Below are 144,179 nucleotides of genomic sequence, written 5' to 3'. Positions count from 1 at the left end.
AATTAGTTCCAATATATTTTAACGGTTTTTACAAAGTACAGAAATTGCACATCCTGTTGAGACAGAAGTAAGTCAACTAATCTATGCCTGGATCACGATTTGTGTTAAGCAAGTAGTTGTTCAAATTTGCCAATGTCCCTTGAATACCAAAGGCATTGGGTGCAAATCTTTTGTTGCAGCAGTCACAGCTTTCCAGTTATCACAAATATTTCTATTTCAAAGGGCCAAAGGACCTGTGGATCAAACCTGTCAGTTCCAACTGCACGACAGAGCACTTGCGTATATGTACACTTGACAAGAGATTTCACACATGGCATCAAATCACAAAAAGTGCTTGTCAACAGCAACTACTCCCTGACGATATGGAAATGAGTCAAACAGCAGCATTTAACTATCTTTTAGGTCCTGCGCTCATGGGTTTGGTAAAGCACCCAGGAGCACTAGACAAAGGGAAGCAGGGAGCTTTTCATAGTGGCCTGGTCAACAATTCTCACTCACTCACTACCCCCAAAAGAGATCATTTCATTCGCTGATTAGAAACCATAGAATCCCCACAGTGCAGAAGGAGGCCATTCGGCCCATCAGGTCTGCACCGACCACAATCCCATCCCAGGCCCTATCCCCACAACCCCACACATTTACCCCACTAATCCACGCATCCTGGGACACTAAGGGGCAATTTAGCATGGCCAATCAACCTAACCTGCATATCTTTGGAGTGTGGGAGGAAACTGGAGCATCTGGAGGAAACCCATACAGACCCGGGGAGAATGTGCAAACTCCACACACCCAAGCCGGGAATCGAACCCAGGTCCCTGGAGCTATGAAGCAGCAGTGCTAACCACTGTGCCACCGTGCTGCCCGATTGTAGGTAAGAACTATGCAAACCGGTTGCCATATTTGGCCCACGGGGCGGCATGGTAGCACAGTGGTTAGCACTGCTGCTTCACAGCTCCAGGCACCTGGGTTCGATTCCCGGCTTGGGTCACTGTCTGTGTGGAATTTGCACATTCTCCTCGTGTCTGCGTGGGTTTCCTCCGGGTGCTCCGGTTTCCTCCCACAGTCCAAAAGATGTGCGTGTTAGGTTGATTGGCCATGCTAAAATTGCCCCTTAGTGTCCTGAGATGCGTAGGTTAGAGGGATTAGCGGGTAAATATGTAGGGATATGGGGGTAGGGCCTTGGTGGGATTGTGGTCGGTGCAGACTCGATGGGCCAAATGGCCTCTTCCTGCACTGTCGGGTTTCTATGATTCTATGATATTTTCCTTTAATGGTGAAAGCAATTGATTGGCTGTGGAACAAACTGGGATTGCCTGTAGGAGTGATAACGCCATGTTGGAACGGAAGGTTTTTATTTTTTTTTGAATGAACATATCACAATGTGTGGTGCCACCTGTCTGCAGCAAAATGATGACGCTTTCAAGTGCCTGCTCAGGACATGGGTCTCCCAGAAACCATCAAGTCTGGCAACATGACAACCAATGAGCTACGTATTGCAAAACGAATGGCAACACTTCTTCATAATCTGACCAACCAAATCCTATTTTATCATTCAATATGTACAAATTTAAACTTAATCTACAAAAATTGCAGAAGCAAGTGTTTTGTTCGCATCGTGGATGTCTGGTTCGATTTTACTGCAAAACACAATTTGCATTTTGACAAATATTAGGGAGGCACAGTGGCACAGTGGTTAGCACTGCTGCCTCATAGCGCCAGGGACCCAGGGTCAATTCCAGCCTCGGGTCACTGTCTGTGTGGAGTCTGCACGTTCTCCCCTTGTCTACGTGGGTTTCCTCTGGCTGCTCTGGCCTCCTCCCACAGTCCAAAGATGTGCGGGTTAGGTTGATTAGCTATGCTAAATTGCCCCTTGGTGTCAGGAGGATTAGCAGGTTAAATACCTGGGGTTACGGGGATGGGGCCTGGGTGGGATTGTCCTTGGGGCAGGTTCAATGGGCTGAAAGGACTCATTCTGCACTGTAGGGATTCTATGATTCTACAAAATATGATGCAAGGAATATCGCAGCAATACTAATAACTGGTGGTAGCAAACTGATTGGAGCTCATGGATGCAGCTCATGTCATGTTAGTGGTGACAACTGCACTTCTGAAAGCTATAGCCTCCACCTTGTTAGAAGGACAAAGGTGAATGGCAACACCATTCGCTCAAAGTTCCACTTGGACATACATCACCATTCCGTCATTGTCAGCGGACTAAAATCATGGAACTCCCTTCCTAACATCAGTTCAAGTGAAAATGTCTTACATCAAAGGCAACCTGTGATGGGCAACAAACGTCAGCCATGCTTGCAATCCCAAGAATGCAGTAAAAGAAAGTGCTGAATCACCTGGAAGCATGACTGAAGAGCCTTCTTACCTCCATTCTTAGAATGATGCAATTGTTCCTCGTATTAATGCTTGTTAAATGTTGAAATCGTAAATCTCGAGCTTGAAGACCCAGTTCCTGATACAGTTCAGTCTTCTTTCGTTCTGCAATGCAAAAAGTGACATAAACATTGAACCAAATTTATGTAACAATTGGGAAAGTTTGCCATCAAGGTAACTTATAAAACAGACAGCGCTACTTCTCTCTTCTTCTACGCGAGGCGAGGCCACTGAATTTGGTCATAACCAGATTCACTTTGCCATCTAAACCGCTAGTCAAACTGAACACTCGGAATCGGTAACACCAACTGCAATATGCTGCACTCTCTTTGTCCCACCCTCGGCAGCCCTGTCTTTAGGGGTTTAGTCCCCGATTGCCCCTCTTTGTGTCAGTGATAACTGGCAGCTCAGCTCTGTAAAGTCACCAGGGTAGTAACATTTAATCAGATGCAAGTGGAGAACAATCACTAAAATGACTAAGGTCTTTTGCAAAGAGCATTGACAGTGGTGGATTGACAGCACACAGCTTGCCCAATGTCTGCCACTGATGAAGATTAGATTGACAGATTTTTAACGTATTCTAAGCATAGTTGGATGCTCAGCAAAAGGCAAACTGTGTGTACAGGAAAATTGTGGCTCTTTTTGGAGTGCGCTCTAAGCCCCTTCCCTTGCTTCTCCATATAGTCCACATCCTAACCAAGATTTTGGTCTCCTACCCCCATTTCACTAATCTCCAATACTTCCTTCTTCGGTTTAGTGCCCATTTTTGCTCAATTATACATCCAGACCAGACTGCATGACCAAAATGATGGCAGGTGTTGAAATTAAATGAGAACTGCCTGTGGGCCATTGGACAGCACAGTGGCATAGTGGTTAGCACTGCTGCCTCACTGCGCCAGGGACCTGGGTTCAATTCCAGCCTTGGGTGACAGTCTGTGTGGAGTTTGCATATTCTCCCCATGTGTGTGTGGGTTTTGATTTGATTTATTATTGTCACATGTATTAGTATACAATGAAAAGTATTGTTTCTTGCATGGCATACAAACAAAGTATACCATTCATAGAGAAGGAAAGGGGAGAATGCAGAATGTAGTGTTACAGTCATAGCTAGGGTGTAGAGAAAGATCAACGAAATGCAAGGTAGGTCCATTGAAAAGTCTGATGCCAGCAGGGAAGAAACTGTTCTTGAGTCGATTGGTACTTGACCTCAGACTTTTGTATCTTTTTCCCGACAGAAGCAGGTGGAAGAGAGTATGTCTGGGGTGTGTGGGGTCCTTAATTATGCTGGCTGCTTTTCCGAGGCACCGGGAAGTGTAGACAGAGGCAACGGATGGGAGGCTGGTTTGCGTGATGGGTTTTCTCTGGGTGCTCCGGTTTCCTCCCACAGTCCAAAAATGTGCAGGTTAGGTGGATTAGCAGGGGTTTTGTGGGGTTATGGGGATAGGGCAGGGAGGAGGGCTAAGGCAAGATGCTCTGTCGGAGAGTTGGTGCAGGCTCGATGGGCCAAATGGCCTCCTTCTGCACGATAGGAATTCTATGGATTCAATGTGAAAGCATGCAGCTGGCATCACAAGATAGGCAATTGGGAAGAAAGTCATTCTACAACTGTACACATTGAAAATTTGATGCAAAAATCTCTTTCTGACAAGAAATATGATATTCAGAAAATATAATATGACTCAAAACAAACTTACCAAAGAAGCTTACATTCCCAGCTTTGTCATATCTCATCTGAAAGAAAATATACTTTTAACGTGGTACATGTGCATTTTCTGCAAATTTCAATTAAAATATCCAGACTGCACTTACTACAGAAAACACTGGAACCACACTGACGAGAGTAGTTTGTGAAGGGTCTGTGCTGCGGTATCGTCGCCCATCTGCTGGAGTAATTTAAAAGGTGAAAATATTAAAGACTTGTTTTCCATGTAAACAAGTGCAATCTCTCTCATGTTAATTTAATTGTACTAAATATAGAATGAAAAGGTTATACAGCACAGGTAAGGCTAATGATGGCACCACGTTCTCAGCACAGGTTATAAAGATGATTGGTGCAGAGAATAGGAATGTCAGGGATGATGGTAGATTCTTGGGTTATGCTACGTGACCGAGAGGCTCGGTGCTGAAACTAAGGTTTAGACTTTCCAATCTAATCCCATTGGTTTTCAACGTTATGGTTTACCTTTTCACTGAGTCAGATTGTTGTTTGTGGAAGCTTATTGTGTGCATTGGATAAAAGCAAATTACTGCGGATGCTGGAATGTGAAACCAAAAGAGAAAATGCTGGAAAATCTCAGCAGGTCTGGTAGCATCTGTAAGGAGAGAAAAGAGCTTACCTGGACGACCAGACGACCCTTTGTCAAAGCTTTGACAAAAGGGTCATCTGGACTCAATACGTCAGCTCTTTTCTCTTACAGATGCTGCCAGACCTGCTGAGATTTTCCAGCATTTTCTCTTATTGTGTGCAAATTGGCTGCCATATTATAAAAGTGATAATATATTTTTAACAAGTACTTAATTGACTGTGAAGTATTTTAAACATTAAGGTCAAGAAAATATATGAATCCAAGTTATTTATTTCAACCCATCTTGCGCTAGCGTGGCAGGTCATTCGCAATGCGGCCTGCATTATATTAGAGTCACTACACTTCACATGGTGTACAAGTTACTAATAGCTTGTGTAGAGAACGGTGCACAGGATAACCCAATATATGAGAAGGGTAAATTGCTTCAGTATTGATCATGGAGCTGTCACATTTAGTTGGTGAGATGGGCATACTATCAACATACTCTGCCTCAAAAGACTGTGGATTGTGCCAAATGCAGTTTTCAAAACAGAGTGATTTTTTTTGGGCAAGGGTATCTCGGAATATGGAGCAAAGATGGGCAAATGGAGTGGAGCTGCAAGTCAGACATCATCCACATGAATGGTAATGAGGCTCTTCTGGTTCCTCTATGCAGTCATACTTATTTTTAATACTAACATAATGAAATACGAGTTACTGTTTCACCTCCAAACTGCCACTGTGTGCCATCCAGATACCAACTTCAAATTCCCTCTGTAGGAAAATCTCAGCAAGTCTAGCAGAGAGAATAGAGCCAATGTTTCGAGACTTTTCACCAGCTCTCTCCACAGATGCTGTCAGATCTGCTGAGATTTTCCAGCTTTTTCTGTTTTTGTTTCAGATTCCAGCATCTGCAGTATCTTGCCTTTATCCCTCTGCAGATCTGTTTGATTTGCTACTTCATCCAATATCACGTCCTCACCACCTTCAAAGTCTCTCTCCTCCAACCTTTCCCAATATCTATACTACTTGCTCTAACGTTTACATGAAGCAACTTGACCCATTTGCGACATGTGGATACTGAGATAGCAGATGTGATCAACTGCCTTCTGGTGTCATGCGGTTGGCGGGGGAGAGGGTGGCGCTTGGCTACCTGCACCCGTAATGCTGGGACAATTTGGTGTGCAAGTTATGGTTTTGACTGGAGGAGTTTTGTGTTATTAAGATTCAGATGCAGACTCAGACCTTCATAGATTTCTTCCAACAGGTCAGGGTACCATTCTCATGTGGTAGCTGGGCTGGACAAATCTTCACCTTCCGAAGTAGGCTCTCAACTCCCAATTGGTCAAAGATCACAGGGCAACCGAAAGGCTACTTGAAGAAAATTGGCTTTGACCTCAACACAATTGACTTTGACCACAGCCCTGCTTCAACCAGGTGTAGCTGTCTTTGAAGAGGGCAGATGAAGGTCAAAAAATGCAAGAGAAAGAAGAAAGTTCCAGAAGGCGTGCAATCCCTCATTGACCACAGATTGATTAATTGCAAACTTTTATGTCCCTGTCAATGCTGAACCTCCCTTAATCTTTTACCTTTCTTCCTCTTTAACTTTGTACTGACTTCACCCCTATCTCTTACATCCTCTTTCCCTCTCCCCTTTTTTAGTCTCTCCATACTAGGCAGCCGTCTTTGATCCTTGCACCAAAGAACAACCGATTATTATTGGTATCTAGTCAAATGTCATTCCAACTTTCCTGCATTTGCTACCATGGGAAATTATAATGCAAAAAAAAATACAGCTTGCAAGCAATACTCTATAATGTGCATATTCGAAATAAATACTCACACTGCCTGCTTGATCTGAGCTTAAGGATTTGGTGGGCCTGGATTTCCATCCCACACGAATGTAGCGCAGACATATTTCTTTCATGTGCACAGTGTTGTGAAATCCGACACATGGAACTGTATTTAAAGCATGATAATTTAAGAGGATTGGTGAATCTTGCTTGCTCTTTCAAGGATCGTAGCAAAGACCTGGTTAGTCCGGAGATCTCCATTCACCAGTTTCTGGTTTAAAGTTCCCTCTCAGCCAAGGAGCTGAGACCCAAACAAACAATCTCGTCAACAGTCAAGGGCAAAGATGTGGAAAATTCTCTCCCGGAAGAAAACATCAAGCAGCAGAGGAGCCAAATACCGAAACTAATTGCCCTTTTAAAGTCACTTCTGTAGATACGAGTGAAGGTCGGCTGTCAGGAAGACTTTGCAAGGCAACAAGGATGGCGATGCTGCGGACGATCCGGGCAGGATTCTAATTTAGAATGTATCCATTAGTAACAATTCTGTTACACAGGAAACTGACATGCAACAATGTGCGCAAGCGCAGTGGAGTGGAGGGGCATGTTCCCGCATGCGCATTACCGTCTGGACTGTTGAATGGTACGCGTGTGCTGGAGTGCGGTCCTCAGCGCAAAACGACCTGTCAAGTTTCACCAGCTGATAGATTCCTCTGTATTTTGGTTTCAGGGAAAATAAATTGAATAAGTACACCTGTATCTTTAGGAAAAAGGGATAGGCAATGCCCTAGTGGTGTTATCACTAGAACTATTAATCCAGAAACTCAGCTAATGATCGAGTTACTCGGGTTCGAATCCTGCCATGGCAGGTGGTGGAATTTGAATTCAATAAAAAATATCTGGAATTAAGAATCCACTGATGACCATGAAGCCAGCGTCAATTGTGGAAAAAACTCATTTGGTTCACTAACATCCTTTAGGGAAGGAAATCTGCTGTCCTTACCTGGTCTGGCCTACATGTGACTCCCGAGCCACAGCAATGTGGTTGACTCTCAACTGCCCTCTGAAGTGGCCTAGAAAGCCACTCAGTTCAAGGCCAACTAGGGATGGGCAATAAATGCTGCTCAGCCAGCGACGCCCACGTCCCACGAATGAATAAAAAAGAACTATATATATGAAAGAACACTGGGATTTCTATAACTCCTTTCACAACCTCAGGACATCTCAGTGCATAAACAGCCAAGTGGTTCTGAAGTGTCCAGGATATTGTAAAAATGTTGTTCTTTTACAGGCATTGCTGGCTAGGTCAGCATTTGTTGCCCATCCCTAATTGCCCTTGCGAAGATGGTAGTGAACTTTCTTCTTCAGTGTAGGTGCACCCACAGTGCTGTTAAGGAGGGAGTTCCAGGATTTTGATTTGATTTGGTTTGTCACATGTATTAGTATACAGTGAAAAGTATTGTTTCTTGCGTGCTATACAGATAAAGCAGGAAAGGAGAGAGAGGAAAGGAGAGAAGGAAAGGAAAGAAGGAAAGGAAAGAAGGAAAGGAGACAGTGTAGAATGTAGTGTAACAGTCATAGCTAGGGTATAGAAAAAGATCAACTTAATGCGAGGTAGGTCCATTCAAAAGTCTGATGGCAGTAGAGAAGATGCTGTTCTTGAGTGGGTTGGTACGTGATCCCAGACGTTTGTATCATTTTCCCGACGGAAGAAGGTGGAAGAGAGAATGTCCGAGCGCGTGGGGTCCTTAATTATGCTGGCTGCTTCTCCGAGGCAGCGGGAAATGTAGACAGAGTCAATGGATGGGAGGCTGGTTTTTGATTTTGATCCAGGATTTTGACCAAGTGACATTGAAGGAACGGCAATATCGTTCCAAATTAGGATGGTGTGTGGTTTTGAGGAGAACTTGCAGGTGGTGGAGTTCCCATGAAGCTGCTGCCTATGTCCTTCTAGGAGGTAGAGGGTACAGTTTTGACGGGCTGTTGCTATAAATCTTGTAGATGGTGTACACACTACTGCCAGTGTGCATCAGTGGGGAGGGGGAGGGTAATAAATATTTAAGGTGGTGGGTGGGGTGCCAATTAAGCAGACTGTATTGTCCTGAGTTATGTTGAATTTCTTGAATGTTGTTGGAATTGCATTCATCCAGGCGAGTGGGGAGTATTCCATCACAATCCTAACTTGTGCCTTGTAGATGATGCACAGGTTTTGAGGAGCCACAGTATTTATATAGCTGGTCCAGTTCCATTACATGTCAATAGTAAGCCCCAGGGTGTTGATGATGCAGCATTCAGCGATATTAATGCTATTGAATGTCATGGGAGATTGTGAGATCCTCTCATGCCGGAGATGATCATTGCCTAGCATTTCTGTGGCACAAATGTAACTTGCCACTTGTCAACCCAAGCCTGAATGTTGTCCAGGACTTGCTCATAAGGATTTCATCAGTATCTGAGGATTCGTGAATGGTGCTGAACATTGTACAATCACATCCAAATGCTCCCAGTTCAGATCTTATGATGGAAGGAAGGCCATTGATGAAGCAGCTGAAGATGGTTGGGCCTTGGGCACCACCCTGAGAAACTCCTGCAGTGATTTCCTGGGGCTGGAATGAATGACCTTCAACAACCCCAACCAGCTTCCTTTTGTGCTGGATATGACTCCAATCAGTGGAAAGCTTTCCTTTGATTTCTATTAACTTCAGTATTGTTGGGGTTCCTTAATCCCACATTCGGTCAAATGCCGCCTTGATGTCAAAGATAGGTACCCTCACCACACCTCTTGAATTCAGCTCTTTTGTCAATGTTTGGATCAAGGCTGTGATGAGGTCAGGAGCTGAATGTCCCTGGCGGAAACCTAAATGAGCATCAATGTCCAGCAGAGGTGGCAGAGAGACTTCACCGAGGAGCATTCCGGGAGAAGTCTCCGCAGTCATCTTGACTGTATAGTGGACCTCAAAGGTAGTGATCTCAAGATTACTACCTGTGCCATGTGCTAGTCAGAGCAGAAACAGCAGGATACAAAGGATGAATATGTGGCTGAAAAGATGGTGTGAGAGGGAGGGTTTCAGATTGAGACAGGTTCTGGGGGAGGTGGGACCTGTACAAACTGGACGGGTTACACCTTGGTACGATCGGGACTGATGTCCTTGTGGGGGGTTCTTGCTAGAGTGGTTGGGGAGGGTTTAAACTAATATGGCAGAGGGATGGGCGCCTTTGCAAGGATTCAGAGCAGGGGGAATTAAGAACAAGAGGAAAAGACAGTAAGGAGAATAAGGAAATCGATCAGCAGAGAAATCAAGGGCCAGGGTCAGATAAGGACCGAATAAAAAATAGTAGGAAAGGGAAAAGAAATGTTAAAAGTACCCACATTAAGGTTTTGTACCTGAATGCTTGGAGTGTTCGAAACAAAATGGGTGAATTAGTTGCACGGATAGATGTAAAGGGGTATAATATAGTTGGCATTAGGGAGACGTGACTCCAAGGTGAGCAAGGATGGGAACCAAACATTGAGGGCTATTTAGTGTTTAGGGAGGACAGACTGAAAGGAAAAGGTGGTGGAGTTGCATTTTGATTAGAGATGATATTGATGTGATATTGAGGAAAGATATTAGCATAGATGATATGGAATCTGAATGGGTCATGTTAAGGAACAACAAGGGGCATAAAACATTGGTGGGGGTGGTATATAGACCACCAAACTGTAGTGGCAAAGTTAGGAAAAACATGAGACAGGAAATCAGAGATGCATGTGTAAAAGGAACATCTGTAATTATGGATGACTGTAATCTACATATAGATTGGGAGAGTCAAATTAATCACAGTACAATAGAGGAGGAATTTCTGGAGTGCATACAGGATGATTTTCTGGAGCAATACGTTGAGGAGCCAACAAGGGAGCAAGACATCTTGGACTGGGTGTAGTGCAATGAGAAAGGGTTAGTTGGCAATCTAATTGTGAAAGAACCGTTGGGTACCAGTGACCATAATGTGATAGAATTCTTTGTCAAGGTGGATAGTGATGTAGTTGATTCTGAGACCAGGGTCCTGAATCTCAGTTAAGGTAGCTATGATGGTATGAGGCATTAATTGTCCATGATGGACTGGGTAACATTACTGAAAGGAAAGCAGTGGTCAGGCAATGGCAGGCATTTAAAGAACGAATAGGTAAACTCCAGAAGTTGTTTATTCCTGTTTGGCCCAATAGTGATAAGGAAATTGTGGCCAAACCACGGCTCACAAGAGAAATTAGAGATTGTATCAGATTCAAGGAAGAAGCATACAAATTGACAAGAAAAAGCAATAGGTCTGAGGATTGGGAACAATTTAAAATTCAGCAAAGGAGGACCAAACGACTGATTAAGAAGGGAAAAATAGAGCATGAAAGTAAACTAGCGGGGAACATAAAAACTGACTGTAAAAGTTTCTATAGATATCTAAAGAGAAAAAGATTAGCCCCTTACAGTCAGAAATGGGAGAATTCATAACGGGGAATAAAGAAATGGCTGAGGAATTAAATATATACTTTGCTTCAGTTTTCACAAAGGAAGACATGAATAACGTACCTGAAGCGAGGAGAGAGATCTGTTTTAGGGAGGAGCTGAAGGAAATCAGCATTAGTAGAAAAATGGTTTTGAGGAAATTGATAGGATTGAAGGTGGCTAGATCTCCAGGTCCTGATAATCTTCATCCCAGAGTACTTAAGGAAGTGGCCCTGGAAATAATAGATCCATTGGCGGTTATTTTCCAACATTCTTTGGACTCTGGAATAGTTCTTACTGATTGGAGGGTAGCTACTGTAAGCCCGCTATTCAAAAAGGGAGGTAGAGAGAAAACAGGGAACTATAGACCAGTGAGCCTAACATTGGTACTGGGAAAGTTGCAAGAGTCTATTATCAAGGATTTCATAACTCGGTATTTGGAAGGCAGTGGTATAATCAGACAATTTCAGCCTTGATTTACAAAAGAGAAATCAAGCTTGATGAATCTATTGGAATTCTTTGAGGATGTAACTAGTAGAGTTGACCAAGGAGAACCAATGGATGTGGTTTATTTAGATTTTCAAAAGGCTTTCAACAAAGTCTCACATAATAAACTATTATGTAAAGTTCAAGCATATGGGATTGCAGGTAATGTCCTGAGACAGATAGAAAGCTGGTTAGCAGATAGGAAGCAAAGAATTGGCATAAATGGGTCTTTTTCTGATTGGCAGTCAGTGACTAGTGGTGTTCCACAGGGATCTGTGCGAGGACCCCAACTGTTGACATTATATATTAATGATTTGGAAGAGGGAACTGACTGTATTATTTCTAAATTTGCAGGTGATACAAAGTTGGGTGGGGGGGTGAGCTGTGAGGAGGATGCAGAGATGCTTCAGTGTGATTTGGACAGGCTGAGTGTGTGGGCATGTGCATGGCAGATGCAGTATAATGTGGATAAATGTGAGGTTATTCACTTTGGTCGAAATAATAGGAAGACAGATTATTACTTGAATGGGTGTAAATTGAGAGAGGTGGATACTCAACGAGACCCTGGAGCCCTCATGCATCAGTCGCTTAACGTAAGTGTGCAGGTACAGCAGGTTACAAAGAAGGCAAATGGTATGTTGGCTTTCAGAGTGAGAGGCTTTGAGTTCAGGGATAGGGATTTTTTGCTGCAATTGTATAGGGCGTTGATGAGGTCACACCTGGAGTATTGTGTGCAGTTTTGGTGTCCTTATCTGAGGAAGGATGTCATTGTTATAGATGGAGTACAGCAAAGGTTTACCAGGCTGATTCCTGGGATGGCTGGTCTGTTATATGAGGAGACACTAAGTCGGTTAGGATTATATTCACTGGTGTTTAGAAGAGTGAGAAGGGATCTCATAGAAACTTATAAAATTCTAACAGGGTTAGACAGGATAGATTCAGAAAGAATCTATCTGGACTCCCCCAATAATGGGGGAGTCCAGAACTAGGGGTCATAGTTTGAGAATAAAGGGTAAACCTTTTAGGACTGAGGTGAGGAGAAATTTCTTCACCCAGAGGGTGGTGAATGTGTGGAATTCACTACCACAGAATGTAGTTGAGGCCAAAAGGTGGTTATTTTCATCATAAAATATTTCATCATATTTCCATCATAATGAAGTGCTTCAAAAGGTTAGTTATGGCACGAATCAATTCCAGCCTCCCGGACTACCTGGATCCACTACAGTTTGCCTACTGCTGCAACAGGTCCACAGCAAACGCCATTTCCCTGGCCCTGCACTCAACTCTGGAACACCTAGATAACAAGAACACCTATGTCAGACTCCTATTTATTGACTACAGCTCAGCCTTCAACACTATTATTCCCACGAAACTCATCTCCAAACTCCGTGGCCTGAGCCTCAGCACCTCCCTCTGCAACTGGATCCTGAACTTCTTAACTCACAGACCACAATCAGTAAGGATAGGCAACAACACCTCCTCCACGATCATCCTCAACACCAGTGCCCCACAAGGCTGTGTTCTCAGCCCCCTACTATACTCCTCATACACCTATGACTGCGGCCAAATTCCCCTCCAATTCGATTTTCAAGTTTGCTGACGACACCACCATAGTGGGTCAGATCTCAAATAATGAGGAGACAGAGTACAGGAATGAGATAGAGAATCTGGTGAACTGGTGCGGCAACAATAATCTCTCCCTCAATGTCAACAAAATGAAGGAGGTTGTCATCAACTTCAGGAAGCGTAAAGGAGAACATGCCCCTGTCTACATCAATGGGGACGAAATAGAAAGGGTCAAGAGCTTCAAGTTTTTAGGTGTCCAGATCACCAACAACCTGTCCTGGTCCCCCCATGCCGACACTATATTTAAGAAAGCCCACCAACGCCTCTACTTTCTCAGAAGACTAAGGAAATTTGGCATGTCAGCTACGACTCTCACCAACTTTTACAGATGCGCCATAGAAAGCATTCTTTCTGGTTGTATCACAGCTTGGTATGGCTCCTGCTCTGCCTAAGACTGTGAGAAACTACAAAAGGTCGTGAATGTAGACCAATCCATCACACAAACCAGCCTTCCATCCATTGACTCTGTCTACACTTCCCGCTGCCTTGGCAAAGCAACCAGCATAATTAACGATCCCACGCACCCGGACATTCCCTCTTCCACCTTCTTCCTTCGGGAAAAAGATACAAAAGTCTGAGGTCACATAAGAACATAAGAACATAAGAAATAGGAGCAGGAGTAGGCCATCTAGCCCCTCGAGCCTGCCCCGCCATTCAATAAGATCATGGCTGATCTGACGTGGATCAGTACCACTTACCCGCCTGATCCCCATAACCCTTAATTCCCTTACCGCTCAGGAATCCATCCATCCGCGCTTTAAACATATTCAGCGAGGTAGCCTCCACCACCTCAGTGGGCAGAGAATTCCAGAGATTCACCACCCTCTGGGAGAAGAAGTTCCTCCTCAACTCTGTCTTAAACCGACCCCCCTTTATTTTGAGGCTGTGTCCTCTAGTTTTAACTTCCTTACTAAGTGGAAAGAATCTCTCCGCCTCCACCCTATCCAGCCCCCGCATTATCTTATAAGTCTCCATAAGATCCCCCCTCATCCTTCTAAACTCCAACGAGTACAAACCCAATCTCCTCAGCCTCTCCTCATAATCCAAACCCCTCATCTCCGGTATCAACCTGGTGAACCTTCTCTGCACTCCCTCCAATGCCAATATATCCTTCCTCATATAAGGGGACCAATACTGCACACAGTATTCCAGCTGCGGCCTCACCAATGCCCTGTACAGGTGCATCAAGACATCCCTGCTTTTATATTCTATCCCCCTCGCAATATAGGCCAACATCCCATTTGCCTTCTTGATCACCTGTTGTACCTGCAGACTGGGCTTTTGCGTCTCATGCACAAGGACCCCCAGGTCCCTTTGCACGGTAGCATGTTTTAATTTGTTTCCATTGAGATAGTAATCCCATTTGTTATTATTTCCTCCAAAGTGTATAACCTCGCATTTATCAACGTTATACTCCATTTGCCATATCCTCGCCCACTCACTCAGCCTGTCCAAATCTCTCTGCAGATCTTCTCCGTCCTCCACACGATTCACTTTTCCACTTATCTTTGTGTCGTCTGCAAACTTCGTTACCCTACACTCCGTCCCCTCCTCCAGATCATCTATATAAATGGTAAACAGTTGCGGCCCGAGTACCGATCCCTGCGGCACGCCACTAGTTACCTTCCTCCAACCGGAAAAACACCCATTTATTCCGACTCTTTGCTTCCTGTCGGATAGCCAGTCCCCAATCCACTTTAACACACTACCCCCAACTCCGTGTGCCCTAATCTTCTTCAGCAGCCTTTTATGGGGCACCTTATCAAACGCCTTTTGGAAATCCAAAAACACCGCATCCACCGGTTCTCCTCCATCAACCGCCCTAGTCACATCTTCATAAAAATCCAACATGTTCGTCAAGCACGACTTTCCCCTCATGAATCCAACTGACTCAAGAACATCTTCTTCCCTGCTGCTGCCAGACTTTTGAATGGACTTACCTTGCATTAAGTTGATCTTTCGCTACACTCTAGCTATGACTATAACACTACATTCTGCACTCTCTCATTTCCTTCTCTATGAACGGTATGTTTTGTCTGTATAGCGCGCAAGAAACAATACTTTTTCATTGTATGTTAATATATGTGACAATAATAAATCAAATCAAATCAAAAAGGTTGTCTGATTTTAAGAAGAACTGAGATATAGCTCTTGGGGCTAAAGGAATATGGGGGAAGGGGGGAATCAGGATATTGAATTTGATGGTCAGCCATGATCAAAATGAATGGCGGAGCAGGCGCGAAGGGCTGAATGGCCTACTCCTGCTTCTAGTTTCTATGTTTCTATGTGCAGGTTATTGCTGTGTAAGTGAGCTTGAGAGCACTGTCAATAATACCTTCCAACACCTTGCTGATGTAGGAAATGCGACAATCAATTTGCCGCAGCAAAGTCCTGCAAACAAGAATGTGATAATAACCAAATAATCTGTTCTTAGAATAGAATAGAATAGAAACCCTACAGTGCAGAAGGAGGCCATTCAGCCCATCGAGTCTGCACCGACCACAATCCCACCCAGGCCCTACCCCCACATCTTTACCCGCTAATCTACGCATCAGGACTCTAAGGGGCAATTTTTAACCTGGCCAATCAACCTAACCCACACACCTTTTTGACTGTGGGAGGAAACCGGAGCACCCGGAGGAAACCCACGCAGACACGAGGAGAATGTGCAAACTCCACACAGACAGTGACCCGAGCCGGGAATCGAACCCGGGACCCTGGAGCTGTGAAGCAGCAGTGCTAACCACTGTGCTACCGTGCCGCTGATTGATGCTGATTGAGTGACAAATATTAACTCAGAAGAATTCCCTTGGTATTTCACATAGTACAATGGAATTTGTTTGTCAAACTGAAAGGGTTCACAGAGCCTCAGTTTAACATCTCATCTAAAAGTGGGCACCTCCAACAGTGCAACAGTCCATCACAATAATGCACCAGAAGTATCTCTGGAGATCTCAGAGTCTTTACAATGCGGAAGGAGGCCATTTGACCCTTTGAGGCTACACTGGCTTGTTCAAAGAGTATTCTACTTAGTCCCACTCCCCTGCTTTATGTCCAGAACCTTGCGCATTCTTTCTTTTCAGATAGCAATTCAATCTCCTTTTGAATACCCCAATCAAATCTGCCTCCACCTCCCTCTCAGGAAGTTCATTCCAGACTCCAACCACCCTCTGGATGGAAAAATGATTCCTCATCTCACTTTTACTCCTTTAAGCCAATTATTTTGCATCTGAGCCCCCTAGCTCTTGATGCTCTCTTGAATGGGAATCAGTTTCTCACTACTTACCCTGTCCGTACTCCTCAGGATCAATATACTATATGTTTTATTAACTGCTCTCTCGACATGACCTGTGATCTTTAATAACTTATGCACATATGCACCAAGATTACTCTGCTCCTGTGCTTCCCTTTACTTTATACTGTCTCTCCATACTCTTCCTGCCAAAATGAATCACCTCGCACCTCTCTGCTTTGAACTTCATCTGCCACTTGTCTACCCATCCACCAACATCTCTATGTCCTTTTTAAGTTCAAGACTATCCTCATTGTAATAATTCCCTTTCACCAGTTTGGTAAATAGCAACTGCAATGTTTATTTACATGTAACTATAATACAGAGACTTGCAGCCTTGTGGCAGCCAGTCAGCTTCCAGGATCAAACTGGTACAGAAGCCCACACTTGCTAGAGTGGATCACCCACCCTGATTGGTTACCTGGGTCACTTGACCCTCTCAGCAGATCGCCCCCATAAAGGCAGCACAGTTGGCAACATTTCCAATCTTCGTATCATCTACAAATTTTGATACCAAGCCCTGAACTTGACAGTCTAGGTTATTAATATGTATCAGAAAGAGAAAGGGTCTCAACACTGAGCCCTGGGGAACTCCACAACAGACCTTCCCCCGATCTGAAAAAGAACCATTTATCTCTCCATTTCCTGTCACTCAACCAATTTCTTACCCAATTGCCTACTTTCCTTTTTATTCCATGAGCTAGAATTTTGCTCACAAGTCTGCTGTGTGGTAAAATTGCCTTTTGAAAATCCATATACACCACATCAACATCCTTATTAACCTTCTCTGTTACCTTCTCAAAAGAAAACTCCAGCAAGTTAGTTCTACATGATTTCCCCTTAATGAATCCATGCTGGCTTTCCTTAATTATTCTGCATTTGTCTAAGTGACTATCGATTTGTTCCCAAACTCTAGTTTCCAGAAGTTTCCCTACATCCGCAGTCTGACTGGTCTGTCGTTGCCAGCTTTATACTTGCACCCCTTTTTGAACAAGGGTGTAACATTCGCAATTCTCCGGTCCTCTGGCACTACCCCTGTGCCTAAGGAAGACATGAACATTCTCACTAATCTGCAAATTCCATTTCCACTCCCCTCAATATTCTTGGGTATCCTAAAGTAAAGATAGCCTTCTGAACAACTCCTCCTCCTCCTTCTCAATTGTAAATCTTCTAGTGTACCCCCTCTCTCACCTTGGCCGGGGTAGCATCTTCCTTTGTAAAGACAAACGCAAGGTACTTGTTTAATATCTTGGCTATTTCTCCTGCCTCTACATTATCCCTAATTGGCCCTATACTTTCTTTTACCAACCTTTTATTATTTATATGTTTATTGAAGACCTTGGGATTCCCTTTTATGTTAGCTGCCAGTCTCTTATCATGCTCCTTGCTCTCTCCTTGCTTTACTTATTAATTTTTTTTCACTTCCCCTCCCCTCTTTCTATATTCAGCTTGATTCTCCATTGTCTTTCCTTCCTTTTCATCCTCACATCTATCGTTCTCGTCATCCGGGATGCTCTCAATTTATTTGTCCTACCTTTCCCCTTCAAGGGAATGTACCTTAACATTGATATCAATCATTTTTCTTTGAAGGTGGCCATTTGTTTAGCCTGCCTGCATAAGAATGGGATAATTGAGTTGGTCTTGAACCACAGTCTTCTGACTCAGAGGTAAGAGAGTTATCAGCTGAGCCACAGCTGATACAAAGTCCTGGACCTTGGCATGTACCAGTCTATGACACTCGGTTGGCAACAGCTCTTTGCACTGGAAGACTAGCAAGTTTTGTGCAGACCCAAGAAGGTTTTTCACAAAGTTGATCATCTGTCAGCAGCAGTTGACGTTTATCTCAGTGTGCATCCCTGGGAACAGTATATAGAGCATTACGTCCTGCATTATGCAGCTGCTTGGGATGAACATCGACTAAAATCACCGCATCTCCTTCCAGATCTGTCTTGCAAAGGCACATTTCAGGAAGAGATGTGTGGTTGTCTCTTCCCCTCCACAGGACAGCATGCAGAGGTGGTGAGACTCTGACGGTGCAAGTTTCTATTTCACCATGGCTAAATTCTCCTTTGGTGCACTCCCTGGCCTGTCTGAACCATATACCTAGCAACTTATCTGATCTGATGGTGAAGGGGTAAAAGGATCAGTTGACCTTGTCCCCAAGGAACATAATCTCATTCTTGCCTCAATTTGTAGCCAGTTCAAACTAGCCATGCATGTTCATCAGCCTGCCAACCAACATTGGATTTGAGCAGAAGATGGACAGTTATCTATGTTCAGAGAGGCTTTGATCTGAGTGCCTCTGCTCCTTGGGATTGTCAAACCTCCTATATTTGCATCCTTCTTGATGACATGACAGAAGCTTCATAAAGCACATGAACAAGACAGGAGTGAGGATGGTCCAGTTTGACTCCAGATTAGGTCAGAAAGCTTTCCGACTCCCACCTATTGATTGAAACTACTCAACCATTTGGGCCCAATTGCAGATTTCCTACTCAAGCCCCATTTTAGAGAGCACATGCATCATAAAGGTGTAAGATATTCTGTAAAACGTCTTCTCATGGTACAAGCTGATGAGGTAGATCCCACTTCCTGGCCTGCACATAGGCAGTTGTATCCCTGAGCAGCACGAGGCTATCTCCTTGGGAACTGCAGCCATCATATCAATAGTGTTTCAGATCCATCTCAAGTAATCGGAGTGGAGGCTATGCATCTGTCATCAAGTTTTAGAATGCCAACACCCGCTGTCATTTGACATTGTAACTTGTAAACGAGTGTACTTTTTAACATTGAACTGCTAATTATGTTCTCAAATGACTCTAATCACAAAGGTGTTTTATATTAGTTCTATAGAGGCCAAATGGCAAGAGGTGATAAATGATGTGCATATTTGTCACCAAAACAGATTTGCAATGCATTTTTAATTCAGAACTCGAATGATATGCATACAATTTGATGGGTGTTTTTCTTTGCTTTAATATTCATCTGCAACACAAGGTGCATGAAAAACCTGAACCAAATCCCCACTTGGAAGCAACATTGAGCACAAGTGTTCCGGTGGGTTTCCAATATTTATTCCAGCAAAAATGAAACACTACAATTATACCAGGAAGCAAAAACAAGATTAGCTCTGTGCCCTTGGTTATAGTGGTTAGTTTAAATGGCATGCATCCATTTTATATGTGTATTTGACGCAAGATGAAATCACGGTAGTTTATATTTAACCAATATTTCAACATGAATTATAATAATTAAAGAAGTGAATAGTGGGATGCAGATTTTTCATCACTTGAATACACAACTTAGGCCGAACATTCCAGCGTGGTAATGAGGGACTGTTGCACAGTTGGAGGTGCCATCTTTTGGATGAGACATTAAACTGAGGCCTAGTTTGCCCTCGCAGGTGTATATAAAACATTCCATGGCACTATTTTGAAGAGGAACAGGGGCATTCTCCTCAATGTGCTGGCCAAAATGTATCCCTCAATCAACATCAGTTATTTGTGGGCTGGGAAATGGCTGCTGCGTTTCTTACATTACAATGGTAACTACATTTCAAAACATAGAAACTAAAAGCAAGAGTAAGCCATTTGGCCCTTCAAGCCTGCTCTGCCATTCATTATGATCATGGCTGATCATCAAATTCGATATCGTAATCCCCCCTTTCCCCATATCTCTTGATCCCTTTAGCCCCAAAGCTATATCTAATTTCTTAATGAAATCACACAACATTTTGGCCTCAACTACTTTCTGTGGTAGTGAATTCCACACATTCACCATCCTCTGGCTAAGAAATTTCTCCTCACCTCAGTTCTAAGAGGTTCATCCCTTATCCTCAAACTATGACCCCTAGTTCTGGACTCGCCCACCATTCGGAATATTCTTTCTGAATCTACCCTGTCTAACCCTGTTAGAATTTTATAAGTTTCTATGAGATCCCCTCTCAGTTTTTTAAACTCCAATGAATACAATCCTAACCGACTTAGTCTCTCCTCATATGATAGACCTTACATTACCTGCACTTTACCCTCCGATAAAATGGCCAATGGAGTCCATATTTTGAGATTGCATTATAGCTGAGACCACGTTATATCGAGGTCCTTTCAAAAGCGTCAAGTAACCAGAATAATGCATAACTGTAGTTCAACATTCTATTGGTTGTTAAGTTATTTTCAAAACTAATCCTGCTGTCTTAGAAGATTTAACAGGAGTCTAAGGAGTCCAGCCTCAAAGTTTTATTATTTATATATTAGGGTACGAGATCAGAAACCCCAAGGTATATTATATAGTTAGAGTAGACCTTCAACTATTTGCTATTTTGGTATTAATGTGAGGATAGGGTGTTTCACTCCAGGTACAATTCTATTGACACACTAGAATGCTTTTATCAAAACAAATTTTATTTAACAATCCAATTTAACTCTAACGAATGAATTAGCTGAACATTTACCAATTGAACAATACTTAAACATGACAAGATACAGTTCTTAACTGCTAACTTATCCTATGAGTTCCAAACCAAGCAATATTCCTCTTACACACTTAAGAACCCTCTTCAAAGTAAGTTATCAACACACAGGCATACATGCTTGTACTTGTTAACAGTCCTAGAGCTTTTTGAACACTTTTGGAGAGAGAGAGAGACAGAGAGACAAAGAGACAGAGAGACACCTATCTTCTGATAACTCCAAACAGCAGCCTCCAGTGAGAGAGAGTCAGAAAGACAACTCTTGTTTCTTCCAGGACCAGGCAGTAATCTGACTGTTTTAAAATAAAAGAGAAACGGTGCATTTTCCCTGCAAGCTCATCCCATTAGTACACAATTCTATCTCTTGTCAACCAACGTAATCAAAACCCTACTCTGCAACCCCAAGGGAAACCTAAGTAAACAGAAATGCATCAACTCTGCTTAGACAAACACACCATGAGCTAAAATCAGTAATTATTCTACATTGTCAACATTTGAGCTGCCTGTTGCCCAGACAAATTGGCACCATGTAAAACAGAGTTGACTTTCAAACATATCTTTTACAAGAAACACGATAAAAATACATTTCTTAAAAGTACAGTATCATTATATATGCAAATAAGCAGTTTGTAAGCTATACATCAGTAATTTAATTCAATTGGTAGGTTAGCAACTGTATATTTTTTCTTTCACATCCTTAAGAAAATTTATCTTTAGTGCCACTGAACAAGATATCAAATGCACAAATTTAATTTCAATTCCGCCAACTATAAAGTATCTATCCATCACAAGTTTAACTCTTTATTTAGAAATAATTATGAATATTCATGCTGCCATTGTTGTGCACAAATTTAAAACTCACCAATTGGTTTTTATCAATTTGATATTTAATGAACAGGCCTTAACCTCTAATGTGAAAAAAGTGCATTTAATCATCTGACAATATAGGTTTGAGGTCAAAACTGAACTGCCTTATATCCCCAAAGGTTATGTTAGAGTGGACAGCATTGTAGCAGGGTCAAGTATAAAAAGCCCTTTTGAATGTCCTGATGTCATGAAAGGCACTGCAATTTCTTTATTTCCTTGAGAGGTTAATTTACTGATGAAATCTCTTATTAGTGCCAGAAAGAACATTGTTCTACCAGTGGCTATTTGAAAAATAGTAATTAAAGCCTTGAAATTATCATTGGTGTTTAAGGGGTGACAGTTTGTACAATTGAGGGCAGAGATATTAGGAGTGATTCTCCCACAAAAGTTCTAAATGCTGAATTCGCAGGATGTGAATCACGATTGTTTTCTCAGTGCAACTTCACACGTGAATCTCCCACACTCTGCACAATGCAGAGGTCACAATCAGGAATATCATTAAAAGCTCGGGGGGGGGGGGGCGGGACGTATTCACACCGGAGGCTGACACATCCGGGCCTCTGCGCATGCGCAGTGGCCCTAAACTGTCAGTCTCCTGTTTGCTGGCCAGCTCTATCATTGGCCAGCCCAGGACTCTCGTAATGCTGCCCCTCCAGCCGATCCCACGGCCCGATCGTGGCTGCCTGTCCATTCGCGGGCCAGCCCCGACCCCCTGTCCCAGAGCGCCCCGATCTCCAGCACCCCCCCAAAGCAGTGACGATCCCACCCCACTCCCTCCCCCGGCAGACCCCCCCCCCCCCCCCCGCTATGGGAGGCAGAACCCTCAGCAGACAACCCCCCCCACCCCTCCTTCCCCCCCGCCAGCCCGCCCGATCGCTGGCCTCATTCCAGTCCTGTTCGATCCCCATGCAGAGAGACAGCGGGACCCCCCCACTCCCATGGATCACCCACTAGGCCCCATCCCAGCAGGCCCTGCCCCTTAGGCCCTGCCCCAGCAGGCCCCACCCCCTTGGCACTGCCCCATGTCCGGTGTGCAGTGCCAAGGTGCCCCTGGGCATGGGCACTTTCCCTCTTGGGCAGTGCCAGGGGGCACAGGCTGGCACTCCCAGTTTGCCCATGCCCAGGGGGCACCACCCCCCTGCCGCCCGACCTCCTGGGGGGCCCCAATTGCCCCCTTTCACTCTAGCAGGGTCTCCCACTACTTCCCCGAAAATAGGGAGCTAGTCTGAACCCCGCCGGAGTGAAATTGTACAGGTGGGATGGGAGGTGCTAGTGGGCCCGGAGACTTCAGTCCCAGGTCCGCTAATCACATTAAAATAACATGAAAATCAGATTTAAATCACTTACCTGCTGCTCCCGCCGGTTTCCAGCGTGGTCCCAACCGCGGTGGATGTCCAGCGCTCGGAGATGTGCGTGCGACGGGAACACATGCGTGAATCGGCTCACATGCGATTCTCCCGGCCCGCCGCATTAATCTTTTAGCTCATTGGGATGGGAGAATCGCCCCCATTGTATCCAAGTCACAACTTTTCTAATTTCAAATATTAAACTACTAAGTCAAGAAAATTAGCAATCCTATGAATCAGGCAGGATAAGCATTGTGCTCAATTAACTAATTTGTTAATTCCTAAAACTTTTCCTGATATTCCTTAACTCTTTTGAAATACCTGTACTAAAAACTGGATGCACATATGGCACATATGATGTGTTTGTCCTCCAGCATTAATTTCTGAGCTGGGAGGCGGGAGTGATACCCACAGACACAGATACAGGCTAGAACATCAGTGATAACTTGTAACAATGGTGAATTAGGTCAGCTAAAATGATCCAGTCTTCACGCCAATTGGACACTATAATTAAGCAGGCGTGCAATGATTGTGATTGAGTTTAATATCTGTATCTTATGCATAATGTAACCTTAATCAACAGCTGTGAGTGGATAGAGATAACTCCTACACCTTGATTGGTACACATTAATTACCTGTAATCGAATTTGAAACTATATCTGCTTGTGTATTCCTGAATTCTGTACTCTGGTTGGCCATGATGACCTTCAGGAGTCCTACAGCTATAGAATAAACACCATTTTGAACCACTCTGTGACTTTGTCTGGCTATTTGAAGGGAACAAAGTAATAAATACAATAACAGGCCAAACATCAAAGTAACCCCGCAACAAATTGGCGACGAGGGTGAGATTCGCTCTGGCTCACTGTGACAGCACTTCAGTTTGGTGAGCTTTTCTTTTGATTATACTCTTAGGTGGGTGCTGTTGTAAACCAGCAGCTGAATTAAAGAGTGAAATCTGAGCCCAGAGCAGACCAGATGAATGGAGTGAGGGGGAACTCCCCGAGAGTGGTTGTGAAAAACTGCGAACGCTTAGAGTGGTCAACAAGACCATGGGCCATGTCGAAAGCCAGAAAGGCGGTAAGCCAACAAACATGCAAACTGAAGAGGCATTACTTGAGGAATGGGGAGGAGAAGGAATAATCCCTCTGCCTCATTAGAAATATTGTAACTTAATTAGCAAGATGTAAAAACACCGCCAAGTGAAAATGCTGGAAGCTTTTCTAAAAAAACTGATAAAGCAATTTAAAAGACTCCTTCCAATACAGAAGGAGGCCATTCGGCCCATCAAGTCTGCACCAACAACAATCCCACCCAGACCCTATCCCTGTAACCCTGCCAATCCCCCTGACACTAAGGGGCAATTTACCATAGCCAATCCACCAAACCAGCACATCTTTGGAGGGTGGGAGGAAACTGGAGCACCCTGAGGAAACCCACGCAGACACGAGGAGAACGTGCAGACACCACGCAGACAGTGACCGGAGGCTGGAATCGAACCTAGGTCCCTGGCACTGTGAGGCAGCAGTGCTAACCTCTGTGCTACCGTGTTGCCCTTAACTTAAGCTTGTACTTAAATCATTTTGAAATAAATGTGGACCCTAGCTGTAGTGCCGGTCACCGCGGCTGTTGAATCATTTAAATAAATGAATATCTGTTGAAAAAAAAATTCAGACTGTTTTAAAATTTAGAAGATTGAGTTGTTGATTTGAATTAAAGCTATGGAAGTAAATCAGACATTGGAAACTGGTTTAAATAAAAAAAAAGGCTTGTGTTGCTCTGTTGCTTTAAGAAGCTGGAAGTGGAAAGTGATTTGTTTGAAATTTATGAGCTATGAGGACCAGTGTGTTTGTTCCTCTTGGTTTATCTGGACATTCATAGAGTTGTTTATTACTGTTCAGGATTACAGTGGTTAAAGGTTTATCCACCTGGGGAATAACCTTACTTTGAGTTACAGGAATTTGGGAGGTTAAAAACAGAACCATGAGAACGCTTACAGAATTCATTTTTGTTTTAAAGCATGTGCTATTCTTCTCTGCTTGTATATGGATGTTAATTGTTGGCTTTATGTTTTATACGTTAATGTCTTCTGTCCAATATTGTGACTTTAAATTCACTCATGTGAGATTGAGTCTTAAATTGCTAGGGTTAGTTCAAATTTGGGACAGTTGAATTGTCAGGTCAAAAGACATATTCCCGATACAATTGGCACAATGAAAAGGAAAATTCTAGAGTTGGATAATGCGGAAAAGAGTTTAAAAGGAGAGACCAGACCTTTGAGACTGATACTTTATTGAGGAATGGGGAGGGGAAAGGCACAATGTCCCTTTTCCTGCCTCAGAAACACTGTCACAAATTTATTGAGTCCTTGAATCATCAGGGATGGATGCCATTGGAAGCACTCCTGTGCAGTAAAAGCTGGTGGAAAGCTCAGACCCATGGTAAGATAGGCAAGTGTGACATTGTGATTTTTGGTCTGTACCTACAACAGGCTAAAATTTTGCAAGAACAAACTTTTAGTTGTTCAGCAGCGACTCAGTGTGGCTGTTGTAGAGTGGTTATACCCGATCTCCCCAAATCCAACCCAACTTGCTCAATAGCTACTTCAGAGAAAAATCAAACAGGAGAGATCGGGGTAATCAGACCAAACCCCCAGGGAAGTTATAGCCATACAGAGGAAAGGAATCAGTCCCAGAGCAAGTACTTGCTTAGGAAAAACAAAGAAGAGTGATGATGTAACAACGTCCATTTGAGAACTTTTACTGCGCCACTTTTCAAACTAGTGGAGAATTAGCTCTGTCCGCTAACAGCTGAAGATGTATTTATTTTTGCAGGAATTGGGAATTACAAAATGTTAAGGTTTTGAATTGTCAGATATGCTAGATGAATTAACCCATTCTGCTCCAAGCAGGACGGATTTTTTTGTGGTAGCTAACTGCAAATGGAACCAGATTTGCAGTAGCTTCAAGACATTTGGGAATTTATTTGGAGGGTTCCAATATTGCAGCAATCATCAGCCCGATTTCAAATCTGGAAAAAAGTGGGGTGTGCATCTAGTAAGGAGTTACAAAACACAGAATGGATAGGGGAAAGCGAAGTTTGCATTCACCACTATTAAACAACTTTTCAATGGGAATGTTTACTGCTCCCATAAATGGGTGGAATACTATAGTTAGGATGAGGGAAGTAACCCAGTGGGATAGATGAACATGAACATTGAAGGAAAGGGCCATGTATGTTGCGCAGATGAGCTATGAGGAAGAGCCATTATGGGAGGCTGATGTGACCCTGTTTGTCCACGAGTTACGGGAGAGTGAATGGAGAGCCAAGAACAGGATGGGCAATAGTTGAACAGAGTAGGACAGAATTAAAGGTGGGATATTTTTGATGGATAATGAGAATGACGATAGCGATTAAAAAACCAGACATTTAAAAGGATTCTAAGAAAAAATACACAATTTAGGTGTATCTATGGATATATGAACAAAGTATTTTTTAAGAAGAGATAAGATGGACATTAATTGACATTTGAAAGCCAACAACACTGTGGTTTGAATTTGGGACAATTCTGACATAGGAAAAATGTGCTGTTAGCAAGTTACCTTAAAAATGATGCTATTTAAGACAAAGAACAAGCAATCAAAATAGGTTAGTGCCTGGAATCAAATAGAAATGTTTGATTTCTGTTTTAAAGATGTTATGAAACAAACCGAATAGAATTAATCAATTGAGGGTAGAAGATAGATACTGGAAATTAAACAGAATGGAAAATTTTGATCTGGCACTGATGTACATTCTAGCGAAAGGAAAGTATAGATGGGCTAGTACATTGGTAGCTTTCTCTTGGTGATACCTGTGTCCTTCTCTATGTTTTTAAGAGAACAGAATTTGAAACTCTATCCACTATTCGAGGCATCTGGACCATACTTGGAGAGATGAGCAAACACTTCAAAACCTTTTGATAAGATCGCCTGAGATTCAAGAATGTGTTGGCGTGATATTGAGATGCTGCATAAGTGTGAAGATGAGTTACATACGAAGTAACTAATATGCAAGAAACCAGTCCAAAATGGACCCATTCAAGGATTTGGAAGTGCTTGCAATTATACATTTAAGAGCAGGTCTCAGACATACACACCACTTGACTAACAACAAAGTTATCAAGCCACAGACACATACTCCATAGAGAAGCTAACTTCACAACAATTGGGACAGAATTAAATACATCAGCACCTGTCAAAAAAACAAACAATGAGCAGAATGATAGTGAAAAGGTAAATAATTTGGATGGGAACAATTAAGGATCTACTAGCAAAAAAATCTAATGAGGAATATCCATAAGATGGATACAGATAAATGGAGAACTGGAGAATATTTTAAGTCCATGCATGATCTTATTCTGAATGATATTGAGTGAGGTGATCTGCAGGTGGGGAGTGTCAGGGAGAAACATTGAAGATGCCCCACAACACCCTTTGACACCTTTAATCTATCTATTTCCTTCTTAAAAATATTCAGTCTTCTGTGGTAGAGAATTCCATAGTTTCACTACCCTCTGAGTGAAGAAATTTCTCCTCATCTCAGTCCTAATTGTCTCACCCCGATCCCTGAGACAGTGACCCTTTGTTCTAGACACCCCAGTCAGATGAAACAACATCCCTGTCCAGCCCTGTCAGAATTTTACAATTTTCAATTAGATCCCCTCTCATTCTTCGAATTCCAGTGACTTCAAGCCCATTCAACTTAATCTCTCCTCATGTGACAATTCTGTCATCCCAGGAATCAGTCCGGTGAACCTTCGCTACACTCCCTCTATGGCAAGTATATCCTTTCTTAGATAAGGAGACCAAAACTGCAAACAATATTCCAGGTGTGGCCTCACCAAGGCCCTGCACAGCTGCAATGAGATATTCTTGTTACTGTACTAAACTCCTTTTGCAAGGAAGGCCAACATCCCATTTGCCTTCCCTTTCATAAATCCATATTAACTTTGTCTAATCTCATTCATATTTTCTAAGTGCCCTGTTATAATAGACTCTAACATTTTCCCTCGTACAGACGAGTCTGTGATTCCCGACTTTTCCCCTCCCCTTTTTAAAAAGCAGGGTTACATCTGTCATCCTCCAATTTGGCAGGAGAGTTCCAGAATGTACAGAATTTTAGAAGATGACAACCAATGCATCCACTATTTCCATGGCCACCTCCTTTAATACACTGGATGTGGATGATTAGTTGATAATTAGTTACAATTGAAAGCGTTGCAGATCCATGGGAGGTTCTATTTTCAGACTAATGCAAATTCGCTTGAGCAGAAATTTGGGCATAAATACATTTCTCCAAAACCAACATAATTTCTAATGACATTTAAGCACATTTTCCCAGTTGCAGCCCGAGTAGAAAACAGTATTTTTGAGTCATCGAAAATATATTGTCCCACATGAAAACTTCACCTGAAAAATAAAATATTTTTACAGGATATTTATTTGTTGTTTTAATCAAACAGTCAGCTGGACAAGGGTGTAGATTTGATGGTAAAACACATTCCTTTTATCTCGGTACTCTGCCATTCAGAACAAGTGTGAGAACATAAATCTATAAAAAATATCAGTTGCGTAAGTTATTTATTTAAAATTTATGAACTATTATAAGTTCTAATCAGTTGTTACTTGATATTTTTTAGCATTACGTACACCATGAATGAATTTAATTAACTAAGTTTAATTGTTCTGCTTGAAATAATTATGTCACGGCCAATTGCTTGCCTACATTATTGAGATTTGCTGACAAATACAGTTAAGAGATTAACAGTATTATATTGGAAGCAGAGCTTTGTGTATAAGATTAATCACACTACCATTGATGCAATATCACAACTAGGTTAGTATAGGGTAAGTATAACAACTTTGTTATATGCTATTCATGATCTGACAAGATCTTAAACGGGTTACTTTTCTGACAGTTAAAAATTTTTAAAAATAATTTTGTTGGGACAAAAAGGTAAGCTAACCAATGTTAATGACCTGGTTATCAAGGACAAGAGTTGAAAAGTGATATAGTAACATTTTCTTGGTGCCAAATCATAATAGATTTACCATTGGAATATATTTTTAAAGTGCCAGTGCTTAAAAAAAGAGGGGGCGATTCTCCCTAAAAAATTCTAAGGGCCCTATTTTACCATTTTGATTCTAAGTGCTGGGCAGACTTGAAACTGGGAGTGTTTCAGATCCGACTTTTCGACCCATTCTCAGGCGCCCCTATACGCACTCCGCCTGCCAAATATCAGCAATTCCAAATCGCGCTGCACAACCCTGTGGGCGGGGCTTAATGCGCCCGAAATCCTGCAGCTCTGATTGGCGCCTCTAACTGCGCAGAAAAGAAATCATAGAATGCGGCTCCCCTGCCACATCCCTCCCAGGCCTGGCCCCCACAGACACTGCCCCACCCCCACAACATTATTGACCCCCTTATCCCCCCACCCTCTCCACTACCCAGATCGATCATGGGCCCCTCCCCCTTCCTCCCCTGCTGATCACAGGCAGAGCGGCAGTGGACCCCACCTTCCCCCTCACTGATCTCAAGCAGAGAGTCGTCGGACCCAACATCTCCCCCCCTCCCCCTCCCCCCCCCACCCCACCCCACACAATCTCAAGCAGGGAGCTGTCGGATACTCAGCAATTACCTCCTCACTAACTGGAGCGCCCAACTCAGACTTTGGTGGAGCATGTCTGTTTTGCGCCGATTCTGGATGGGCGAATGCGGTGGTAAAGGGGGACATGCTGGTGAAGTTGGGCATGCAGCCCATTAAATCAATTTAAATGCATGCAAATACATTTAAATGGCCGCCGCGCCCATTTCGGGCACGGTCCTGATCGCGGCCATTTTCCGGGTCTTGATAAACGGGAAACCGGCGTGGAGGCAGGCGCGGATCACACTACTCGTGTCACGCCCGACTTTATCATCAAGTTGCACCCGTTTTCGGGTGTGAAAATTTGGTAAATTTGGGCCACTGCCTGTTATCAGGGGAACTCATACTCAACAAGTCCCACAGGGAGATCAATCAGTGATTCCTCATGGACCTTGTATGGGTTATCACAGTGTCCTTTATTTTGTACTGCCTCTCCTTATTCTTCCTTCCAAACTATATCACTTCACACCTCTGTGTGTTAGGTTTTATGTGGCATGTCTCTGTTCCTGCCCCATGAGGCCGCCAGCCAGCCTTCTGATTGGGAAGCTTTGAGGCAGCCAATTGGAAGAATCATAGAATCCCTACAGTACAGAAGGAGGCCAATTGGCCCATTGAGTCAGTACCAACCACAATGCCACCCAGGCCCTATTCCTGTAACCCTCATTTATCCTGCTAATCCCCCGACACGAGGGTCAATTTAGCACGGCCAGTCAACCTAACTCGCACATCTTTGGACTGTGGGAGGAAACCGGAGCACCCGGAGGAAACCCATGCAGACACGGGGAGAAAGTGCAAACTCCACACAGACAGTGACCCGAGGCCGGAATTGAACCCGAGACCCTGGCACTGTGAGGCAGCAGTGCTAATTGGGAGACTACCTCCGGGAAATAGTCCCTTTTTGTCCCAATGTCAGGGTCCTGAAGCCCACGGCAAAATTCAAACCATCAAGTCTCAGAATAATTGCAACACTCAAAGAGGGCATTTGGCCTATCAGGTTTCTGCTGGCTCTCTACAAGAACAATCAAACAAATCCCACTACCTGCCTAATGCTGCAATTTGTTTTGCCTTCAGGTTTTTATCTAATTCCCTTCCAGCCTGGAGTGAATCTACCTCCGCCAACCATTTGTTTGGTTAAAAATATTTTTCTTCATGTTGCCTCTGGTTCTTTTGCCAGTCAATTTTCACAGTAACTTCATTGCAGCGTTAATGTCAGCCTACTTGTGACACTAATAAATAAACTTTAACTTTACATATGTCCTCTGCTTCTAGACACTTCCGCCACAGGGGAAAGAATATTTCTATCTATTTTGAGCAGCGCTCCCTCATCTCTTCTCAACCTTTGCACAGGACAACAACCTCTGATTCTCCAATTTATCTTGTAACTGAAGTCTCTCGTCCCTGGAGTCATTCTTGTAACTCTTTTCTGAACTTTTTCCAAAGCTTTCACATGCTTTCTAACGTGCATTGTCCAAAATTAGATTAAACATTTCCATTGAGATTGAACCAGTGGCATAATTTCCTTTCCTTTGTACCAAATGAGTATGAAAATGGAAGAGTTGCAGATCCGTTATCTCTGCTCTGATGCAGAATCTGTCCATCGCCCCCTTCCCCCCACCTCAGCCAGGCCAAGCGCAACCCCACCACCCCCCCACCGACTCGGCCGATCGTACTTCCCAAGGTCTGGTCGATCGCCCACCTCCGCCCACCCCGGCCAGTTGATCGCCTGGGCTGATTGATTGCTGAGCCCCCTCTGGCCAGATCCAGTAGATTGCTCTCCTGGCCGATCACTGGTTGCAGAGTGTGCAGCTCCCCCCATCTCCCAGCTGATTCCTGTTGCAGACTGCACTGCCTTCCCTTAGGCCACACCCCATCATGGCCCCGCCCCCTTGGCACTACCCGATGTGCAGTGGGCAGTGCTAGGGTGCCCAATGTGCAGTACCAGGCTGGCAGTGTCAGGGTGCCAGGCTGGCGCAGCCCAAGGGCCACTGCCACTGCCCCTGACTTCCCAGGGGGCCTCAATGGCGTCTGGTCCAACCGGTGAGGCTAGCCCGTTAAGTCCCCATTGATGGGGGTTATATGTGATCATCGCTAGCGAGGACCTTCACCGTCGACGCCGCTAAGGCAAGTGAGCCCGGACAATTGTGTTTATTGAACTCTTGACCTTTTTAACCACTTTCTCAAACTGTCCTTCTATCATCAATGATTTGTGTACATATTCACTCAAATTTCAGTTCCTGTATCCCTTTGGAATTCTGTCCTTTATTTTGTATTGACTCTCCTTATTCTTCCTTCCAAATGGTATCACTTCACACCTCTGTGCATTAAATTTCATCTGGCACGTCTCTGTCCATTTCAACAGCCGGTCTCTGTCACTATTCTCCTCACAGTTCATAATACTTTCAAATTTTGTGTTGGCCGTAAATTTTGAAATTGTACCCTGCACACCCAGTTCCAAGTCATTAATATAACATGTATCTCATGAGACTGAAATGGTAAAGCCCTTTAATTGATCCGGTCCCTGATTAGGGACCAGATCAGAAATTCCAAGGTTTATAATGAAGTTGGCCTAGATCCCAATTTTGTTTTGCCTTAGGGCGAGGATAAGGTGTTTCACCCCAGGTATGATTCGATTGCCCCTCTAGGAAGGTTTTATTAAAACAAACTTTATTTAACAACACAGTCAAAATATAACAAAAAGAATCAGTATAACTTTTACTAATTGAAAATACTTAAGCATGACAAAGTATAAATCTTAACAGCTATCTCTATAGTTCCAATGTAAGCAATAACCCCACAGATATAAATACCTCTTCAGACTAAGTTAGCACAAAAAAAAGGCTCACATGGATGCTGCGTTTCCAGCCTTTTAACCTTCCTGGACAGATAAAGACACCTATCTTCTGATTCCCATACAGCAGCCTCCAGAGAAAGAGATTTATTTCCTGGCAGATCCCAAATCCCGAGAGAGAAAGAGATACAGAGAAAGCTACCTCTCGTTAAAGGTCCCAAGCGGCAACTGACTTGATTTCCCTGTGGAAGCCTAATCCCACCCTGTCACATGATTTTTCCTGTCAGTCAACCTAATCAAGCCCTACTCTGAAAAACCCCAGGGGAAAACACTAAAATAACAGAACTGCATTAGTCCAGATTAAAGCAAATATTCTAGCAATCAGGATTAATTATGTTTCTGCAGTTTCAACAGGGGCTGCTGCTTACAGACAACGTGGCACCGGTTAATGGAACTGACTGCTAAAGCAAATCCTGCACAAGGAACATCACACGAATACATTTCTTTAAGGCACCATATCATCACACTGGTGACAAACCAAGTGCTGTGGTAGCCATCTGGTCTGCACACTATCTGGCACATCAAGACTCATTCAAGTTAGTTGGTTGGGTGGAATATAATGGACTTTGGTGCAGATGGTCCTTAAATGACCACTGTCCCACAGGGATTTGCTTGGTTAATTGGTCCTTCTTCAGCTAGCAATCTATTCCATGTGCTGCATTCAGGAGGAGGACATCAGGAATGTTTTTTCTTAACTGTGGACTCGCTCGCAAAACCAACAATTATTGTCCATTTTTAATTTAGATTGTTGAACAAGGCAAATCACACTCCCTGTTAATTATTGGAATTTAGAACTCTGGGTGAGGATATTGCAAATAAAGTGTGGTCATCCTTTTCTGTAATACATTGGCCTGGAAGTAGAATTATACTTTCTGAGTATTTGATTTTAAAAAATCTTTTAAGTCTGTTTGCCTGATCCTGGCATACGTGCTTACCTGATTAGCACAGTAAGAAGTCACACAACACCAGGTTAAAGTCCAACAGGTTTATTTGGTAGCAAAAGCCACTAGCTTTCGAAACGCTTCTTCATCAGGTGAGTGGGATTTCAGTTCAAAAACAGGACATATAAAGACACAAACTCGATTTACAAAATAATGGTTGGAGACATAATGGTTGGAATAATTCCAACCCATTATTTTGTAAATCGAGTTTGTGTCTTTATATGCCCTGTTTGTGAACTGAAATCCCACTTACCTGATGAAGAAGCAGCGCTTCGAAAGCTAGTGGCTTTTGCTACCAAATAAACCTGTTGGACTTTAACCTGGCGTTGTGAGATTTCTTACTGTGTTTACCCCAGTCCAAAGCCGGCATCTCCACATCATACCGGATTAGCCTCAGGGCTCCTGGAAATGAATTGCTTTGTATCCCCAGTTCAGCAGATTCAATAATACATCCCAATAATACACCAATAATATTTGCGTCTGGACTTAAAAAGGAAATAAAATGCAGGGCAATGGAAAAAGAGCACTGCCCATAAGATTGTTGGATGTGAAAATAATCAATAATTTCAAAAGGAAATTGAGTGGGCACTTGGAAAAGATAAATTTCCAGAGTTAAGGAGGGATGGGACTCAATGAATTGCTCTGCCGTGAGCCAGTATGGACTTGATCATAGAATCATAGAAATCATAGAAACCCTACAGTACAGAAAGAGGTCATTCAGCCCATCGAGTCTGCACTGACCACAATCCCACCCAGGCCCTACCCCCATATCCCTATATATTTACCTACTAATCCCTCTAACCTACACATCTCAGGGCACTAAGGGCAATTTTTAGCATGACCAATCAACCTAACCCGCACATCTTTTGACTGTGGGAGGAAACCGGAGCACCCGGAGGAAACCCACGCAGACACGAGGAGAATGTGCAAACTCCACACAGACAGTGACCCAAGCCGGGAATTGAACCCAGGTCCCTGGAGCTGTGAAGCAGCAGTGCTAACCACTGTGCTACCGTGCCGCCCAGTGATGGGCTGATTGGCCTCCTTCTGTGCCAGAAATGACTCAACAAGCAGGCATGTGGGGCCAATATCACAGCTCTTTCAACCAACAGAGGCATGATGGGTCAAATGGTCTATTTCTGTATTCAGTAATTCATCCGTTGCGAAACAGACCACTGTTTTGTTTGCAGCTCGGGTACTGAGTTACCCAAGTTCACCTGGCAATGGGCAAAGTTGCTGCAGCAATGATTTGGGGAATGTGACACTTAAACCAAACCAGTGACCATAAAAGAGGTGGCTTGTCATGGGACCCTTGCCAAAGCAACTCTTTCACCGTGCTTTCCATGGATGTTATTGCCATGACCAGCAGTGGGGGCGGCCACTCTGCAGGTCACTGGCATGGATGTGATCTTGAGCTCCAAGTGATGTGTGGTGCTGGTTAGGCAGTGGTTAGCACTGCTGCCTCACAGTGGCAGGTATCCAGGTTCGATTCCCGGGTTGGGTCACTGTCTGTGCGGAGTCTGCACGTTCTCACTGTATCTGCGTGGGTTTCCTCTGGGTGCTCCGGTTTCCTCCCTCAGTCCAAAAGACATGCTGGTTAGGCCAACACTAAATTCTCCCTCAGTGTACCCGAACAGGCGCCGGAGTGTGGCGACTAGGGGATTTTCACAGCAACTTCATTGCAGTGTTAATGTAAGCCTACTTGTGACAATAATAAACAAAGTTAAAAAAAAAGAGCTCCCTTCAATACGACAGCCACCCCAGCCCCCAATCCTGGTCTCAGAGGGATGACTGTCAATCTAGATGCAGTGGAGATGCCGGCGTTGGACTGGGGTGAACACGGTAAGAAGTCTCACAACACCAGGTTAAAGTCCAACAGGTTTATTTGGTAGCAAATACCATAAGCTTTCGGAGCACTGCCCATCTGGTGAAGGAGCAGTGCTCCGAAAGCTTATGGTATTTGCTACCAAATAAACCTGTTGGACTTTAACCTGGTGTTGTGAGACTTCTTACCATCTAGATGCAGCTCAGGGAGGCAGCATGAAAAGGTGCCAGGCGTCCTTTGATGGGGCTCTTATTGCAAAAACCAGCTGTTTATACAGGGGGCTGCGGTGGCTCAGTGAAGCTCTCCAGTGTGGAACACCCACCTGGGCAGGTTGGACACAGAGCACACAGGGGAAGGGGGCAAGAGGGCGGGGCCTGGAGGAAGGGGGCGGGGCCGGGAGGATGGGGGCGGCCCCGTCCACCAGGCGGTCGCCATGGAAACGATGGAACGCATACACAGTTTCCCGGGAGACGGCAGCATGTTACAGTTCAAAGCCGCTACCTGCACTGGCTACAGTTGCCCTGAGTCCACTCAAAGCGGCTCGCAGGCACTTTGAAGCGGGGTGCCTGGAGGGGAGGGGGGGTTTGCTCCCTTCCAAACCTAAACCTTCACCTCATGTCAATGTTATTATATTAAAATCCCCCCCTCCCGCCATGGCAACCGCCAAGCCGACTTTCCTGGCGCAGCCGACGGTGAAGTGCGTGCGGGTTTACCGCAACGGGGACCCCTTCTACGCCGGGAGAAAGTTCGTGATCAACGAGCGTCAGATCTCCACCTTCGAAGCCTTCCTGAAGGAGGTGACCAGCGGCCTGGAGGCGCCTTTCGGGGCCGTCCGCAACATTTACACCCCGCAGCAGGGTCACCGCGTCTACCAGCTGGAGGAGCTGGACACCGGCAAACAGTACGTGGCAGGAGGCAAGGAGAGGTTCAAAAAACTCGAGTGAGTGCAACAGCAGCAATATCTTGTTATTAAATAGTCTGTCCACCTGTTTGAAATGACAGTACATCAGCATGACTATAGTTAACATATTCCTATCTTTTGTATCATGCATCCAGTTTACACACTGGATTCAGTGATTACACCGTTTTAAAAGATGAACTGGGTTTGCAAACTGTTACACAGCATTAATTCTTTTGGCAGTTTCCAGAAGCACTCACTGATTTATCCAACCTTCCGCATGGCAAAATGAAAAAGACCTGTCAAAGGTATCTCTTAAAATAAAACTCACATCATTTAAGTGGTAAACTTTATTCTGTGTCTGGTCACTGCATGCACTATTGCCAGGAATTTTCACAGTCTCTCTGAATTAGACGTTACCCTGAAAGTTGATTAATCAAAATGAAGTGGTGGAAACATTTATATTTTCTGTTGTCATTTTATGGGCGTCACGGTGGCACAGTGGTTAGCACCGCTGCCTCACAGCGCCAGGGACCCGGGTTTGATTCCCAGCTTGGGTGACTGTCTGTGTGGAGTTTGCACATTCTCCCCGTGTCTGTGTGGGTTTCCCCCGGGTGCTCCGGTTTCCTCCCACAGTCCAAAGATGTGTGGGTTAGGTGCATTGGTCATGCTAAATTCTCCCTCAGTGTACCCGAACAGGCGCCGGAGTGTGGCGACTAGGGGATTTTCACTGTAACTTCATTGCAGTGTTAATGTAAGCCTACTTGTGACTAATAAATAAACTTAAATTGCCCCTTAGTGTCAGGTGGACTAGCTAAGGTAAATGTATGGAGTTATGGGGATAGGGCCTGTGTGGGATTGTAGTCAGTGCAGATTCAATGGGCCAAATGGCCTCCTTCTGCCCTGTAGGGATTCTTTGTTTTTTTTTAAACTTCCCAAATTCTGATCATCTTCCAATTACAGTCTACTTGTCTCAAAGTTTGCTGGATTCAAATTATCTGATCAGTTGATTCCGAAAACACTAAACTTCCACTTTGCTGAATTGCTTACATTGTTTTATTCAGTACAAAATTAATTTTGGACATCCAGTAAATGCATTCTTGTGAAGAAGTTTTCAGTTTTATCCTTGAAGGTACTTTCACACAATATCAAGAAACTTTTAATAAAGGCATTATTGTCGCAAATACTTTATTTCAAAGCTACACTTGTTGCAGGATTGGCATCTTTCCTACCCCGATTACTCTCTCTAGTCTCTCCTACTTTGAAAGGTGTTGGGGAAATTCAGCACGGACAGGCCATGCTCAAGGTTTCATGGAATGCCAAGAAAGACATTAATCCCCTCGAGTTTTAAAATACACAATTGAGGGATTATTATCAGCCGCAGTTATTCGTTGCTATGAAGTGAGATCAACAGTGTAAAATGTTCTTAATAGTAAAACAAATTGGTGCCATTAAAATATTCTTTCACCACACGGAAAAATCGAGTGGTGAGTGGGTAACAGTAATGATACGTATCAATGTAGTCTGTTCTTGGTAGTTCAAAATTAATTTTGCACTGATTAAAACAGTGTAAACAATACAGAAAGTGGAAGTTTAGTGTTTCAGGATTAACTGAATCCAGCAGCTTTGAGACAAGTAGACTGTAATTGGAAGGTGATGAGAATTTGGGAAGTTTGTATAAAATCAGGACTAAACAAAAGTATATTTTTTCCACCATTTCAATTTGATTAACTGACATGCAAGATGTCTAATCAAGAGAGAGTTGTGTGAAGATCCTGACAATAGTGCATGCAGTGGCTAAACAGAATAAAGCTCATCACTTAATTATGCTGTTGTTGATGATGTGAGTTTCATACTTTAATAGATATTTGTGACAGGTCCTTTTTGTTCTGCAATGCATGGGCATTTGGATAAATTATTGTGTACTTCTGAAAACTGCCAAAGGAATTCATGCTGTGTAGCATTGTTTCCAAAACCAGCTCAAAAGTATTATACTTCATTGTGAATCTCTACAATCATGTCCCAGTTACAAGTTATAAAATATGAAAAACTGAACTTTGCTTGAATGGTGTATTTTTCTTTTCCTGGAAATATTTTAAATGAAATCTCCTGAAGTAAATTTTCTTCCAAGCTGTCTGAGAATGGGAACCACATTTTTATAGACCAGTTATACCCAAGTTGATGAAATGGTTTAGCTTTGTATCAATGCAAACTGTGTAGTATAATTAGGGTGTGCACCTATTAAAGCAGGTCATCTTGCACTGTTAACTTCTCAAATACACTGCAACAGGTGAGAAGCAATTAAAAACAAACCGTAGAACTACCTTTGAAATTCATCAAATTAATTTTTAGGTCCAGATTTCCGCCATAACCAGAACCTCTCCCTTGTGGCAGAAATCCTGGAAATGGCCAGAAATTCAAAGTTCTGCCCTTAAACAAAGCATGTTCCAATTCATGAGTGCAGAAACCGAGTCAGGCCAGGGTTTGCACATGCTAAGTTTGTGAAGGCCACTTAAATTACCAGCTGCCTCCATTGAAGTAGGATTTTGATAGGGCAAGAGTGTGAAACCCAAAGTGTGTGGATTAGACCAGGTGAGAGGAGGTCAGAACATGGTGGATTTGTTTGAATAGCCAAGGTAGGTGAGGTAAGGTGCCCCTTTGGATCTGGTTCCAGGATACCTTTGGATGAGGTAAGGCACCCTTTTTGGGATTTGTAAGGTACCCTTTGGGATTGTGAAAAGTAATCATGATTGAGCGTAAAAAGCACATATACTAATTAGAACTTTCAAAGAATAGTCAAGCTGTCAAAGAACTGTCAGAAGATACTCGGTGGTTTGTCATGGAGGGGTTAAGGGGAAATGGTGGTGGGTGTGGGGAATGGGTTGGCATACGTAGACATAGAAGCTATAAAAGGCCATTTGGATGTGGAAGGCAGAGATGTTATGAGGGGTCATGGGAGTGGGCAGAGAGGTATGGTTTGGCATGATGGTAGAAGGGCCATGATGTTGGGTGGGAATCATGGGGCATGGGGCTGTTTTTCATTTTATTCTTTTTAAAAAACTTAATTCAACACCGGTGCCAAAGTACAGAGGCAGGCCTTCTGCCCAACCCACCTCTGCACCCGGCAGCCTCCGTACTCACTCTGAGGTTGGCAGGTCCAACTTCCAATCCAGCCTGCGGCACCCCCAGCACGAAAATCCCAACTGAAGGTTACATTCACAGAGACAGGAGAAATCCTGGCTCTGAGCACCCAACTCGGGAGGGAAAATCTAGGCCTTAAGCTTAATGGCCTAAATTTTCTGATCCTGCTTACTGCGGGAATCCTTGTGGGCAGGACAGAAAGCTTAACAGACCAGCAAAAGGTCTCTTGACTTTGTGTGGGAATTTCCGATTCACCAGCTGGCGGGACTGGAAAACCTCGCTCGGCCAATGTAAATAAATAGCTGGCTGTCTCTGCTCATTAAGTTGCATTTTGATGTCATTTTGTGCAACTTGGCTCTTGTAAGCATGTGCATGCATATTTTCTTTGGTCAGCAAGTAAGATGTTGCTGGCAGCATAATTATGGTCTCAGAGTGGCAATGGCTTAATGTTACAAGGAAGAAGAGAGACATTCCTTACTGACCTTTCTGCACGTGCACTTGTTAGCAATTAATCTTATCAACCTCCTTTTGTTCTACTCAAAGGGCAGTGAAGGCAGGGTCATTGAATTTTTTTAATACCGAGTTAGATAGCCCAAATGGCCACCTTCTGTGCCATGGCAATTCTGTGATTCTTCATTGACAAGGATGTCAAAGAGTGCAAGGGTTAAGCAGGAAAGTATATTCGAGGCCATATCAGATCAGCCACGGTCTTATCAAATGGTGGAGTAGGCTTGGGTGGCTGAGTGGCCTCCTCCTGTTTCAAGTACATTTGATTATATGTACCCCATTGGTTTTGTGAGTTGGGCAACAATTTCTACCTTCTCCACTTTCTCTCCAGAATGTGCTTCCACTTGCAACCAGCACCCTCCCTATGCACTGCCCATATTGCAACAGAATGCATTACAACGCAGCTTTGAAACTTAGCTCAGGTTGCAACATCTTTCCTTTTACTGGAACCTCCCTACCTGACCTTATATTCCAGCATCTACCTTACTCATGCTACTATTGTGATAGTATTTGTCTTTTCCATTAAATCACATGTCAGTCTCTTACCCTCACACCTCTAGGATGTAATCCTCCTTCCAGTGCCTTGACCCACTCCAGTCCTCTTGTCATTCCTTTCGAATCCTTATTCACTACCACTGTGCCAGCCCCATCCTGAAGTTCTCCCTGAGATAGCTTCCCTCCTTCAGCCTTGACATCATCAAGGGTAAAGGGTCAGTGGTCCTCCCTACCATTAAGGTTAAGATCATTCATTTAGCTTCCTCCACTGCTTCTCACCACTTCCCTGCCCTTGGCTTCAGTTTAAAATAGTCATCCGTGTGTTTAAATCTCTTCATCCTTTCTTATTGTCAACAACCCCCTGAATCCTCAGACTGAATTCTTCTCTGTTTCCTTTGCCCCACCTTTGTTGGCTTTCCTCCTCCTCCTAAACCTCATACATTGGAATTCTTCTTCTAAGTCCCTTTGTGTCCCCCTTAAGACTCTCCTTAAAGGGTATTTATTTGACCAAACATTTTGGCTACTCTTCCTAAACATCTCCTCTTTGGCATCCAATTTTAATGATGTAGCCTCTGTGAAGCATCTTGAAATGTCTATATGTACATTAAATGTACAAGTCTCACTGCAAATTGTTGTTTGCTCATTAAGGCTCCTTTCTTTGTTTTCCTTGTATCCCTGGAGGCTTTTTTTTTCTTCTCTGTGCCTCTTTGTTGACAAGTCAAGGTGGCACGGTGGCACAGTGGTTAGCACTACTGCCTCGCAGCGCCAGGGACCCGGGTTCAATTCCGGCCTTGGGTCACTATGCGGAGTCTGCACCTTCTTCCCGTGGGTGCTTCGGTTTCCTCCCACAGTTCGAAAGATGTAATTTTCGGCACGGTAGCGGCACGGTAGCACAGTGGTTAGCACTGCTGCTTCACAGCTCCAGGGACCTGGGTTCGATTCCCGGCTTGGGTCACTGTCTGTGTGGAGTTTGCACATTCTCCTCGTGTCTGCGTGGGTTTCCTCCGGGTGCTCCGGTTTCCTCCCACAGTCCAAAGATGTGCGGGTTAGGTTGATTGGCCATGCTAAAATTGCTCCTTAGTGTCCTGGGATGCGTAGATTAGAGGGATTAGCGGGTAAAATATGTAGGGATATGGGGGTAGGGCCTGGGTGGGATTGTGGTCGGTGCAGACTCGATGGGCCGAATGGCCTCTTTCTGTACTGTAGGGGTTTCTATGATTTCTATGATTCCATGATTTCTATGTGCGCGTTAGGTGGATGGGCCATGCTCAATTGCCCCTTGGTGTCAGGGGGATTAGCAGGGTAAATATGTGGGGTTACAGGGATAGGGTCTGGGTGGGATTGTGATCGGTGCAGGCTCGATGGCCCGAATGGCCTCCTTCTGCACTGTAGGGTTTCTATGGTTACTAACATTATTTTAGTCACCCCCTGGGGTCTAGAGTTAGCCTCATCAGAACTAGGGTAATTGCAAACATGACCCTGACTTTTACTGTGATATTTATTACTGTGCTTCATTTTATTTCAAACTGAACTTCACTCATCAGAAGAAAATCAAATAATCACACATGTTCTTTTCAGCTACATTCAGATAGGAATAAAGAAGAAAAAGCCACTGCCAAAGGATCTCCAGGTATGTCCCCAAAATGTATTGCAGTTTACTTTTCTGATTCTTTACAATTTTCCCTGTGGATTTTAACTGTATTGTTAAATAATAATGTTGATTTACCTTTTTAAAAAGTGGTGCGCGTATTTGCTGCCAAGTATGTAATTAGTTCAGTTTTTGTGAATTAAGTACTCATTTGTCTGATAAATCCTTTTATCATCATTTAATGACTTCTGCTGATATTTGACAAACAATTGGGACCAGAGCAACTATCTGCAATACAAACATTGACTGCTGTTAAGGGAAATCAATGTATGATATTGCTGCAGAGGTTACAAAGACATGATGACTTATAAAAGCGGTAACCTGAGGAGTGGTTGTAGACTGTAACCAAGAAGCAAATATAAAACTACAGGTAGTGTTTTGTTGTGGCTGCACACAGCATAAACTCTTGATCGACAGGGGCGTGTAATTTTAATGATAGGAAAATTGGGACTGCTCCAGAGGGGGCTTTAAAATTGACCCTATGGAACCAATTACAGGCAGTCCTTGACTTTATGATGTTTGAGTTCTGATGAATACCACTTAAGACATTTATAAATTGGCACCTTGTTTCAATGCCGGTTTCGGCTTTATGACAACACGCTGGTGAACAGTCGTCTTTGCCAATTGTTATATTCCTTTGCGTTTCGCAGTCCACAGCCTCAAGAAGGGCAACTTGCTTCTCAGATACAGTATCGAAGTGTCTTTGGAAGTGTAGGTACTATTATATCGTGGGCAGTACTGTAAGGCAATTATCCTGAAGCCCTTCAGTGAATATAGGGTATCGCGCCTCGGTTCAAGAACCAATTCCCCATTTATAACATTGTCCCAGTGGGGAAAACTGTTTCCGACTTAGACATTTTGACTTACAACATGGTTTTCAGGAACCATATGTGTAGTAATTCTGAGGACTGCCTGTAACTTGAAGTGATGACTCTTTCAGACCTGGAACTTAACAGCCCCGTTTTTTTAAATTATCTTTACCTCATACGTTAACCTACTTGCAATATAAACTATTTTTATTTCCTCTAACCAAGAGTTGTAATCTTAAGAACTATTGGCTGGTTGAAACAAATCAGGAAAAACGAGAACGAGGTTTGAGTGGGCAAAAGTGGCAGATAGAGGTCATCATCATAGCATTAAAGTCATCTGATTAGGATCCAAGAAAGACAAATTGGATTTTTAAAAAAATGATGAGAGACTGGAAATTGCAGAGGAACAAAATAAAGAAGTGTTGTTGCAATTGCATAGGGTGTTGGTAAAACCACATATGACTATTGTGTCCAGTTTTGGTCTCCTTATCTGAGGAAGGATGTGGTGGCATTGGAGGCTGTTCAAAGGAGGTTCACCAGATTGGTTCTGGGGATGAAAGAATCATAGAATCCCTACAGTGCAGCAGGAGGCCATTCGGCCCATCGAGCACGCACTGACAACAATCCCACCCAAGCCTTTTCCCCATAACTCCACATATTTACCCTGCTAGTCTCCCTGATAATAAGGGGCAATTTAATATGGCCAATTAGCCCAACCTGCACATCTTTGGACTGTGGGAGGACACAGAATCACCCAGAGGAAACCCACGCAGAAACAGGGAGAATGTGAAAATTCCACACAGTCACCCAAGGCCGGAATTGAACCCAGGTCCCAGGCACTCTGAGGCAGCAGTGCTAACCACTGTGCCACCGAGCCACTCTTTGACGTATGAGGAGAGATTAAACAGTTTGGGCTTATACTCACTGGAGTTTAGAAGGATGAGAGGGAATCTGATCGAGGTATATAAAATACTAAAAGGGATTGATAAAGTAAATGTGGACCAAATGTTTCCCCTTGTGGGGCAATCGAGAACAAGAGGTCACAGGTATAGGTTGAGAGGTAGGAGATTTAAAACTAAGATGCGGAGGAACTACTTCTCGCAGAGGGTGGTGAATTTGTGGAACTCTGCCCCAAGTGTAGTGGAGTCTGAATCATTAAATGGTTTCAAGAAGGAGATAGCTATATTTCTGATTTAACAAAATGGGTTAAAGGGATATGGGAAACAGGTAGGGAGGTGGATTTGAGACCAGGGAGAGATCAGCCATGATCTGATTGAATGGCGGAGCAGGCTCGAAGGGCTGAATTGCTTACTTCTGCTCCTAATTCCTGTGTTCCTATGTTTAACATAGAAACATAGAAAACTACAGCACAAAACAGGCCCTTCGGCCCCACAAGTTGTGCCGAACATATCCCTACCTTTTAGGCCTACCTATAACCCTCCATCTATTAAGTCCCATGTACTCATCCAGGAGTCTCTTAAAAGACCCTATTGAGTTTGCCTCCACCACCACTGACGGCAGCCGATACCACTCGCCCACCACCCTCTGTGTGAAAAACTTCCCCCTAACATTTCCCCTGTACCTACACCCCAGCACCTTAAACCTGTGTCCTCTTGTAGCAGCCATTTCCACCCTGGGAAAAAGCCTCTGAGAGTCCACCCGATCTATGCCTCTCAACATCTTATATACCTCTATTAGGTCTCCTCTCATCCTACATCTCTCCAAGGAGAAAAGACCGAGCTCCCTCAGCCTATCCTCATAAGGCATGCCACTCAATCCAGGCAACATCCTTGTAAATCTCCTCTGCACACTTTCAATCTTTTCCACATCCTTCCTGTAATGAGGCGACCAGAACTGAGCACAGTACTCCAAGTGGGGTCTGACGAGGGTCTTGTATAGCTGCATCATTAACCCCGGACTCCTAAACTCAATCCCTCGATTGATAAAGGCCAATACACCATACGCCTTCTTAACCACCTCCTCCACCTGCGGGGCCGATTTTAGAGTCCTATGGACCCGGACCCCAAGGTCCTTCTGATCCTCCACAGTACTAAGAGTCTTTCCCTTAATATTGTACTCCTTCATCCCATTCGACCTGCCAAAGTGGACCACTACGCATTTATCTGGGTTGAAGTCCATCTGCCACTTCTCTGCCCAGTCTTGCATCCTATCTATGTCCCTCTGTAACTTCTGACATCCCTCCACAACCCCACCAACCTTCGTGTCGTTAGCAAACTTACCAACCCACCCCTCCACTTCCTCATCCAGGTCATTTATGAAAATGACAAACAGCAAGGGTCCCAGAACAGATCCCTGGGGCACACCACTGGTGACCGACCTCCATTTAGAAAAAGACCCATCTATACACAATTAAGTACGTAAATCACAAATGATAAAGTAAATGTGGACCAAATGTTTCTCCTTGTGGGGCAATCTATAACAAGAGGTCACAGGTATAGGTTGAGAGGCAGGAGATTTAAAACTAAGATGAGGAGGAACTACTTCTCAGGTTTAAGTATGTAAATCACAAAAATCTAGTCCATATGTATATGACATCAGAATGGCTAATGGAATGTTTGGCTTTATCTCAAGAAGGCTGAAAAGAACTATGCTTTAGTTGTCAAGAATCTTGGTCAGACCACACCTCTGGAAGGGTCGTATAAATGGTACAGTGCAAATTGATCGGAATGATACCAGGGCTTGAAGGGTTAATTTATTAGGCTATCTAATTTGTATTTTCTTGAGTATAGATGGCTGTGGGGTGATTTAATTGGGATTTTTAAAATGATTTAAGGGATTTGAAAAAGTAACTACGGAGGAACTATATCATCTGGTGGGGAATTCAGAACAAAGAAACAGTCTTAAAATAATGGTCATTCATGAATAAAACCAGGAAACCTGTTCCTCAAATAAGGAACCTAGTGGAAGTCTGGAATTCTCTTTCTCCCCAAAATACTATCTATGAAGTCTGATTGACTATTTGAAATTTTCATTACTAAGATCAAGATTTTTACTTGATATGGGTGTTGTGGGAAATGAAGCAAAGCCAGATAATTGAAGCTGAGGTAGATATCACTCATGATCTGACTAAGTAATGTAACAGGCTCAAGTGACTGAGTTCCCTTCTCTTGTTCCATGTATTTGCATGTTCTTTGTTCTGTAATTTTGAGTGATTGTTATGTACATTAGGCTGGATTTTCACAGTGTTGGGATGATTTGGGAGCCCTATAAAAATAGCAGCCAGGACCTGATTCCAGGATTCCCAACCCCATTTTTGGGGTTTCCGATTTTCAGGAAATCCTTGGAAGGGTGGGGGCTGGTTTGAGCTGGTGAGCCCACACCCTGCACTCTTGGCCTGGCCTGCTCCATTGTGAGGATAGACATTTCCTTGTCTTCCACAATTCTCATGGCATCGGCCCAGCTTTTCAAAGAGCCATGGTTCATGGCACTTCAGAGAGAACCTTTTTGAAAGGTAGGTTTAAAAAGTCCTCTCATTCCCCTATGCCAATGTATGCCAACAAGCAACTAACATTATCTCTCATGCTCTCCATGCTAAGCTACCATGCCCATTCAACCACTACACAATGTATAGAACCAATCAACTCTAGAGTGACAGAATAAAAGCTTTTAAAACAAGTCATTCATTCATAACTTTCCACTTTGAAAAAAACATTTTTTACTATAGGTCAATACTGGCATCAATAGCCAAACCATTTAAATTATTGATAGCAGAAACTGCAAGCACTTAAAACCTCTATCCTGTGTAAATATACGTTGTGATCTTGACAGAAGAAATCAGAGAGCCAGAAGTGTTAATTTCATGATGATTATTTACACAAGATAAAGAGATTTCAAGTGTTTGCAATTTCTGCTGTGAAACTTTAACTGAATGAGACTTTTATTGGCCTGGAATCAAAAGGATGTTTTTTTAAGTCTAAAGTTAGCAATGACAGAAGAAAAAAGCCTACTGTCACTCTGGTTCATTTGATTCTATAGAGCGTATAATGGGTAAATTGGCATGGATGTACCCATTGATTGGTATTGAGGGACTGAGAGGGTATCAGTGTTTTAGAGGGGGCTTATCTTAGCATGAGGGACATTTGGGAGTGAATAGGAGGCATACTGCAGAGTGGGAGCAGATGGGGCTAAAGGGATTGTTTAAGGGTTATGTTTTGGCATGTGGGGAGGTGAGTGGCCTTGGAGGTTGTTCGGGGGCATACCTGGGCTTGAGGGACCATAGCGGGTGGTTGGTGGCATGAGATGGTATGAATGGGCATGTGGGGGGTGAGGGATGGAGGGCCTTTCTGTTTATATTGTAACTGCGGTGAAGTCTCATAGCACCGAGGCTGGCTTTTTAAGCAGCTTGCCTTTGCACCCAGCAGTCCCTGTGGACAATAATTTGGCCCAAGTGCAGCCCACACCTGCCCCACAATGAAAATCCTGTCCGTGTAGGCACTTTCTCCTAAGGCAGGCAACTGAACTGGAGATTTTTCTAACCCCTGCCATCTGCCTCGAGGATGGAAATCCAGCCAATTACACATGGATAGGACAAACCAAGCTTATTGTGTCACAGAACTAAAAACTGAAAAATAATTACAGGAATAAGTACCCTCTTATTAAATCCATGGCACTTCAGTAATATTTCTTTTATGAGCTTGTTGAGTTTTTTTTTTAGGTAATTTGCTTTCTTAAATTAAACTGGTGACTACCCCTTCAAATCACTTTCCTGGCTTATAATTTGCATGCTTTAAAACAATTACTATCTGAGCTATTAGCAAGTTCATATTCAATGAGTCTCATGGAATCATAGAATCCCTACTCTGCAGAAGAGGCCATTTACTCCATCGTGTCTGCACTGACTCTCTGACAGAGCATCTTACCCATGCCCTCTTCCCCGCCCTATCTCCATAACTCCAAATATTTCCCATGGAAAGTTCATCTAACCTACACATCGTGGGACACTAAGGGGCAATTTTGCATGGCCAATCCACCTAACCTGCACATCTTTGGACTGTGGAATAAAACTGGAGCAGTCGGAGGAAATCCCCACAGACACAGGGAGAATGTGCAAACTCCACACAAAGAGTCACCCAAGGCCGGAATTGAACCCAGGTCTCTGGAACTGTGAGGCAGCAGCGCTAATCACTGTGCCGCTGTGCCATTTTGTTGTGTGCTACTTTAATATGGGCTTTAAACAGTTTATTTTAATTGGTTTAATGATTCTGTTTAAATAGCGGGTGAAGCAACTTTGCGGGAATGTGTTATGATCTCAGTGGAGACATGTAACTTCAAAGAAAAATTTAACGCCCTGTTATTAACTGAAATAATTATGCCACAAGGTTTCACATTTGACGCAAAAATGTTTTTACTGTAGAAGAGTTCAACAAAGCATTCACAACTAACTGGGTAAACACCGATTATTTAAGCCTGAAAACCCTCAACAGGACACTCCCCATTCTACTTTTATTTCCACACAAGAGTTATCCTTTAATTTACTGGATCTTCAGGGTTCCTACACTTCTCTTGGGATCAAACCATGGTGTGACACAGATCTCAGAAATTCACTTTGATTTTCTTCAACGCCCCTGCTATTCCCTGTATGAGGGGGGAGATTCTCCCCAAAAAATTATAATTGTCGAATTCGGGTAAAAACTGGAGTAAATCACGCTGGTTTTTCGGTGGGACTTTCAAAATGAATCTCCCACACTCTGTGCATTACAGAGTGCACTAGCGTAAATCTCGTAAAAATTCAGGGGGTTGGGCCTATTCCCACTGGAAAGGCCAGCAACATAGCGCTGAGCAGGCCACTGCGCATGCGTGATTTTTCAGCGCTGAGATTGGCGCAAGCTCAGTAGCCCCGTACTGCAGACCTCCCGTTCGCTGGCCAGCCCCTCCTTCCCCCCCCCCCCCCACCCCGATGCCCAGCCCCGATCGCTGGCCTCCCTCACTCTGCTTGCGATCCCAAGTGCAGCGTGGCAGCGGGACCCCCCACCCTCACCGATGCCCTGCCCCTTTGGCATCGCCAGGGTGGCAATGCCCACGGGGCACCCCCTGGTGCCCGACCCTCTGGGGAGCCTCGATGGCCCCCCCTTCACTCCAGCGGGGTCGGTCCGCCAGCTCCCCGCAAGTGGGGAGCTATAGTAAACCCCACTGGAGTGTAACACTTGGGGTGGGGGGTGGCGTGGGGGAGAGGCTAGCAGACCCGAAGACTTCAGTCCTGGGCCCGCTAATGATATTTAAATTTTATTTAAATTCTCATTTAAATAATTTATGCAGCTCCACGCCGATTTCTGGTGCAGAGTTGACGGCGCTGGAAATCCGGCTGCCGGGGACTTGCAGAGAGCTTGGCGTCCAGCGGGAAGCATGTTAAACAGCCTTCGCTTGGCTCTCCCAACCTGCTGTGCTGCTTTAGCATGGCTGGGAGTTTTCTTGGGGACCTTCCAGTAGCATCTGGTTAGGTGACCCTCAAATTATCTTTTAGCATTTCACAATTGTAAACATCCCATCTCAAGCATGGGCTTCCTTATTTTTTTTTTGCTTGGTGGTTCTGAAATCAGCCAACATCCTGTATTTCTGATCGTCCTGTTTGCTTCTGGTCTGCAGCTCCAGGAAAGTTCTGCCGCTTTTTCTCAATGCTGCTCCCAGGTCCCAACTGTAACTGCTGGCAGCTTTCTGTCTCTGCCCTTTTCCAAGCTGCTCCAAACATGAACTGCCTGCTTTCTATGAAAATTCACACAGACTCAAAACAAAAGGGTATCTCCCTGCAACCTGTCCTCAAGGCAACGTTGCCCAACTGGGATATATCCCAGTTAGAGGTTTCAATTAATTAACTTCACCTTCCCTTTGGTGATTCTGGGGTCCATACAAATAATTTAAACCCTTCTGGACGACAACTGTAGACATCTCAGTTTTAACAAGAAGCCCAGAAAAGGGTTGGTCATTGGTTAATGTTTTCCAACTCGGACCTTATTAAATGAACACAGGCCACCCATTGAATGGCAATTGCATCTGTAGATCACCTTTACACCGGGGCTTTCACTTATCTTAAGTTTAGCAATTCAATCCCAAAACTATGAATCATCAAAATATTAAGTGTTCATTCACTAATAGTGCCAACAGTTACTTATAATTTACTTCTACTTTTAAGTTCCTAGGCAGCACTTACTAATGTGAATTGCTATACCTTGGGCAACAGATAACAGAGGCCCCATAATCTTAAGCTATTCCTTAAAATATGTTTTCAGGCAAATTGTTTTTGTTAAAAGCATCTGCCAAAGAAATCCATGGTCTTTTGTGTAACATTGCTGTTCTGGCTATCCAGAGTAAATTAGTATTGTGATGCATGTTGTGAGATGTGTACTGATGGTTTTGCTGACTAAGATTCCAGTTTAGTATATCCAAGCCTACAACAACAACATGTAGTAATACAGCGCTTTCAATGTTACAAAACATCCCAGGGCCCTTCACAAGAACACAATAAAACAAAGCAGGACACAAAGCCACGTACAGAGACATTAGCTCAGATGACCAAAAGCTGGGTCAAAGAGTTTGGTTTTAAGGCGAGTATTAAGTGAGGAAAGTGAATAAGAGAGATATAGGGATGGAATTCCAGAGCTTGGGACCGAGGCAACTGAAGGCATGTCCACTCGTGGTGGATATATAATAATTGAGAATGCATAAGGGGGCAGAATTAGAGGAGCATAAGGAAAGTTATGAGGCTACAGGAGATTACACCGATAGGGAGGGACAAGACTATGGAGGGATTTCAAAATGAGGATACAAATTTAAGTTAGGACATTGCTTGATCAGGAGCCAATGTAAGTCGGTGAACACAGGGTGATAGATGAATGGGATTCACTGTGAGTTAAGACATGGGCGGCTGAGTTTTAGATTATTTCAGGTTTATGGAGGTCCATTACATATCCAATGTCAATTTGAATATTGTGAATTGTGTACTGTGTTGTTCTATTTGATACTGTCATTTGCATATGAAGAATGAGTTAGTCTTTAACAGTTGTGTGGCAGTGGTTCTGCCAAGCATTTTAACACCATCACTTATTAAATTTGAATTGTACACCCTGTCAGTAGGTGACCATCATCAACATAGATTGCTCCTTCAGATCAGTTCAGTCTCTTCAGCTACCTTCCCCTTTGTTATTCTTCACGTATCCAAGGTTCTCTATTACAGGCTGTAAAAGGCTTTACACAGTAAATAGCAAATACTATAGAGCACTTAATAATGGCTATTTAACCACTGCCATTCACAGGAAGCATGAAATAATATACAGCACTAAATCACTATTAAGGCAGCCACCACGTTGCTTTTGGTGAAAGACAAGTCTGGAATCTCAGTTTACAATAATGGAGAATTGCTGGCCAGGTCCCAACCTCCTCCACTAACAGGAATGTGCTATTGCGAAAGAAAGGTTAATGCATGAAATGTAATTGAAGCAGCTAAGATGCACAGTGGAAAGCTGTGGTACCTCTGATGCTCTAATGTAAGCTTTAAGAAATGGTTCTGCCATTTTGCTCTAAGTATCCTGTGGACTTTGCAGCCCGACCTTTCTCATTCAAAAATGTTGCTGTGGAACAGATTAACCAAAGGGTTGTTTCACTCTCTTAACTATGATGTAATGACTATTGAAGATGGAAATCTATTGTTAACCATGCATGTTCTGTTTGGCATTTGCTATATGTTGGTTGAACAGTGCAGGTTCACTGAAATTCAGATAAATTGGGAAAAGTCTTACCATTTACCATTAATTTCACAATTGCTGTAACTAAAGTGGTATTGAGACTGCAGCTACTAGTAGAAGGGCAGTGATTATGCTTAGAGCTTCCAATACAAAACAGAATTTATGAATAAATTCCTGATACCCCTGCCTCAGCTTTCTAGATCATCTATATTACACAGAAACACGTCTCACCTACCTAATCTGCATTGAGGTGTGCATGTGTGAATTGAAGATCTCAAGTATTTTGTATCTACACACTATTTATTTTTTGAAAAGTACAGAATCTGCATCTAATCGCAGCATGCCCTGTAACCTCGCAACTGCAGAAGATGGCACAGTATTTTACATTGATGTAAACTGTTAGTAAGCTGGAAGGTACATAGGCAAATCTGAGAGATTTGTAGTTATTCATTTTGTTAAAATGCTTTGAAAGAAACCTGCAATACATTACATGCAGTTAATTGCATTGAATTAAATTAAATTACCACTTGATTTTCATGGTTTATTAAAATGATAATGAGCTTATTGTCGTAATGGTACAATGAAGCACTTCATAAATACAAATTTAGCCCATGATCCAGATGATTTTTAAAAATTAATTTGTGGGACATGGACATTGCTGACTGGCCAGCATTCATTGCCCATCCCTAGTTACCCGAGGGCAGTTGAGAGTAAATCACATTGCTGTGTCTCCGGAGTCACATGTAGGCCAGACTAGATAAGGACGGCAGATTTCCTTCCCTAAAGGACATTAGTTTTTCTGGCAATCGACAATGGTTTCATGGTCATCAGTAATTCCAGATATTATATTGATTTCAAATTCCACCATCTGCCATGGTGGGATTCGGACCTGGGTCCCCAGAACATTAGCTGAGTTTCTGGACTAATAGTCAAGTGATAATACCACTAGGCCACCGTCTCCCCTATTTGGGTTATACAGTCAAGCTGAAGGCATTTCTTAAGAAGTCACCAACCGTGTGCAACTAGAGTTTGCAATTGGAATCCCAAAAATGAATGGCCTTAATAAATTGACAAAATTTGATCACATTTTATGCAGATAGAAAGATTTATGATCTGCAAGTTTTCCCTCTCGATTCCAACCCAGCAAAAGATTCATGTGTATCTTTTACCATCACCAACTTGCAGTGAGTGTTTCCATTGTGAAGGCTGGTGGGAAAACAAGCCAAATCTTTTGGCCTTGACCTCATTAATTGTACAACTATGGGTTTTGCACCATATTCCATGCCAGGGCAGGCCTGATGCCCATAGTCTGCTGTTGTATCTGGGCACCATATTGAAAATGCACCCAACATCACTGACCCATTATTGAGGAAAGATGATGGACCTTCTGAAAGTCAAGATGGACCTCCTGAGAAAGCATAGAAACTGGAAGCAGGAGGAGGCCATTTGGCCCTTCCAGCCTGCTCTGCCATTCATTATGATCATGGCTGATCATCAAATTCAATATCCTGATCCCCTCCCTTTCCCCCCCCCCATCCCTTGATCCCTTTAGCCCCAAGAGCTATATCTAATTTCTTCTGAAATCAGACAATGTTTTGGCCTCAACTACTTTCTGTGGTAGTGAATTCCACACATTCACCATCCTCTGGGTAAAGAAATTCATCCTCACCTTGGTTCTAAAAGGTTCACCCCCTTATCCTCAAGCTATGACCCCTAGTTCTGAACTCTCTCCTCCCCCCCCCCGCCGCAACCATTGGGAACATTCTTTCTGAATCTACCATGTATAACCCCGTTAGAATTTTCTAAGTTTCTATGAGATCCCCTCTCATTCTTCTTCAGCCCAGGAATCAGCCTGGTAAACCTTCACTGTACTCCCTCTATAGCAAGGACATCTTTCCTCAGATAAGGGCACCAAAACTGCACACAATACTCCAGGTGTGGCCTCAACAGCATCATATACAATTGCAGCAAAACATCCCTATCGCTATACACAAATCCTCTCACAATGAAGGCCAACATACCATTTACCTTCTTTACTGCCTGCTGTACCTGCGCGCTTACTTTCAGGGACTGATGCATGAGGACATCAAAGTCTCACTGAGTATCCTATGTCAACTTACACCCATTCAAGTAATGATCTGTCTTCCTATTATTGCTACCAAAGTGGATAAGCTCACATTTATCCATATTATACTGCATCTGCCATGCGTTGTCCACACACTCAGCCTGTCCAAATCATGCTGAAACATCTCTGCATCCTCCTCACAGCTCATCCTCCCACCCAACTTTGTATCATCTGCAAATTTGGAGATAATTCATTCAGTTCCCTCTTCCAAATCATTGATAATAATGTGAACAGTTGGGGTCCTAGCACAGATCCCTGTGGAACCCTGCCACTGACTGCCAATCAGAAAAAGACCCATATATGCCAACTCTTTGCTTCCTAACTGCTTTCTATCCATCTCAAGACATTACTTGCAATCCCATGTCCTTTAACTCTACATAGTAGTCTGTTATGTGAGATGTTGTCGAAAGCCTTATGAAAGTCTAATAAGCCACATCCACTGGTTCTCCTCGGTCAACTCTACTAGTTAATCCTCAAAGAATTCCATTAGATTCGTCAAGCATGGTTTCCCTTTTGTAAATCCATGCTGACTTTGTCTGATTATATCACTGCCTTCTAAATGCTGAGTTATGAAAGCCTTGATAATGGACTCTAGCAACTTCCTCAGTACCGACGTTAGGCTCACTGGTCTATAGTTCTCTGTTTTCTCTCTACCTCCCTTACATTAGCTACCCTCCAATCTGTAGGAACCAGTCCAGAGTCGAAAGAATTTTGGAAAAAGCAGACAAATATACAGGAACATTCCGAGGCTGGAAGATGGTCCTCCTTCAGGACGCTGAATCTGGAAGGTGCACCTGTAGGTGTAACCCCACCAACTGTTCTGGTGTTCTGTGGTCCAAGATTGCTGGCAGCCTCCATCCCAAACTGCGTAGGCAGCTCCAGGCATTCTTCAGCTGAGTTCTGACATTTGCAAACCATGTTGTTTCAGACTTGTTTTGCACTGGTGTGCTTTCCTGCTGGTGTCATGAGGAATCAGGTTTGGGAGTTGGGCTTTCATTTGAATCTCATGAGCGCGATGTAAATAATGTTCACGCTAGCCGCTAGCAGGTTTCCCGATCTGTCATGGTGGACATCCCACGCAGGATCCTACGGGAAATTCACACCAGATTTCTGGGCCTCCCACCAAACGCTTTCTCCCGCCCCCCCCCCCCCCCCATTGAACCAGCTGGCGGAACATGGGAGCGTTCCATCCAAAGTAGAACATGAACCACGTATTGAGATTTTGAATCAGATGACCAAAAGCTTGATCAAAGAGATAGGTTTTTAAGGTGTGCCTTGCGGGAGGTAAATGAGGTAGAGGGTTGTGGGGAATGAATTCCAGCGCTTGGGGGCCTAGGCAACTGAAGGCTCGGCCAGCAGAGGTGAAGCAATTCTGATTGGGAGTGCATAAGAGGTCAGAAGTAGAGGAGCTCGTATATCTCAGAGTGTTGTGTGGTTGGAGGAGGTTATAGAGATAGGGAGGGGCAAAACTTGCTATGAAACTTTGGGCCTATACCCTTCATCAGAAAGATTATACACTGGAAGCATCATCCCATCTGTGGAGATAGGGAGGGGCAAAACTGTGGAAGGATTTGAAAAGCAGGATGAAAATTTTAAAATCGGGATGCTGCATAACTGATGTAGGTGAGCAAGCACAGACAGGGGTGCTAGATGGGATGATGTTTCCACTTTATAATCTTTCTAATGATGTATGTCCAAAGTTGCAAAACATGTTTAAAAGTAAATTTTATTAATTTCTTATATTTTGCCATGCGAATTTCCTCCTTATAATTGGAAATAAGGGGGGCGATTCTCCTGAAAAGTGTTAAATTCATGGAAAAACCGGAGTAAATCCCGCTGGTTTTTTCAGTGGGAGTTTCAAAATGAATCTCCCACACTCTGCACTGCAGAGTGCACTAGTGTGAATCACGCTAAATATCTTTGGGCATCGCCTATTCCCACTGGAGAGGCCGGCAACATAGCACTGAGCGGGCCACTGCGTATGTGCCGATCTGTCAGGGCCTCCCGATCGCACAGGCCCTCCGACTCTCCATGGCCCGATTGCTGGCCCCCCCGAGCTTGTCTGGCCAGCCTCGATCCACCTTCCCCACCGCCACTGGCCCCACCTTGATCTCCCCTGCCCCTCCTGCAGTTCCCCTCCCACCAACAGCTCGGATCGCAGGCCTCCCACCCTCTGTCCCTCAGCCCGACTGCAGAGTGGCAGCGGGAAGCTCTGTTTCCCCCCCCGCCCCCCCCTCCCCCCTCCCCACCCGCCCTACCCAAACAGGCCCTGCCCTTTTAGGCACTGCCCACTGTCCAGTGAGCAGTGCCAAAGTTCCCCCTGGACATTATCAGCCCCTTGGGCTGAAAGTGCACAAGCCCCTGAGAACTCGAGACAGTGGCTGAAAGTATTTTCTAAACCTATCTTGAGCTATTATTTGATTTGTAGTTTGCCTTTGTCCCAACTTGATTGGTCTGTTCCCCTATCTGTTTGTAATTTATTGTTGTTCATGCACGTGGAAATGAAGCAAACAAGTGCAGGAAATTTACAAACCCATACATCAGGCAGACGTTTGGTGACAACCAAACACAGTTTAAACTTCCTTTTCACCTAGATTGTAAGTTTGAAATTAAAATCACAAGCCAGGTTGCAATCATGGTGAGGGCACTTATTGACACGCTTAACGTTGGACCACATTAAAAGATTTTATTCCTCAAATATCGTTGGCTGTTGCATGTGGTCTTTCAGTCATGAAGACTTGATGAAAGTTTGAGCTCGGCTGGAAATTTCAGATAATGTACTTTTAAATATTTAGATGAGGCAGGAGAAGTAGATTGGGGGGAGTAATGTTGCTGGCGTGAAGACTTTAAAGTAATCACGAGGATTTAACCTCAGCAAGCCGATTTATGTTGAGCCTATTAGATCGAAGCTTGTGACATTAATGATTCAGCATTGTTATAACCCATCAGCACAATGGAAAAGGTTGACATGAAATTACTTCCAACAATCTTTGAACATCAAAGAATGGGGGGTATATTAATTATGAATTATTTAATTAACTTAACATAAATTGGAGTGATAGTGAGCACCTTTCAAAATGTTCATTATTAATCGACCCGGACCAGGGCAATCATTTTTGATTTAAAAAAAATACTATTCAAGATTGCATGTAAAGCCTTTGAACAAAACTCCCTCTAGGAGGAACTTCCTTTATGAGTAAAACTTAATACTTTTTTTGTGCATATGCTATACTAAAAAGTCTCACGGCACCTTTTATTAATTAAAAAAAAATACTTTGTGCCACAACTATGTTTTTCTTATCTTATCAATAATATATCATTCGCTAATCTGATTGGCTGCACTGAGAATTGCTACTCATCTGATGATTGTTGCAGAAAGTCAGTATTGCAATCCAGTAGCTTTGAAAAAAATGTAGACATATTGAAACAACATGGAGTTAAAGATGTGTTTGCTGGACTAGATGGTACACTCATCTTTTACTCCTAGGATTTGGGCAGCATGGTAGCACAGTGGTTAGCACTGCTGCCTCACAACGCCAGAGACTTGGGTTCAATTCCAGCCGCAGGTGACTGTCTGTGTGGAGTTTGCACGTTCTCCCTGTGTCTGCATTGGTTTCCTCCGGGTGCTCTGGTTTCCTCCCACCATCCAAAGATGTGCAGGTTAGGTGGATTGTCATACCAAATTGTCCCTTAGTATCAGGTGATAAGCAGTATAAATATGTGGAGTTACGGGAATAGGACCTGGGTGGGATTGTTGTTGGTGCAGGCTTGATCTATTGGGTATCATGTATATAATTTGTTGCACATAACCTGCAGACAAGAACATTTATTATTTGCTTTTTGTGCTCAAGATTAAGGATGTTAAGCACTCCTCAGTTAACATGATTGGATGGAGAGTAAAGCTTCCTCATTTCTATTCTAAGCACCATGCAGCGAATGGCCTCCTTCTGCACCGTAGGGATTTTATGATTCTATTATTTGGACACAAATGTAACCCAGGCTGATGTATTAAAATCAACTCTCTTTTGTTATCTTAACAAAAAAGTTCCATCAGAAATTAGTTTTGATATCCCTAGACTTCCTAGTGGTTTTAAGTTCTCAACACGAGAATGGGCCCTAATTTGGTAACAAATGTAGTATGAAGCATGCTGCTTGGAATAGAAATGAGGAAGCTTAACTCTCCATCCAATCATGTATAGCTGAGGAGTGCTTAACATCCTTAATCTTGTGCACAGTAAGCAAATAAGAGACGCTAATGTTCTTGTCTGCAGGTTATGTGCAACAAATTATGTACATGACACCTAATAGATCAATGTAATGTATTCAAACTTGTTAAATTTCAAGTCAGGGTGACCTTTCGTCAGAGCTGGGCTCGTTGAGCTCTGACGAAGGGTCATCCTGACTCAAAACATTGGCTCTATTTTCTCTCTCCACAGATGCTGTCAGACCTGCGGAGATTTTCCAGCATTTTCTGTTTTGGTTTCAGATACCAGCATCCGAAGTATCCGTAGCAGCCCATTCAACCCCTTGTGCCTGTTCCACTATTCAGTTAGATCATGGCTGATCTGTATCTTAATTGCACGTACCTGCCTTGGTTCCATAATGCTTAACACCCTTGCCTAACAAATCTGCAGATCTCCTGTTTTGAATCTTTCAACTGACCGAGCCTCAGCAGCTCTTTGGGGGATGGGAGTGTATAATGTTTTCAAAAACATTGCCCATAATTCCTTCCACAGCCTTGCCCAAACTTCTCACTCTGCAATTATCTTCGGTTCCATGGCCGGAATTTTACCGCCCCACCTGCCACGGGAACCGGAGTGGGCAAGGTGAGGGGGGTGGTGGCAACAATGTGAAGGTCCATTGACTTCGGGTGGGATTTTATGGTTTTGGGATGAGTGAAGCCATAAAATCCCGCCCCATATCTTTTCCCAACTGCTAAACCTGGCTGACTGTACACACTCTCTTCACTGCTGCACCGTTCATCACAAGAACTTTAGCCAACTTAGTTGTATGATTTTCAATCAAAATCTCTTTGAACTGCTCCCTTTCATTTGTCCATTTTGCTTTCACTTGCTTGTATTGCACTTGGAATATTTCACAACTTAAAAGGCCCTCTCTGTATTAATAAATAAGCAAAAGCAATGGGTCTTTCTTTGTCTGATGACATGATGTGGGAGATCACTGCTCCTACATCATATGCATCACAAGCTAACTGTATGGGTAAAGTATGATCAAAGTGCGTAAAAGTTTCAGACTTGAGTAATGCTTCTTCGGCTTATGTGAAGGCATTATTGTATTGATCTGACCATTTCCATGCCTTGTATGTGCATTTGAAATCTAGGTGGTAATTAGAATGAAAGTAAAAACTCTATTCAAACTGGAATGACGCAACAGGAAAAGCTTGGGTGTTAAAGGAATTGGGCTGCTCTGTGTACTAGTGGATTTCTGCTGCTTGAGTTTGTTGCTTGGTTTCCCAGTGTGTTTTGCAACTTGAGGAATATGCTAATGGTAATGAGATGCCTCACGGGGAATAACTAAAATATTTCCCAATAGTATTTTATACAATAGCTTGTGTCTGGCTCAGTTATTAAACCAAATGCTTTTTTTTAAGTTAACACAAGATTTTGATGGTATTTTTTAAACAACCTGTAGTCTATTCTTGCATGTTTTGTGAAAAAATAATTCTGTGAATACACTTGCGATTCGAAGATTGGAAAAAACAAGCCCAATTTCAACATTTAAATTCTGAATGTAATTTGGCAGTGGGGGCTGGAATTTCATGGTAACCTCGGGAACTGCAAATCAGGCTATTTCTCAAATTCGGCATGCCAAACTTGTCACCTCTGCCATATTTGCCATATTTTTGCCTCTTGGAGTCGTGGGCAGGCAGGGTTGAGATTTCCTCACTTCTGAAATAGCACTGCAGGAACGCAGGTGCCGACACAGGCTGGTTTGAAGGCTTCATGTCTCCTCATTTTCCATGTACCCTCCAAAGTCATTCACCCAGTATTCAGTCTGTGCAGTCCTGAGGAGCCAAGAAATAGGAATTGGATAGCTTTGAAATGGACACGAAAAAATACATTTCTAATATAGTGCTCTAATTACAATAACCTCTAATGCAAAATTCCATAAGAAGTCTATGTTCAAGTATAAAGAATGGCTGTGCCCAACAAGATGCAGTTCAGTTACACTGCAGCTAGAAAGAGCACAAGATCATAAGAAGCAGAAGCAGGCCATTCAACCCAACAGGCCTGCTCTGCCAATCAATAGGATGACTTGATAAATGATCCCCAGTACCTCCTGTTCAATCTGGGCATAGTTACTCTCTGCTTTGCTCAAGGTTTGATAAGCAAAAGCAATGAGTCTTTGTTTACCTGATGGCATGATGTGGGAGACCACTGCTCCTACATCATATGCATCACAAGCTAACTGTACGGGTAAAGTATGATCAAAGTGCGTGAAAGTTTCAGACTTAAGTAAGGCTTCTTTGGCTTATGTGAAGACATTATTGTACAGATCTCACCATTTCCCTGCCTTGTTCTGGCACAATAAATTATTTAATGGTTTCAGAATTGTTGTCAAGTTTGGGACAAATCTTTCATAATAGTGCAACAATTCTAGGAAGGAACTCCACTGGTTAATATTCTGTGATGCAGGTAGCTCTGTGATGGCCTTAACCTGAAAAGTAAATTTCAGGTGAAGGCCATTGGCGTCAATCTCCTCGTGTCTGCGTGGGTTGGAAGAACTCAAATTGTCCCTGTGAACTCTCAGACCATTGCCTTCCAATCTCTGGAGAGTGCCATCCAAGCTTCGAAGATGTTTCTCTTTGTATTTTCCAGTGGCTAGGATGTCATCCAGATAGCACTGGACTCCACCCAGTCCACTCAGGATCTGATCCATTGCTCTTTGGGACGTTGCAGGAGATGCGGTGATACCAAATGGCAATCTTTGGTACCGGAACAAACCTTTATGTGTCACCTTTATCTGTAAGTAGGGCTGGCTCAGGTCAATTTTGCTGAAATGTTGGCCTCCTGCCAATCCTACAAACAAGTCTTCAACGTGGAGTGACAGGTACTGTTTGGCACATAGCACTGTATAAATGGTGGCCCTGGCATTTCCACAAATCTTTACGGATTCATCTTTCTTGATGACTGGTACTATTGGTGTGGCCCATTCACTAATGCTGACAGGTTCCATGACACACATCTTCACAAGTCATTCCAAGTCAGCTACTATCTTTGACCTTGTGTTCAAGCATTTTGCTCGGCTTCCTTCTTTTATTTTCAGTTTTACTGTAATATCTTTCATGCTCCCTAATTCTCCATCAAAAACAACTGTGCGCTTTTAAAATTTTTTATGAGGACTGATTCTCCATTGGTCATCATATTAACTTTGGCCTAGTTCAGCTGAATCTTCTTCAGCCATGTAAGACCCTTCAATGCTGGATAGTTGCCCTTTGCAGCATGTAGAGACAAATCTGCTGTTTGCCCATTAAGTTGCAAAGCTACTTTGATGCAGTCCTTCAGCTGAACCACTTCACCAGTGGACGGCTTCAAGGAAATGTGTTTAAGTTTCTCCTTGTAAGCAGTCTCTGGCACCAGCGAGACTGCTGCCCCTGTGTCAACTTTCAGCCATACTGGCTGTTCATCCAGCAGTGGAGTGACTCAGTATTGGGGTGCAGCATCAGCAATGGCTAGCACATTCAGCGATAATTCCTCCTGATTATGAGTCCTCCCCCCGCCCCCCCCAGAAAAGTACAGCACAGGAACAGGCCCTTCGGCCTTCCAAGCCTGTGCCGATCATGATGCCCTTCTGCCCTTACTTGGTCTGTATCCCTCTATTCCCTCCCTATTCATGTACTCATCCAGATGTCTCTTAAACATTGCTAATGTGCCAGCTTCCACCATCTCCTTTGGCAGCGCGCTCCAGGCACCCACCACTCTCTGCATGAAAAACATCCAACAGTGACCAAGACACCACACAACCCTGCCACAGCAACCTCTGCAAGACGTGCCGGATCATCGACACAGATGCCATCATCTCACGTGAGAACACCATCCACCAGGTACACGGTACATACTCTTGCAACTCGGCCAACGTTGTCTACCTGATACGCTGCAAGAAAGGATGTCCCGAGGCATGGTACATTGGGGAAACTATGCAGACGCTGCGACAACGGATGAATGAACACCGCTCGACAATCACCAGGCAAGACTGTTCTCTTCCTGTTGGGGAGCACTTCAGCGGTCACGGGCATTCGGCCTCTGATATTCGGGTAAGCGTTCTCCAAGGCGGCCTTCGCGACACACGACAGCGCAGAGTCGCTGAGCAGAAACTGATAGCCAGGTTCCGCACACACAAGGACGGCCTCAACCGGGATATTGGGTTTATGTCACACTATTTCACATAAATATTTCTGCTTTTTTCCTCCTGAGTCTTTATCATGCGATCCTAGAATCAGAATTTATGTCACACTATTTGTAACTCCCACAGTTGCGTGGACCTGCAGAGTTTCACTGGCTGTCTTGTCTGGAGACAATACACATCTTTTTAGCCTGTCTTGATGCTCTCTCCACTCCCATTGTTTTGTTTCTTAAAGACTGGATTAGTTGTAAGTATTCGCATTCCAACCATTATTCATGTAAATTGAGTCTGTGTCTTATAAGTTCTGTTTGTGAACAGAATTCCCACTCACCTGAAGAAGGGGCTCAGAGCCTCGAAAGCTTGTGTGGCTTTTGCTACCAAATAAACCTGTTGGACTTTAACCTGGTGTTGTTAAACTTCTTACTGTGTTTACCCCAGTCCAACGCCGGCATCTCCACATCATGAAAAACATCCCCCACACATCTCATTTAAACTTTCTCCTTCTCACCTTGAACCTGTGTCCCCTTGTGATTGACACCTCCACCCTTGGAAAAAGCCTCTGACTATCCACCCTGTCTATCATAGAAATCATAGAAAGCCTACAGCACAGAAAGAGGCCTTTTGGTCCATCGAGTCTGCACCGACCACAATCCCACCCAGGCCCTACCCCCATATCCCGACATATTTACCCACTAATCCCTCTAACCTACGCATCTCAGGACACTAAGGGCAATTTTAGCATGGCCAATCAACCTAACCCGCACATCTTTGGACTGTGGGAGGAAACCGGAGCACCCGGAGGAAACCCACGCAGACACGAGAAGAATGTGCAAACTCCACACAGACAATGACCCAAGCCGGGAATCGAACCCAGGTCCCTGGAGCTGTGAAGCAGCAGTGCTAACCACTGTGCTACTGTGCCGCTTACGCCTCTCATAATTTTGGGTCTCCCTTCAGCCTCCGACTTTCCATTGAAAGCAATCCTCATTTTTCAACCTCTCCTCATAGCCATCACCCTCGAGACCAGGCAACATCCTGGTGAACCTTCTTTGCACTCTCTCCAAAGCTTTCACATCTTTCTAATAATGTGGTGACCAGAACTGTACGCCATACTCCAAATGCAGTCTAACCAAGGTTTTATATGGCTGCAACATGATTTCCCATGTCCTGTACTCAATGTCCTAGCTAATGAAGGCAAGCATGCCATATGCCTTCTTAATCATTTTGGCCACCTGTGTTGCCACGTTTAGGGAACTGTGGACTTGCATGCCCAGATCCCTCTGTATGTTAATGTTCCTAAGGGTTCAGCCATTTACAGTACAATTCAAACCTAAATTTGATCTTCCAAAATGCATCACCTAGCATTTGTCCGGATTAAACTCCATCTGCCATTTCTGTGCCCAAGTCTCCAATCTATCTATATCTTGTTGTATCCTCTGACAATCCTCGGCACTATCAGCAACTCTGCCAATCTTCGTGTCATCCGCAAACTTACTAATCAGACCACCCACATTTTCCTCCAGATCATTTATTTTTCTACAAACAATAGAGGTCCCAGCACTGATCCCTGCAGAACACTACTATTTACAGATCTCCATTCTGAAAAACACCCTTCCACTGCTACTCTCTGTCTTCTATAACCAACTAACCAAGCCAGTTCTGCATCCATCTAGCTAGCCCACCCCGAATCCCCTGTGATTTTAGTTTTTGTACCAGCCTGCCATGTGGGACCTTGTCAAACACCTTACTAAAGTCCATATAAATTACATCCACAGCCCTTCCCTCATCAATTACCTTTGTCACCTCTTCAAAAAACTCAGTCAAGTACAAAACCATGCTGCCTGTCACTAACGAGTCCATTTTCCTCCAAAAGTGCATATATCCAGTCCCTCAGTATCTTCTCCAAACGTTTCCCCACCACTGATGTCAGGCACACTGGCTGATAAATTGCTGGATTATCCATGCTTCCTTTCTTAAACAAGGGAACAACATTGGCTATTCTCCAGTCCTCTGGAACCTCACCTGTGGTCAAAGAGGATGTGAAAATATCTGTTAAGGCCCCAGCTATTTCTCCTCTTGACTCCTGCAGTAACCTTGGATAAATCCCATCTGACCCCAGGGACTTGTCTACCTTAATGCAATTTAGGATACTCAATACTTCCTCTTTTGATATATTGACGTTCTCAAGAGTGTTCACACACCTATCCGTCATGTCCTTCTCCTTGGTGAAAACCGATACAAAGTACTCATTAAGGATTTCACCCACTTCCTGTGGTTCCACGAATAACTTCCTTCCATTGTCCTTGAGTGGGCTTACTCTTTCTCTTGCTGCCCTCTTGCTCCTAATATATGCATAAAAAGCCTTGGGATTCTCCTTGACTCTGTTTGCTAAAAACATTTCATGGCCTCTTTAGCCTTCCTAATTCCATGTTTAAATTCCTTCCTACTTTCACTGTACTCCTCAAGGGCTTCACCAGCTTTTGATTGCCTAGACCATATCGTATGCTTCCTTTTTCCCTTTGACTAAGCTTACAATTTCCCTTGTCACCCATGGTTCCCCAAACCATTTCTATCCATCATTTTTGTGGGGACGTGCCTCTTCTGCACTTCAGTCCACTGGCCTTGAAAAGCCTCCCACATGCCAGATGTGGACTTGCCCTCAAATAGCTGCTCCCAATCCACATTCCCCAGTTTCTGTCTAATTTGGATGTAATTGGCCCTTGCCCAATTAAGCAGCCTCACCTGAGGGCCACTCTTGTCCTTATCCATGACTACCTGAAATCTTATGGAATTATGGTCGCTAAGCCCAAAATGTTCTCCCACTGAAACATCGATCACCTGGCCTGGCTCATTCCCCAATAAGAGTTTTAACAACACCAGGTTAAAGTCCAACAGGTTTATTTGGTAGCAAATGCCATTAGCTTTCGGAGCGCTGCTCCTTCGTCAGATGGAGTGGATAGCTGCTCTCAAACAGGGCACAGAGACACAAAATCAAGTTACAGAATACTGATTAGAATGCGAATCTCTACAGCCAACCAGGTCTTAAAGATACAGACAATGTGAGTGGAGGGAGCTACTTCTACCTTGAGTAGTGCAGTATCAAAAACCTTGCTAAAAATCTAAATAGGGCACATCCACAGAATTTCCAGTTGCCATTTCCCCAAAGAACTCAAGAAAAATTGCTAATTCAGGCTTCTTTCCCTTAAATCCATAGTGACTCCCTCTTGCACCATGTCATACCCAACTTAGAACTCACATTATGCTGTTGGTTCCAGTGACTCATTCATCACATGTTCACACATCTCTGTCCTATATTGTGTGTCACATTTATATTGAACGGTTTATTTCCTTTCCATAGTCCCATTGTTTTATAATTTACCAAATTAAACACCATTTGCTGCTCAATATTCCACCTTTCAAACTTATTCAGGTCCTGTTGTATTTGGGCTGCCTCTCCCTTTTTAAACCAATCCTGATTAGAATTATTTGCAAGCATGGCTAGCTTTGCTATTATTCCAAAGCCGTAAATCATTTAAGTACTCTGTAAGCAGCACTGTTCTAAGCACTGATCCATACAATGCTCTGCCTCCTCTGATTTAGCTGGTTTTTAGTCCACCTCTGCTTTCAAACCTTGCGCAGTGCAAAAGCCTTGCTGAAGCAGTTTCACAGAAGTTCCAGCTGTCATTTCCCTAAAGAACTCCAGTAAAATTTGCTAATCAAGATCTCCCTCCTTTACCTCCACACTGACTCCTTCTTGGCACACTTTCCTCAATTTGGCTATCTCATTATCCTCTTGTTCAACACAATTTCTAACACACATATTGTGGGCTTACTGGCCTATCCTTCCCTGGTCCACCTCTTTTTGAAGAGCAAGAACTCTAACTGACTTAAAAAAAACCTCTCCATCCTGGTCCAGTGATGAAACTACTTGCAGGATCCTGATGCTTGCTAACTCTTGTCGAAGCCAGCTGATTTGGTATTACCTGGATCTGAAACTAGTCAATGTGGCTCAGTGGTTCACCACATGCCTCATCAGCAATCCCGTCCCCCCATTCCCCATCCATCAGAGGAAACTATAGAAGAATTACATATGAGTATGATGCACCATCAATTGAACAAAGACTGGTTTGTATGCAAGAACAAATAGGCTTTTATTAGCAAAAGACTTGGAGCACACCCATGCCAATGAACTGGTCCAGACTGAGGCAGGGGGGTGGGGAGCAGTCGCCTTTATACCTGGGGCGGGGGGGGGGGGGGGGGGGAGTCTCAGGTAGGGCTGGCAGGGATGTGTCCAGGCATGTCACAGGTAATAATATACAGGTAATAAGCTAACAGTGGTTTACCACAGAGTAAATGGTTCTTTTAATATGTGGGATTTGAAGAATTTATCTCTTACCAAATGCTGCTGATCAGAAACAAGGATGGTAATTCTGTCCATCACATTGTAGGCTACTTAGAAATTGAAACAAGAATCTATATCTGATTTATTGAAGAATAGATGAAGGATGTTAATTGGGAACTTAGCTATGCTTATATGTGTAGGAACAAGTTGAAAGTGGGTGGTACTGTTGGAGGTGTACCTTCTGAGTTATGTCTGGAGATAAAAGCTACGGTGAGTTAAGATTTGACTTTAGTGTTCTATCTTTCATTGCCTGGCTATTGGAGTTTTGGCACTAATGTTATCATCAATTCCGGAATCTAATGATGACTAGTCCCTCTTTGCAGAGACTTTTGATTCAAAAATTCTTGCCCTGTATTAATTACGCTATTACGAGGTTAGTTCACCATGGACATTATCCATTTTTTGGTTGATGGCTAAGCACCACCACCCTGTGTTTTATCTTTGAGGTCCTTTGAATGCTCTTGCTACATTTTGAGTCTGTTTGCTGTAAACCCCATAGACTGGCTTTTAAAAGTAACAATCAGTCTGTGATACTGTAGCATTTCAAAACTCCTAATCTGTTGAAGAATTTAGCCAGCATCCTTTCTGTTGAATCAATGGTTAAAGATTAATTTTAAAAATTGTAATCTCTCAAACACAGCCCTATCATTACAGAATTTTCTCCCAGACTGATTTGCACTCAATTATGCCTCCAACTGTGCTAATTAAATGATTGATTTGACAAGCTCTTTGAAATAAAAAAAAAATCTGATCACAGATATGACTTTTCATGGATTATGTCGTGTTTACATTTTGCTATCTGTTCGGTGTAATTATCATCACTCGCGGTTATCCTGTGGTATTGATCATGGTGAAGTGAAAGGTTATGAGCCATGATCTGATTGAATGGTGGAGCAAGCTCCAAGGGCTGAATTGCCTACTTCTGCTCCAAATTCTTATGTTCCTATGGCCGGAACTCTACCACCTCGTCCACCACGGAATCGGAGCGGGTGAGGGTCCGATAATGGAAATCTCCATTGACCTCGGGTGGGAGTTTCCAGTCTTACTCGAGCGAGGCCATAAAATCCTGCCCTAGTGTTAAAGTAGTCTGAGCTGGCAGGGTTCCGTATTTCACACACAAGTGGAGGGGAAGGATGTGGTTTGTCAACAGTGTGCTGTTCCTGATGGCCATACTGATAGTGTGCACCATTTCCACGCCCTTGCTCATTTCCCCTTTTCCCATTTCCCACATATTTACAATTAAATTGTAAAGTTCTGGCGTCATGCAGGGGAAACGTGTCATGTGGGGGGTGTTGACGGTGGGGAGGGTTTTCAGTGGTGGAGCCCACTGTCTGTTGGCAATGCTGCAGCTATGGGTGGACAATAAAAGAGCCTCTTGGACAAACAGGGAAAGTTCTGCATCATGACCAAAACTTTCCTGCCCAACTCCACTGCCATTAATGTAAGGCGTGAGTGCAAAGGTGACACAGATGTTTTTCAAAGTTCAATTCCATCTGTTAATATTTCACTTTATTCATATGTTCATCATCATTATTTGTTGAGACGAGCTTAATTAAAGAGCTACATGTACTGACATTGCCTCATGATGGTTACAGGGGAGTTGGGGACATGCCCTTTATTGTGGATAGAAATAGTGTAGTATCTTTTCGTGCGCTCTTTATTGAATGTTCAAGTTATTTCTCTACACCCTAGCTACGACTGTAATGCTACGTTCTCCACTCTCTCCTTTCCTTTTCTATGTACGGTATGCTTTGTCTGTATACTGTGCAAGAAACAATACTTTTCACTGTATACTAATACATTGACAATAATAAATCAAATCAGTGTTGGACTCGCCACTCTTCAGGATATGGCTGAACTTGCTGCCTTTCCTTTCTATGCATCGTAAAGTACATTGTCTGAGATCACTCTCTGCGCGAAGAATTGAAATTTAAGTGGATTTGAAGCCCTGGAAGGACTCTGCCAGCCAACACCCTGAGATGGACACATTTAGATAGTACTAACAGTACCTTTCAGGCCACTCATTATCTTACCTTGACAACTGTCCTCAACAGCCCTCTCTCTCTGTGGTAAAGATTTGTTATGATTATAACCTTAACCTTTCAAGATCATGCCTCATTCAGGATTATTTCAGGAGAAAGGAGAAAGACTTGGACTATATTCAGTAGCATTAATTTTGTTCATTAATTGGTCAAGATACTTTACTACTTTGGGTCACTGATTCAAAATGACCAAATGATAGAGATAATGGAGGATAGCTGGAGTTCATGGAATTGCTTCCCATTGTGAGCTATAACCTTGAGAAACATGAATTTAAGGGAGAATTTTAAAAAAAACTTTGAATGGCTACTCATAGCTCACTCACTGTTGGTTGCCCTACTGATCAGTTTTTTGCAAGTTCCAATATCTTCTCTAGATTAATCATTTACAGATTCCTATATTGCGAGGAACAAAGTTGCAGTAAAGTCCAAGTTGACACAGTAGTTAATATAAAATTCTTTAAAATGGTATGTGTGACAAACAGAAGCAGAAAATAATAAATAGATAATGAAGGGTAAATTGTGTGTGTTATCATGAACGGGTTTTGACTGTTTGGGTGTTAGAGACCCAAAACCAATACGTTTGCAGACCAGCATATAGTTTCCTTAATATGTACACACAAGGTTGCCTTGCAATACTTAACATACTTCAACCTGGCAGAATATGATTACTCCCATCTTTCCTCAAAATAATTGGCCCTGTTTGATGTTGGTAATATAAAAAGCTGATTCAACAGTGTCCACTCCACTATAATTGGCTCATTAAATGGAGCCCTGTAACTAAAAAGTTTTGATTCAAGTGCTTTCTGCTTTCAAAAATTTATGTGTATGGGAGTAATTTAACATGGAAATCTTGAGTGGCTTGTATATCAAAATGCAGTAATTGAGGGCAGTAAATGAAGGTTAATCATGTGACATCTCATCGAATGCTCTCAATCTTTTGATTGCACAATTAAATTGCATCGTTTTGTTTCTCTTACCTTAGAAATTCTACCATACAAATTTGCCTGTTAAACATCCTCCAAAATGTCCATTAAGGAGGTGAGAATGGGCCTGCTCATTATGGGCCCGATTTTACCATTTTCATTCTAAGTGCTGAATCTGGGCGTAATTCAGATCCGACTTGGAAATCTGCTTTCAGGCGCCCCCATACGCACTCAGCCTGAAAAAAAAAATCACAGGTCCCATTCGCGCTGTGGGCGGGGCTTAGCATGCCTGACACGATCGGAGCTCTGAACTGCACATGCACAGTTAGAAAAAAATTTCAAAAAGCGCGCCCGTGTCAGATCGCCCCCGGGCTGCAGAAAGCGAGGAAAGTGGCCCGGGAGCGAAAAGCGGGAGCGATGGTCCCCACACACAACACTGTCCCCCTTATCCACCCACCCCTCCCTGCTACCCAGACCGATTGTGACCCCCTGCTCCCCCCCACCCCACTGATCGCCCGCAGAGTGGCAGCGGACCACCCTGCCCCCCTCCCAGAGATCCATCTGCCCCCCCCCCACCCACCAGAGATCCATCTGACCCCCCCACCCTCACCAGTGAGCGATTGGGCCTCCCCCCCCTTCTCTCACCAGAGATACATTTTACCTGCCTCCACCCCCCCCCCCCCCCCCAGACAATGGTCTGGCCTCACTCATCCCCCTCACCCCGCCAGAGGAACATCTGACCCGCTTCCTCCTCCCTCCCCACCAGACAATGATCAGCCCTCCCCCCCCCACCACCAGACAATTATCGGCCCTCTCTTCTCCCCCCCCCCCCGACAACGATCGGCCCTCCCTGCACCCGCCCCCGCCCCCACCAGAGATACATCTGACCCTCCTCCTCCTCCTCCCCCACCCCAACCAGACAACGATCTGGCCTCACTCCCCCCCCCTCCTCCCCCAGCCAAAGAATGATCTGACCCACCTGCCCCCCCCCCCCCCCCCCAACACTCATCTGAGTCAGAGAGCCGTTGGAAACTCTGAACGCGCTCATGAGCAGCTGGAGCGCCCAATTCAGACTTTTATTCAGCAGGTCCATTTTGGCGTGATTCTGGATTGGCGAACATGGCCGTAAAGGGGGAAATGCTGATAAAGCTTGGCGGGCAGTTCATTAATTCAATTTAAATGCATGCAAATACATTTAAATCGCCGTGGCGCCCATTTCGGGTGCGAAGCGGATCGCCGCCATTCGCGGGTCTCGGTAAAGTGGCAATCTGCACGGACGTGGGCACGGATCACGTTAATGGCCTCACACCCGACTTTATCACGTTTTCAGGCGCGACGCAAGGTAAAATCGGGCCCTACGTGTTAGAAATGCACTGCCTGTTGCAGGGCAAAGAAATCAGCCTATGCCTGAAGCAGGTGATCTCATTTATTGATGCAGAAGGTCTACCACCTGTTTGTGGGGGCCTCCATGAAAGAGTTATTTTGTTCTAAAGCTGCCTCCACACCAGGCTTGGTATCTGTTTTGTATTACCTTTCCTCTTGGGTCGACTTCTTTGTCACTTGTCTCGGGGCAGCTTACTGCAACCCAATCTCCAACCACTCCTTACAGCTACTACCTCTTTGCAGCGTTTCATAAAAACGAGGCCAAGATTCAATGTCAAGAATGCGTTGGGCCTCAATATTAAAGGGCAGAAATGGCACCTGCACACCCACTTCCAGCCGAACTTCTCGGCCCATATATTTGTTTATATAGAGAGGGTGAGATAAACTTTTGAATTGGTTATATATAACAGAATTGTAAACTGTCTATTCATACATATTGTACACAAATTTATACACAATTTAATTCCTCCCCCCCACCCCCCAATTATTCATTTGTAGACCTGTGTCTAAGTTCGCACAGCTGTTGCTTGGTTACCTCTAGTTGTGTGATTCATATTCTGCACGCTCTGGCATCAAGATGCTTTTTTCTACCCCAGTGATTGCTACAATTATGGTAGAAAATTCCTGGAGTATTGATGGAGAATAGAACATACAGGTCTCGGCTGCATATAGGTTGTATTACTAACACATGATCCGTTTAACGTACAGGTGCTGTTTAAGAATCGGAGGGTTTTAGAGATGAAGTCACATTTTGACACGTTTTACACCAATTCTATAGCTGCAGGGGGTGAATGACAAAACTGTGAAGGTCTTAGATTTCAAGTGGAAGTCCTGAGTCTCACCTATGTGACAGATGATACCCCCATATCTTCACTCAGGTCAAGCCAGTTGCTCACAGTCGGATAATAGCATCGGCAAGATTTCGAAAGCCTATTCAAGAGCCATGTGTTATTTGGTGAGTACAGAACACAGACCTGTTTTGAAGTTGTGGATTTTGTTTGAATGGTGCTGCATGAAATTATCATGCTGTATGTATGGACAGTGATCAGGTGGACTAACTGTGCCAAAACAAATCTAATGTAGTTTGTGACATTATGTTGGCATGAGCACTGAATTTGACATCTAGATCTGAATTGCCAAAGCTCTATTAGTTTGCAAAAATCTTAATTAATAAGGCAGTTTTGAATTATTTGGGTCAAAGCAGAATATTGCGGATGCCGGAATCTGAAACAAAAACAGAAAATGATGGAAAACCTCAGCAGGTCTGACAGCATCTGTGGAGAGAGAATAGAGCCGACATTTCGAGTCTGGATATTGGAGTAGAACAGCTCTGACGAAGGGTCATTCAAACTCGAAACGTTGGCTCTATTCTCCCCCTACAGATGCTGTCAGACCTGCTGAGATTTTCCAGCGTTTTCTGCTTTTGAACTATTTGGGATTTGGATGATGCTTTGAGTAGCATGTACTCTTTTGTACAGGGGCAGTACGGTGACAGGGGTTAGCACTGCTGCCTTACAGTGCCAAGGACTCAGGTTCGATTCCCGGCTTGGGTTACTGTCAGTGTGGAGTATGCACATTCTCCCCGTATCTGTGTGGGCTTCCTCCGGGTGCTCCAGTTTCCTCCCACAGTCTGAAAGACATGCTGGTTAGGTGCATTGACCCAAACAGGCGCCGAAGTGTGGTGACTAGGGGAATTTCACAGTAACCTCATTGCAGTGTTACTGTAAGCCTACTTGTGACTAACAAATAAACTTTAAACTTTCTTTTGTGTTAAGTGCTGCTTTGGAGACCTCGGTGTCCTGGCTAAGCCTTTCCTACCTGTTTCTTTCACCCTGGTTAAACCAACATTTTTTGGAGGCTGAATTTATCCAAATGTTCAATCCTAGCATCAAATACGGGGAACAATTTGGAGTGTTACGGTGACTTCAGTCCCACCTCTAAGTGGAGAGTGAGCCCCCGTGATTTTTATATGTATATATAAAAATATCCTCTGCCCTATTTTGATAAATATAGTTAATTGGACTGAAAAAGCACGGCATGAAAAGCTGGACTAAAAGGGTTAAACTCTGGTTGCACTAAGCTAGGTCCCAGCAGTTTGGGCCGTTCTAAATACAGATGTTTAAGGTGATTCATAACATTTGATAGGTTAGGTTAGGTTAGGCTTACGTTAAAACTGTAATGAAGTTACTGTAAAAATCCCCTAGTCGCACTGAGGGAGCATTTAGTATGGCCAAGGCACCTAGCCAGTACGTCTTTCGGACTGTGGGAGGAAACCGGAGCACCCGGAGGAACCACGCAGACACAGGGAGAATGTGCAGACTCCATACCGACAGTGATCGAAGCTGGGAATCGAACTGGGTCCCTGGCGCTGTGAGGCAACAGTGTTAACCACTGTGCCACCGTGCTACTTGAGCTTTCCTGTAATTTGAAATAGCTAATATAAACAGGGTGTTAATTAGTGCTTAAAGTTTGAATTTGAACAAATAATTTGAAGTAAATTACTTTGAACTGAGAGTTTATTTGGGCATAATGGCGGAGAAATTCATTTTGGATGGTGCTGCAAAATGGCTGAGTTATGTGCAGTGCTCGACAGGACTGCAGTTCTGGAAGAAGTATAAATCATACTAGATTCTGGCAACAGTGAATGAGAGAGTATCCGCTTGTAGTTAAGTTTATTGCGTCTGCACTGGCTCTCTGAATGAGCAATTCACATTGTGCCATTCTCCCGCCTTCTCCCTGTAACACTGCACATCCTTCCTTTTCAAATTGTCTAGCAGATTATTATTACACGCCCCATCAAACCTGGTTTCAATCCTCTCTCTGGCTACCCAAACATTAATTGTTTTCAAGGAACAATCTGAACGGATAGGATGTGTGAAGGTGAGAACTTTGTCGAAAGATAAAAATGGTGGTTTAGGGTGAAAGGGATGTGTAGGGGGGAGAAGCTTTGGATCCGAGTTATCCCCATACCATTATCTACATGAGGGGAAAAATCACAGCAGTTTTTTTTAAAAAAGCCTTAATATGTATTGTACATAGGTCCAACAATGCAAACTTTGGAGCCACTCTGCGACTTTCACTGTTGTGGTGTAATTACCCATATTCTGAATAATTCCATTTGTTTCACTAGAAGTTGCAACTTTAACCAGTCTGAGAACATAAAATTCTCCCCTTACACATCTTTAAAATTGAATGAGTTTGTTTTTATCCCCTATTACATTTTTGTGATACTCCAATACCACCACTGCTGCAATGAAATGGCACTAGTGTTAAACAGATCTACTCATCTATTCTGTATTTTACATCGACTCCATCAATTTAAAACTTATTTATTAGTTACAAATAGGCATACACTAACACTGCAGTGAAGTTACTGTGAAAATCCACTAGTCGCCACACTCTGGCGCCTGCTCGGGTGCACTGAGGGAGAATTTAGCACGGCCAATGCACCTAGCCAGCACTTCTTTCGGACTGTGGAAGGAAACCGGAGCACCCAGAGGAAACCCATGCAGACACGGGGAGAACGTGCAGACTCCGCACAGACAGTGACCCAAGCCGGGAAAGAAATAAAGGGATTTAATAGGGGGATCAGGGGTTGTGGGGAAAAAGGCAGGAGAATGGGGATGAGAAAAATATCAGCCATGATTGAATGGCGGAGCAGACGCAATGGACCGAGTGGCCTAATTCTGCTCCTATGTTTTATGGTCTTATACAAACCTGGGTCCCTGGCGCGGTGAGGCAGCAATGCTAACCACTGTGCTACTGTGCCGCCCTACATTAATCTAATTAGAATGCATGTTGTATAAACAAAAAGATTTTATTTTTGGTCACACACCCACTGATCCATGAGCAGCTATGTTCCACTCTGTTTCGCAGGTCACTGCTTCTTTTCAATGGGACTTTGTTTTTCCAACCCGTTGACCACATACATCTACCAAATGAACAAATCCACCCTTTCCATTGCAAATTCCCACCGCTGAATCTGTAAGCAATCACATGACATTGTCCTACATGCTGCAGTGATGTCTGGACAGCAAAATATAGTATTTATTATTATTTCTTTCTGCGGACAATCAGGCTGAATGATAGACTGGGCTGCATGCAGGAAACCTGTTGAAAAAATAACTTTGTTTGGGTAAACTGTACTCAAAACAGCCTCCTCTGCCTACAAACCATATTTAGCCTAAGATGTCACCTTTCCAGGTATTCTAGCATGCAGCGAAGAAAGTTTGTATTCCGGGCAGATAATAGACATCCCCAGAGAAATGAACGTTGTAAATTTTAGGTAGCGGAGCCATGAAAGTCAACCATAAATTATGTGGGCACAATAATAAGTCTCACAACACCAGGTTAAAATCAAAAAGGCTTATTTGGAATGATGAGTTTTTGGAGTGCTGCTCCTTCATCAGGCAAGTGCATCATCACTCACCTGATGAAGGAGCAGCGCTCCGAAAGCTCATGATTCCAAATAAACCTGTTGGACTTTAGCCTGGTGTTGTGAGACTGCTTATTGTACCCACCCTAGTTCAATGCCGGCACCTCCACATCATGAATTATGTGGTGTGTAAAGATATAACGCTGAGTATTTTCCTTTCTGTTTAAATGTTCTAACTGTTTTCATTGTCCCATGTTCCCCTCTTACTTACAGCGTGTTCATAAACGGAGACCTCTTAAATCCAGCAACCCGACTGCTGATTCCGAAGAGAATATTGGGCCAGTGGGAACAGGTCCTTTCAAGCATCACAGAGAAAGTAAATCTTAGAACTGGAGCTGTAAGAAAGTAAGTTTTAAACAGAATAATCATTACACGCACTGATGTTAAGGCTGTTGGTAATGTGAATCATGATTGTGGTTAGTGATGTGAATTTGTACTGCATTGTTAGACTGAAGAATTGGGCATTCTTGGCCTCGATTGTCACGACTTCAGTTGTGAATTTGTGATTAAGCCGTTATGTGAGCTGTTGGAAAAGGACAAATGTTGTGAGTGAACAAGACAGGAGAATTGCAAACCTGTTTAAACACATGATGTGGAGATGCCGGCGTTGGACTGGGGTGGGCACAGTAAGAAGTCTCACAACACCAGGTTAAAGTCCAACAGGTTTATTTGGTAGCACAAGCCACTATCTTTCGGAGCGCTGCTCCTTCATCAGGTGAGTGGGAGTTTTGTTCACAAACAGGGCATATAAAGACACAAACTCAATTTACAGAATAATGGTTGGAATGCGAGTCTTTACAGGTAATCAAGTCTTAAAGGTACAGACAATGTGAGTGGAGAGAGGGTTAATCACAGGTTAAAGAGATGTGTATTGTCTCCAGCCAGGACAGTTAGTGAGATTTTGCAAGCCCAGGCAAGTCGTGGGGATTACAGATAGTGTGACATGAACCCAAGATCCCGGTTGAGGCCGTCTTCATGTGTGCGGAAGTTGGCGATCAGTTTCTGCTCACGATTCTGCGTTGTCGTGTGTCGTGCAGGCCGCCTTGGAGAATGTTTACTCGAAGATCAGAGGCTGAATGCCCGTGACTGCTGAAGTGTTCTCCAACCGGAAGAGAACACTCCTGTCTGGTGATTGTCAAGCGGTGTTCGTTCATTCATTGTCGTAGCGTCTGCATGGTCTCCCCAATGTACCATGCCTCGGGGCATCCTTTCCTGCAGCGTATCAGGCAGACAATGTTGGCCGAGTAGCAAGAGTATGTACCGTGTACTTGGTGGATGGTGTTCTCACGTGAGATGACGGCATCCATGTCGATGATCCGGCACATCTTGCAGAGGTTGCTGTGGCAGGGTTGTGTGGTGTCGTGGTCACTGTTCTCCTGAAGGTTGGGTAGTTTGCTGCGGACAATGGTCTGTTTGAGGTTGTGCGGTTGCTTGAAGGCAAGAAGTGGGGGTGTGGGGATGGCCTTGGTGAGATGTTCGTCTTCATCAATGACATGTTGAAGGCTCCGGAGAAGATGTCGTAGCTTCTCCGCTCCAGGGAAGTACTGGACGACGAAGAGAACTCTGTCTGCCGTGTCCCGTGTTTGTCTTCTGAGGAGGTCGGTGCGGTTTTTCGCTGTGGCGCGTCGGAACTATTGATCAATGAGTCGAGCGCTATATCCTGTTCTTATGAGGGCATCTTTCAACATCTGGAGGTGTCTGTTGTGATCCTCCTCATCTGAGCAGATCCTGTGTATACGGAGGGCTTGTCCGTAGGGGATGGTTTCTTTAATGTGTTTAGGGTGGAAGCTGGAGAAGTGGAGCATCATGAGGTTATCCGTGGGCTTGCGGTACAGTGAGGTGCTGAGGTGACCATCCTTGATGGAGATGCGTGTGTCCAAGAATGCAACCGATTCCGGTTCCGATTCCGACTCATGGTGAACAATCACTGAAACAACTATATGATGACATCAACAAGTTCCATCCCACCATCAGACTCACCATGGACTACTCTCCGGAATCGGTTGCATTCTTGGACACACGCATCTCCAGCAAGGACGGTCACCCCAGCACTTAACTGTACCGCCAGCCCACGGATAACCTCACGATGCTCCACTTCTCCAGCTTCCACCCTAAACACGTTAAAGAAACCATCCCCTATGGACAAGCCCTCCGTATACACAGAATCTGCTCAGATGAGGAGGATCACAACAGACATCTCCAGATGCTGAAAGATATCCGCATAAGAACAGGATATGGCGCTCGACTCATCGATCGACAGTTCCGACGCGCCACAGTGAAAAACCGCACCGACCTCCTCAGAAGACAAACACGGGACACGGTGGACAGAGTACTCTTCGTCGTCCAGTACTTCCCCGGAGCAGAGAAGCTACGACATCTTCTCCGGAGCCTTCAACATGTCATTGATGAAGACGAACATCTCGCCAAGGCCATCCCCACACCTCCACTTCTTGCCTTCAAACAACCGCACAACCTCAAACAGACCATTGTCCGCGGCAAACTACCCAACCTTCAGGAGAACAGTGACCACGACACCACACAACCCTGCCACAGCAACCTCTGCAAGACGTGCCGGATCATCGACACGGATTCTATCATCTTACGTGAGAACACCATCCACCAGGTACACGGTACATACTCTTGCAACTCGGCCAACGTTGTCTACCTGATACGCTGCAGGAAAGGATGTCCCGAGGCATGGTACATTGGGGAGACCATGCAGACGCTACGACAACAGATGAATGAACACCGCTCGACAATCACCAGGCAGGAGTGTTCTCTTGCTGTTGGGGAACACTTCAGCAGTCACGGGCATTCAGCCTCTGATCTTCGGGTAAGGCGGACTTCACGCCACACGACAATGCAGAATCGCTGAGTAGAAACTGATAGCCAAGTTCCGCACACATGAGGATGGCCTCGACCGGGATCTTGGGTTCATGTCATGCTCTCTGTAACCCCCACGACTTGCCTGGGCTTGCAAAATCTCACTAACTGTCCTGGCTGGAGACAATACACATCTCTTTAACCTGTGCTTAACCCTTTTTCCACTCACATTGTCTGTACCTTTAAGACTTGATTACCTGTAAGGCTCGCATTCCAACCATTATTTTGTAAATTGAGTTTGTGTCTTTATATGCCCTGTTTGTGAACAGAACTCCCATTTACCTGATGAAGGAGCAGCGCCCTGAAAGCTTGTGGCTTGTGCTACCAAATACATGATACAGAACTTATGTTTACAAGTTGCATGTATTGGAATAGGTCACGTTTTGAAGACAAACTGAGTGGCTGGGGTAGACCTTGACTGTACCACATTTCTATTGAAGTCACTTGGATGTTGTCACCTGTTTTACACCATTGTACAAAGCCAGAATTTACCCCATTGATGGATGGCACAGTGGTTAGCACTACTGCCTCACAGGAACCCGGGTTCAATTCCGGCCTTAGGTGATTGTGTGGAGTTTGCATGTTCTCCTCATGTCTGCGTGCATTTCCTCTGGATACTCCGGTTTTCTCCCACAGTCCAAAGATGTGCAGGTTTGGTGGATTGGCCAGACTAAATTGCCCCTTAGTGTCCTAAAATGTGTAGATTAGGGGGACTAGCCATGATAAATGTGTGGAGATAAGGTGGGGCAAAGGATCAAGATAGGGTACTCTGTCAGGGGGAGCCAGTGCAGGCTTGATGGGCCAAATGACCTCCTTCTGCACTGTAGGGATTCTATGAAATTTCTTCTATGTACCAGGGATTGCTTATTCACTATTGCCTGTTCATCGTCAGCATGGAAGCTAAAATTAATCCCAAATGTGTGGTGTTCACTCAGTTGCAAGAACAGAGAGGGTTTCTAACAGAAATGGTCTGCGAAAGCAGCAGGAGTGGAGTGCGATCAATTGGAGATACATTGGATAAAAACCCAGCATGTAGCTGGCAGTGGAAGTCATAGCAGCAACTTGTCTCATCTTTAAATTTAGTTTAGCTATACCTGATCAAATGTATATCAATAAAGAATATAAATATAGGTCGCACAATGGATGACACTGACTGGGCTTTACCTCAGTTCAAGACCAACTTGTGTTCCATTGATCTGTGGTACAGCTTTGTGAAATATATTCAGTCCTAGCGCAAAAAAATGAAGTTGTACTTGCAGTTACATAAGAAGGAATAAGATTTTCGAATCAAAGCTGCTGATTACTTTTCAAACAGGGAATATATAACTTATTCTTTATGAACTCAACAGTGAACATTACTGCACAGCTTACATTTTCACTCTGGGAATATCAAACTTGAGATTTATTTCTGTCATTAAGCGACAGATCTTTATGACTTTATTAGCTGATTCGCCAGTGTACAGTTTCTGTTATTGAACGATTTCCACAGCAATAGTCCTGCTTCCTTTTAGTTAGTCATTGCCGTGGTTTGGGGGCAAGGCCCTGGGGATCACAGGGTGCATTGATAGTTGCAGGATGTGCTCCACAGAAAAGCCACATTATGAAATACTGCTGTGATCCCCATAATGTCAAACAAATACTTTAGTTCCTTCTGTATTTATGAACAGTGAAATATTATGGGAATTACTAGAAGGCTACTGTTGAAGAACTTTGCTGTTGCATACAAGCCAAGGAACTGTTTGATCTTAATATGCCCTTAATGCCACTGTAAGCAAAGGAAGATGCATTGATTTAGCACTTTAATGATTTTAGAAAGTTCCAAAGTACTTTGTAACTAATGAAGTACTTTTGGAGTGCAGTCGCTGTTGTAATGTAGGATGTCTGGCTGCCAATTTATGCACAGCAGGATCTCACAAACAACAGCATGATAATGACCAAATAATGTTTCTAACATTGTTGGTTGAAGAATTAATATTGGCCAGGATACTAGAAATAACTTCTCTCTTTCTCTTCAAAATTGTGGCATGGGACCTTTTACAACCATCTGTGTAGACGGAAGGGGCCCTGTCTTAGCTGAGAGTTGGCTTCTCCGGAAATGCAGAACTCCCTCAGTACTGCACTGAAGAGTCGGTGTGGAGTTTTGTCCTCCAGTTGTTGGAGTGGTTTTTGAAACAATAGCTTTGTGATTCAGAGGTGAAATTAAGTATGAATAGCCTCAGTTGTAGCGAGCCAACGTCATCATTGGATGCATTTTTATTGATATCAGTCGGGTGTCTGCACTGCCAGTTTCTGAAACATGGGCCTAGTTCAAATTAAAAATTGTGAAGACTGAAGTCATTGGGTGGGATTTTACGGCCTTGCTCGAGTGAGATCGGTAATTCTCGCCCGAGGTCAACGGAAATTTCCGTTGTCTGACCCTCGCCCGCTCCGATTCTGGGTGGGCGAGGTGGTAGAGTTTCAATCGTTATCTTTGGGATTTGCTCCATTCTTAAACCACCTACTGCACCACCTCCACCAGGTGTGTACTCTATAAACGCTTTAGTTGTACTTCTATTATCAGGTAAATATAAAGAAAACATAAAGACCTTGTAGAAAGGTATAGTTTTTCACCAGATTTCTGAAGGTTTGTCACTTTTTCAGATGAGTTCTGAACAGCTGACAGTACAGCCTAATTTATTGGTTGCAATTCCTTTTTAATCAATCTTCATCAGAATTCTGCCACTGCAATGTTCACACTTTCAGTTCTAACACAACAAGCCAACTGAACACACAGCAGCTGAATGATGAAGCTATTATTACACACTCCAGATTGCATCCATAATCTCAAACGCTTGTCAAAGAATTGTGGTCATTGCTGTATTTGTTTCACGATTACCTTTAGCCAAGTTCCGAACAGGTTTTATGTTATGCTAAATCATAATGCCAATTTTGCTATGACAATTTGATGTTTCTACTTAACGTCTTCTAGGCTTCATACATTGGATGGAAAGTCCGTCAATGATGGCACTGAACTTGAAAATGGAGGATACTATGTCGCTGTGGGCAGAGATAAATTTAAGAAGTTGCCTTATGGTGAACTGATTTTCAGTAAATCATACCCAAGACGATCTAATGGGTAAGGGTAGTCCTGCTTACATACTATTTTAAGCGGTGGCTTTTTAATGAAATGTTCTTCATTTATTATCACACTATTTGTTATTATGCTCAATTTAATTGCAGGCTAGTTCTAATGTTGCATTTATCGGGTCATCTTAAATATCCAGACTAATCTGGTGTAACATTAGGGATGAAATCTCAAAGTAAATTCGGGGTTACTCGGACAAATAAAGGAATGAAAAAGGGGGATTCTCGGGAGGAAAGTAACATGGAAGGGGGATTCCCCTACTGTAGTCTATCAACCAGAGCAGCTTTAGGTGAATGAGTACAAGATGGAACAACCAGACCCATGACCTTGTAAGTTTTAAGTAGTCTATTGCTTATTACAACTGCACCTCCACATCACCGGCCATTAAACAGGCCTCAGGCTCAGTTTCATGTCTATATCATCATTTCAAGAATTACTGTTCTTCAATATAGCCTGTGGAAAGGTTGAAAAAGAACTACAAAAATACAAAGGCAAAAAAAAACCAGTTGCCCTGAGCAGTGTTTAAGAGGCCAAACTGTGTTATTTGTAGCCCTTTAACAATTCTATCAGACCATTTCTCCCTCTTCTCTTCCCTAGAGAAAAGAACCCCATTCTGCCATCTTTCCTGATCTTTGTATCCTCCAAATTTTGGTATCATTGTCGCAGTTTCTCCATGTGACTCAGGATTGTCACTGGGTGGTTAGAAGGTGTTTTTTAATAATGTCGAGGCATATTAGGATATAAAATGCTTTACTTCTAATGACTAGTAAGACGGGGCTGAATTTTCAGCAAGAAAGTGGGAACCAGGAGCTGGGGTCCTTAATTGGTATGGAGACAGGTTTCCTATCCAATTAGAGCCAGTGAGGGTGGGAACAGAGACAGGTCAGATTAAATGACTCACTTCGACAAACCCACCGGCAGCCATCACTGAGGCATTGTGCTAAAGCCTTCAATTCATTCAAGGGCAAGTGAGATGATGCAGGAGAGCAGGAGGACTAGCAATTGGGGCAGGGCTGCCCTTCTTTATTGACCTGTTGGAGGACACGAAGGAGGTGGATGAGATCCTATCCTGGGGAGGGGGGTGGGGGTGAGGGGTGCATAGTAGGCCACCATCTACCATATGAGACTAAATAGGCCCGGTTGGAGATTACCGCTGCTGTGTTGGCTGAAGTGAAACTTGAGACCGTGGATCTAATGCCAGAAAAGGTTCAATGACTTCAAACGTTCTGGCAAAGTGAGTACATCCCTAATCCTCTAGATAGGTCACAGCGCTGGTGCTCTCCAGCATACACACCACTGAAGTATCCTCAGGGTACATGCTGCTATTGAAGATAGGAAGTGTGTGTCCCCAGGGAAATTACACACCCCTTCAATGGCACTTTGAAACTGACACACCTCATGGCACCAATACTTTTTTGACCCTTCCACTGTCCCTGTCTTCAGGGGGTCCCAAAGATTGAGTTGAGAGACCTGAATAATATTTAAGAGGGCATTGGATGGGTATCTGAAAAGGAGGAATGTTAAAAATACAAGGGAGGAGCAGTGAAATGACATGACAATGGTTAGCTCCTTCAGACAGAAGTAACAGGGACATGATGGGCTGAGCTGTAATTTTTATATTAAATTGGTGTAATGGTCTAAGAGTTTATCTTTGGTTTCTATCTTAGATCGAAGGCTGCATCACTTCCTCCAATTCCTGGATCTCGGAAGAATAAAGAACATGTGAGTTGCTGCACCAGTGACATTATAAACTGCAATTTTTACCATTGTTTTACTGAAATATGAGAAATCGGAATTGTAATAATGCTTTTTCACTAACAAGTATTTGGGAGTAATGGCAAGGCTGTAAACTGTTTAGAGATTTATTCTCTGTGTCTTCAGTTAGTTCTCCAAAGCCACACAACATCTACGGCTGAGAGGTCAGGTGGGTAACCTCCACTTAAGCCTCCATCAATGTGGTCCTAACTACGAGGGGCACATGAGAGTTGTGACATATCTTCCATCATGGGAAAGGGCTTGTCTTTTCCCAGATCGCTGGCCTTAACCATGTGCTGAAGAGAACGTCACAGGTCATCATCTCACCAATCTGTGTCATTATTGTATCTAATTGAATTAAGGGATTTACGTGATCTCCTGAAGGTTTGAACCTAAAACTGAACAACTAATTGCTGTTCTGTGTAGACGACAGGAATTAAGGGATAAGGGTACGGTGTGGTTCTGCTATACATCTTTAATGTAAACACTTTTCAAGTATTCCAGTTTAAAGAGACAAACGAGGACAGTAATTCAATTATTTCTTTATTGAACACTTCTAGTACCAACTCGAACATAAACAGTTGCAACTCATTAACTCTTTACTGAACTTTAACTCTAACTGAACATCAATTTTAACTATTTAACTGAAAATAGATACTACTGAGTTAGGAAAACCTTGGCCAAGAAATATCCCCGCTGTAGAATCAATCTTCTTCCCTCTGAAGCATACTTCAGGCTACAAGTTTTGTTGTGATGGTTGGTCTCTTCTGAGTTATTGCAGCCAAACAAAGAACTCGGATGTCTTTTATCCACAATTCTCCACTTGCTTCCAGAAGATTCTCTGTCATCCAGCCAATTGTGTAACTAGAAATTGATCACATGGCTCGAACATCCAGTGAAACTACTTTTGAACGACGCCATGATGCTTCGCTCATTTGCCATGTCCCATACATAGCAGCCATAAATCGGAGCCACGATGTCTCAGTTAATGTAAATAACTTCCCTGATCAGACCAACACAGGAAGCTTCAGATCACAGCTCCCACACCAGAGCCTCTTTACGCCCTGCATCTAGTTTTAATTTATAAATTGACGAAACTTCCCAGCATGCTTAGCTCTCAGCCAGAATTTTAAAGCCGCTACTGCCATTATTGTTGTTAAATCATTGTTGCAGCTGTTCTTTCTCTGTCCACAATGGGGTGGAGCTAGAAGATTAACCATGGTCATATTGAATTGTAGAATAGGTTCAGAGCCTAATGGCATATGCTTGTTCCTATTTTATATTTTCTTACATTCTGTTCCTAAACTTTTAAGACTATATTACAACGTTAAAGAAGCCTCTTGCTGTTGGAATCATTCTTAAATAATTGTTCCTGGCTAGTATGCACTAACCAGTGGTATTACTGCCCTAGGTTCCATGTGTGGTGGTGTTACTGCTGCCTCCTATGACGCTGTCACAAATCCATTTGGTCCCACTATATGAGTAATTGGCTAAGAAATGTAGGGTGCGATCTTACCAGTCATTCACACCATGCTCCCGCTGCAGCGAGGTTGGAGAATTTGGCGCTCAGCCAAACTTTCGTTCACTGTAGCGGGATGGGAAAATCCCACCACTGTGAACGGTCGTAACATTCTGGTCCTAGACAGCACACACAGTGGGTGGTATTTTCCCACCTTCCCGCTGCCGGGATCTTCCTGTCCTGCTGACAGCGAACCCCTGCCATGAGTTTCCTGGTGTGGGGGGGTGGGGGGGGGTAGATTAAATGGGAAATCCCATTGCCAGCGGTAGGACCAGAAGATCCCGTGGTTAGCCAATGGCGGGCTACCTTCAGCCGCCGATAAACACGCCACAGTGGGGAAGGGCAGAGAGTCCCACTGAAAGACTAGGGGTGAATTTTACCATCCTGCTCACCACGGGAATCAGAGTGGGCAGAGGGGGGGCAGATCATGGAAAGGTCCGTTGACCTTGGGCGGGATTTCACTGTTTCATAGAAGATGGGAGCAGGAGGAGGCCATTTGGCCCTTCGAGCCTGCTCCGCAGGAGAAAATCCTGTGATTTTCCAGCCACACTCGTCCCAAAACCAGATAATCTCGTCTGAGGTCAATGGACCTTTAGGTCTGTCCCTCGCCCGCTCGGTGGGTGGAATGGGAAAATTTGCCACTAGAATTACTATAGACCTCGTTGTAACTTTTGTCACTTTCAAATCAAAAATATAAATTTGCATTTTCCCTGTGCCACAATCACCAAAACAAAAGTGAACCTGTATTTTTAGTGAATGAACCGGTGCCTTGGTTACTTCTGAATGATGGTTATTAATTTGATACTCTTAAAGAAATTTTTATTTTAAAGAAAGGCCCTGTCACATTGGTGGTACACATGCATCATACCCAAGTGAACTGGACACTGCATAAGTGTAGCAAAAATGATGTTTTTAAATTTAGAATCATAGATAGAATCATAGAATCCTACAGTGTAAAAGGAGACCATCAGGCCCATTGAGTCTGCACCGACCACAGTCCTACACAGGCCCTATCCCATAACCCCAGGCATTTACCCTAGCCTAGTCTCACTGACAGTAAGGGGCAATTTTTAGCATGGCCAATCCACCTAACCCGCACATCTTTGGATTGTGGGAGGAAACCGGAGGAAACCTATGCAGACATGGGGAGAATGTGCAAACTCCAGACAGTGATCCGAGGCGGGAATTGAACCTGGGTCTCTGGCGCTGTGAGGCAGCAGTGCTAACCACTGTGCCACCGTGCTGCCCCAAATTTAATTACAGATGATGGGGTTATGTTGAAACTAAAACAGGACTGAGAATTGAACAATCCTGGTGTAAAATATGAAGCCAGGATAGATTGGGAAATAAAGCAGGAGCATGGCATTATTAATCAAAGATAGAATTGTAACACAAAAACATTGCAATGATATTGGAAATGGTGCAAAACATGAAGCTTTTTGGATTAAGAGTTAATAAGAATGGAAATATTTTAGAAGTATATTATCGTGCTGAAGAGTGGAAAAGGATATAGGCAAATATGATAAAGACAGAGAAAATATAACAACAATGGAAAACTTTAATTTACAAACATTGATTGCAGTAAGAATAATGTTAAGTACTAAAGAAGTGGTGGAACCTTTACAGTGTATCCTGGAATGACTTTTTTGGTTACTATGGGTAGAATTCTGTGCCCGCGTTAGCTGTCAGTGTAAATGGTGATGTTTCTTCATCATTAAAGGACTTCCCGACAATATGATCCCCCCTCACTGAATATTCACTCCACGCCAACGTAGTTTACAACAGGTATATAAAAACGGGAATCTGTCGTGGGAACCTGCTGGGGTAGCCCTGATGCTTGGGGGTGGCGGGGGGGTGGGGCGAGATGTTGGGGATAGTGGTATTGCCCCGATGATTGTGTGGGTGTTCCCTCATGTCTGTGGTGGGTGAATTTATTTTCATTGCAGATTGGGGCACCCTTTAAGGATGGTGCCCCGATCTCTATGGAGCTGGCGTCGCTGGCTCTATCAGGCCCTGCCCCACCAGAGTGACGGCAGAAAGCGCACCCCAGATTACTTTTGCACAGAGCGCACTAAAACCTGGAAAGAAAACCCGGCTGTGCAGCTGGGGAGGTACACTTTGGTTTTCTCACCTCAGTCAGCACTCTGTGCACAGAGGGGGAGATTCTATTTCTGGCTTTGGTCCAACAATGAAATAAGCAGCACGAGACCAATGACATGGGGCAAGAGAGTAACATATGAATAGGGGAACATTCTGAGAAGAGATCAAACAGAAATTGCTTTGGTTTGATGTATAGGATGAAAATGAATGGGAACATTGAGTGTACATTATTTGAGTAGAATAAAACTAAATTGAATGAGATGAGAAAGGAAATAACTCAAATAGACAAGAAATAAACATTAGCAAGTAAAACTGCATCAAACAATGAGACGTCTTCAAATTCCAGATAGTTTAAAGTAAAATCTAGACATAATCCCACAAAAAAGGAAAAACTGAGCGAGCATAAACTGGAATTGTAGGGATACATATATTTGAGTAAGGCTCAAAGAAGTGGAATGTAAAAATCCAGGGTTAACGTTACAATAGAGATAGGGAGGGGAAATTTAAAACAAAAATGATGGAGTTATGTTGAAAAAGTGACTTGCAGGAAATAATAAAAATAAAACAATAGTGCTGCAAGAACAATCTACACCAGCCTTTAAACCATCTGGGGGAAAACAAATAAATAAGAATGGGATTGTGTAGTTGGCTCTCATGGAGCCGGCAGAGCTGTGACGGACTAACTAACCTCTCTCAGTGCAGCAAAGTAATAAAGGTTGGAATCTTCTGCCCACGCAGGAAGCGAGGAAGGAGGCAAGCAAACCTGAGAATGTGGTGGGATGGTGTCAGGACCGATACCCGATCCTTTCCCGCCTCCACTGGTATTAAGTTGACCTCCTCTGTGGTGCTGCTGAGGGATTGACTGGAAGCTCATGGCAGCCGGGAAGTTGTCTTCCGGGGTCCTCAGTCTGGAGGAAGGCTTGCCGCTGTCCACTTGACAGCCTGATGGGCAGAAGATATGGGCCGGAATTCACCTGTTCGCCCACCATGGGAATTTTAGCGGGTGGAGGCAGACCATGCAAAGGTCCATTGACCTCAGGCAGGATTCTCCAGTTTTGAGGCGAATGCGGCTGGAAAACCCCGCCCATGGTGGGTGTTCCTCCTGACTGTCAGTGTGGATGTCTCACTGTTTTATCAGGTCGCGAGTGAGACACCCGCCGAGATTGGAAGATTCCGCCCACAGTGTTATAGACCTATTTGTATCTCATTTCTGCTCCATTCCTGCAGATAAGAGAGCGAAACCTCATTTTCTAATTGACATTAACATGTACAGCTTGATCACTGTGAGTTAATTCTGCAAATCTAAACCAATCAAAAATCATCATTGTCAGAGTCCCGGTGATACCATGTCTTTCCCTCCGAGTGATGAGGTAGAGGATATTAGCCATTTTCCAGGTATTTGAGTCCATAATCTTGGTTTAATACCAAGTCAAGTGATGTATCATCTAAACTGCTGGCCAGGCTTTTCCCGAATTGGGACTAAGTGCCCATGCCAGCGGCTAACCTGGAGGGTTTCCCACTGGCGTTCGCAGTGTCTATCAGGTGGGATTCTCCCAGCTGGTAGATGCTAATTTATCCATATTGGGCAAACCGTCGGCCAGCCCCGCTGTTTTGAGACTGGGTCGCCATGTTTAAATGTCCTCACTCGTTTACCGGCCCCCCTTGCCCTGAAAAATGAAATGGTGCCCTCCCTCCCTCCCATACATTGACCAGGGGAGCAGCACCAACCCCTCACCAAAGAGGGGCATTGTCACCCCACCCATCCATAAATAAAGATGACCCCCCCCCCCCCACACCATGCAGGCATGAGGGTGACCCCCCTCCCACTCAGCCTCCCTTCAGGCCAAGAACCATGCCAATGCCAATAGTGCACCCTGGCACTGACACACTGGCCTGCAGGCTTGGGCCCCAAGGGGTTAATAGAGTGGCCATTTGCCCCTCTGCTGCTGCCAGGCTGTAGAGAATGGGTCCCTCAAGGGTCCTGGGGGTTGGATGGGCATGGGCTGAGGGCAAAGGGTTGGCCTCACCATTCTCCACTGGCATGGGGATGTCGTGGCTGGACTGACCCTTCTAGTCATGGCAGAACTGAAGGTCATCCTTGCATGGTGATTTCAGGCAGTCCTGTGATCAACATCTGCATTCCTGCCTGTCAGCTGTGCAAGTTCTGAAGTGACCCGGTCATTTTAATCTCCATGCCACCGGTCACCTGGCAGCACCCTATTCTGTAGCAGAGATTTTCCTTTCTCTCAGTCAGAAGCTGCCAGTGAGAGCAGACCCCCTTTGGAGTCCTCTGACAGAGAGTAGATGTCAGTTTCACTGGGGGGAGGTGGGTTCCAGTCTTCCAGTCTTCCAGTCGGCACAGCTGTGCACGCAGCCCCAATGTGTGCACACAGCTTTGATTTGAAGTTGCTGTGGTTTCCCAGCAAGCAGAAATCTCAAAACCATTGCACTTGAAGCATTTGATCTGTAACAAGTTGCACTGATCCTGACCGCAATGTAGACAGAGTCTAATCCTGATTGCCAGTCTGTGGTTTCACTTCCTCCCTCATGTCCGTTCTCTTGTTCTTTTGACCTTTATCTTAAGTCTGTCCCCCATTTACTGACTCTCATTACCAATGGAACAATTTTTCTATATTTACTCCAGCAAAACCATTTATAATTTCAAGCACCTTAATTAAATCTCTCCTTTATCCTCTCTACTCATGGGAGATCAATCCCAGCTTCCCTAGTCTCTTAACATTTGGGTTAGATGACTCTGTAATTAACATCCCCTGAACCTTGACAAAGTGTCTTGTCATTTAGTCTTGTTCTACATAGAAGCACAGTGGGGTTAATCAAATAGTAATATTCATTCATCTCAGGTACAGTTGATTACAAGTAGAAAGAGATTGTTACAATTAACCTTGAGCAAATGATTGATAAGGGCCATAACTGGAATATTCTGTGCAATTTTGGGATCCCTCGTTTCTAAAGGACATACAATTCTCAGATTTAAAAAGTTTAAGTTATGGAGGAAGATTCCCAGAATTGAACTTTGTTTCCTTGAAAAGAAGTTTTACAGGAAACATGTTCCAGATTTTGGAATAGCTGTATTTAGGAATTTAGGTTGATGCAAGTAATTTCAGGGGCAGCACTAGAAAATACAACTGCAGAATTGCTAAGACCCCAGAGAGATTGAATATCAAAAGAAATAGCTTGGTAATTTTGACCCACCCTGCCTGGGGAGTCTGTGAAGTTCTGATTGTCTCTGACGATGTACCACCCTGTTCCCCGCACCACCTTTAACTGGACCCCTCGTGTTAAACAATAAAGACACCTGTCTGACTCGGACAGGAACCTCATTAATGCAACATAAGAACCCTACTATACTGTTCGGACCCTGATGGCATTTTAACCGTAGGGTCTGTCGGGAAATAAACGGAAGGTGTAAAATGGGAGATACATTTATCCCTCTGGTGTCAGAAAGGAAAGTGCTCTTTAGGGCACATGATGAATGTTGAACCTTTAGACAGATGGTCATCAATTTGAAACCCAGGGGTTAGCATAGCCCAGGGTTCAAATTGGGATTGCTAAGGGAGGGTTGACCCTCGATTCGTGTCTTAACAGGGGCATATCCTAGGCAGATAAAATACTCCTTTAATTTCATCTTATGTTCTGGGCATGTCCCAGCAGAAGAAACCAATTGGACCCCTTTAGGATAGGATCAACATCAATATTTGCCTGAGAAGAGAACTGTGAGAAGTATTGGTTTCCCCCCAGACAGTGTGGGCTAAACTTGCCACTCTATTACATTTGATCTTCAGTCTCTTTGGAGCCTCAAATTGAAGTTGAATTATCTAATTAAATAAATTTCTTGCATTGACAGAACTTCCCTATACTAAGCGTTTCAAAAATATCTGGAATCTGTCTCCTTTCTGTCCTCTTTGAGGAAAAGAAATTTGATTCTGGGAATCTTTCTTAACTCAAGGCTTTCCAGTCCTATAGTTATACGCCATTTTGAAATGAGGGTTCCCAAAATTGCAAATTGAAATAACAGCACATCTTAATTTAACCCTTGTCCTAATTATAAAGCTGTCATGTATGGAACGTAATGGCTCGGGATTGAAAGGTATATATTTTTTAGAGCTGAAGTTTTTGTCCAGGGTGTCTTTTGGAAGATCAGCTGTTGTAAGGATGTCTGAAGTCAAGGTAACTAATGCAAAATTCATGGACAGTTGCTGTGTTTTGTGGTGGACCAACTATGTCAACAGTTTGCTGTGCTCTGGTTAGGGATCGTGCTACTCTCTCAGGTTATGTTGGGCACTGACCGTCATATGGAGCCTGACGGACTGGGTGGCTGGAGATTCTGTGTTGTGAGGAACACCCCGGTCATAAACCAATTTGAACGTGGAACAGGAGTAGACTAATTAACTCCTTGAATCAGTTCCTGCCATTCGGTGAGATCATGGTTGACTTGTGAACAGTGGGCGTTCCGGACAGTGAGCAGAGCACTAACTTGTTGATGAGACCAACCTCTGCCTTTTTCCTCGTATTTCAGCTCATCCGAGTTTAAAAGCCACACGACTGTCAGCATTGGGAGCTGTGTGTTCACTTTGTGCTTTCCTGTTGGCAGTGTGGATTTTGCTTGGTGCATGTCTGTTCCCATTCAGCAGATCATCTATTATTGAGACGGTCGTTCCTTCTGAGCCTCAGCTCCACAATCCTGCCACCACCCCTCCCTCCCAATTCAGGCCACTCTCCCCAAAACCTCCATCCCAGACATGACCTCCAGACTTGGGGCAACTACAATTCTGACAGCAGCCTGATTTCTCACCACTCCTCACAAAAGTAAAGTTTATTTATTAGTCACGAGTAGGCTTACATTAACACTGCAATGAAGTTACTGTGAAAATCCCCCAGTCGCCACACTCCGGTGCCTGTTCGGGTACACTGAGGGAGGATTTGGCATGGCCAATTCACCTAACCAGCACATCTTTGGAGTGTGGGAGGAAACCGGAGCATCTGGTGGAAACCCACGCAGACACGGGGAGAATGGGCAAACTCCACACAGTAAGGAGTCTAACAACACCAGGTTAAAGTCCAACGGGTTTATTTGGTAGCAAACGCGTTGGACTTTAACCTGGTGTTGTTAGACTCCTTACTGTGTTTACCCCAGTCCAACGCCGGCATCTCCACATCAAACTCCACACAGACAGTGACCCAAGCCGGGAATTGAACCCAGTTCCCTGGCGCTGTGAGGCAGCAATGTTAACCACTGTGCCACCGTGCCGCCCACAAACCTTGTGCCACTCTGACTCTATTGCAAAGTCGCCTGAGGACTGATGAATCAATCACATAATGGACATCATTCTTCTGGTGGGTGGTATATTACCTGCATTCACAAATTCCGGATCACTTGTATTTGAAGAAGCAAAGTAACTTGCTTGGCACAATCTCTTGCGGTTCAGGTTAATTATATTAAAAGCAGTTTTTTTTACATCAGCATCTATCGGCACCCTTTGCGCTATTTATTGTCACTTTATCCTGCAAATCCTTTAATCTGATAATCCCTTGATTTGATTCATTCAACTTAATCTTTCGGACATTTCCAAGCTTCCTGATGGATCCCATTTGAAGGTTGAATGTTTCATGAAGCCCAGAATCTGCAGAGAGGAGACATTATCTAATTGTGACTGACGGTAGAAAAATTATGGCACTTTGAAGAACTGTTCCAGTGTTGCTGATGAACAGCTTGTATGGATCCAGTCAGTGTATGAATCCTCAACCACAAGACAGCAGTCTTTATGTTGTGTCACTCTGTGGCCCTCTGGTGTGCATTCTTTGCTATATCAAATATATATATATTCTGAAATGTCTTGACTGCAACTCATGGCTTAAAGCTTATTGGCTGAAGTGTGGCCTGACTACACATCCTTCAATGAGACCAGGAACAGCATTTCACTCCGTAAATTAGGATGGTTAAGTTGTGTCTGTCTACTTCTGATTCTGGTTCCTTTTTCAGGAGAATGGCCTCTTTGTGCTGAGCTCCTGCTTTTACCCTGCACATCGGGGGCAGGTCTCTGAAATGGTTGGGCTTTGCTGTAGAGAGCCAGGGCATTATTCTGGTGCAAGAGTGAAAAGTGGCACTCAATGGGCACAGTAGTAAAAGGACTAACCAACTTGAAAGTCCAGATTTAGTGCGCAATTGCTGGTTCTGTAATTTGAACTTGCCAGAGGTGCTAAGACAGACACTTGCAGTTTTAGCACTCAACTGGAAATGAGATGCAGTTTTTGTGGGGTAGTATATGTGGATTCCATGCATCCACTTCCCTGGAAAATGTGGAGCGCTCTGGCTGCCTCACTGCAGCATGTTGAGGGAGAAGATGCACAGATTCTCAGATATGACATAGGAAGTTCTGGGTAGAGCAGGTACAAAGGAGGAGGGATGTCCTGTACCCGCACAAGGGAAGGAGCTCACTCTGCTCTCCTCACCTTCCTGTTCCTCTCTTCTGGAGTAGTTGGTGCAGCTCTCATGTCCCCCTCCCATTCCTTGTCGGGACCAAGGGAATCCTAGAGCATTCCCATGACAAAGGATTCTCTTCCTCCTGGTGACTCTCACAAGGTGGTGCCGCAAAGCACCTGCTCCTTTTAGTGAATCCTCAGAATTTCTGGATTAAATATTGTTCATGTGTTACAGTTTTGAAAACTGTCCCAGTCGGTCCCCTGATATGCTTCTGAGGTTTTCTTCACAGCTGCAGTAGCAAAGACCATGAAATGGTGAATATCCCTTTCAGTAAATTTTAAAATCACTGGCAACTTCATGTCTAATCCCAAATACTTGTCACTGTTTAGAGAGGGCATTTATTGAAAGGCTAGCCACCAATGTAGCCTCTTTAATGAGTGCAAGCGAGCATTTTGTATGGCAGACAGCTTTTAAACAAGCCTTCAGGCATCTGCTCCTGGTGCCATCTCAGCAACTTTATCAAGAGAGTGTCATGAGCTAACTGCAGACTATACAAGAATTTCAGCAAAGACCCCATCTTAGCCACCTATTCAATGCCTGAAGTGCTCCCCATGCAGTCCAAAGACAATGGAGTCATTTCCTACATGTATTTCACTGAAACGGTTAACCCGATATTCCATTTGTCCATAATTAGCCGTAGTTCATGAGGGGCCCTCGGCATCTCTCTCTCTGTTAGAGAGGGAGACAAGTGATTATGCCTTACGGGGTACTGCTTTGCATGAAGCATGGCTGACCAAGAATTTCTCCCACTCCCGCCAGATGCCAAGGGTGTGTTGGTTGGGTTAGCAGGTCGATTATCAACCTACTTGGCCATGTCATGAATGTTTCTTCCATGGCCAACAAATCCTGGAGTAGTACTGTGATAACCCCCACGAGGTCCATGGTGAGTCACTGATTGATCTCCCTATGGGGTTCATTGAGTATGAGTTCCACTGGTGACAGGCAATGGCTGCCCAACTGGAACTCATTACTTAAACCCTTTTATAAGGCAGGCCTAGGACTGGGCCTGCTGAACTGTCATCCCAGGCAGGGACTAGTGTGTGTGTGTATACAACAGTGGTGGTTTCACTTTGCATTCTGTAATAAACTTTCCATTCAGACTTGCTGTGTCATTCATTACAAGTGCCTGAACTTGGAGCTTCTGACTCAGCGGCAGGGGTGCTGTCAGCTGATCTACAGCACAGCTTTAACCTCTGGCTCATGTTATACTTCGAAATACACCTGATGGAAGGAGATCATGGTGAGATTATAACCCCTAAAATAGGTGGCTTGGGGTTGGTTGATGTGATTAAATCTTAGAAATCCCACCTCAACCCAATCACTTTTAGATCATAACCAAACACTCCCAGAAAGCGTGTTGGTAATTTAAATATTTAATAAGGCTGGTGGACTTAGATTTAACTTGCTTTCCATTTTTAACCCCGGCACGCTAGATTTTCCAGGATGCCCAGCAGATCGAGGAAAGGGAGGACAGCTTCAGGTAGACTACTTTGCAGCACTCCTCGTGGGCCGGAGGAAGCACTTTTGCTCCCCAATTTACTTCCTTCTCTGGGATTAGACCATCCCTGGGTCAAGGATGACCCCCATTCCCAAACTGCCAGCAGCAGGTGTAGGCTCCCTACCTGTACCACATTGGAATGCGCCCCAGTTGACTGGAGGCTAAATGTGTCAATTGGGCTGATTTCCAGACCGTGATCCTGCCAAAACCCAAAAGCCACAAGGAGTTTACAGGGTGGCTGGGGAGAGGATGTTTCCTCTTCCAGGAGAAGCTAGAACTAGGGGTCACTGTTTAAAAATGGGGAGGGGGTTGCGCATTTAAGATAGCAATGAGGTGAATTTTTTTTCTCTCACAGAGGGTAGTGAGTCTCTGGAACTTTCTTCCTCAAAAGGCAGTGGAAGCAGAGTCTTTGAATATTTTTAAGGCAGAGCTGGATAGATTCTTGATTAAAAAGGGGCAAAAGATTATTGGAGGGTAGGCAGGAATGTGGGATTACAATCAGCTCAGCCATGGCCTAATTGATTGGTGGAGCAGGCTCGAGGGGCCTAGGGACCTACTCCTGCTCCTAATTCATAATGTTTGTTTGTATGTTCGTATCCTAATCAAAACAAGATTAATTATGAAGGAGAAAAATGGAGAGGAAGAACATCTTCTGTTGCTAAATTTACCATCCTGGATTTGAAGAGACCAGGTGCTGGTTGAATGAATGTTTTTGGGGTGGATTTTGCCCTTCTGTTTTCCAGCCATAGGGTCCTATCTGCTGGGAGTGTTGACTGTGAAACAGTCTAACAAGGACAGAGAAGCATGCACAGAGTGGCAGCATTCCCAGAATGTGCTCCCAGGCTGGGAATGCTGCAGTGGAAAATATCCCCTTAGCTTGAAGATTTAAAATAAGTTTCGCTTAGGCAGTTCTGATAAATACCTTTTAAAGTTTATTTATTAATTGCAAGTATCTTACATTCACACTGCAATGAAGTTACTGTGAAAATCCCCCAGTTGCCACACACCGGCGTCTGTTCAGGTACACTGAGGTAGAATTTAGCATGGCCAATCCATCTAACCAGCACGTCTTTGGACTGTGGGAGGAAACCGGAGCACCCGGAGGAAACCCATGCAGACACGGGGAGAATGTGCAAACTCCACACAGACCCAAACTGGGAATCGAACCCAGGTCCTTGACACTGTGAGGCAGCAGTGCTAACCACTGTGCCACTGATTTAATACCAAAAAGTCATTTAAAAAATTGTGATAACATGTAGTTGGTGGCAGCAATTTTGTGTTTTGTAACTAAAATGAAATGGCATTTTGAACTTGTTTAAAAGATTTGCATCAGGCTACTTTGACGACATTTAATTCAGATCAGAAAGACAAGAGCTGTAAAAGTGTTCAGCGCCAAAGTTTTAAGTAGAAAATGGTGATAGATTGCTTGTCTGAGTGCATGTTGAACTGGTTTGAATCAACAAACACAGCCAGACAAGTAAGAAAAATCCTGTGACCTCTGAAGCAGATCATGGTTAAGACACAGAGTTACAAGAAACACATTCTTTCTTGCACTAGCCCTTGTTGATTCTGTAGGCAATGGTTTTTAGACAATAAAGCTCCTTTTTTCAATATGTTCTTTATATAGGAAACTCTATGCTCTCATGAAAAAATATTGAAATATTCACAGGTCTTTGCCTCATGAATGTGAATAAAAAACCAAATTTCATGGCAAACCAGAAGGAAAAAAACAGTTTGGACAGTATTCTTATTTCCCTGTTTTACTGTATTTTTTTCCCTTCTGTGTTGTAAATTGGCCTTTTTAAAAATTTTCTTTCCTCACCCAGAAGATTACCTGCCTCTGGGTGAAGTGGGGAGTATGTGCATTTTATTAAGGACATAGTCTAGGTGGATAACTATCTGACTTTCTTTGGGGTTTGGCCCCTTCGGCCAATGGGGTCACATGACTTAGGAAAACCAATCAGGGGACCAGGGTGGGGTTTATTCTCAGAAGCGTGGGCCTTTGCCCCAGATCGATACCGAACGCTGACTGGCAGCCATGAAGTTGCAAGACTCTAAGATAGCATGTTGTAAATAAACATTAGTTGTTTCATACCTAGCTAGTGAGACAAAGTTATTACATTGGCGATGAGGATAAAACAGAAGACTTGTGGCCTCAAGACATGAATGCAGAACCCGTTGAGGTCGAAGTCAGGTTACAAAACAAAAGTGTGCTGCAGGAAAAATGCTTCCATTCAGTCGATTAGATCCTTTTGATGCCTCCACTGAGGATTGGACACAGTATGTAGAATGTCTAGGTTATTATTTTATGGCCAATGGAATAGGAGGGGAAGAAGATCTGGGAGGCCAGTGTGGGAGGTCCAGATCGATACCAGGCACTGACTGGCAGCCACGAAACTGCAAGACTCTGTAAGATAGCATGTTGTAAATAAACGTTTGCTGCTTCATACCTAACTGGTGAGTCAAAGTTTTTCCTTGTTCTTGCATGTTTGTCTTTGCAGTAAACCCTTTGTACTCAGCTCCCACCTGGTCTGCACATAGACTGGAAAACCCACTGCTGAGTGTTATATTATGACATTTGTCTTTATTCCTGGCCAGATTCACTGCCCTTCACCTCAAGGCCTCTTTCATGCAAATCTAGGAAACTATCCAAGGCTGGCAAACTATTTTGGGAAATCTGAACACTGCCTGCAAAATTTGTCAATTTAAAAAAAAGTCTTGCATATTGGCTTAAAGCATGCCTTCAGATTAAAAGTAGAGCATGGGTTCAGGATAACTTAAGATCTGTTCAGATATCCTTTCCCTTATGTAGTACAGCATTTGTAGCACAATTTGCATTGATGCTCTTCTGTCTAGACCTGTCCTCGTTGCTGCTGGTTCTGACCAACTCCCGTTGCTCTGGGGGATTTGCACTGATACATGTTGTGGGTAACAATTGCTGATGTGTTAAATGGAGGAAGCCAGGAGTGCTGTTGAGTGGCTGACCTCGAATTGGAGTGGAATCACTCTGACATAGTCACTATGGTTCATTGAGTCATACCAACGAAGCTCAAGAAGTTGGTTTCCCCAAACATGATGCTAGATATGGAGGAATAGACACAGTGAGGAGTCTAACAACACCAGGTTAAAGTCCAACAGGTTTATTTGGTAGCAAACGCCACTAGCTTTCGGAGCGCTGCTCCTTCGTCAGGTGAGTGGGAGATCTGTTAATGTAGCAGATCTCCTACCCACCTGACGAAGGAGCAGTGCTCCGAAAGCTAGTGGTGTTTGCTACCAAATAAACCTGTTGGACTTTAACCTGGTGTTGTTAGACTCCTTACTGTGTTTAGCCCAGTCCAACGCCGGCATCTCCACATTATGGAGGAATAGACCAGCATGGTAAGGGTTAACCAAGGCTGCAGCAGAAATCCTGTGGCTGCCTTGATTAATGGGTGAGTTTTCTAGTTTAACATTGCTGGGCTTCTTTCATTAATCACTCTCAGCCCTGTCAGTCACCACCAAGCTGAGCCGAGGCTTTTGTTTCATACGTCTCACACATGACAGTGTGATCCTTAATCCACAACATGTTCATGTAACCAATCAATGCTTAATTAGTATTTGGCAGTTGTGTGTAAGGAAGTGGTTTGTACAAATGGTTTCTGACTGAAGGACAAAATGGAATGCAGTTAGAAGATAATAGTGTTGTGGTTGGAAAAACAAGTTGGGAGATGTCTTTGCAATGAAATACAGAAAGATATTTCATTTATTGTGCGTCCCTCAGAATCCTAGGATGCTCCAAAATGCTTTGTAGCCAATGAAGTACTCCTGTAATGTAGAAAGCCTGGCAGAGAACAGGAGCACGCGAAGTCCCATCAGAAAAAACAAGATAATGAGCAGATAATCTATGTTTGGAGGGTGAGGAATAAATATCGATCAGGCCACCAGTGATAACATCATTTCTCCTCTTCAAGTGGGATCAAGGGACTATTCCTGTGTATCAGAAAGGCTTAAGATGATGTCAGAGCGAGGCAATTTCTTGCGAGCTGTCCCCACGTACTCCCGTATCTTTTACTCTCTGATGCGCGATTAAATCACTCGGGAGGCTAGATTGTACCCGGGAAATAAAGGCTTTTATTACTAACAAGAATGGAGCACACTATATACAATACAATCCCAGACTAAAGGGTCACCAGGCAGTGCAGTGACCTTTATACTTCCCCAGGTAGGCGGAGCCAACTGGAGTGTACCACAGAACAACATCAACAGGTAGAACAGCCCAACCCTAACCCCAACAGTGACAACAGTAACATATCTACAAACACACATAGTGCTGACCATCCATGGCTCAGCACTCCTAGTGGTAACCAACTATGGTTCACCACACTCTCGTTCTATGCTTTTAAAACAGTACTCTAACTCTTTCAAACTCTCTAACATTGTCCTATTTCAACCCCTTACATTCTGCACTCTCTCCTTTCCTTCTCCCCTATGTATTCAATGAACGGTATGTTTTGTCAGTATATCGCGCAAGAAACAAAACTTCTCACTATATCCCCTATGTGAAAATAATAAATCAAACCAAATCAAATCTGACAGGGACAAACAAATCTTTGGTTTAACACTTCCAACAGCGCAGTGCGACCGCTGTGCTACATTGGAATATAGGCATAAATTACCTGTTTCAGTCTCTGGGGTGGAACCAGCAACCTTCTAATTAGGAGGTGAGAACGCAGCTACTGAGCCTAATTTATTGCATTACTGGATGGGACAGACAGACTTGGAAGGTGAAAAGTCCCTAAGAATGACTAGTCACGAGACTTGTGGTTAGCACCAGACAGGACCACCCAAGAGGGTCAACCTTGCAAGTCCTTTTATCTAACATCTGCGTTTTGTTCCAAAATTGGAAGAGGTTAGGGCAGTAGCCTGTCATAGCCATACTCACAGAATCATACATTTCAGTCAGCATCCCAGACTCCTCCATCACTGTCTCTGGATGTGTCCTATCCGACCAGCAGTACAAGGACAGCCTGCAGGGTACCTGGAAGGGTGTGGGTAGCAGCCACCATTTGCAATTCCCTCTTCAAGTTGCACAGCATCCTGACTTGAAAATATATTGTATTGTTGGTGTACCTACATCACTTGGACTCCAGGATTCTAGTAGTTCAGGAAGTTGGTTCGCCACCACTTTCTTGAGGGCAGTTACGGAGGGGCAATGAATGCTGGCCTTGCCAGCAATACCCACATTCCATGCATGAAAAAAATATCCATGTTGTTGGAAAGCAATTGAGTGCAGGAAGAAAGCGCTGTGAGATAACGTAACTGGTACTTACTAACAATAACGTACAAAGATGCTGAAAACATGAACTCAGCAAAAAGGGAACCTTTCCCTTGAATGCTGCACCCTTTTTTGATATTATATAATGCATGTAAAAGGTGCAGGATGTTGACATGATGATCAAAAATGTAAGGAGAGCAGGTCTGCACTCATTTGCTGACTCCGTTCCGGAACTAGGGTGTCTGCTGGTATGGCTCTTAGGGTGTAATGGCATGCTGTCATGCTGCAATGATTGATGCTGCTATGTACATGAAGTCAGGCATCAATAAATATTAAATTAAGTTTTGAAATATGCATGTAGCTAATTGTGCCTGATTGGATGGACCAGAATGCATGTTATATTTAAAGACATGGAACAGGATTATCTGCATGGTGGCATGGTGGTTAGCACTGCTGCCTCACAGCGCCAGGAACCCGTGTTCGATTCCTGCCTTGGGCCACTGTCTGTGCGGAGTCTGCATGTTCTCCTCATGCCTGTGTGGGTTTTCTCCCACAGTCCGAAAGACGTGCTGGTTAGGTGCATTGGCCGTGCTAGATTCTCCCTCAGTGTACCCGAACAGGCACTGGACTGTGGCGACTAGGGCATCTTCACAGTAATTTCATTGCAGCATTAGTGTAGGCCAACTTGTGACACTGATAAATAACAAACAGATCCTATATTGTCTGCATAAAAAATGGACACTGAGTAATGCTTCCACAGGTGTAGGGCACCCTGTGTAAAACTGCACCCAAGTACAAGGTAGCAGTGAGTTTGGAAACTATTGAGTGGTCATTGAAGGATAAGGTGGGACTGGGAGTTTGGGGTAAGGGTGTAGTGCTCACAGCTGAGCCTGGTCCTCTCATCAATCAGTGGTGATTCACGTTCCCTGCAGCCTTTCTCCAGTAGCAATTGGAAATGGAAATCCTGGTCAGCTCTTCCCTTTTTGTATATGCATGTAAGGGACCAAACGCCCACTTCAGATCCCTGCCACATCTTTGGATTTCCAGCCACAGGAAAAGACAAGAATTAATAAGAAACAGCTGAGCATTTATCACGATTAATGCCACTTCCAGTTCCGAGATCCCAACCTCTGATCAGTAGCCCTCCACCCTCGGTGACAATCAGGATCCAGGAGGCCCTGATCCACTTACCAAGATGTGGAGATGCCGGCGTTGGACTGGGGTGAACACAATAAGAAGTCTCACAACACCAGGTTAAAGTCCAACAGGTTTATTTGGTAGCAAATACCATAAGCTTTCGGAGCGCTGCTCCTTCGTCAGATGGAGTGGAAATGTGCTCTCAAACAGTGCACAGACACAGAAATCAAGTTACAGAATACTAATTAGAATGTGAATCCCTACAACCAGCCAGGTCTTAAAGGTACAGACAATGTGGGTGGAGGGAGCATTCAACACAGGTTAAAGAGATGTGTATTGTCTCCAGACAGGACAGCTAGTGAGATTCTGCAAGTCCAGGGGGCAAGCTGTGGGGGTTACTGATAATGTGACATAAATCCAACATCCCGGTTTAGGCCGTCCTCATGTGTGCGGAACTTGGCTATCAGTTTCTGCTCAGCGACTCTGCGCTGTCGTGTGTCGTGAAGGCCGCCTTGGAGAACGCTTACCTGAAGATCCAAGGCTGAATGCCCGTGACTGCTGAAGTGCTCCCCCACAGGAAGAGAGCAGTCTTGCCTGGTGATTGTCGAGCGGTGTTCATTCATCCGTTGTCATCCGACGCTACGACAACGGATGAATGAACACCACTCGACAATCACCAGGCAAGACTGTTCTTTTCCTGTGGGGGAGCACTTCAGCAGTCACGGGCATTCAGCCTTGGATCTTCAGGTAAGCGTTCTCCAAGGCGGCCTTCACAACACACGACAGCGCAGAGTCGCTGAGCAGAAACTGATAGCCAAGTTCCGCACACATGAGGACGGCCTAAACTGGGATGTTGGATTTATGTCACATTATCAGTAACCCCCACAGCTTGCCCCCTGGGCTTGCAGAATCTCACTCGCTGTCCTGTCTGGAGACAATACACATCTCTTTAACCTGTGTTGAATGCTTCCTCCACCCACATTGTCTGTACCTTTAAGACCTGGCTGGCTGTAGGGATTCGCATTCTAATTAGTATTCTGTAACTTGATTTCTGTGTCTGTGCACTGTTTGAGAGCACATTTCCACTCCATCTGACGAAGGAGCAGCACTCCGAAAGCTTATGGTATTTGCTACCAAATAAACCTGTTGGACTTTAACCTGGTGTTGTGAGACCACTTACCAAGCACAGCAGCCCTACTCATTTCCCTGATTCTGCTTCAGGCTGCAGCAGTGTCTTAGTTTCAGTGAGGTGCGGGGCCCAGTGTGTGAGGCTCCTCAAAACCTCAACATTTTTGCAAGGGATAATGGGGGTAATGGGGTTGTGGGTGTGTGGTTTGGGGGGGGAATGGGGTTGTGGGTGTGCGGTTTGGGGGGGGAATGGGGTTGTGGGTGTATGGTTTGGAGGAGGTTGGGGTAATGGGGAAGTTAGGTGGTGTGTTGGGGTTGAGAGTGTGTGTGTGTAGGGAAACGGGTTGGGTGGAGGGGTGGGGAGGGGACAATTGTGGAGGGGGCTGGGGTTGTTTGTGAAGGGAGGAGGGTGGGATTGGGGAGGGGGTTGAAAGGGCGTGGTTGGGGGGTCTAGGGGTGCGGGGGAGGGCAGTTGGGTGCGGAGGGTGGGGTTGGGGAAGGGGTGGGGTGTGTGTGCGTGTAACGTGGGATTGGGGGATTGGTAGGTGATGTGTGTGGGTGGGAAGAGGGAGTGAGTTTGGGGTTGGGGGATGGGATGTGGACGTGAGGTTGGGGTTGGGAGTGGGGATGGGGTGTGGGAGGGTGGGGAGTGGGTGTGGGGTTGGGGTGGGGCTGGCGGTGGGGTTTGAGGGAGTGGGGATGGGGCTTGGGGGGTGGGAGGTGGGTGTGGGGTTGGGGATGGATGTGGGGTTGGAGAGGGGGATGGGCATGGGCTAGGAGACGGGGTGTGGGCAGGGGTTTGGTTGTGTACTCCTGAATTTAGCACCAGTAATTGTTTGTTCTTTTCCCGTTTTCACAAAACCATTGCTGTAATTTACAGTGGCTGACTGTCTCATTATCATCTTGCAAAGCTATTAAATACCGTGCCACTGTAAAATAAAATTCAATTTGTAATGTGCTGTGATGGTAATATAAAAAATTTCAATTAGTGATATACATGCATTCACATAACCGGAAACAAAAACATTATTGCATAAGCAGAAGGTTGCTGATTTATCGAATAATTACCCACAGTTCAAAAATCCGAGGCAAATGTTTTGTGAGCTGTGATTCATTGTTAGAAACTAGCTGGAGGATGTACTTCAGTGCAGGAGCTCAGTGCCTGAAGAGTTAAGTTATGACTTTCTCGTTCGTGTGGCTCTTTTTAATGTTAAAATCACTGTTTCTGCTGCTGGGGGGTCAGTGAATGCTCTAACTGGGGAATTATTCTAAATGTATTTAATTATTCATAAACTAGAGCTGCTGGCTTCATAAACCATTCTACATTTCCATGTAATTAAATTGGTGGGAGTTCAAATTGGCTTAGGATGATGCAAAACAGGTCTGACCAGTGCTGGTCTGAAGGGAGTTCTATCTGGGCATGGATCCGCATAGTACCTCTCTCTCTCTCTCTCTGAAGCAATTATTCTGATATTATAAATGGGCATGTGATTTTTAGGTCTGTCTTTTGAGCAGCTGGAGTGAAAATGGAGGCTGGTTTCTCTTCTTCAGGTTTGGAGCAGAGAGGCACAGTCTGCACAGCCTGAAGTGGCAGGCCTGGATGTGAAATGCGCTTCTGGCTGCAATCGGCTCTGAACGCTATTTCGTGCTAATTAGTGAGCCGCCAACGCGTGCTGAGAAAGACTCAGCGCTGTTGAGGGGGGCGGGGGTGGAGGCACAGAAGTGTGAGGGTGGGCGCCTCTAACAAGCTCCATGAAGCTGGATAGCTGCTGCGGAGCTGCCTCACTTGAGGTCTAGACCCGTACATATTACATGAATTTAAAAGATGCAGCAAACTATGCCGATGCAACACTATTGAGCGCCTAACAGCAGAACTCAAACATCAGTCCCCAGGCATCTTTTAAAAATTATATTTCAGCCCGGGTGCCCTGGATCGAGGGATTCTGGCCGAGTGGTCTTCCATCAACAGTACAAGTGGGTGGGCCATGTAAAACTGCTTACAATTGACTCCCTAATGAGCTTATTTGTCGGTGGGTGTGCTTCTGACAGCTGCATGTGCCCATCGAGCGAAATATTGCACGAGTGTTCGATGATGTTGGGGCGGACGCTCGACGCCTTCTCGCCTGATTTTACGTGCTGTTGGCGGCACACGCTCAAAAGGCGCAAAACTTTAGCCTATGGATTGGAAAAAGTGGTTGTCCAAGTTGTTAAGGTAACTTGGATTTGCAGTGTGAACTATACAGAAAGGCTTTTAGAACTGCGGGTTGGATACATGTCACCTCCAGCGAGTGGACTTCATATGATTGTACAGAATCTCAATCTGAGAGACACACAAAATAAAGTTAGAGTCCTTGAAAATCCATGCTAAATTGCATATCCAGCTCCGAACCAGCAGATAATGCACAGTCATCAGCAAACAGGAAAATGCAACATGTATCTTTGGAGACAGTGGTCTTTGTCTGGAGTTGTCTTAGATTGAGCAGCCATGCAATATCTGATTTTGATGTCCGGGTCATCATCATGGAAGGCATTGGAGAACATGGCAGAGAATAACATACTGAGCAGTGTTGGTGCTAGTATACAGCCCTGTTTAACTCCAGTTTGACTGGAAATGGGTCACAGGGCTCACCATCATCCAGGTCATGTAGTGAGCACGCTGTCATGGAACTGTTGTACCATTGTAATGAGTTTCTTCGGACAGCTGAATTTCTCCTCTTCCAAAAGCTCTCACCACTGATTGTATCAGGCCTTGGTCAGGTCACTTACCTGATGTAGAGGTCTATGTTCTGTTCTTGGCTTGGCATTTGTCTTGGAGCTGTCTCGGTGCAAACACCATACCAGTGATTCCTTGATATTTTCTCAACATTTATCTCATAGAAACTTATAAAATTCTAACAGGGTTAGACAGTGTAGATTCAGAAAGAATGTTCCCAATGGTGGAGGAGTCTAGAACTAGAGGCCACAGTTTGAGGATAAGGGGTAAACCTCTTAGAATTGAAGTGAGGAGAAATTTCTTTACTCAGAAGGTGGTGAATGTGTGGAATTCACTACCACAGAATGTAGTTGAGGCCAAAACATTGTCTGATTTCAAGAAGAAATTAGATATGGCTCTTGGGGCTAAAGGGATATGGGGGGTGGCGGGGGGGGGGGGGGGGGGCAGGAGAAGGAGGGATCAGGATATTGAATTCGATGATCAGCCATGATCATAATGAATGGCGGAGCAGGCTCGAAGGGCCGAATGGCCTATTACTGCTTCCATTTTCTATGTTTCTGAAACCACACTGACTTTCCTGTTTGAACGGTTCAGAAGGAGACTCTGATGAAAATGGTACTGGCGATGGAGAGGAATGAGATTCCTCTATGGTTTTTGCAAGGTTGGCAAGTTCCCTTCTCTTTATGCAGGGGAACAAGAGAAACATTTTTGCATTCTTGCTCCTAGCTCTCACATTGACTGAAAGAGTTTAATGAGCTTCTTGAGCAGGTACTGACCTCCAGCCTTGTAGATCTCAGCTGGAAGGGCAGCAGCTGCAGAGTTGTGCCACTGGACAGGAGTTTGATTATGTTTGACATTTCTAACAGTGCAGGAGGGTCATCAACAGAACAGTTGCTGGCAAGTTGTGACAGTCTACTGATTGCTTTTACATTGATGGATGAAAGTGAATTGAGGATGTGGTTAAATTGCTCGCCCATCTTTCTAGAATTTGGACTTTCTCTGTGAGCAGTGTTGACCCGTTGGCACTGAGAACTGGTGATGAACCAACAGACTGGAGCTGTAAGCAGCTTTCAGATATCATAGAATTTCTTCTAGTCTTTGTAATCTGCACATCAATGAAGTTCATTTGCTTTCTGATTCACCAAGTGTCTTTCATCTCTCTTCATTGGACAGTTCTGCAGATGTTTTGATAGGCAACGTGCTTGGATAGTGATAACTTTTCACTGAGGTAAACCGTGAAGAGTTAATATCTCTCCTCCAGTAGTTTTTGGATTACCTCATTGTTTTCATCAGACCAATCCTTGAGGCTTACAAGAGGTAGGGACAAGGGCCTCTACAGCAGTGGAGTGCACTACATCCTTGAAGACTGCTCAGCCATTCTCAATGCTAATAGTGTCCATTTTTGTTGTTCACAAGGTAACTCTTGAATTTCTCTGGGAGATTTCTCCATGACTGCCTTTTTCACCCTTGAGACATTGAGATGCTTCTGTGCCTAGGGGGATAGTTCTTGATGTTTAGCTTTGATAAGATGGTGGTTAGTTGAGAAGTCAGCATTGCACATGACTTTCACTACATGCACATCCCATCAGCAGTCCAGCTAGCGACGACACAGTTAATTAGATGCCAATGCATTGAACGGGAGTGAACCCACCCAAGACAATTTGATGCAATTAGGAAAGTGGAATATTGTGTTCATGATTAAGAGCTCATGCTCAGGACAGATTTTCATTATGAGGAGATGGTTGATGTTACAACGTCCAGTCCCATTGTTTCCTCTGGCCCCTTCCCATGCTTGGTGATCTCTTGCATTGAAGTTACCAAGTATAATCAACAGCAATAATGATGGATGATTTTAATATGCACATAAACTGGATTAATCAAACTGGCAAGGGTAGCCTTGATGGAGAGTTCATTGAATGTATTAGAGATTGTTTCTTGGAGCAATATGTTGTGGAACAAATCAGGGAGCAAGCTATTTTGGATTTGGTATTATGTAATGAGCAGGGATTAATTATTGACCTCATAGTTAAGGATCATTGGAGAGTTTTTCCCCCGATTTGCATTGATTTCAGTTTTGTTAATGCTATTTGATGTCACACTCGGTCAAATGCTGTCTTGATATCGAGGTTAGTCACTCTCACCTTACCTCTGGTATTCAGCTCTTTTGTCCATGCTTGAACCAAGGCTGTAGTGATATTAGGAGCTGAGTGACCCTGGTGGAACCCAAATTGAGTGTCTGTAAGTAGGTTATTGCTAAGTGTCACTTGATTGCACTGTTGGTGACGCCTTCAATCCCTTTAGTAATAATTGAGAGTAGACTGATGGGGCAGTAATTGGCTGGGTTGGATTTGTCCTGCCTTTTGTCAAGAGGACATACCTGGGCAATTTTCTCATTGCTGGATAGATGCCAGTGTTGTAACTGTACTGGAACAGCTTAACTAGGGTGGCGGCTATTTCTGGAGCACAGGCCTTCACTACTATTGTTACCAGAGTCCATAGTCTTTGCAGCATCCAGTGCCTTCAGCCATTTCTATTGAGGATAAAGTCAGAGGAACAGAGATTTTAATGAGGTGAGGACCATTTGGAAAAAATGGCCTGTTTCCATGCTGTACATACTATGTAATAACTAATTCAGAATAAAAGGGACACATTTTCGTTCAGGTGATGATTTGTATAGCTTGACAATCTGATATAAAATTGTCCCTATTCCTTGAATAACTGAGGCATTTAGATGATCTATTGTAGGGTATGGAGTTCAGTCCGAGCTCAGTGAAGGAAGCTGGGAAGGCATATTTCCAAACATGGAGTCGGTTTAGCTCAGTTGGTTGGACGGCCGATTTGTGAGGCAGAGCAACGCCAACAGTACGGTTCCCATATTGCCTGAGGTTATTCATAAAGGTCCACCTTCTCAACCTCGCTTAAGGTGTGGTGACCCTCGGTTTAAATTGTCACCAGTCAATTCTCCCCCTCAAAAGAGAGAGGAACCTATGGCCATCTGGAATTATGGCGCCTTTACCCTTTTACCTTTATTTATTCAATACCTATAAATTCTTCAAAACAATGATGGGAGTGATATGCTAACCCAATTGACATCTTAATAAGTTCGATTGATCCTCATTTTAACACGTTATTGTTAACGTCTCCCTTAGAGACTGATAACTTTTTTTTAAAGAAAGGAATTCCCATAATGCTAACAGAAAGAAATCTGCTGGACAGAATTTCACTTTTAAAAAATTATTTACAATAGCAAACCGACTAAATTCAATAAATTCAAACATGAATTAATAGGATATTAATCAAAGGTACATTTCACTTTAAATAATTGATCCACCAAAGATGCGCCTAGTAATTACAAGCGCTCCCATCCACACAAAGTGAGACCATGTACAATCTCAATCTTCGCAACTCTGCCTTCGTTATGTAGGGTGTCTCACTTCCCATTCAATTGTTTCAGCTCTTGAGTTGCATTTGCCAGCAGCCTCATTCTATCTGAAGAACCTGCAGCATGATTACCAACGACAAGGCGCATATCTACGGACCACCCCTCACTCACGCCGTCACAGTCCCAAAGGCACAGAATCCCAAGAGATTCCCTTCTCTGAACCTTTAGAAGATCTGCTGAGCTCTGGTAACACAGAAACAGCAACAATGGGTCTTGTCCAATTCACAATCCATTGACCTTCCTGTCTTCAGTTCTTTGTTCTTTCCAACTCAATAACACACAAGTCACCGCTTTATCCACGGAGACATGCTTTAAAGCTAAGAGCTGTTTAAAGACCAGCAAACAGAAAACTCTTCCATTCAGAAAGAACCTTACTTGTTTCCGCTTTACACAAATTCCCAGTCTGTTCTGAACCGACAAACAGAAAATTCAGCCCGTCCCAATTGCAATTAGCCTCCTTTTAGGTAAATACCCTTTGCTTCTCAGCCATTCATCCCTACGGCAACCTCATGTCACATGGAAGTTTCTTGGAACCTAATGATGTCATAGTCAGAAAACCAATTAACCCTCTTTCAGAATACTCCCAGCCCACTTTGGTTTTAAAGGACATTGCATGAAAGTAAATACAGGTTTCCCCCAGCACATCTTGTGGCATGTTCGGGAATGTAGAGTGTATAAATGGGAGTGCAATGAAAAGGGCTGGTTTGGCCATGGTGGCTGTTCCCTCTTCTGAGAAATTCTTACATTGGACTAAAGGAAAACTTGCAAACCTTCAGCATTTTCTGCAGAGGAAATAACACTTGTGGTTTAGAATGGTAGCCTCTCCAGGGACCAAGTCAGTTCTGGATTTCAGAATTTCTTGGAGTATAGGATGACAATAGAATGCCTGACCATGAATGTGAGAACCAGAAAACATCCTTAATATAAATGTTTACCTGAAACATAAAGTATAAAAGAACAAAGAACAAAGAAAAGTACAGCACAGGAACAGGCCCTTCGGCCCTCCAAGCCTGCACCGACCATGCTGCCCGACTTAAAGAAAACCCCCTATGCTTCCGGGGACCATATCCCTCTATTCCCATCTCATTCATATACTTGTCAAGACGCTCCTTAAAAGTCACTACCGTATCCGCTTCCACTCCCTCCCCCGGCAACGAGTTCCAGGCACCCATCACTCTCTGTGTAAAAAAGCTGCCTCGTACATCTCTTTTAAAACTTGCCCCTCGCACCTTAAACCTATGCCCTCTAGTAATTGACTCTTCCACCCTGGGAAAAAGCTTCTGACTATCCACTCTGTCCATGCCTCTCATAATCTTGTAGACTTCTATCAGGTCTCCCCTCAACCTCCGTTGCTCCAGTGAGAACAAACCAAGTTTCTCCAACCTCTCCTCATAGCTAATGCCCTCCATACCAGGCACCATCCTGGTAAATTTTTCCTGTACCCTCTCCAAAGCCTCCACATCCTTCTGGTAGTGTGGCGACCAGAATTGAACACTATATTCCAAGTGCGGCCTAACTAAGGTTCTATAAAGCTGCAACATGACTTGCCAATTTTTAAACTCAATACCCCGGCCGATGAAGGCAAGCATGCCGTATGCCTTCTTGACTACCTTCTCCACCTGCATTGCCACTTTCAGTGACCTGTGTACCTGTACACCCAGATCCCTTTGCCTATCAACACTCCTAAGGGTTCTGCCATTTACTGTATATTTCCTATCTGTATTAGACTTTCCAAAATGCATTACCTCACATTTGTCCGGATTAAACTCCATCTGCCATCTCTCCGCCCAAGTCTCCAACTGATCTATATCCTGCTGTATCCTCTGATGGTCCTCACCACTATCTGCAAATCCACCAACCTTTGTGTCGTCCGCAAACTTACTAATCAATCCAGTTACATTTTCCTCCAAATCATTTATATATGTTACAAACAGCAAAGGTCCCAGCACAGATCCCTGAGGAATACCATTTGTCACAGCCCTCCATTCAGAAACGCACCCTTCCACTGTTACCCTCTGTCTTCTTTGACCGAGCCAATTTTGAATCCACCTTGCCAGCTCACCTCTGATCCCATGCGACTTCACCTTCTGCACCAGTCTGCCATGAGGGACCTTGTCAAAGGCCTTACTGAAGTCCATGTAGACCACATCCACTGCCCTACCCTCATCAATCATCTTCGTCACTTTCTCGAAAAACTCGATCAAGTTCGTGAGACACGACCTCCCCTTCACAAAACCATGTTGCCTCTCACTAATACGTCCACTTATTTCCAAGTGGGAATAAATCCTGTCTCGAAGAATCCTCTCCAATAATTTCCCTACCATTGATGTAAGGCTTACCGGCCTGTAATTACCTGGATTATCCTTGCTATCCTTCTTAAACAAAGGAACAACATTGGCTATTCTCCAATCCTCTGGGACCTCCCCTGTACAGTAAGAAGTCTCACAACACCAGGTTAAAGTCCAACAGGTTTATTTGGTAGCAAATACCATAAGCTTTCGGAGCACTGCTCCTTCGTCAGATGGAGTGGATATCTGCAGATATCCAGTCCAACGCCGGCATCTCCACATCATGACCTCCCCTGTAGCCAGTGAGGATACAAAGATTTCTCTCAAGGCCCCAGCAATTTCCTCTCTTGCCTCTCTCAGTATTCTGGAGTATATCCCATCAGGCCCTGGAGTCTTGTCTTACTTGATGTTTCTCAAGAACTCCAAAACCTCCTCCTTTTTGATCTCAACATGACTCAAACTATCTACACATCCTTTCCCAGACTCATCATCCACCAAGTCCTTCTCTTTGGTGAATACTGACGCAAAGTACTAATTTAATCCCTCGCCCATTTCCTCTAGCTCCACACATAGATTTCCTCCCTTGTCCTTGAGTGGGCCAACCCTCTCCCTGGCTACTCTCTTGCTCTTTATATATGTGTAAAAAGCCTTGGGATTTTCCTTAATCCTGCTGGCCAATGCTTTTTCATGACCCCTTTTAGCTCTTCTTACTCCTTGCTTAAGTTTCTTTCTACTTTCAGCTTGATCATTATATCCACTGATTTGTTGCAATGCCAATATCATCAACAGGTGAGTCTGGTGAGTTGGTTCGATCTGCTCAAAAAAAATCCCTGGACCAATGGTGCTTCCACACAATAGATGTCAGAACTGAATAGGTTGCAGCATATTCTAACTCATTTCAAAAAAAGCCTTTAATAATTTACATACAGATAGATAGAAATTTGTCTTGAAAACTTTGTACAGGTTCATAGTGAAATGACTATTATCTCATCGGGATTTACTGAATTAGCAGGGAGATCGCCAAGTCCGTTCAACAGGGACAGCAAATGAAGTCTATCCACTCACCTCACCACAGCCACCAAAGAGGAAAGAAAAGAAGGAGCAAATTGTAACTGGAGAAGAGTCAGTGTTTCGTGCAAAACCAGTCAAAGTGAAGCATGTCAAGAATGGTATTGACAGCCCAAACGTTGTTCGGGAAAATGGTGAGTTATTTCTTTAATGTTCTCTGTTAAATTGTGCACAGATTTTTGTCGCCGCATTTGAAGAGTCGCTTTTCTCCCAAAGGTTGCTAAAAAAATGATTTAACTGTACTCTAGCGATCAAAATATTTAGCGATCATGCCACCTAGTTCTGCCAACCAATTGGTTAAATTAGAAATTATTACAAGCCAGCACAGCCACAATTACTGAAGCAAGAATGTGCATGTTAGGGGCAGATTGAGCTGGCACAGTTAATGTGTCCCTCCTCCAAACAAGATTAACTATCTCCACTTAACATATCTCCTAGTAGGGATGTTCTTATTTGATCATGCATTGGGCTGGATTTCACTGTCAGCAACAAAGCAATGGCTCTCGCCACTGACCTCAGAGAAAGCTGTCCACAAAAATCTATCAGCCTCTCTGCTGTGAATTTCCCTTTTCTCATTGCCAGTTTGAATCTGGCACCAACCTAAGGTGATCTGCAGGTATGTTCTCATCAAGCAGAGTAAGTAGCCAATCAGATTGAAATATTCTCACAGACATCAAAACAGGAAGTTATAAAACACTGAATCCCTTCACTTTCAGTTTTAAATTTTACAGATAATAATTGATCGGGACATGCATATGGGATTAAGGTAGAAGCCAAAATATTATTTCTAATTCAAAAAAAAATTTCACTGTGGAATTTTTTACGATTGTTTGACATTCAACAAATATCAAAATCCAACTCTAACTCTATTATCAAAAGGCAGATGTTTACTTTAGTTTTTCTCTGTATAGTACCTTTAAATGTTTTTCTAATTGAAAGTAAATGGTTTGTTTGCCTTTCTTACTTCCCTAATACCCCCCACGGACCTCACTTACTCTTCCACTATGCCCCCCCGCCCCCCACTCGTGGTGTGTTTCGTGGCGATGGAGCAGTCCGCCATTGGCTGGCAGTGGGATCCTCTCTTCCTGCCACTGTTAGCAGGATTTCCAACCTGCAGCTCCCCCGCTGCAGGTTTCTCCGCTAATGGGAATGGCTAGAAAATTCCGGCTATTAAGTTTTATGGTCTGCCGCTGCAACTGGAATAATTTTCAGGAATGACCAGGATATGTTTATTGAAAAGATTGCTTACAATGTATCATACCTTGATAACAGAACTGGAAGAGACTGACTGACTAACCCCCAATCCCTCTTGACCTGACTATTCCTCAACCCACCTGCCCATTCATCCACCCACCTCGCCCATGTGCCACTCTACCCACTTACATGCTCACCCATTCACTCATATACACACTCACCTACACACATTGGGCCCGATTTCACCAACAATTTGAGCCCGTTTTCGGGCACGAAATCGTGGTAAAGTCGGGTGTGAGGCCTTTATCGCGATCTGCACCCGCGTCCGCGCAGATCGCCACTTTACCGAGACCCGCGAATGGCGGGGATCCGTTCCGCGCCCAAATCGGGCGCAACAACGATTTAAATGCATTTGCAAGCATTTAAATTGAATTAATGAACTGTCCGCCCAACTCTATCAGCATTTCCCCCTTTACCACCACGTTTACCAATCCGGAACCGCGCTTTTAGGGACCTGCGAAATAAAAGTCTGAGTCGGGTGCTCCAGCCTCTGAAGAATGCGTTCAGTGTCTCCAACGGCTCCCTGGCTCAGATCAGTGGTGGGGGTGGGGGTGGGGATGGAGGTGGGCCAGACCACTCTCTGGTTGGAGGGGGGAGGTGGGGAGTTAGGTCAGATCATTGTCTGGTGGTGGTGGGGGGGGGGGGGGGGGGGAGGAGGTGGGTCAGATGTTCTTCTGGAGGGGAGGGGGCATGTGGCCAGACCATTCTCTGCGGGGGGAGTGAGGTAAATGCGTTGTCGGGGGCGGGGGGGGGGGGGAGTGAGGCCAGATCGTTGTCTTGATGGGGGGGGGAGGAGGGAGGTGGGTAAGATGTATCGGGGAGCGCAGATGGATCTCTGGTTGGGGGAGGCAGGGGGGTCCACTGCCACTCTGCGGGCGATCGGTGGGGGTGGAGGGGGGCAGGGGTGGCGATCGGTCTGGGTAATGGGGGGGGTGGATAAGGGGGGCAGTGGTGTGTGCGGGTAGTGGGGGTGGATAAGGGGGGCAGTGATGTTTGTGGGTAGTGGGGGGGTGGATAAGGGGGACACACACACATCACTGCCCCCCTTATCCACCCCCCCACTACCCAGACCGATCGCCACCCCTGCCCCCCTTCCCCCCCACCGATCGCCCACAGAGTGGCAGCGGACCCCCCTGCCCCCCCCATCAGAGATCCATCTGCCCCCCCATCAGAGATCCATCTGCCCCCCCACCAGAGATCCATCTGCCCCCCACCAGAGATACATCCTTGCTCCCGCTTTTCGCTCCCGGGCCGCTTTCTCAGCTTTCTGCGGCTCAGGAGCGATCTGACACGGGCGTGCTTTTTCCAATTTCTTTCTAACTGTGCATGCGCAGTTCAGAGCTCCCATCGTTCTGGCAGCACTAAGCCCCGCCTACAGTGCGAATGGGACTGGAGATGGCTGAGAGCGTATGGGGGCGCCTGAAAGCGGATTTCTAAGTCGGATCTGTACTATGCCCAGATTCGGCACTTAGAATGAAAATGATAAAATCGGGCCCATTGTGTCATAGAATCATAGACGCATAGAATCCCTACAGTGCAGAAGGAGGCCATTCAGCCCATTGAGTCTGCACCGACAACAGTCCCACCAGCCCCTATCCCCGTAACCCCATGTATTTACCCTGCTAATCCCCCTAACCTACACATCATGGGACACTAAGGGGCAATTTAGCATTGTCAATTAATCTAACCCACACCTCTTTGGAGCGTGGGAGGAAACTGGAGCACCACACAGACGTGGGGGGAAATGTGCAAACTCCATACAGTCACCTGAAGCCAGAATTGAACCTGGGTCTCTGGCGCTGTGAGGCTGCAGTGCTAACCACTGTGCCATCATGTCGTGAAACGCATTCCATGAAATGTTGGCATTCTGAGGAGCAGCAATTGCTGTCAAAATGCCATTCTGCTGCTACTTCTCTGCGTCATGATGGAGCTCTGCATTTCTGACCAGGCCTTTCCATTCAGGCTCCTTCAGAAATGTGGAATGGTCCTCCTTTGCACCGCTTCCTCTCGTAGCGCTGGGTCATCAGGTGGGGACATGAGCGACGTCTCTTTTCATGCCACCAGCTGCAATTATCTGGTAAGCGTTCACTAACACACTGAAAAGCTTTGGGACATTTAAACAGCTTTTTGGTGTATAAGTGAGTGAGTATATTAGTGAATGGGTGAGAATGTAAGTGGGTAGGGTGGCAGGTGGACGAGGTGGGTGGATGAATGGGCAGGTGGGCTGAGGGGTAGTCAGGTCAAGCGGGGCGGGGGTTTAGTCCGGTCAGTCGGGTCGGAGGGGAGTTGGATTCACCCAATAGGAACAGAACAGTTCAGGCCAGTATTCGTATTTCCCAGCTTTCACTGCTGTCCCATTTTAAGGTATTCAAGACCAGTTCAGACTGCCCTATTTTCCCTGCTGGGAGGGGTCAGGAAAGGAGTCGAGGATCAGTAGGGGGAGTCAGATTGGAGGTAACCTCGGTGGCGGGAGGGGAGTTGGGTGCCAAGGACTAGTCAGGTCAGGGGGCTGTCATTGGGGAATTCAGGGTGTCAGTGGGAAAGTGGGGGCCGTCAGTTGTATAACTATGTGGGAGTTAGATCAGCATTTTTCTTTTTAAAATTTCCTGGGTCAATATCCAGGTTAAGTGCGTTGGGACTATCCGAAATCTCTGACATTTCAGGAGGATCCTGGGGAGCAGGGGAATTGCCCATGGAGAGTCCAAACATTCTGGATAATTCCCACAGAGTCAGTGCATCGGGATATCCGCAAGATTCCGATGTGCATTTTGGAGCTTACATCCTGTCTCCCATGATCCATATACCGGACGATCGGAGCCAAAGTATATCCACGAAAGATGGAAGGAATGAGCAGCACAGAGGTTAGAACTGCTGCCTCACAGCGCCAGGGACCTGGGTTCAATTGCAGCCTTGGGTGATTGTGTGGAGTTTGCACGTTCTCCCCGTGTCTGCGTGGGATTGCTCCGGCTTTCTCCCACAATCCAAAGATGTGCAGGTTAGGTGGATTGGCCATGCTAAATTGCCCTTTAGTGTCCAAAGATGCGCAGGTTAGGGGGGATTAGCAGAGAAAATATGTGGGGTTATAGGGATAGGATCCGGGTGGGATGCTCTGTCGGAGAATCGATGCAAACTTGATGAGCTGAATGGCCTGCTTCTAAACTGGAGGGATTCTAAGATTTCAATGATTACATTTATATAGTGCCTTTTGTGACCTCAGGGCCTCTCTGAGTGCTTTATGGTTAATGAAATATAGTTGCTGCTGTAATGTAGGAAATTAGGTTGCCAATTTGTACACAAGAACCCACAAACACAAACCTTGTCTCTGACCTTGGTTAAGGGATTTATATTTCCCAGACTAAGCAGGACTACTCTCATGCATCTTGAAATAGAGTCACAGGCTCTGACATCCAAAAGTTGATTGAGTTCTTTAAAGTAATGTGAGCAGGTGGATTTCCCCATTGCATCTCCACCTGATTACAGTCATCTTTTTAAGGTTTTAGCATTCTTCCAAATCTTTGTATCATTGCCAAATTCATTGGTAAAGAATGATCACTTTTCTCATGGTAAGTAGAAATCTTAGAAACCCTACAGCACAGAAAGAGGCCATTCGGCCCATCGAGTCTGCACCGACCACAATCCCACCCAGGCCCTACCCCCATATCCCTACATATTTACCCACTAATCCCTCTAACCTACGCATCCCAGGACACTAAGGGCAATTTTAGCATGGCCAATCAACCTAACCCGCACATCTTTGGGCTGTGGGAGGAAACCGGAGCACCCGGAGGAAACCCACTCAGACACGAGGAGAATGTGCAAACTCCACACAGACAGTGACCCAAGCCGGGAATCGAACCCAGGTCCCTGGAGCTGTGAAGCAGCAGTGCTAACCACTGTGCTACCGTGCCGCCCTAGTAGTGAAGTTATAACAGCAGTGGTCCTTGTCATAATCCCTGGCGGACTCCACTCATAACCAGTATCCACATTGAACCATGTACATTAGTAACCATCTTATGTCAATGAGAATCGAACCAATTGCTTATCCAATTCAAGGTGCTTTCTCATTAAATACTTTTCAGTGAAGGAAGAAATGGTTTATTATATTTGCAACATGGAATTTCATATCTGCAACAGCAGTGGAAGTAGAATACATATAAAGAAGGAGGGTAAATACTTCAGTGAAAAATTGAAAAGGATGCAGAATGAGGTCAGGAGAAAGGGATTGAATGAATAGTTCTCTCAGGCAGCTGGCACTGGCATGATGGGGTCCATCCTCTGTGCTTTAAAATTCAGATCCTAGCTCCTTTACAGATGTAGTATCAGGATTTTATCTGCAGATGGCAGTGAAGAACTGTCTTGTAGACAACAGGGACTCTACATCTGCAAGCAACTGGGAACATTATTCTGACGACGACCAAGTTAAAATTTGTGGATCGACTTGAACATCCACCTTTGAACAAATAATTTAGTGTTTTTTATTTTTTTAAAAATCTGCTTCCAGCACTATTTACTGCATTGCTACATGTTATTTGAAGTAACCATGTTATAGCCAATACCAGGCAGTCCTTGTGCCTGTGACCTTGCAGTTGAGTTGGAGAATTGACCAGGACAGATGGCAGGCACCGTCGGCACAGTGTATTGCTGTCAAAGTGTGCTTTCAATCAAAGGCCAAGGCTGTGTTCAGTGTGGTACTGGTGTGAAAACAGTTGGGGAGATGAGTTTGGGAGAGGCCACTGCAAGGCTGACCCTGGCATTGCTTTAATATTTGATTCCCTCCATTATGTGCGTAAACTACAATAATTTTACATGCTCCTCTCCAGCCGCTGAAAGGTGGGGGTTAAAGTGACCTCTGGTGGAATGTAGCTGAGTGAACAGTACAGGTTGAGGTATGTTGCCAGGTAACTCTATATAAACACTTCATAAAAATCTTGCAGGTTGGTGGAGGAGGTTTAGGAAGAAAACCTTTAAAACAGAATGCAATTGAATAAGATGAAAAAGCTCTGTTCACAATTGTGCAAAGGATCTTGCTAATTCGTGCAGAAAGGCCCTAACTGCCAATTGCTATGATCTGGTTTGTACTCTGATGGATGCCATGTGAAAGCAAAGCTTTCTGTCTCTGTTGGGGTAGAGAGGGGTGCCTATAGGTGAACTGGCCAGGTAATGGCTACCAATGGCTATAGTGTGGGAGCTTCCATGACATCTATTTGTATTGAATATTCTAATTTGCGGAGACTTTGCCATGGGAAACCTCTTCCTTTAGATACAGTAGTGATTTTTAAAGGGCGCCTGGACAAATACATGAATAGGATGGAATTAGGGGGATATGGTCCCCAGAAGGGTAAGGGGCTTTAGTTCACATGGGCAGCATGGTCGGTGCAGGCTTGGAGGGTTTATGCTGTAATTTTCTTTGTTCTTTGTTCCCTCTGCAATTTCTTCATGGAAGGCAATAGTAGTTAAATATTTTACTGCTTTCAGTCTTTCAGAAAGTGCTACATATTCTAATTAATAAATTTAAATACATTTTAAATTTTGTGAAGGAGAATTCTACCTTGTGATTTTGGTTAAGTTGTTAGTTGAGGATTCAATTCACTAAATCTTAGTGTCTTGAACCATGAACTCCTGTGTTGGGGAGAGATATGGGATTGTGTTTTCACAGACTCATATAGCACTGAAGGAGGCCATTTGGCCTGTCATGATTGATGCAGTCCATGTTGAAATGTAGCAAGACTTGGACAATATCCGGTCTTGGGCTGACAAGTGGCAACTAACATTCATAAGTTCCAGACAATGACCGTCCCCAAAAAGAAAGGATCTAACCATCAACCTCTGACCATTCGGTGGCATCACCATCGCTGAATCCCACACTATCAATATCCTGGGGGTTACCATTGACCAGAGACTGAACTGGACTGGCCATATAAATACTGTGGCTACAAGAGCAGGTCAGAGGCTAGGAATCCTGTGGCAAGTAATTCCTCTCATGACGCCCCAAAGCCTGTCCACAATCTACAAGTCACAAATCAGGAATGTGATGGAATACTCTCCATTTGCCTGCGTAGACGTACAGAGATGGTCCCTCCTTGGTGCTCGATTCTATGTTTGCTAAAATCTGTGAACAAAGGAAAATATACTCAGCTTGCAGTGTTGTATTTGAACCCAAAAATGTAGCTACGTCTCCTTTACATAGTGAGTAAACTGGTTTAGAAAGGATGCCATCAATTCTAAAGTCTATCAGAAATATCCCCCTCAAAGCAATGATTAAACTGCCTTAGATCCAAATAAACTCATTGTAGACCTGCAGCTGCCTCCATAAAGAATCCGAGCATTAGCCCTAACCACACGGTCAGCACTCCATTTTATTAATAGCCCCTGCCATATGAAGGTCCATTCCTTGTTATTTTTACATCTGATGCTTAATGCTTAATGCCAAGTCGATTTTGAACCCAAATGGCTTAATTTCCTGCTAATTTCAAACAACTTTTATTTTCTTTAAAAGCTTCAGTTGTGGAATTCTTGCTAAGTTAGTCTGATGAAATGTCTTGGGAAAATCCGATTACAGACTGTCAGTCGGACAAACCTTGTTTGCCCATCTGAAAAAATGTAACTGAATTTGTGAAATAGGATCAATTGTTTAAAAACATAAAAGTTGACCACCAAGTATAGCTTTAATATGCTCTTTTAATGAGCATTGATAGTGGCCGATAAAAATGTTTTTAAGCATTTTCTCCCTTGTAATAATTGCTATTAATTATTTGATTTGTTCCTCATTCCCTCTGAGACCATAAGGTCCACATTCAGTACACTGCAGTCATAAGTGAGCCTTTCCACTACACTGCAACATTGGTCTGAATGAGTGAAGTTAGAGTTGGAGACCGAATGGACTTTGGAACTAGTCTGCTGCTCCAAGCTTCAGCCTGTTTTCTCTATTAACTGCATTGCACCAATGTTATGTTTGTCCTGTAAAAACTACACAAGTCTGAGGTCACAGAACAACTGACTTAAGAACAACTTCTTCCCTGCTGCCATCAGACTTTTGAATGGACCTATCTTGCATTAAATTGATCTTTCTCTGCACCCTAGCTATGACTGTAACACTACATTCTGCACTGTCTCCTTTCCTTCTCTATGAACAGTATGCTTTGTCTGTATAGCGCACCAGAAACAATACTTTTCACTGTATACCAATACATGTGACAATAATAAATCAAATCAAAAAATCTTAAGCCATTTAGGCAAAGCCACAAATTTCCTCCCCCAATTGCTTCTGACAGTACTGATTTGGTTCGGGTACACCTCCAACACTTGAAGGTAGATATCATAAATTTGTGTCTGGTTCACCTCCTTGCAAAACGGAAGACCATTCGTTTTTCTAGCGTTCCGCTTAGTGATCCAGTACAAGGGATCAGCATCAAGGCTCTTTCTGTCACATCTAGGTCCCGAATGTTTGCTTCAATTGTGACCTCAACCGATGCAAAATTCAAGGTGCAGCCTGACCAGAGTGGAATGGTACGTCTGCAAGCCCTGGAAGCACATCCCTGGAATCTGATTGTTCACCTCAATGGTCCTTGCAGGATTTTCCAATCAGGAATTTTCATGGATAGACGATCCTGCAGGAAGGACCCTCTAGACCTTTGGACTGTCTGTCTGAATTCCTCATTATACACAGCTACTATGTGGTGTTCCATCTTTTAATACCTCAAATCTTTTCAAAGCAGATGATTTCCTGATTTTCTTTTCCTCCTGTTAGCGATTCCTAAGTTCCAGCCTGGCTTGGTGTTTCGCCTACATATTCATTTGTGATACATTTGAGGCGTTAAACATTTCCTGATCATTCCATTCATAGTATTTCCACAACATTTCGACCTTGAATAAAACTTAACATACTGGTTGTTTCATGGAATCGTAGGCCAGAATTTTACCCTCCCCCATCGGCGGGTTTTAGGGAGGTGGGTGGGGAGCATGAAATTGAAGGGATGGAATTCCTTTCGGGTTCCCGCCCCCCCTCCCCCAACCACACAGCAATTTTACACTGGGCCGGGTGAGGCACTGACGGGGAAACTAATCTTGTCCCAACTGAGGCCTTTAAGTGGATATTATTATTGCTGAATCCCCCACCATCAACGTCCTGGAGGGGATCAGTCATCCACACCTGTAATGGTAATCATTCAGCATTCTCAAACAACTAGGGAGCCATATAGTTGGTATAGATATTTAAAAAGGTTGCTTGCTCTGGAATAGAGCATAGCACTTTCATAAATAATGTCTGAATGAGAAGTTAGAGTATTTCCTTTCAATAGCCGGGCATTGCAAATGGGCTGTGCAATTGAAACCTTTTGCTGTATTCTCTTCTACTCCGTGAATCTTTCAGGCGGGAGATGAAACTTATGGACTGCTCGGAGGCCTCAAAGAGGTGCTTCAGAATCTCCCTGTTTGCTAAAGCTGGCCAGCAGCAGGTTTGGAAAGGAAAGCCCAACGTACTTGGTGCATTGCTTGTGTTGTTACTGAATAGCATGTGGCATCCTCATGAGTGACCTTAATGAGAATTATAATGGTTCTTTTGTGCCATTGTTGAACACCAAAGACAATATCCTATTAGTCATTTCAATCTCTCTTGGATCATTTTTATTGGTACTTAATTCTTAACTAAAATTAGCAAAGCCAAAGTTTGGGTCTCAAAATGATTGTTGATATCTTAGTGTAATTGCTGTGGTTTTGGTCTTGTTCTTTTCTTGTCAGCATACCTTTACTTTTCATCTGCTTCAAAATTTACTTTTATATTCTTGAGTGAGCTGTTTGGGTCATGGGAACCATTTGACTGAGAAATTCCACCTTGGGAACTTGCTGCTTGGTCTCCAACTAGCATGTGGTAACACCCATGGTAACTGCCACTCATCAATTTGCGAGTATATTGTCATGAAATTGCAGGCTCTTTATTTATTAAGCAAAATTTTCAAGATCTGTAACTGAGGGGATGATTCTCCCAAAAGTGCTGAATTGGCGGGAAAACTGTCCTAAATCCCGACTGTTCTGTCAGTTCAGCTTCTCACCTGAATCCCCGCACTCTGTGCACTGCAAAGGTCTCAGTTTGAATATTAAAAACCCAGGGGGGGGGCTCTATTCGCGCCGGAGTCTGACAGTTCTGGAACTCTGCGCATGCACAGTGGCCCCGATCTGTCAGTCGATTGCTGGCCAGCCCTGGACAACCGCAGTGCTGCCCCTCCAGCCACGACCCCTCCACCCCAGAGCACCCCAATGTCCAGACCAGCCCCCCCCACCCCAATCGCTGCCCTCCCTCCATCCCAGACTGATCCCAATGCAGAGTGGCAGCAGGACCCCCCACCCCTACTGATCGCCCCTCGGCCCTGCCCACAGTAGGCCCCGCCCCCTTGTCACTGCCTGATGGACAGTGCCAAGGTGCCCCCTGGGCACGGGCACTTTGCCCCTTGGGCAGTGCCAGGGGGCATAGACTGGCACTGCCAGGGTGCCCATGCCCAAGGGGCACCCACCCCCTGCTGCCCATGCCTAGGGGGCATCACCCCCTGCCATCCGACCCCGTGGGGGGGCCTGAATTGCCCCCCCATTCACTCCGGCGGGGTCTCCCACTAGTTCCCCGACCATGAGGAGCTAGTCTGAACCCCGCTGGAATGAAGTACTCCTGGTGGGGTGAGAGATTCAATCGGGACCTGAAAGGTCCTGATAATGAACACATATACATGCAGAAAAGATTTAAATTACTTACTTGCCTTCCTGCCGGTTTCCAGCGTGGCCTGACCAGCGACTGTTCGCCGGCTCTGGAAGATGCGCAGGTGATTCCGGCGCACGCACAAATCCCTGTTCAAGGCCGCAGACACGTGTCTCCCACCACGACCTGCTAGAAAAGTTTCAGGTTGCAATGGGAGAATCGCGGCCTGAGATTCTGGAATTTGAAATGAGATGGAACAAACCGCTTTAAAACACAAGGCCACCTTCCAAGGTGAAGGTGAGGGAAAGGCAAATGAGCTGCCCAAAAGGTAGTGTAAAGAGAGACATTTCACATCTCAGCGGACATCCAAATCCCATCTCCTGCTGATCGATATCTCAGTATGTGTAAATGGTCTGAGTTTAAAGAAATCTGACCCTGGAGCAAGAGCCTTGCTGTTTGTTCATGACAGGTGCCCATTGCTGGGGACCATAAATGATCTTCGCTGTTGAGGACCACCATTGAAGAGGACGCTAAGACAAATGAGCCTGGATGATTGCGTCCTGGGCTCATTTATCATTTTAAAATTCTACTTACCATTGAATTTTAATATTATAACCAGCCTCGCGCCCTTTTTGGGTGTGCGGCTGATCTCGCCGCGTACCCAGTGCCGGTAAGATTGCCGGTAAGGAAATTGGGCGTGAACCCGATTTTTCGACTCTCTCACAATCTTATTGGCTCGCCGTGCCCATCGACTGGCCACCAAGGAATCAAGAATGCCCCTTAGTCTTTTTTTTTACATTCACCTCGACATTAAGCAATATTTCCTTGGTGCTTTGTTATGCACATTGCTAATCAGCCAGGGCTAATCAGCCAGTGACTGCTGGCCCTCCTATTCTTACCCAGGATGAGAAGGATAATGATGTGCAATAGGGGTCTCTTCCAATCTCTTGGGCCCCTTTCATCAGCCAAGTATCCCTTGCCTGGATTTGCAACCCACTATCCCACTGATGAGGGCGCACATTTTAAAGAATGGCAGCGAAACAAAAAAACGGAGTAACCACAGTCCTACTGGCCTTTCATCCGTAACTGACAAAATAGCATCATTGTTCAGGAGAAACAAAATTGACAGTGACTGATTGGAGTGCTCAGGGAATAGTGCTGCTGTCCCTATTCTTTGTGATCTATGTAAATCAGTTGGATTCAGAAATGCTAATGAATCGTTCAAGTTTACAAATGATACTGGACCGCGGAGGACCGTGGAGCTTGATAAGGCAGCTGAGGAAGAAGAATTGAAACCACATTTACATCTCGGTAGAGCCACGACAGATGAAATTTAATATAGTTGTAAGTGGAAAGCTTTTTCAGATTGGGGAAGAAATGAGAGGGGGAATGCATTTATGTAATGAATGGTATTGATCTAACTAGGGACGCGACTGAGCCCCTGGTCAGGTTGCACCTTAACTTTAGTGTTCAGTTCAGGTCACAGGGGAAAACATTCAGGACCTGGAAGCAGTGTAGCAAAGAGCCTAAATGCTGACTCCTTGTGTTAAGATAACTAAGAGGAAAGGCTAGTAGAATTAACTTTCTTCAGCCTTGCAAGGAGGTGATTGAGGGAGAGCTTTATGATGCTGAGTGGATCAGAGGTGGTTAATCTGTACATTGGTACATCTTAGCCAATTATGATAGGACAAAGACACACAATGAAAGGCCAGGTAGCTGGGTAAATTAAGGTGCCATTATGATTACCTAACTTGCTTTTAAAATAATAAATGATTTGGTTTGGAGATCTCAAGCCCTCATGATGTGATTTTTTTCATGTATTTTTTTTCAAAGGTGTGGATCAATTGGCTGGTGTAGTTGCTTTAATTTATTCCATTTAAGTTATTGAGAAAAATAAAACTGTTTGCAGCCACTATGTAGCCTATTGCATACAGCAGCAATGTTTTCCAACTGCAGTACCAAAGGCCAGTGCTGAGAGAATTTTAATGGGTTCCATAAAATTTGGCACCAGGCGATTTCACCGATGCAATTCATTATGGATTGGGAACATAACTCCTGTGGATGGCTGGGGATTTGTAATGCCTAGATTTGCACGATGCTGTTACAAATTTAGGTGAAGTAAATGATACAAAATGGGCAAACTGAAGCACCCAAGGCAAGTGCAAGTGCGCTTGAAGCTGTCAAAAGCAATTTACCTGAATGATTAATGGGGAACGGAGTTGTTGGCTGCTGACGTATACAAGCATTTCTTCTGGATTCTACAGGAAGGTATAAGGTCACATATTTTGGTTTCCCAAACTCCCAAAAATATTCATTCTTTTGAGAGCCATTAATGCAAAAGAAAGGCCAAATTTAGAGGTAGGCGAAGTGGGTGGGGGGTGGATCCTGATAGAAGTCACAAGATTATGAGGGGCATAGACAGAGTGGATAGTCAGAAGCTTTTTCCCAGGGTGTAAGGGTCAATTATGAAGGGGCATAGGTTTAAGGTGCGAGGAGCAAGGTTTAAAGGAGATGTACGAGGCAATTTTTTTACACAGAGGGTGGTGGGTGCCTGGAACTCGCTGCCGGGGGAAGTAGTGGAAGCAGATGCGATGGTGACTTTCAAGGGGTGTCTGGACAAATACATGAATAGGATGGGAATAGAGGGATATGGTCCCCAGAAGGGTAGGGGATTTTAGTTCAGTCAGGAAGCATGGTCGGTGCAGGCTTGGAGGTCCGAAGGGCCTGTTCCTGTTCTGTAATTTTATTTGTTCTTTGGGGGAGGGAAGAAGTGTAGATTGTATGCAATTATAGTGAAGATCACTTAAGCTCGGGGCAGAGTAGCAAGGGCAACATTCAGTCAATTGCTCCTCAATTAGAAAACTTAAGCATACAATGTAATCTATATTGTTTATTCATTAGTGTCACAAGTAAGCTTACATTAACACTGCAATGAAGTTGCTGTGAAAACCCCCTAGTGGCCACACTCCAGCGCCTGTGCGGGTACACTGAGGGAGAATTTAGCGTGGCCAATGTACCTAACCAGCACATCTTTTGGACTGTGGGAGGAAACCAGAGCACCCGGAGGAAACCCATGCAGATATACGGGGTGAATGTTCAGACTCCGCACAGATAGTGACCCAAGCTGGGAGTTGAACCCGGGTCCCTGATGCTGTGAGACAGCAGTGCTCACCACTGTGGCACCATACTACCCATATTGCAAACTATAGCTAGTATTATAGTAGCTGTGAAAGGTGCTGTTATAAAAGCTTGTTATGTATTCCGAGGTTGTGAACATAGCACTTGGATTTGGGATTGCTGTGCCCTGATATGGTGGGAATGCTTGCGATAGACCCATGTAAGGACCATATGTGAGTGACTCCATAGGGAAAAATGTAGGACTGAAGCCTTTCTGATCCTACATGCTGATCAGGAGGTGTGTGAGCCAATAAATCATTACGTGCTGCTTCCATGCTGTGTACCCAACTGCTGCTGTACTTCCCTATCCTGGATACTGGCTGATCAGCATCCAAGACCAGAAATTACACTGATATTCATTGCTTCCTTTGGAACTGATGTCAGCTGTGTGGTAAACTTTCTCCACAGGGAAGGAAAAGAACTTAAAGCCTCCAATATTTCTGATGCTGGATGTCGTTTTTCTGAATCTTTTTTTTTAAACCATAACTTTGATGCTTTGATTTTTTTAACACGATCAAAAAAATGTTTCAACCTCATGTGTGCATACTAATAGTGTGAAGGTTAGTGCTTGCCTCTATATTGACAAGTTTGAATTATTCTTGGTTCAATCCATTTAAGTATTAATTCTACAACTCTATTGATGTCTGGATGTGCTGTACTGGGGAATTGAAGATGGACTGATTGATCTTGGTAATGATCTCTCATGAGATCTAATGCACGTTGCTTCAATCACCCTGTTTCCCATAAATCTCACAGACGAAGTTCATTATTTCATTTCAATTTGAGCCATCTCTAGTTTTAGACCATGTTACTAAAATTTGGTGAGTCATTCTGCTGCGAACTTTGTTGACATATTGAATGGCCACAGCTGTTGGTAAGGTATGTTGAGTGGAAATACTCATGCCTTCCTGTTCTCAGTTGTGTAATTGTTAGGAGATAGAGTAATAACATTTGAATAGCGATGGGATTTTGACCTGTCCCTTTGGCAATTTGCACATAATGAGAAGCAAAGTGGCAAAAGAACATCCTGAAAATGCCATTCCCTGTGGTTCTGTGGGTCTGGTTCAGGAGACTTTGAAGTGGAGTCCTCTCAGCAGCTGGAAATCTCTTTGCGCAAGCACCTTCCAGTAACTCCTGCAACCAAATGGGCTTCAGACGTAGAAGCTCCTGTCCTTCCTCTGAATTCAGCCTTTCAGGCCAAGAGATAGAGATGCGGATGTTGGAGAAGGGTCTCTGTCTTCAAATCCTGTCCAGGCTATGTGCAATCAAAAACCAGTGGAAAGAAGTGGACCAAAAAATGGAAAGAGCACTTCACCTTAATAACCTGTACGCTTCAGCCAGCAAAAGGATGCAATGAATGATCTCATCTGACCTCACCAAGGTTCTGAAGCTGCATACCATCATTTCTCACAGATGGAAGATTACCTACCAACCACTCTTTCACTACTTGGCTGTTTAACTCTTCCACTGAGATTCCTGACCTCTGTAAGGAAGAGTTAGCTGATTAAATGGTGCAAGTGGAGTGCTTTTGCCCTGCATTAAGTTTCCAATTTGCGTAAAGCAGTTTCACTAATGTAGCTTGGAAGCATTATGTGTGGTAATAAGCCTTTGAGGAGGGAAGAGGAGTGGGGAAAGAATATGAGATTGGGAGCGTATGTGGGAGAAGGATTTGGAAGGGGATTTGAAATCAAAGGGAACCAACAAGAAAGAGAAAAAACCCCAGAGAAATTAAGCATAAAGGTAATGACTGAGCTAATACAAGGGGTGTTGAGGAAACCACCGTCGGTAAAAAACAGATCCTAGGCCTAACCATCTTCACCTGCTTTATTAATGATCTTCCTTCTGTCATAAGGCAAAGTGATGTCCTGTGTGGTGATCATTGCACTGTGTTTAGCTTCATTTATAACACCTCCAGTAATAATGCTATTCGTGGCAGCCCACAGAAGAATCTGGATTAACATCAAAGTGAGTGGTAGATAATGCTCATGCCAGGCAAGCATCAGGTAATGACCATCTAAAGCAAGATAATTCCCATCCATTCCCTCTTGATCTTCAGTGACTCAACCATTACTGGGTTCCACAATGGCAATACGGTACCTTAGGAATCATCATTGACCAGAATCTGAACTGGCTCAACCATATAAATACTATGGCTACAAGAGACAGAGACATGGTTCTCTGCAACACCCCCTGACCCCTTGTAACCTCTCCATCATTTGCAGAGCTTAAGTCAGGGCTGATGGAATACTCAGCACTTACCTGGGTAAGTGCAGCCATAATAACACTCAGTAACTCAATATCATTAAGAGCACAAGGGGTTGTTTGCTCAGTGTCCTTGCCACAGGGCTCTATCTCCACCGCCTTCGCAACTGGCACAGTATGTATGATCTATAGATTGCCCTATGACAGCTGACCAAAATTATTTTGGTAGCGCATCCCTTTTCTTTGACCTCTGCCACGGGGAAGAATGGCCAGAAATGTGGGAAATCTAGTGTGTCCAAATGCCCACAATGACAGATCACCCTGACGTAGACATAAACCAACATTCCTTCATCAATGGAATTCCCCACCGAACTCAATTTCAGGAACAACATTACCTCGAGGACTTGCAAGGGTTCAAGGAGAGGGCCAACCACCTCCTTGCCATCATTGCTCCTATCCCGAAAAAAAGGATATAGAAACAAGAGTGGAAAATAAAATGTTAAGGTTTTCTTTCAGTCTGAAACTTCCAAATATCAGAGGAATAGAGCCTAGCCCAGCAGCTTCTGCATGTTGAGCAAATCACGTGGAACGGCCATCGTTACTTTGCAGATTGGTGCTGCCACACGGGGATTATGTTGGATAGCCCCCGCAATTGGATCGCCGTCCCATTTCAATGTAATGCAGGCAGTATGCTAACTTGATGCTGCCTCATAATCATAATGGTTTCTGTACCCAGCCGGTGTTAACTGTGTTGCACGTGTCAGGAGGGACCTTGAAATTATTAATAACTTACACTACTTAAAATTAGCCTACAGTACTTAAAGTTGGCTTACACTTCTTGAACTGGGATGCATTGTGGCTGGTGCTGGGAGTTATTCTGCCACTGAATCTGACCTGGAGAAAGAGTGAAGAAAAGCTGAGGGAGGGAGTGGTCATCTGTGTTTTTGGACTACACACTGGATTTCTTGGCATTTCTGGACATGCAATGAGGAGGTATTGTGAACAGTTAACCACAGAGATTAGTGACAGGAGTTTGGCCCCAAGGGTGCAAAAGTCTCTCAGTAATAATCTCACATGCCTTAGCCTACCAAATGTATCACTAGCCTCAGTCACTGCTTAATTCACCACACTCCATCAGAGACGCAAGGACTGATTAGGGACAGTCAGCATGGCTTTGTGAGTGGAAAATCATGTCTCACAAATTTGATTGAGTTTTTTGAAGGGGTAACCAAGAAGGTAGATAAGGGAAGTGCAGTTGATGTTGTCTACATGGACTTTAGCAAGGCCTTTGACAAGGTACTGCATGGTAGGTTGTTGCATAAGGTTAAATCTCACGGGACCCAGGGTGAGATAGCTAAATGGATACAAAATTTGCTTGATGACAGAAGCCAGAGGATGGTTGTAGAGGGTTGTTTTTCAAACTGGAGGTCTGTGATCAGCGGTGTGCCTCAGGGATCAGCTCTGGGTCCACTGTTATTTGTCATTTATATTAATGATTTGGATGAGAATCTAGGAGGCATGGTTAGTAAGTTTGCAGATGACACCAAGATTGGTGGCATAGTGGACAGCGAAGAAGGTTATCTCGGATTGCAACGGGATCTTGATCAATTGGGCCAGTGGGCTGACGAATGGTAGATGGAGTTTAATTTAGATAAATGCAAGGTGATGCATTTTGGTAGATTGAACCAGGGCAGGACTTACTCAGTTAATGGTCGGGCGTTGGGGAGGGTTACAGAACAAAGAGATCTAGGGGTACATGTTCATAGCTCCTTGAAAGTGGAGTCACAGGTGGACAGAGTGGCGAAGAAGGCATTCAGCATACTTGGTTTCATTGGTCAGAACGTTGAATACAGCAGTAGGGACATCTTGTTGAAGTTGTACAAGACATTGGTAAGGCCACACTTGGAATACTGTGTACAGTTCTGGTCACCCTATTATAGAAAGGATATTATTAAACTAGAAAGAGTGCAGAAACAATTTACTAGGATGCTAGCGGGACTTGATGGTTTGAGTTATAAGGAGAGGCTGGATAGACTGGGACTTTTTTCTTTGGAGCGTAGAAGGCTGAGGGGTGATCTTATAGAGGTCTATAAAATAATGAGAGGCATAGATCAGCTAGATATTCAATATCTTTTCCCAAAGGTAGGGGAGTCTAAAACGAGAGGGCATAGGTTTAAGGTGAGAGGGGAGAGATACGAAAGTGTCCAGAGGGGCAATTTTTTCACACAGAGGATGGTGAGTGTCTGGAACAAGCTGCCAGAGGTAGTAGTAGAGGCAGGTACAAGTTTGTCTTTTAAATAGCATTTAGACAGTTACATGGGTAAGATGGGTATAGAGGGATATGGGCCAAATGTGGGCAATTGGGACTAGCTTCGGGGTTTCAAAAAAAAGGGCGGCATGGACAAGTTGGGCCAAAGAGTCTGTTTCCATGCTGTAAACCTCTATGACTCTAATAATTTTCTTCTTCCTGTTCCTTCACTTCCTGTTTCACCTTCTCCTCTTCTACCTCCTCTTCCTCCTGCCCTTCAGTTTCTCTTCTTGTGGCTAGAGCACTTGCCTCATGATAACAAAGGTTGTGTAGCTTGTAATGTACCACCACAAATCTTGAGACATGCTCAGCAAAGTATTGCAGGCTCTTCCAGAATGGTCCAGGTAGCAAACTCGTTGCTTCATTGCATCAAAATGGTGGTCTGCTCTTCCAGATTTCTTGTGACATCATGTCTTTCATTGGGTGCATGCTGCTCATATGTGCATGGGTTGTGAATCAGTATCATAAGCCCTGTGGTCAGTGGATAGCCCTTAGTGCCCAGTAGTCACCCACTGATATACCAGGGTGTCTAATGTACAGCTGGCACAGAGGACTGCCACAGAGTGTATGCTACTTAATGTTGTGTTAAAGTTAGGAGAGGGAATAGACTGGAGCAATAGAGCTTCAAAATGGCAGTGCCAGTATTAAATCGGCTTTGCACATCATGACATAATCTGCCAGCGCTGCATACTTCCTAGCAGATATTTAAATACACAACAAAGCCCCTTTACCAATGTAACATCCTGCACACTTCATGTCGGAATGTGTGTGCATGACATGGACGCCATTTTGGAACCCATAGAGTCCTTGCAATTTTTAAAAATTCATTCATGGGACATGGGTGTCACTGGCTGCCCAGCATTTATTGCCCATCCCTAGTTGCCCTTGGATGGCAGTTAAGAGTCAACCACATTGCTGCGGCTCTGGAGACACACATAGGCCAGACCAGGTAAGGATGCCAGATTTCCTTCCCTAAGGGACATTAGTGAATCAGATGTTTTTTTGTGACAATCAACAATGGTTTCATGGTCATCAGTGGATTCTTAATTCCAATAATTTTTTTTATTGAATTCAAATTCCACCATCTGCTGTGGCAGGATTCCAATCTGGGTCCCCAGGACATTAGCTGAGTTTCTGGATTAATAGCCTAGCGATAACACCACGAGGCCATCACCTTCCCAAAAGATGTATCCTACTGACCCCAGTTTCACCCCTTATGTCTCCTACTTAAGCCTCAGGACTTGTTTCAATGCCAGTTGTTTTGGACTTGGGAGTAAACAACCAAGTCATCCTTATCTGCCTTCAAGCAACTAGACTGCCACCTGAATAACAAATCGTTCATATGCCATCAAGATATAATGAGTATTAGCTCAAGAGCAGCTGGACAAGAATCTGCTGAAGGTTGATCCAAGAATTGTTGGTAAAAGTAGGAGCGATAGAGAAATCAGTCCTTCTGTGGTCATGTTAACACCAGCTAAATTAACAGGTACCAGCAGGCTGTCTGGCTTTGTAACAATCAGTCTACTGTGTCCATAAAATGGAGCGAAATTTAAAGGATTTATGTTTTACTCTTTTTTTTGGAACCCCTTTGTATTGTCAGGGGCTCAGCTGTGGCAGCACTGATTACGGTTGCACTTGTGTCTGAATGCCTGTGTGTGAGCCCACAAGCAAAGTGAAGCTATATCTGCCAAGCACGGTGTGGTGAACCATAGTTGGTTACCACTATGAGTGCTGAGCCATGGATGGTCAGCACTATGGGTGTTTGTAGATATGTTACTGTTGGTGTTAGGGTTGGGCTGTTCTACCTGTTGATATTGTTCTGTGGTACACTCCAGTTGGCTCCGCCTACCAGGGGAAGTATAAAGGTCACTGCACTGCCTGGTGATCCTTTAGTCTGGGATTGTATTGTATATAGTGTGCTCCATTCTTGTCAGTAATAAAAGCCTTTATTTCCCGGGTACAATCTAGCCTCCCGAGTGATTTAATCGCGCATCACCTGGCCAGTGATAATGGCTTATATGCCCATTAAGGAACCCAAGGAAATGTATTTAACTTGGATTGGAGATGACGGCATCTCCAATCCAATTCGGGCGGCACGGTAGCACAGTGGTTAGCACTGCTGCTTCACAGCTCCAGAGTCCCGGGTTCGATTCCCGGCTCGGGTCACTGTCTGTGTGGAGTTTGCACGTTCTCCTCGTGTCTGCGTGGGTTTCCTCCGGGTGCTCCGGTTTCCTCCCACAGCCCAAAGACGTGCGGGTTAGGTTGATTGGCCAGGTTAAAAATTGCCCCTTAGAGTCCTGAGATGCATAGGTTAGAGGGATTAGCGGGTAAATATGTGGGGGTAGGGCCTGGGTGGGACTGTGGTCGGTGCAGACTCGATGGGCCGAATGGCCTCCTTCTGCACTGTAGGGTTTCTATGATTCTATGATTTCTATGATTCTATGAATGCAGCAAGCGTTATTAACTACATGTCTGTTTATCAGACCTCTGTACGGTTGTGGGGTGGGGGCGGCGGGGGGGAGGTGGGGTGCAGAGGAAACAGCAAGACGACCAAGGGGGTGGGGGGGAACGTCTGCATGTCAATTTTGAACCAAGAAGACATCTCATTGGCCCCCAAGAGAAATAAGGCAGAAGGTTTTTTTTTCTCAAGTTTGGGTTGAACATCTGCAATCTTGATATGCATTTGTTATCATTCACGTGGGGATTTCAGTTGTAAAGTTTTAACCAAGTGTGTCAGCTCTTTCGGCGAGAAAAGAATTGGGGCACTGCACATGTTCCGTATGGTTAGATAGGAAACCTAATCTCGTGTGTGCTTTAAAAGACAACTCAATAAAACCCACTGCCGAGTTGCTGCTCTGTCTTGTTGAGATAATGGCCTTAAGAGATTTAAACTGTATTGCAGATACACAGCGTAGAAATTGGCGTTGATGAATTTTTCACAGTGCTTTATGTGTAATTATTCCTACTGGCTATGTTTATGTAATGCTATAATAATATTGAAATAGCTCGCTTTTGAAAAGGCACACAGCTTTTAATAGGGTTTTCAGTTGTATTTTATCTGGTATTTAACTGGGAAAATTCACTTTGTCAATTTCAGTCTCCTGGGTTTCAGCCAGAAAAAGCGAAGCGAAATGACTCCAGTGGGCTTGCAAAATGGCGAACTCACTAAAAGTAGGCGGGGAGGGGTCAGGAAGCTTCACCTGTCAGCAAAATAAACTGGTGGCTGTCCTTTCCCTTGAAGGTGCTCGTGAAGCACAGCCCATGCCAGAGCAGTGACAGAACCCATTTGTCACAGCTTGGTGTTGGCGAGAGATAGAGACTGCCCTATTCAGCACATAAGCCAAATCCCAGAGGATTGCACAGTAGCAGCCCAGCGCAGGTTTAACCCTGAATTAGGCCCCTCGGGAACAAGAATGTAGTGCTCCAAATTAGCCAGTGACTGCAGAGTCCAGTCACACTTTAGATCTGGGGCTGCAGGTTCTGATTTGCTTTCCGACCGTGTCATGGTAGCAACCTAATGATTAATGCTTGCCTTGAGAAACTGCTTTCTGTCGGACGGTCTTATTGTCTGAAGTGTATCCTTCATGTGAAAGTGTTAAGGCATCACCATTCTGTTTTCTTATCAGTGACATCCCTCCCCCCCCCAAAGAAAAACTCAATGCAGTGCAATTAATATCTGTCAGAGGCAATAAATTATACTTTTCACACTGCCTGATGCCTTCACAACTGCTGCTTGAATGTGTCATAATTATGCACCCTAGTATATAATTTGTCCTTATGCCACGATGATAGTTTTGTGAGCACAGCTGTACTTACTTGTCACAGCTCCACAAATGAAGCACTTCTTTTGTGTCCACACCAATTAGCATAAACCTGGAGTGCACCGATACTAATGCAACCATGGATTAAGAGCTTGTCACCACAATGCGAGTTAGTTTCTGGTGGAAGTTTGGAAGGAAGGCTTGCACTTTTCCTAATTGAAGGTGCAACATCCGCTACACTACAGAGGAGAAAAGTAAAGACAGTGGTTAAAAATTAATTCCTTTACTGGCTTACCTTAAACCTTTTGGTTGTTTCCTTAGAAATTCCCACTGTATTCTGTACTACATAATGGGAATCAAAAATATGAAGGACTTTCACTCTGTCGCAACAAAGTGCATTAAGAGATCATTCCTAACCTGTTTCTCAATGATAGAATGATTTGTTGCTGCCCACAGCACAAGGTCGTACAATTGAATGAATCTTGTAGCAGCATTATTACGAACAGCAAATGTCATTTAAACAGCACCTTTAACATGTGACGTGTCTCAAGCCAGATTGTAGGAGTGTTAACCAACAACTTTGACACCAAGCCACTTATGGCGATATTAGGGAAATTATAGGAGAAGAGAGAGGTAGAGAAGTGAAGAGGTTTAAGGAAGGAATTCCAGTTTTTAGAGCCTAGAAACTGCTGAATTCATAGAATAATCCCTACACTGCAGAAGGAGGCCATTCGGCCTATCGAGCCTGCACCAACAACAATCCCATCCATGCCCTATCCCTATAACCATTTATTTACGTATTTACCCTGCTAATCCCCCTGACACTAAGGGGCAATTTAGCTTGGCCAATCAACCTAACCCGCACATCTGTGGGAGGAAATTGGAGCACCCGGAGGAAACCTGCGCAGACACGGGGAGAACATGCAAACTCCACATAGACAGTCACCTAAAACCAGAATTGAATCTGGGTCCCTGGCGCTGTGAAGCGGCAGTGCTAATTACTGTGCCTATGTGCAGACCTATATTGGAGTGATAAAAATTGGGATGTGCAAGAGGCCAATCTTGGTCTAAAGAAATAGAAATGTACAACATAAACTACTCCCCACCAGCTGTTAATATTGACATCAGCCAACTAAACTTGGTTGGACATCTGACTAGCAGCCTGAATGGCAATGGTGCGGTTGAGAAGTGGTGGAGAGCTGGATGTCATTGATGTGCAATTGGAACTGACTCGATGGTCTGTGGACGTAGCAGTAATGAGGAAGTGTGGGGCAAGAATTGATCCTTGGGAGACTCCTTGGGCAGTGGTGTGTGGGTGTGAGGAGAAGCCATTGTTAGAGATGCAAGCGGGTAGTTAAAAGTGGAATCAGGCCAATGGCAGTCCCACAGAGCGGCACAATGGATCAGACATACATACACTCTGTGGACATGACAAGAATTACAGAGGTAGCCTTAAACTGTATCCAAAAATGTGCAGGGACATTGCTGCTGAATGACCAAGTTGTGTGGCATAGTAATGCATGGAAATAGCTGTGTAAATGTGAAGCAGCCATTCAGGTCAAGAAAGTTGACGCCTATCCACATAATTGGAGAATTTAGAATTAATTTATAAAGTTCACACTTAATATTGTACAATATTCACATTTACATCAAGTAGACATGTCCTACTAAACTGCTTGCAAGGAAGGCTGCCAAGGTTTTTTTTGTGGGTTTTATGTGAACTCTCTGGTGCTCTTTGGGTGACATTGGTATTGTGAGTTGGTGGGGGAGGCAGGTGAGAGCTCTGTGGGGGAAGACCTGCAAGGGGGAAAGTCAAGGAGGGAGCTCTGCAGTGAGGGAGGCGGGACAGAGCTCTGCAGGGGGAGAGGCAAGTGGAGGCTCTGCAGGAGGGAAGCAAGGGTGTGAACAGCAACGGGAGGTGTATGCAAGGGGGGGATCGTAAAGAAGGGGCTGCAGAGGAGGTTGTGATGGAAGACTCATTGGGAAGGTCCTGATTCTGGCGATCTGTGTTGCCATGGGGGCGGGTTACACTGCTGCCAATGATGGGGGTGGGACGATGTCTGGAGGGTGTGGGAAAGGGGGTGATTGGGGTTGGAGGCAGGAGATCTCTCAATACACCCGGAGATTGGAGTGCCTGTGCAATGGCGCCCTGAGCAGTCTGCAGCCGGCTTCCCCGGCAAGCTTAGGTTCCGGTTTTCAGACTTTCCTGACACTTAAAATGTTTTTGGGAAGTTTGCCCCCCCCCCTTTGTGTTTGCCACTGGTGGCGCATATTCCCAGCTGACCTCGGTGCAATTCAAAGGAAAGTGGGGGTTGGCAGTGGCTTGCCTTTGAGGTTTGGGTTCTGCTCCCCTCTCAACCTGCTTTGTGATTGTTTTCTGGGGAGGGAGGAGAAGGGGAAAGGTTAACGTTTCTGGTCCACTCCCAGTCTCAAGGATTTGCACTCATGTGCACTCCTGCTTTATCCCCAGGACACTCCAGCTGTGTTGGGTGGTGGGCCTGATAGGCGCTGTTGCTGCAACTGCTGATCCTTGTGGCTTCCCTGGCCCACTTCACTATCTTGTCCCTTGTGCTACTTTAGGGGGTTGGCGGTTACATGAAAGGGTGAGAGACAGAAAGCATGGTCAAAGGCAGAGAGAGAAAATGCACCATGGTCACTCTTTTCACATTATTTGCTACTCCTCCAATCATGGACTGCTTTTATCTTGTAATTACTGCTGTTAGGCTCACGATATTAACTTGTTTGATTCCTTCGCTGTACCTGGGCATCTCTGGCTAGGCCAGCATTTATTGCCCATCCCTAATTGCTCTTGAGAAGGTGGTGGGGAGGAGCCAACTTGAACCGCTGTAATCCATGTGGTGTAGGTTTGACTTTGACTCAGCAACAGTGAAAGAACGGCAATATATTTCCAAGCCTCGATAGTGTGTGTCTTGGAGGGGAACTTCAGGGAGTAGTGTTTCCATGTATCTGCTGCCCTTGTCCTTCTTGGTGGTAGAGGTTGTGGGTTTGGAAGGTGCTGTTGAAGGAACCTTGATGAGTTGTTGCAGTGTGTCTTGTAGATTGTATACACTGGTGCCATTGTGCATCAGTGGTTGAGGGAGTGAATGTTGAAGGTGATGGATAGGGTGCAAATCAGGTGGGTTGCTTTGTGCTGGATAGTGTTGAGCTTCTTGAGTGTTGTTGGAGCTGCACTCATCTAGGGACATGGAGAGTTTTCCATCAGATTCCTGACTTGTGCTTTGTTGATGGTGGACAGGCTTTGGGGAGTCAGGAGGAGTGTTAGTTTCTGCAGAATTCCCTGCTTCTGACTGTTCTTAAAGCCACAGTATTTACATGGCTAGTCCAGTTCAGTTTCTGGTTCACGGTAATCACCAGGATAATGATAGTGGGGGATACAGTGAGGTTAATGTCATTGAATGTCAAGAGAGATGTTGGATTCTCTCTTGTTACAGATGGCCATTACCTGGCACTCAGGTGGCCAATGTAATTTGCCAACTACCAACCCAAGGCTAAGTTGCGTATGGACATGGATAGTCTCAGTATCTCAGGAGTCATGAATGGTGCTGAACATTGTGCAATTATCAGCGAACATCCCCACTTTTGACCTTATGATAGAGGAAAGATCATTGATGAAGCAGCTGGCTGGGCCTCAGACACTATATCCTGAAGAACCTCTCCAGAGATGTCCTGGAATGGAGATCCTGGAATTGACTTCCAACAACCACAGCCATCTTCATTTGTGCCAGGTTAACTCAAACCAGTGGAGAGTTTCCCTCCCGCTTCCCATTGATTTCAGTTTTGCTAAGGCTCCCTGATGCCATGCTTGGTCAAATGCTGTCTTGATGTCAAGGGCAGCCACTCTCACCTCACTTCTGGAGTTTAGCTCTTTTGTCCATGTTTGGGCCAAGGCTGTAATGTCAGGAGCTGAGTTGGTCAGGCAGCACTGACAGAATGTCAGTGAGCAGGTTATTTTTGGGTAAGCGCTGATTGATAGCACTGTTGATGACCCCTTCCTTCACTTTGCTGATGATTGAGAGTCGACCAATGGGGCAGTAATTGGCCAGGTTGGATTTGTCCGGCCCTTTGTATACAGGTCGTACATGGGCAATTTTCCACATTGTCAGGTAGCAGCCAGTGTTTGTAGCTGTACCGGAGCAGTTTGATTTGATTGATTCTGAAAATGACTGAGCTGTGATTTCAGCTACAAGCAGTACTTTGTTCTTAATCCCTGCATGCCTCTTATCCAATCTTGAGGCTTTTTTATCAACCAACTGACATCAAAAAGCTATGTTCGTTGGCCTAAGTAATGATGCTTGTGTTATTTCTGGCTTCAAATTTCTGAGTGGGCTGGAGATGCTTCCAACATACAGAGTAGCCTGACAGTATTCTGTAACCAAGGCTGTTAATAGAAGAAGAGTAATACGGGCTTGAAACGTTAACTCTTATCTTTTCTCTCCACCGATGCTGCCAGACTTGCTGAATTTTTTTCCAGCATTTTTTGTTTTGTTTAATATTCCAAGCTGGATATTGTTCAAGGATTTCAAGACTAAAGCGGCCGTGTTTGCTAATTGTCGTGAAAAAGTAGATCTAGTCTAAAATACTTTGATTTAAAAATGTACCAACGGACTGCTTCCACCAGAATGGAAGTGTGCTGTTGGACTTTGATGGTAATAAGTCATTGTGTGTCACTGCTGATAAAAGTTTGAGGCATTGGGTCTACTTTCTGCGTCCTTCGAATTCCTTTTTACATTTCAATCCCTTGACAAATGACAGGGAGAGATTGATACTTGACCGTTTTAAGAGGATGTAGCCACACTTGTAAGCTCCATTCCTTCTTGTTGTCACAAAAAGTGAGATCTCCCTGAAATATTGACTGCTGGCGCTACAGGGAAGGAAACTGGAAGTAACTGGCAGAAGGGAAAAAAAACCTTTATTAAAAACTGAACAATGAACCGTGCAGTTGTCACAAGCATAATGTTTAGGCGTTGAGATTCCAGCTCGACCTGTTAACTCCACAATCGAATGGGCGGTCTTTCTGAACATACTGCCATCTGCAGTTCTGGTTGATCCCCCAACCAACCTTGTATTTTGTGACTCTGCTTATCTTTCAACAGCAGATGTATGTGCTTATTTCCTAGTCTTAGCTCTGCTGACAGGGTACCTTTTTGATAGAATTTCTATTTGACAGTCTTGCCAGCTTAATCTCGTGGAAAGTTGCTTAAAGTGGCGACAAGTTTTTAATCATCTTATATAAATGTGCCAAATCTCACTGAATTCCTCGGTAAATGGTTGGAGCTAAACACAACCTGACCTAAACCATCTTCTTTGCTCATCACTACCTCAGTGATTATCTGTAACTTTTTTAATGAAAGAACTCAAACACTTCTGCAATCTTGTGATTTAAAAAAAAATAGATTTGTTCATTTTTAACCAGTTAACTCGCATTAACCCATATTGATATGTTTGGTTAATTTATATCTGAATTAGACATCTTTCATTTCTGGCTTGAGGATTGGGATGGGCAGCAATGTAATAAATGATATCTGGTTTACTTGGATGTTTTTGACACTTGGGCCTGGATTTTTGCCACAATGGAGAGCCTTTCCATTGCCGCAAAAATGGTGGATTAGGCCCAAATCCAGAATTCCCACCCTTGGACACTACACCTACCATTTTCACAGTCGTAGGAATGGGCCTGGGTCAGGATTTGTGCGTATGCACTTCGCAGAGGTACCTTCCCATAGAAATCAACAATGTGATTGTGGTATGAGAGGTTTATTTTATTTATTAGTCATAAGTAGGCTTACATTAACATTACAATGAAGTTACTGTGAAAATCCCCTAGTCGCCACACTCCGGCACCTGGTTGGGTACACTGAGGGAGAATTTAGCATGGCCAATGCCCTCAATCATCTCAGGGTCGCTGACCTGAATCCCAAGGAACCCTGCCAACTCAGCATGGACTGTGGGGGGAAACTGGAGCACCTGGAGGAAACCCACGCAGACATGGGGAGAACGTGCAGACTCCGCACAGAAAGTGACCCAAGCCGGAAACTGAACCCAGGTCCATGGCGTGCCACCCCTGAAACCCAACAGAAAAGTTTGTGGATTTGTTAGGATAGCCAGGGTACCCATTTGGAAAGCTAAAGTACCCCTTTGGACATGGTCCCGGACACCTTTGGGGGAGGTCAGGTGCTGTTTGGGAGAAGTACGGTATCCTTTGGGATTTCTCAAGACTTGAATTTGCATAAAAAATACATAAACCCACTGGAATTGTCAAAAACCAACTGTCAAAAGTGTCAAAATGAACTATCAAAGGAGATGTCAAGCTGTTAAGGTATCTGAAACTCCTGCCATTTAACTCTTTGAAAAGAAAACTGTCTGGAGTGTTTAAAGAAAATAATTGCATACTGTCTCACTCTGTCTGTTGACATAACCTTAACCATTACTGGATTGTTGCTGCATGATTGATTTCACAACTATCCATTATCATAGCACGATGCCTGCCATTTCATGGTTTGACAACTCCAAGTGGTTATGAACTGTTTGAAATGGGACTATGAATTCCAATGCTTGATTTTATAAGGGATTATGCAATTGTGAAATGTTTATTGTTAAAAGGGATACTGTGGTTAAAGAAATGTAAATGTAGTAAATGGGATTTTAATGAATGTTGTTCAGCAATGGACATTTGGAACTTTATTTAATCTCAGCATGAGTCCTGAGGTTTGCCCATGCTGGATACTGGTTGTGTTTGCAAGGTAGGCGTAAGAGCAAAGGGTGCTGGTGGCAGGCATGGGCTGCCATGAGCTGGCACTAAGTTGGCATATGGGCTGTAAATGTCCATGGGGTGAGCAGGGGGCATGTGTTGGCATGGAGTATATGAGGGGCCATGGAATTGGGCAAAGGGGTATAGGTTGGCATGAAAGATATTATGGGCCATGGGAATATGAGGTAGCACAATTTGGCATGGATGGGGCTTCTGGGGGGTTAGGTTGAGGGTGTGTGATAGGTGAGGACTGAAGGACTGTTTCATGATTTCTGTGTTTTTTTAACTTTGGTACATTATTGGTGCACCAAGGCAGGTCTTACATCTAGTCCACCTCTGCACCTGACATCCTCCTCAATCATCTCAGGGTCGCTGACCTTCATCCCAAGGAACCCTGCCAACTCAGAATGAAAATCTGATTGGCCAGGCGACTTTCTCTGGGGTTAGGTTTGTGGGGCCGGGAAATGTGCCATTCTGCGCTCCCAGCCCAGGAGTGAAAATCCAGGCCATTTTGTGTATCTAGTTGAATATTGGTAATTACGTTTTGAAATGTTGCAATGGGGGCGATTCTCCCAAAAAGATTCTAAGTGTCACATTTGCGTAAAAACTGGAGTAACTCCTGCTGTTTTTTTTAATAGATTTTCAAAATGAATCTCCCACACGCTGCACTGCAGAGTGCTTCAGAGAAATTCACGCTGAAAATCAGGGGGCAGGGCTTATTCCCGCTAGAGAGGCCGGCAACATAGTGCTGAGCGGGCCACTGAACATGTGCCGATCTGTCAGCACCGAGATCAGCGCATGTGCAGTAGCCCTGTACTGCCGGCCTCCTGATCGCTGGCCAGCCCTGCAGCACCCTCACTGCTGATCTACCAATACCCTCCAACTCCCCGATCCTTGGCCTCCTGGACCTCTCTGCCTCTCTGGGCCTGATCTGAAATTCCACCACCCCACCCCCCGGCACCCCTAACCACCCCCCCCCCCCCCCCCCCCGCCCCACCCCCCTTCCCAACCCAGATGGACAGCCCCGGTCACCCCCTTTCCTCCCTCTGCCACTGATCCCTATACAGAGTAGCAACGGGACCCCACTACCCCCACAATCACCCCCCCCCTCCCCCCCAGAGGCCCTGCCCCCAAAAAGATCCAGTCCCCTCTGGCCTCACCTTGGCACTTCCCGATGCCCAGTGGTCAGTGCCAAGGTGCCCCTTGGGCATTGGCGCTTTGCCCCTTGAGCAGTGCCAGGGGGCCCGGTGGACCTCCTGGCGGGGGGCGGGGGGGGGGGGGGGGCTTCCATGGCCTCTCCCCACTCCAGCGGGATCGTCCGCCAGTTCCTCCGTTCATGGGGAGCTGTTGTAAACCCCGCTAGAGGGAACCACTCCCAGCAGGGTGTGGGGGGGAGAGATGCTAGCGGGCCCGGAGACTGCAGTCCCAGGCCTGCTAATGATAGGGAAATGTTTATTTAAATATTCAAATCAGCTCCCCACCGATTTCCGGCATGGAGCTGACAACTCCAGAAAACTTGGAATCGGAGCCGTGCGGAGGCCGTGGTGCCCAGTGGGGTGCCCACTAAATGGTTTCCGCTGATGTCTCTTGGCCCGTTGCACTGCTGGGAGAATCGCCCCCAATATTACAAAGAGTGTCTTTCAGTTAACACAGCCCAAGTGGATGCTTGGGACATGTGTAATCAGCCAGAGAGCTCTTAACATTATCTGGACTGATTTAATATGACAAAATGACAAAGGGAGGGCATTTGCCATTAAACATTCATCATTTAAGTGGCTCAAACCTTACAGTTCTGGAGCGTAGGAAGACTCCTTTTGAAGGAATTGTCATCATGGAGGTAATTTTCTAAAGTGCTTGTAAAAAATTATTGCTAATTCCTTTAAATTTTTGATCTGGTACAACCTAATTTTTTGTGATTAATAAACAATGGTGTTGAAATTGCAAGGTGATATATTAGTATCAAATGCATTTGCATGACATTCCATCTTCTGTGATTGTAACAAGGTGATAACCCATTTAGTTTGAATTGAAAATATGCTCCTCTCGCCAATGTTTTCTATGTATAGGGAATTGCTCTTTTAGATCCAACTTAACTGCTTGCCTTGATCCTTGGTGTCATCTTGATCATCTGAGCCATGTTTTTTAGGGAATGAGTGCAACAGCTATCTTTTCTGACGTGGAAACTAGGTAACTCCTTGTGAAAATGAGGAAAAATTTTAATATTAAAAAGCAAAATATTGCAGTTGCTGGAAATCTGAAATAAAAGCAAACAATGTTGGAAATGCTCAGCAGGTCCTAGGCCCAACCATCTTCAGCTGCTTCATCAATGACCTTCCCTCCATCATAAGGTCAGAAGTAAGGATGAATGCTGATGATTGCAAATATTCAGCACCATTCGAAGCTCTTCAGATACTGAAGCAGTCCAAGTCCAAATGCAGCAAGACCTGGATAATATCCAGATTTGGGCTCACACAAGTGCCAGGCAATGACCATCTCCAACAAGAGAGGATCTAACCATCGTCCCTTGACATTCAATGGCTTTACCGGCACGTAATCTTCCACTGTCAACATCCTGGGAATTATTATTGACCAGAAACTGATCTGGACTCGCCATATGAACATGGTGGCTACAAGAGCAGATAAGGAATTAGGAATCCTGCAGTCAGTAACTCACCTCCTGACTCACTAAAACCTGTCCACAAACTACAAGGCATAAGAGTGATGGAATAATCTCCCCTTGACTGGATGAGTGCAGCTCCAACAACGCTAAGGAAGCTTGAAATCATCCAGGAAAAAGCAGCCCACTTCATTGGCACCTTATCCACGAACATTCACTCCCTCCACTACCGATGCACAGTGGCAGCAGTGCTTACCATCTACAAGATGCACTGCAGAAACTTACCAAGCCTCCTCAGACAGCTCCCTGCAAACTCACAACCATTACCATCTAGAAGGACAAGAGCAGCCTATACCTGGGAACATCACCACTCAGAAGTTCCCCTCCAAACCACTCACCATCTTGACTTGGAAACATATCACTGTTCCTTCACTGTCGCTGGGTCAAAATCCTGGAACACCCTCCCTAACAGCACAGAGGTGTACCTACACCATATGGACTACAGCAGTTCAAGAAGGCAGCTCACCCACACCTTCTCAAGGGCAATTAGGGATGGGCACTAAATGCTGGCCAAGCCAGTGATGCCCACATCCCAAGAATGAATAGAAAATGATCAGACAGCATCTATGGAGAGAAACAGAGTTAATAGGTGGGATTTTCCGGCCATGCTTGCCCCAAGACTAGAAAATCAGTGTTTCTTTGCATGACCCATGCCCCCACCCGCTACGATTCCCGTGGTGGCCGGGATGGGAAAATTCCACCCAATGTTTCTTTGGAACTAAAGAGAGATAGAAATGTAAGAGCT

At 44.4% G+C, this 144,179-nt stretch overlaps 2 protein-coding genes across 4 annotated transcripts in view; one reads left to right on the top strand and one right to left on the bottom strand.

The window, feature by feature from the left end:
* Positions 1-7,033, bottom strand: part of mrs2 (magnesium transporter MRS2) — a 24,281-nt gene extending 17,248 nt beyond the window's left edge. The window contains exons 1-4 of one of the 3 annotated variants that reach the window (XM_078228888.1): positions 6,514-7,033; positions 4,195-4,265; positions 4,080-4,116; positions 2,378-2,490 (exon numbers count right to left, since the gene is read on the bottom strand). In XM_078228888.1, coding sequence (XP_078085014.1) covers positions 2,378-2,490; positions 4,080-4,116; positions 4,195-4,265; positions 6,514-6,724 — 432 coding nt within the window. In that variant the 5' untranslated portion in view covers positions 6,725-7,033. Of the gene's footprint in view, positions 1-2,377; positions 2,491-4,079; positions 4,117-4,194; positions 4,269-6,513 lie in introns of all 3 variants that reach the window. The other 2 variants (XM_078228898.1, XM_078228879.1) reach the window with 2 other exon arrangements.
* Positions 7,034-35,978: 28,945 nt separating this feature from the next.
* LOC144481052 (doublecortin domain-containing protein 2-like) lies at positions 35,979-126,925 on the top strand. Its single transcript, XM_078200706.1, has 10 exons — positions 35,979-36,265; positions 41,945-41,996; positions 71,637-71,713; positions 75,407-75,538; positions 81,045-81,191; positions 82,868-82,922; positions 111,549-111,738; positions 115,522-115,719; positions 123,735-123,851; positions 126,786-126,925. Exons 1-10 carry the CDS (start codon positions 35,979-35,981, stop codon positions 126,923-126,925), a joined length of 1,395 nt encoding a protein of 464 aa, XP_078056832.1.
* Positions 126,926-144,179: the final 17,254 nt, after the last annotated feature.

Source organism: Mustelus asterias, chromosome 2 (genome assembly GCF_964213995.1).
Source record: "Mustelus asterias chromosome 2, sMusAst1.hap1.1, whole genome shotgun sequence".
In the NCBI taxonomy this organism is placed as follows: Eukaryota; Metazoa; Chordata; class Chondrichthyes; order Carcharhiniformes; family Triakidae; genus Mustelus; species Mustelus asterias.
This window is presented reverse-complemented; position numbering and strand designations above follow the sequence as displayed.

What these genes read in the sequence shown, in the direction of transcription:
- LOC144481052 (XM_078200706.1), top strand. Translation starts at nt 35,979, where the DNA reads ATGGCAACCGCCAAGCCGACTTTCCTGGCGCAGCCGACGGTGAAGTGC. An exon ending in TACCCAAGACGATCTAATGG is followed by an intron (nt 81,192 to 82,867) that starts GTAAGGGTAGTC and finishes TTTCTATCTTAG; the next exon opens with ATCGAAGGCTGCATCACTTC. An exon ending in GAAACCACATTTACATCTCG is followed by an intron (nt 123,852 to 126,785) that starts GTAGAGCCACGA and finishes GGTCTGGTTCAG; the next exon opens with GAGACTTTGAAGTGGAGTCC.